The 144,179-nt window shown below is 37.8% G+C and overlaps 3 protein-coding genes and 1 long non-coding RNA gene across 7 annotated transcripts in view; 2 read left to right on the top strand and 2 right to left on the bottom strand.

Annotated features, from left to right (window-relative positions):
* Positions 1-27,571, bottom strand: part of ROCK1 (Rho associated coiled-coil containing protein kinase 1) — a 174,574-nt gene extending 147,003 nt beyond the window's left edge. For 3 of the 4 annotated variants that reach the window (XM_049619647.1, XM_049619649.1, XM_049619650.1), the window contains exon 1: positions 26,679-27,570. In XM_049619647.1, coding sequence (XP_049475604.1) covers positions 26,679-26,771 — 93 coding nt within the window. In that variant the 5' untranslated portion in view covers positions 26,772-27,570. Of the gene's footprint in view, positions 1-26,678 lie in introns of all 4 variants that reach the window. The other variant, XM_049619648.1, reaches the window with a different exon arrangement.
* Positions 27,572-76,760: 49,189 nt separating this feature from the next.
* LOC125914424 (uncharacterized) lies at positions 76,761-120,636 on the top strand. The gene is made up of 3 exons (XR_007455297.1): positions 76,761-76,973; positions 91,520-91,728; positions 120,322-120,636. It is a non-coding gene; the product is annotated as an uncharacterized LOC125914424 (long non-coding RNA).
* Positions 79,526-80,066, bottom strand: LOC125914416 (60S ribosomal protein L21-like). The gene has a single exon (XM_049619676.1). The coding sequence runs from the start codon at positions 80,038-80,040 to the stop codon at positions 79,558-79,560; it is 483 nt and encodes a 160-aa protein (XP_049475633.1). The 5' UTR covers positions 80,041-80,066; the 3' UTR covers positions 79,526-79,557.
* A 13,589-nt stretch (positions 120,637-134,225) lies between the features above and the next one.
* GREB1L (GREB1 like retinoic acid receptor coactivator) overlaps positions 134,226-144,179 on the top strand; it is a 280,287-nt gene continuing 270,333 nt past the window's right edge. The window contains exon 1 of the mRNA XM_049619644.1: positions 134,226-134,425. The gene's annotated coding sequence lies outside the window, so the exon portion shown is untranslated. The remainder of the gene's footprint in view (positions 134,426-144,179) is intronic.

The following is a 144,179-nucleotide window of genomic DNA, read 5'->3' as shown; positions in this document are numbered from 1 at the left end:
CTACATTTGGCAAAACATATAAACTTGGGGCGCCTGGGTGGCTCAGTCGGTTAAGTGGCCGACTTCAGCTCAGGTCATGATCTCGCGGTCCGTGAGGGCTGTGAGTTCGAGCCCCGCATCGGGCTCTGTGCTGACAGCTCAGAGCCTGGAGCCTGTTTCAGATTCTGTGTCTCCCTCTCTCTGACCCTCCCCTGTTCATGCTCTGTCTCTCTGTGTCTCAAAAATAAATAAATATTAAAAAAAAATTAAAAAAAAAAATAAACCTAATATAATTGAAGAAGCTAACAAGATATACCCAAAGAAATACAAACCAACAAAAAACCATCAGACTAGAATTCTATAGCTGGCAAAAAGAAAAAAGAAGAAGGGAAGGAGATACCGGTTTCCAGTTATGGAATGAATAAGTCATGGGGATAAAATGTACAGCATAGGAAATATAGTCAAATAGAATGTAATAATAGCATTGTATGGTGACAGATGGTAACTACATTTACGGTAAGCATAACATAGAGTTGGGTCAAATCACTTATGTTGTACACCTGAAACTAACGTAACACTGTGTGTCAACTATAATTCAATTAACAAAACGTATTTTTAAAAAAAGATATTGTGAGATAACAGAAAACTAAGCAATTTGTTATGAGCAGACCTAAAATAACAGTTAAAATAAATTCTCTAAATAAAAAGAAAATGATAAAGGAAAGAATCTCGGGCTATCAGGAAGGAAGAACAAATGAAAAGAGTAAAAATATGGGAAAATACAATACGCTTTCATTTTCTTAAAAGTTGAAGCAACGATTATAATGTTACCTAGTTTCTGAATGTATATAAGGTGATATTAAAGATTATAAACAGGGAAAATAAGGGAACATAAAGTGGGTAAGATTTCTACCCTTCACTCAAAATAGTAAAATGTCAACACCAATCAAATGTGACATGGTGTATGTCTAATTTAATACCTGGAATAACCAATTAAAAAGCTATACAAAGAAACACACACAAAAGCGCTATAGGTAAATCAAAATAAAATAGTAAATGTTCTAGTCCACAGGAAGGCAAAAAAGGGAAACAGAAAAACAAAAAAAGGGGAGATTAAACAGAAAACAAAAAATAAAACAGCACATTCAAGCTCTAAAGTAACAATTATATTGAATATAAATGGTCTGAAGCAACAATTCAAGTTAAAAGACAGATTGTCAGAACTGATAAACGAAACATGACCAATCCCAGACATGAAATTCACTTCAAATGTAACAGTATAGGTAGGTTAAAAATAAAAAGATAAGAAAAAAAATACCATGCAAACAGTAATCAAAAGAAAGCTGAGATGGATATGTTATTGTGAAATAAATTAGATTTCAGAGCAAAGAGAATTACTAAGAACAGAACAGAAAAGTACATGATGATGAGAGACAATCCATCAAGAAGGCATAGCAATCTTAAATGAGTATGTTCTAAACAAGACAGCTACAAAATATGTGAAGCAAAAGTGGATAAAAATGAAAAGATATAAAAATTCATAAATTTAGTTGAACACTTCTATATGCCTCCCTCAGCAATTGTTAGAACTATTGAGAAAATCAGCAAGAACTCAACACCACCAATGAACCAACAGGATCTAACTAACATTTTTAGAACATTCCACCCAACAGCAGCAAAATACACATTCCTTGTAAGTGCTCATAGAAAACTTACCAAGATAGACCAAATCCTGTGCCATACCTCAATCCTCAACAAATATATAAGAATTAAAATCATACTGGGGCGCCTGGGTGGCTCAGTTGGTTGGGCGACCGACTTCGGCTCAGTTGTGAGTTCGAGCCCCGCATTGGGCTCTGTGCTGACAGCTCAGAGCCTGGAGCCTGTTTCAGATTCTGTGTCTCCCTCTCTCTCTGACCCTCCCCCGTTCATGCTCTGTCTCTCTCTGTCTCAAAAATAAATAAATGTAAAAAGAAAAAAAAATTAAAAAAAAATTAAAATCATACAGTGTGTGTTCTCTGACTAAAATGTAATCAAATTAAAGCAAATAATAGAAAGATAGTAGGTAAATCTCAAAACACTTACAAACTAAATAAAATATTTCTAAATAATCCATGGTCAAAGAGAAAGCTTCAAGGGAAATAAAAATACACACTGAACTGAATGAAAATAAAAATACAATCTATCAAAATTTGTGGAACATGCTAAAGCAATGCTGGAAGAGAAATGTATAGCACTAAATACTCAGATTAGAAAGGAAAAATGATTTTGAAAAACCTACATTCCTTTCTCAAAAAACTAGAACACAAAAAACCTAAAGCAAACCATAAGAAAGGAAGCAATAAAGGCAACAAAAAATCAACAAAATTGAACACAGAAAGAAAAAAGCAAAAATTCAATAAAACAAAGACAGTTCTTTGACAAGATCAAATTGACAACCCTCTACCAAGACTGACAAAAGAAGACACAAATTACTAATATCAAAAGTGAAATAGGTAATATCATAAAGATCCTGCAGCTATACAAATGGTAATAAGGAAATACTATGAACAACTCTACATCCAAATTTGACTTCAATAAAATGGACGATTCCTTAAAAAGCACAAACTACCACAACTAACCCAATATCAATAAGATAATTTGAATACTACTATTAATTTTAATAATGTAACACTCACCAAAAAGGAAATTTCCAAGATGGTTTCACTGAAGTAGTCTATCAAAAAAAATTTTTTTAATGTTCATTTATTTTGAGAGAGAGAGAGAGCAAGAGGAAATGGGGGTGGGGCAGAGATAAAGGGAGAGAGAGAATCCCAAGCAGGCTCTGCACTGTCAGCACAGAGCCCAACGTGGGGCTTGAATCCATGGACCATGAGATTATGACCCGAACATAGATCAAGAGTTAGATGCTTGGGGTGCCTGGGTGGCTCAGTCTGTTAAGGGTGTGATTCTTGGTTTCAGCTCAGGTCATGATCTCACAGCTTCATGGGTTCAAGCCCTGCACTGGGCTCTGTGCTGGCAGTGCGGAGCCTGCTTGGGATTCTCTCTCTCTCCCTCTCTCTGCCCCTCCCCCTTTGTGCTGTTTCTGTCTCTCTCAAAATAAACATTAAAAAAAAAAAAAAAAAAAGTCAGACACTTAACAGACTAAGCTACCCAGTACCCCTACGAAATGTTTAAAGAAGAAGTAACACCAATTCTATGCAATCTCCTCCAGAAAACAGAAAAGGAGGGAACACTTTCAAACTCATTTACACGGCTAATAATACCCTGGTAGCAGATCAGACAAAGTCAGTATGAAAGAAAAAAACTACAGACCAGTATCTTTTTTGAATAGATACAAAAGTTCTTAACAAAATATTAGCAAATAAAATTCAACAATATATAAAACGAATTATACACCAGAACCAACAAAGGTTTATTCCAAAGATACAAGAGCTATTCAATATTAAAAAATCAACCAGCATTATTTACAATAGCCAAGACATGGAAGCAACTTAAGTGTCCATCAATGAATGAGTGGATAAAGAAAATGTGATAAGTCTCTTTGTGTACACACACACACACACACACACACACACTGGAATATTATTCTACCATAAAAAAGAATGGAATCTTGCCATTTGCGACAACATGGATGGACCTTGAAGGTATTATGCTAAGTCAAATAAGTCAGACAGCGAAAGATAAATATCATATTATCTGACATATATGTGGAATCTAAAAAACAAAACCCCATAGATACAGAGAACAGATTAGTGGTTGCCAGAGATAAGAGATGGTGGTGGACAAAATGGGTGAAGGTGGCAAAAAAAAAATACCAATTCCAGTTATGTAAGTCATGGAGATGTAATATACAGCATAGTGACCACAGTTAATAGTACTGTATTGTATGTTTGAAAGTTGCTCAGAGACTGGGGCGCCTGGGTGGCCCAATTGGTTAAGCATCCGACTTCGGCTCAGATCATGATCTCAGTTCGTGAATTCAAGCCCAACATCAGACTCTGCACTGACATCTCAGAGCCTGGAGCCTGCTTCACATTCTGTGTCTCCTTCTCTCTCTGCCCCTCCCCTGGTATCTCTCTCTCTCTCTCTCTCTCTCAAAAATAATAAACATTAAAAAAAATTCAAAGTTGCTCAGAGAGTGTATCTTAAATGTTTTCTAATCATAAAAAAAATTCTATGTGTGGTGATGGATGTTAACTAGACTTAATGTGATCATTTCACAATACAGTATATAAAAACACCTGAACTGGGGCGCCTGGGTGGCTCAGTCGGTTAAGCGTCCAACTTTAGCTCAGGTCATGATCTCACAGTCCGTGAGTTCAAGCCCCGCGTCGGGCTCTGTGCTGACAGCTCGGAGCCTGGAGCCTGCTTCGGATTCTGTGTCTCCCTCTCTCTCTGACCCTCCCCCGTTCATGCTCTGTCTCAAAAATAAATAAACATTAAAAAAATAATTTAAAAAATTAAAAAATAAAAATAAAAACACCTGAACTATTATGTTATACACGTGAAACTAATGTTATATGTCAATTATACCTCAACTGTTAAAAAGTGAAAAGAAAATATAATTCACTACATGAACAGACTAAAGAAAAAAATCATGGTATCAACAGATACAGAAAAAATGAGAAAATCTAATACTTACTTAAGAGAAGAACTCTCAGAAAAATAGGACTAGAAGTAAATTCCTCAAGTTATGAAAAAAGTTTACAAAAAAAACCCTTAAAATTAATATCAGACTTAAAAGTGAAAGATTATGTTTTCTCTCAAAAATTAAGAACAGGGCAAGGATGTCCTACCTCACCACTCTTATTAAACACAGCTCCGGAACTCATAGCCAGTTCAATAATGCAAATACGGGAAATAAAAGGCATACAGATCAGAATGGAAAAAATAAAATTGTCCATATTTACAGATGACATGATTACTTATGCAGAAAGTCCCAAAGATGCTACAAAACAAAAACATACAAACAAAAAACACCTAGAACTAATTAATAAATTCTACAAGGTCATAAGACAAGATCAACATGCAAAAATCAATTGTATTTCTATACATTAACAATGAACATGAAGAAAACAAAATTAAAAATACAATTTCATTTAACTTAAATTTAAAAAAGGGAATATTTAAGTACAAATCTAACTAACAAAACATATAGGACTTATGCTGAAAACCACAAAACACTGATGAAAGAAATCAAAAAAGATCTAAATAAATGGAGAGACATGGTGTTCATGGATTGGCAGACTCAATATTGTAAGGTATATTGTCCCCAAAATGACACAGAGGTTTAACATAATTCCTATCAAACCCCAGGTTTGTGTAGATACAGGCAAGTTTTTCTAAAATTTTATTAGAAAAGCTGAAACAATTTTTAGAAAGAATAATGTGATGAGGCACCTGGGTGGCTCATTGGGTTGAGTGTCAACTTGAGTTCAGCTCAGGTCATGATCCCAGGGTCGTGGGATTGAGCTCTGTATCAGGCTCTGCGCTGAGCATTGAGCCTGCTTAAGATTCTCTTTCTCCCATCCTCTGCCCCCTGATCCAATCGTGCTCTCTCTAAAAATAAAAAAATAAAAATAAAAGAATAACATGGAAGAAAAACTACATCCAAGTTTCAAGACTTATACAGCTCTAATAAAAAACAATGTGTGGGGCGCCTGGGTGGCTCAGTCAGTTGAGTGTCCAACTTCGGCTCAGGTCATGATCTCGTGGTCCGTGGGTTCAAGCCCCGCATCGGACTCTGTGCTGAAGGCTGGGAGCCTGGAGCCTGCTTCACATTCTGCGTTTCCCTCTCTCTGCCCCTCCCCCACTCATGTTCTGTCTCTCTCTCTCTCTCTCTCTCTCTCTCTCTCTCTTTCTCTCTCTGTCAAAAATAAATAAACAGTAAGAAAAATTAAAAAAACAAAACAAAACAATGTGCTATTCATGGAAGGATAGACATATAGATCAATGGAACAGAATAGAAAGCTCAGAAATAGACCCACACCAAGTATAGCCAAATGATTTTTGATAAGGTACAAAAGCAATTCAATGGAGGAAGGTAGCCTCTTCAACAAATGTTGCTGAATAATTGAATATCCATAAAAATAAACCTCAACCTAAACTTCATAACTCCTACAAAACCTTAACTAAATTGGACCACAGATTTTAACATTAAACATTAAGTGTTTTTGTTTTCCATTTTATTTTAATTCCAGTAGAGTTAACAAACAGTGTTAGTTTCCAGTGTACAATACAGTGCAACAATTCTATATATTATGCAGTGCTTATCATGGTTAAATGTACTCTTAATCCCCTTCACCTATTTCACTCACCCCCCCACCGACCTCCCCTCTGGGAATGGTGAGTTTGTTCTCTATAGTTAAGCATCTGTTTTTTGGTTTGTCTCTTGTCTTTGTTGTTGTTGGTTTGTTCTGTTTCTTAAATTCCACACATGAGTGAAATCATATGGTATTTGTCTTTCTCTGACTGACTTATTTCACTTAACATTATGCCCTCTAGAACCATCCATGTTGTTGCAAATAGCAAGATTTCATTTTTTTATGTCTGAGTCACATTCCAGTGTGTGTGTGTGTGTGTGTGTGTGTGTGTGTGTGTACACACATCTTTATCTATTCATCTATCAATGGACACTTGGGTTGCTTGAATATCGTGGCTACTGCAAATGTTTCAATACACAGAGGGGTGCACATATCTTCTTGAGTTAAACAGTAGGTTTTTAGGGGAAAAAACCAAAACAGGGTAAAATATCTGATACCCACAATTTACTGAAGACTTCTGAGACAGGACCAAAAAAGAATGATCCATAAAAGAAAAAAATTTTTTGATAAAATGACTATCAAATTTAACAACTTTTGCTTTGTTGCAAAGATCCAAGTAAGAGGATGAAAGGACAAGCAAATACTGTGAAAAAATACTTGTAAACCAAACATACCAGAGTACTTAAAGAACTCCCAAAGCTCAACAATAAAACACTATCTGATCAGAAATGGGCAAAAGTTATGAACAGACATTTCACAAAGAGGATATACTGATGGCAAATAAACACATGAAAAGATACCTCATTAGTCATTAAATACATGTAAATTAAAATCATTATGAGATATCATTACACATCCATTGGTACAACTAATATGAAAACACAGTTACAATTCCAGTGCTGATGAGGATATAGATGAACTCTCATACACTGCAGGTGGATATATAAAATGGTAGGGCCACTCTGAAAAACAGCAAATATTATATGGCCTACCATTTGTACCCATGGGTATTTATCCTAAAGAAATGAAAACCCTGTCCATGGAAAATCCTGCACATGACTGCTCATAACAGCTTTATTTCTAATAGCCAAAGAAGACAAACAACTAAAATATTTTCAATAGGTGAAAAACTAAACAAACCATAATCTATCCATACCATGGAATAATACTGTCATAAAAAATAACGAACTACTGAAAGATACGACTTGAATGTATGTTAGGTGATGAGTGAAAAATCACCTAACTCATTATGATGAGTGAAAAAACCAATCTCCAAAGGTCACATACTGTATGATTTCATTCTAATAACATTTGTCAAATGATAAAATAGAGATCTCCATCTCTATACTAACAGATTACTGGTTGCCAGGGTTGGGGGGGGCGGTGGGGGAGGGATGGGTAATAACTATGCAGAGGTAACAAAAGGGAGATCTCTGCAGTAATGGAATAGTTCTATGTCTTCTAATGGTTATAGAAATCTACACATGTGAAAAAAATGGCTCAGAACTATAAACACACATTGAATCAATTGCAATTTTCTGGTTGTGGTACTGTACTACAGTTATGTAAAATGTAACCACTGGGGGAAAGGTGAAGGTTGTGCTGGACCTCTCTGCAACTTCCTATGAATCTGTAATTTTTTCAAAACAAAAAGTTAAAAAGAAAAACACAGATAACAATGCCAAAATAACACAGAGGGTAAAATGATCTCACAAAGATTTTTAAAACAGTTATTATTAAAATGCTCCAAAAAATAAGGCCAAACACTCTTGGAATTAATGAAAAGATAGACAGTGTAGTCAATAAAGAAAGAACTAAATGGAAATTTTATACCTTACTTTTTTTTTTTTAACGTTTATTTATTTTTGAGACAGAGAGAGACAGAGCATGAATGGGAGAGGGGCAGAGAGAGAGGGAGACACAGAATCCGAAGCAGGCTCCAGGCTCTGAGCCATCAGCCGGGAGCCTGACGCGGGGCTCGAACTCATGGACCGTGAGATGGTGACCTGAGCTGAAGTCGGACGCTTAACCGACTGAGCCACCCAGGCGCCCCCTAAATGGAAATTTTAAAATGGGAAAACACAATAACCATAATAAAAAACACACTTGATAAGCTTGACAGCAGCATGGAGATGACTCTGTATACTTGAAGATAATTATGCAATCTTAACAACAGTGAGAAAAAAAAGTTTTAAATGAACAAAGCCTTAAGACCCTGTGGAATGACACCAAAAGGGGGAATATTTGTGTCATCACAGTCCCAAAAGAACAGAAGAAACAGTATGGTGCAGGAAAAATATTTGAAGAAACAAAGGTTGAAAACTTATCATATTTGCAGAAAGACACAAACCTACTGATTCAGGAAACTTAACAGCACCACAACAGAATAAACCCAAATGAATCCACTTGTAGACACATGCTGAAAACTAAAGACAAAAAAAAAAATACTTTGAGAACTACCAGAGAAAAATGGCACCTTACTTACAGCGGAAGACTGAACTGGGTAACTCTACATTTCCCACTTGAAACTATGTGAAAACTGAAACGAAGTGGAACACCATTTTTAAAGTGCTAAAAGAACTGTCAATTCTACAGCCATTGAAAACAACCTGTAAGAATGAAAATGAAGTAATATTCTAACAGGAAGAAAAATATGAGAACTCACAGCCAGCTGACCTGACTGCTGTAAAAGAGCTACACTTGGAGGGAAAACAAACAAACAAACTCCTAAAGGAAGTTCTTTAGACAGAGGGGAAATGATAGAAGGAAACTTGGAACATAAGGCAAGAAAGAAGAGTAAGAGAAATGAAAGACATCTGTTCTTCTCCTATTTAGCTCTTTAAAAGGTTTAACAGCTGAAAGCAAAAATCATAACATTTTCCGTTGGGGTTTTCAACGTCTATAGCTGCAATAACGTAAGACACTACAACAAAGAGGAGGATAAATGGGCCCAACTGGTGGTAAGGTTTTTACTTTACATATGAAGTGGCAGCATACTGACTCCAAGCAGATTGAAAAGTTAAGTACGAATATTGAAATCCCTAGAACAGTAGCCACTAAAAAAACTACACAAAAGATATAATAAAAAACACAAAAGGTAAAATTGAATCCTAAAAAAACATATAAATAACCCAAAAGAAAGCAAGAAGGAAAAAAACAGGAACACAGAACAGGAAAAGAAGCACAAAACAATAAAATGAAAGACTTAAAACCCTAACATATTAATAATTACATTAAATGTGAATAGTCTTAGCACACTTAACATACATTAAAAGATCATCAGAATGGATTTCTTAAATCCATTACATGTTAATAAAAATAACTTTTTTATTAAAACTTGAAGATTTTTTTAAAGTTTATTTATATTTATTTTTGAGATTGGGGGGGGGGGGGCTACAGGCAGAGAGAGAGGGAGACAGAATCCCAAGCAGGCTCTGCACTGTTAGCACAGAGCCCAATGTGGGGCTCGAAATCGTGGAACTGTGAGATCACTGACCTGAGCCAAAATCAAGAGTCGGACGCTTAACTGACTGAGCCACCCAGACACCCCATGAAAACTTTTTTAATTGATAAGAAGAAATTCATTGCTTTACATTTTTACAAATTTATTTTGGCTAACTACAAGACAGCTCTCAACTAATTCTGCATTTAATCTGTTGGAATACACTGTCTTGGTAGAAGTATGAAAATCTGACTTCACATAGCTATGAGTTAAAGAAGTAAGGAGTATTTTTTAAAAGATTTTATTTTTAAGTAATCTCTACACCAAATGTGGGGCTCAGACTCACAACGCTGAGAACAAAAGTCATGCTCTACTGACTGAGCCAGCCAGGCGCCCCAAGAGTATTTTTACAGCATTTTCAGATAATTATGGAAATTCTTTGCTACAAAACCAAATTTGACAAGTGGTATTTCCTAAAGGTCAGTTGCAATTTGGAATCTTTTATGTTTATTTTGCAACATTAAAATGTATTGGTCTATCTTGCACTTTGAGCAGATCTTTTTAACTCATAAATGATTTTATAACATCATGCATTGGTCATTTAGAAAATATTGGCTCACTGCATTATGAGTTTTTCCAAATGTTGACACATTTCATCATATAATATTGAAAAATCACATTTATCAATGTCATCACCAACCTCACAAGAAAAGTCTTTAGGCCCTGGGAAGTTGTCAAGGTCAGGGTGGCAGATACAACTTTCCAAAATTCTTTTAGCTTTCACCTAAAAGCTCTAATTTTATCATTGGTCACAAATATTATCAGTTGTTTTCCAACCTTTATACTTCAAAGTCCAGTTAGCACAGGTCCTTCCCCAGTGACACACACATACACACAGGTAAAGCCAAACATAGACACACATCCTTCATATTTTAAAGGCCATATATTACCGAATATAGCAAGTAAATGGCAGTTCTGTCATGGGTTAATACGTTCACCAAGTTAAGTTTTTTTTCCCCTTTCTTAAAAGTCAGTTTTATTGAAGTATAATTCATGTAAAGTAAAATTCATCCTTTTCAGGTTTATAGTTCTATGAATCTTGGCAAACACAGTGTGTAAACACCACCACTGTCATCACAATCAAGATATAGAACACTTCCATCACCCTAAATGTTCTCTTGCACCTCCCTTATCCCATCCTCAGCCCCTGAAAAATGTTCAGTTCCATTATAAGACGGTAATCCAAACACAGGGATATCAATTTTTTTGAACATTTTCTCAAAGTCATCCCATATATTATTTCACATCAATTAAGGAAAACATTACTACTGTCTACTGTTAAATCATGTACACAATAGTGTTATCAATCAACACCACTGTAAGTACGCACTTTATTCTACTTCAGATCAACATGTTTCACAGCTTAGACTGCCTACCAACACTCATTTTTCAGGCATGTCAAATCCAACAAAGATATATTTTAGCAGGTAGCTATTTGAATCTTGTAATACAGTGCAGGTTTAGTCAAAGAACTGGCTCCCATCCCTCATCCAGTCAAGTTACAGATCACTGCTTCTAAGATAAAATTTACAGGACTTATTTTCCCCTCCAAACCAGTCAGTAAATACTTATTAAGATCTTTTCCCTACTATTTCATATCTCATCTTTCCCACTTCATTATTTACCAATTCCCATACATTTCAATTTAAATATTTTTCATTTAGTGTATTCTACCTATATATATATATATATATATATATATATATATATATATATCCATATCCTCCTAAGTGCTATGGAAACACTTCTCTTTGTGGCATTGGTGTCTACAACTCTGGTGTTTCCACTATACTACAGGGAGTTTGCCATTTACTGGCTATGTGCTGTTAAGCAAATGCATTTACCTCTTCTAAGGTTTAATTTCATTTACAAAGTGGGAATAATTTTTGTTTTTAATGTTTATTTGAGAGACAGAGAGAGAGGCACAGAGAGAGGGAGAGAGAATCCTAAGCAGGCTCTGTGCTGTGAGTGCAGAGCCCAACGTGGGGCTCAAACCCACAAACCACAAGGTCATGACCTGAGTCAAAATCAAGAGTCGGACGCCCAACCGACTGAGCCATCCAGGTGCCTCTGAATGTGCAAAGTCTTATAAAAATGATTATTACTGGCTTTTGGTCCCTCATCCAAAATTCATGTGTCAGGGGGGAAAAAGAACCCACCTATATCTTTATCCAAGCCACTATGTTACCCCCTAGAATAGATACAGCTTAAAAACACAGCACAGGACCCAACAAAGGGGCTTGAAATCACAAACGGTGAGATGATGGCCTGAGTCAAAATCAGGAGTCGGTCACTTAACTGACTGAGCCACTGAGGCACCCCCCACAAAATCTGTTTTTTAAGTATAGTAAACTATTCTTTTACAGCCTATTCACAACTAACAATTTCTTCGTAAGTTCCTAAGAAAATGCAGGTCCTTTCCTTCTGGCAAAGGGACAAGGTACTAGGGAGTTACCATGATGATTGAGGGTAACACTTCATTTGGATTCGTTATCGAATTTCATTCTCTTCCCCCCCCTCCCAAAACAGATCAAACAAAACCAACTTTTTCAGAAAATGCTCATTCTCCTTCATATAACCTGTTTTTTCTTAAACCTTATTTTAAAAAAGAGAAAATAATTTCTTAAATGGGAGGCAACTGTTTCTATCTAATCCTACTTTGGTTTATTTTTGTTTTCCTCACAGTAGATACCCAAATGAGATATATGCAGGAGACATAATGTCTGGCTACTTGGCAACTATTCAGTTCTTCCCAAATCTGGCTATGCAATCACCTAGGCCCTGTCAAGAACACAAATTTCAGCATACTTATATCTCCCAACTCCAATTCTCATATGGCAGGGCTGTGGTGAAGCCTGCAAGAATCTGTATTTGGTTTTGATGTGGCTGATCCATGAACAGGAATTTGGAAAATTTTCAGTATGTCACCCAAAGATTTAACATTAGGGGTGCCTGGGTGGCTCAGTCGGTTAAGCTTCTGACTTTGGCTCAGGTCATGATCTCACAACTCGTGGGTCCGAGTCCCGCATCAGGCTCTGTGTTTTGGATTCTGTACCTCCCTCTCTCTCTGCCCCTGCCACGCTCATGCTCTATCTCTTTCTCCTTCAAAAATAAATAAACATTAAAAAAAGATTTAACATTAAAGGCAAAGCACCTTACAGGCATCCTTCCATCAAAGGATCAGATGTTATCCCAGTTGTAGTCTTAGGCTGTCAGTCTTTGGCAACTAGTTGGCAATACTTATTTTAAGTCTAGTGTCAGATAACTTAACAATTCAGTAAAAAATTCATTTCCAAAAAATCTAAAGAATAAACTATCATTACTTGGGATTCTTCTGATGAGGAATCTCTACCTAATGTAGTAGAGACTATTTGGGACTGCCCAGCATGTCATTGCCCTTTCTCATGATAACTGACCTCCAATTTCTACCCCTCCCTCGTGCAACTCTAATATATCTTGATATAAGGTGTCTTACCCCCCAAACTGAGACTGGAGTACATGATGAAAGCCTAAGCTTATGATGATACTATTCTTCTGACTATTGTGATTGGTTCATATATGGGCACATAATCTGAGTTGGCTAAATCAGTTAGAAACTCTATTTGAAGGGCAGAAGAAAAGATTTTTGCTTCCCACTGCATCTGAACAAATAGAGATGGAAGCTACTGGCAATCATCCTACAATCAAAATAAATTATCTACCTCAGGAGAAAAACCATACTAAAGAAGCAGATCTGAAAAACCAGCACCCAATCACATCATTTGAGTCCTGAAAAAGAGACATTCCTGAAGTTAGAATCTACCTATGAAGTATTCAGAGGCAATAAATGTCCTTCATTGCTTAACCTAATTTGACTTGAATCAAAAGATTCCTGGTTAATACAGAAAAAAAGGAGTAGAAATCTCTATAGGCCCTTTACCTTCAATTCACAAAATCCAGTAGTACTCTGAAACAATTATAAGAAGAAAGAAAGGGGCAGGGGCTGAATTTCAATGCTACCATTACAAAATAAGCCCACTGCTTTTATTTAGATTATAATTATAATTCATTTAGTTATAATAAATAACTTACTCTAAAACTATCCAAGAAAACCTATCTGACACTAATAACTTCTTCCTTCGACTCAGAAAGATGGTAGAAACTACGGGCACAGAGTTGACTAGGGTAATGCCAAAAAGCCAGTTAACAACCTGGAGTGGCAAGACAAGCTCCTACAGGCAAAAAACTTTGGGCCAGATAAGCACAGGGAATGAAGGTAAAAGGGACCAAGGGGCAGTCATTTATCATCAGCTTACAGTATTGTTTTCATGAGATTTCAAACTCTATAGATCATCACATTTAATACCCACCACTACCTTATGAAGTAAATTATTTTTTAATATTTATTTTTGAGAGACAGAGAATGAGCAGGGGAGGGGCAGAGAGAGAAGGAGACACAGAATCCGAAGAAGGCTCAGGGTCTGAGTGTCAGCGCAGAGCCTGATGCAGGGCTCAAATCCCCAAACTGTGAGATCATGACCTGAGCCAAAGTCAGACGCTTAACTGACTGAGCCACACAGGAGCCCCTGAAGTAAATTATTATTAACTCCATTAACTCCATTGTATAGTTTGAAGAAATGGCTGTTGTAAAGAGTTTAAGTGACTGATCCAAGGTCACAGAAAAGAAGAAAGGGAGAAGGGATGGTATAATAGATATCTCTTATTGTTTACCCTGTCCCACTGCCCTCATTTTTCTGGAAACTACTTCCCCATTCTCATAGTTCTCAAGTGATCCTACCCTCTTTATCACAAATAGTTAGTCTAGGGATAGGCCCTGACCCCAACCAAACTAATGAATCTCTTGCTTCAGAGCTGTCTGGATTTGAGATTTAAAGATCTGAAGTCAGTGGTTAAAGCTGAAGCTGTTAGATATAAAGCTCCAGTGCTCTGGGCAGCCATATTTTCCACAAGTGACTAACACAATCAGAGAGAATGACAACACAAAGAAAGAATAAGAAAGTAAAGGGAGAGAGCCATGATTGCATTTGAGGCCCAAGTTCTAGTTCTTACTTCATGAAGCTCAACTGAATCTTTTGAGATCAGGTTTCCCTGAATCTATAAATTCTTCTTGCCTAGGAAAATTCAAGTTGAGTTCTATCGTGTATAACTGTCAGAGCCCTAACTAATTCAGAGGGAAAGAACAGGAATACAGGGATGAGGGGATAATCATTCACAAAAATCAACAAGTATTAATTAAATAATAATGCCCAGAATTATACCGAGCCCTGATTAGCCCTGAAATTCTGATTAGAGAGGTAAGAACAACACTCAAGGCAGACTCATATAAGATAGCTGTGATCAACTACAAGACAGGGGTGCCTGGGTGGCTCAGCTGATTAAGTATCCAACTCTTGATTATAGCTCAGGTCATGATCTCACAGTTGTAGAGATTGAGCCCCACCTGCTTAAGATTCTCTCTCCCTTAGTCCCTCGGCCCCACTCATGCTCTCTCTAAAATGAAAAATAAATAAACTACATGAGACAGTTACAAATACTGTAAGAGTTCAAAAAAGAAAACTACATTATAACATAGTTATGACTTATGTTAGGCAATAAAGATGAGAAAGGAAATTGGTGAAGAGAATATAGAGGAAAGATATGGCCTGGAACTGTGAGAACAAACGTTGGGAAAAGCAGTAGAAAGTAGAAAGTGAAAAAATCCGGGGGCGCCTGGGTGGCTTGGTCGGTTAAGCGTCCGACTTCGGCTCAGGTCATGATCTCACGGTCCGTGAGTTCAAGCCCCGCGTCGGGCTCTGTGCTGACAGCTCAGAGCCTGGAGCCTGTTTCAGATTCTGTGTCTCCCTCTCTCTCTGCCCCTCCCCTGTTCATGCTCTGTCTCTCTCTGTCTCAAAAATAAATAAACGTTAAAAAAAAAAAAATTAAAAAAAAAAATCCACCTGGACCAGACTATTTTGGAGAATAACAGGAAGTAAGGTAAGCTAAATAGGTAAGCTAAGACCACATGACAAAAAGCACTAAAGTTAAGAAAATGAAAGATATAGTATGGACTATATAGGCAAACTGCTAGGATGTCCCACTAATACAAGAATGTTGGGTTAAAAGTCTGGACTTGGGTAGGGCAGCAATAACAGAAAGCAAAGACTCAAAAAATATCTCAAATGAAGAACCCCATTCTACTGTTCTCCCAAGTTTATAAGCAGTATTTCTAACTACAGTGGAAACGTCATCAAATCTATAATATAAAGGTAAAGAAAAAAGTAACTATTAACACCTGGATATAAATTATTTCATTTAATCCTCATAAGTAAAACCTATGAAGTAAATATTATCATGATTTTCATTTTGCAGATTTAATATAAGAAAGTTAGATACTTGTCCAAGATCACAAAACTAAATAAAAAGCTGGCCTGTGGTATAGGGAGGTGGATAATAATACACTTGGTCAGCACAAAAGTCTTCTTTCCCAGGACAAATTATAAAGATTTACAATGATGACAATGATGATGATGATAATGATAGCTAACATCTACTAAATGCTGGGAACTATGCAAAGCATGTTACATGCATTATCAGATTTAATACTCTTAACAGCCCTGTAAGAATTTATGATTAATCTTATTTGAGGATGATGTGTTTGAGGTTTAAAAAAGTCAAGAACTTTACCCAACAATCACTAAGTTGTACACTTGAAACTAATATAAAATTGTGTGTCTACTATGCTCAAATTAAAAAAAAAAAAAAAAAAAAAAAAAAATATAAAAAAAACAAACAAACAAACTTTACCGCAAGTCACGAGGCTAATAAATGGCTGACCTGAGTAGGATTCAAAATCAGACAGTCTGACTCCAGAGCATGCTCTTAACCATTAGGCTATACTGCCTCTATGATTACAGATTACTAGAAATAAGCAGAGGAAATGCAATTAGGTTGAGATAAGTAAACACTTTCAGAGTGGATGATAAAAATTAGAGAAACATTTTCTTTGTCCCACTGCTAAAGGAACAGTGAAATTTAAGCAATTAATGAAAGAAGAAATAGAAATGTGTATCTAAAACAGAATTTCTTAATAACATTGGAAATTTAAATAAACTTGTATCTAAAGACAAATTAATCTGGACAGGGTTTCAATTAGTAAATTTTGTATTATACTCCTAAAGAAAACTAAAGTTCAGGGACTGGGTATTATCTGTCCGAGGCCAGTACAACTTTTCAATATATAATGTACAGAGTCAATTAGATGAATACAACTTAAGGCATCAGTTCCCCCAACCCCACCGCATTCAGCTCAGTTTTTCTTTCACTATATCATACCCACATTCTTAGAAATCAAACAAATGTGTAATTCTGTTAGTATTGTTAGATTTTTCATGTAAAAGAAATACAAACTCAAAGTGATGATAAACTGAGATTGGAATTATCAGTATAAAGAATGTTTTCTTCTTTTCAAAAATAATATTTCATAGTTCTATTCATTAAACAAGAACAAGAAGCAATTTCAACCCAGTAGCAGTGAATACTCCTATAATCCAGATTGTGGTCTCAAAGTATCATTCCCCACTAAAAGGAAAAGTAATGGCTGACTTCCAAGTCTGGGGTAAGAAATGTACAATATGAGCCTGGGCATCTTATTATACAAAAAACAAGGAAGCTCTACCAAAGAGTACTAGAGTCATATACAAATCAGATGGGAACCAATGTAGAGACTCCCATTAGTCAAAGGACAAACTGAGCATCAAATAAGGATGACAAAAATCGACTGAAACACACTAAATTTTTTTAATGTCTTCCATAATGATCCTAAAAATAAAAAACAAAACAGAGGGAGGAATGGATGGATGGATGTATGGAGGGAGGGATGCTGACTGGGTAATATCTTGTTTACTGACCCTTAGAGACTGGTTCAATGAGTTCTTTTGCATACTAGCTTTTCAGGCAATGGGAGACCACAGTAGGAGACTATAAGGTAGGAGGTCGATAAAGGCAGGGGATGTATTCTCCTGGTTCTCTCACTGCCAGATCAACATGCTTCTCTCTATTTGAAATCACAGCCCCTGTCAGATATTTCATGGTATGCAAATAGCCCGATAGATGATGAGTGAAAGTTCTTAAATTCATAAGTTCTCTTAACAGGAACAAACAGAGGGTTACTGGAGAGGTTATGAGAAGGGGGATGGGCTAAATGGGTAAGGGGGATTAAGGAATCTACTCCTGAAATCATTGTTGCACTATATGCTAACTAATTTGGATGTAAATTATAAAATTAAAAAAAGAAAGAAATACATAAGTTCTCTTAACAGAAGAATTATAGCTAATAAATGTAAAAGAAATGATAGAATTAGAAAGTCATTATTTTGCTATCTTTAGTGAAATAATTGACTCAATGAAGACCACAAATGGATGGAACCATTAGGTAAAAGGATAATAAAGGATTTTACAAAGGAAATTATTATAGGCTATTACCACCTGAACACATTAATCAACCTTAGCATCACTAAGGGTGGGTCAACCAGGTATTATATGCCTCTTGATGTGAAGCAAAAGAAAACACAATCTATGGGGCGCCTGGGTGGTTCAGTCAGTTAAGGGTCCGACTTTGGCTCTGGTCATGATCTCACGGTGAGTTCGAGCCCCACATCAGGCTCTGCACTGACAGCGTGGAGCCCGCTTGGGATTCTCTCTCTCCCTCTCTCTCTACCTCTGTCCCATACTCGCTCTCTCAAAATAAACTTTAAAAATAAAAAAGAAAACATAATTTATGAAATACTCTTGACTAAAAATTTGTAATAATTAAAATCAAGCCTTTAGATCTAACTACCAATTTACAGGAAATATGGAAGATGCAGGAGCAAATTAAATCACATTACAAGAAAACAACAGAAATCCAGAATGTTAAACACTGTACGGTACCAATGACCCAGTTTTTTTCAGCAAGACAATGTGGGGGTGAGGGGTAGACAAGACAGAGGGGGAAAAGACTGAACCACACAATAAAGAGACTTGAAAGACCTAACCAACAAAAGCAACATGTGGGCTTTGGATCCAGATTCTAATAAAGCGACTGCAAAAAGCACATTGTTTTATATGACCAGATAAATATGAATAAAACTGGGAATCAATGGTACCAAGAAGCTTTTAATTTTGTTAGACATGATAATGGCCATGGTGGCAATGAAGAAAACATTCTTTGTTTTTTTAGAGATACTTACTAAAGTATGTAGGGGTGAATGAAATGATTAGTATCTAGAATCTGGAATTTAAAATATTTTGGCAAGAAAAAAAATATTTTGGCAAGTAAAAGGGTGATTGTTGAAGCAAGTGTGATAAAATTTTGAAAACTGAGAATCTGGGTAATGGGAGTTCACTATACTATTTTCCCTACTTCTGTGTATGTTAAAATTTTTCATTTACAAAATTACCAAATAAAACAAAAATAAATGTTCTTTCCACCATAACGATAGTTTCCAAACTTGAATATGTCTAAGAATCCACAACCCATGCAGGATCCTAGGACTCATCCCAAAAAATTCTGATTTTGTTTGTCTGGGCATGGGCCCAGATTCCATTTTTAACAAGTTCTCAAGCGAATCTGATACAGACAATCTACAGACACATATCTGAGAATTATACATGTAGACTACTTTACCACAAGTCTTTAAATATATCCCAAGCCTTAAAGGAAAGGTGTGATCATACCTCTTACCTCCCCTTTAAGCCTTACCCCACTCCTATCTGCTCAAAATTTACCCTTTTCCTGAGACTACCAGTTCTATGAAAGCAGGATCCCTGTTTGAACTCACCATGGTGTCCCCATCTGAGTGCCTAGTACACAGTACACCATATAAACATTTGCTGAATGAATGAATAACAGCAGAGAAAAGGGAAGACTTAAAACTCAGGAGCACTATTTCAAAATGAATTCCTCTGAGATAAAATGTCAATTTCTTTCCAAAAGTCGATATAGGAGCATGGAGTAAAGACTATAAAGTATGAGAATAACAGTAAAATAAAAATAAAATAAACATAAATAGGGGCGCCCGGGTGGCTTAGTCGGTGGACTGACTCTTGATTTTGGCTCAGGTCATGATCCCAGGGTCATGGGATCAAGACCTGCGCTGGGCTCTACACTTTACATGGAGCCTGCTTAAGATTCTCTCTTTCTCTCCCTCTCTCTCTCTCTCCCCTTCTTTCTCTCTCTCTCTCCCTCCCTCCCTCCCTGCCACTCTCCCTCACTCGTCCTCTCAATAAATAAACAAAATTTAAAAATAAACAAACATAGTAATAAAGGGACACAGGTTAGCAAACCTTCTAAGACACAAATTTAAAAAAGTATAAGACAACTTCTCACTTCTCTGAGACATCAATTTTGAACATTAATTTGAACATCTAACACCCCACTAACTCTTTAGAAACTACAGTGAAAATGTACTTCTGTATTTCACAATCCCAAACAGGGAGGGCCGGTATATTAGAGAAATAAACTACATGTATACAATTTAATGCATATGCAAATAAGTAACTCAATTACTACCTTCTTTGTTCAAAAAGTACAAACCTCTATAAAGTTATGAACACAAGTCACAAATGCAAAAATAAAAAAGTGCCAAATATAACAATTAACACTTTAGGATGATCTTCTATGGCTATATAAAACTTGTTGCAAAAATAGCACTTACCAAAGATAATTACTATTCTTATATTTCTACCCTAACACCATTTAACTTTTAAATTCTATCTCTTAAATAATGAATCAATGACACAACTTTTTAAGGTTTTTATAGAAGTATAATAAACAAAGACTCATAGAAGTTTTAGAGACACAGTGGGTATCAGCAACTATATGGCCCAACTCTTCATTCTACAAATGGGGAAACTGAAACCTAGATAAGAAAAAAGATTTACTTGGTCACACAGAGAATTAAGAGCAAAACAAGTTTATGACAATGCTCTGAATTTTCAGTCCAGAGGGTTTTTTTCAATATAAAACATTTTCCATTGTGAAATGCAACACTATCTGTTCATCTTCTTGTACATACACGAGTGTGGTATCCATCAGCTATGCTCTATAGTTAAACTAAATGGATGTACCTCTTTTTCAGTGAGGATGGGAATGGGGAAGTAGAGCTACTTGACTATCTTCAGCGACAGAACTCCATGTGTATATTTCCTGACGTGGGGTTTTCTGTCATACGTGAAAACAATCTCTATAGTTTTTACCATATACACACAGTAACAAAACTTACAATTATGAACTAAAACTAAACTGAAAAGTTATGCAAAAACTAAAACTGAGAATTTACTCTTTGTTCATTACAAAAATTTTTTATGTGGTTCCTTCTTCTGGATTAAAAACATTTCTGACTCAAGAGATTAATGAATGGTCCAATTCATGTCTCAGCTGTTACTCTGAGCCACCTCTCTATACACCCACAGGGTTACTTGTAGTGCAAGAGGGCCTATTTACAGAGCACATACTGAAAGTATAACAGACACAGAAAGAGGACAAGATAAGAACTCAATCTCCATAAACTAGCTCCAAACTGCCTTTCTTATAAATATAAACCCTTGGCACAAAGTAGGTATGTTATAAGTCATGACTAAATGAATAAACAGTCTCCAAAGTCCCTCCCCATTCTACAGAATCCCATTTAAATATCTCCATTTTCAGTTACAACTGGTTTAGACACTTCAGTAAAGTACAGCTGGATTATGAATTTATGGGTATGGCTTGAGGTGCCAGCATTACTCTGTACTTACAGAAGACAATAAATATCAACTTCTAGCCTAAGCGCCGTAACATATAACAGGAATACCATAAATATGATGAAGTAGTTACCAATTCACAAATGCTTACTAAATGCCATATGCTCTGATAATTGTTTAGTCTGTATTATTTAACCCTTACAACAATCTAGTAGTATTATCCCCCTACTTTCCTAAAGATAAAATAAACTCTGGAGGTAAAAATAATTCACCTAAAATCATCTAGCAAGTACATGGCAGAGCCTACATTTGAATCCAAGTTTAAGAGCCTACCCAAAGATTCGCTCAATGGTGTAATTTGTTTTTGTTATTTTTTTTTAATTCTTGCGACATATTAACATCAAAACAGTCTGGTCAAGGGGCACCTACATGGCTCAGTTGGTTAAGGGCCCAACTCGATCTTGGCTCAAATCATGATCTCACAGTTTGTGATGTGAGCCCCATGTCAGGCTCTGCACTGAAAATGCAGATCCTATTTGGGATTCTCTCTCCCCCCCTCTCTCTGCGCCCCTCCTCTTGAAATAAATAAATGAACTTTAAAAACAGTCTCGTCCAAACCAAGCAGATATGCAATTGACACTGATAACACCCATTAACTCATAAATTATGAACAGTGACATAGTGTTTTAGGCTCAAGGATTTAATGACCTCAGGTCTTTTTATTTCACTAATATAACCCCAAATGTGATCAATTCAACTGGTAGGATGCACAGAGAGATTAGAGAGCAATAATCTAGACTGTGGAACGCTAGCCAAAATCTGTTGAAATAATCCAACATGTGGCATAGGATTGTTTAAATTCAAAACAAAAATTCCAGGTGAGTGACAAAGACAGTAGTGATGTCAATGACCAATAAGTGTATGGAAGAAATTTTATTTTAGAATATAAGGAATTTTCATGACATCCAAGTATAGGTACGTAGTGGACAGTCAGACACTGAGGATTTAAAACCAGAAAAAAAAAGACTGAAAAATAAAGACTTGGATCTCATGGGCATAGAGATGACAGTGGCTGAAGCTGTAAGAATGGATGAAATTCCAAGACAGTGAAGAAAATGATAAGCATTACAAGACCAAAGATTAAGACAGAAAAAGAAGTCAGCAATGAAAAGACAGGAAAGTAGTACTAGGTTAGGAAGCCAAAGAAAAGACAATTTAAAGAAAAACTCAAAAACGAACACCTGAAACTTTGTTTGCGTCTGCCTCCCACATTCTGAAAAACTGACTAATGAAAAATGGTGGTAACAAGTATGTAGGAAGGGAACAGCAGTGTTAGAACTCAGTATGCACTGTTCAACTAATATTGGTTCCCTTCCCTCCATTCTACCCACTACTGCTGTACCTCCACCAGCAAACAAAAACTAGAAAAAATGGTTATGCTCTTAATTGCATCCGGAAGCAGTAAGCTAAACATGCTAAAGGCAAGATAGCTGTATTTTCAAGAAATGCATGTCACACTTCAAGACAAATATATACCTAACGCTCCCACCCAACTACCTTTGTTTTTCTTTTTTAATTTACAAACCATATCCATTTTCCCCCTTTGGAAATTTAGACTTAATAGAGGTACTCAAAAACATTAAGAAATTGTTAATAAGCCCTGGATAAAATAATTGTAAACTTAAAGAAAAAGCAGGAAAAAGGAAAACAGCTCGTGATAATCATTATAAACTCTAACATGGACAGTAAGAGAACCATTAAGATACTGGAAAGAATGTGACTTAGAGAAAACCAAGGTTGAGTGATTTGGATGCTCTAGAAAATAAGTGAATAGTTACCATAATATTATCTTAGGATCTGCAGACTATTTAAGCATTCATATTTGCAGTATGAAAAACAGACTTATCTAGTTCTTAAATTATATGTGTTCAAGAAAAGGTTGGATAGCCACTTAACAGGGCATTTTCCAGCTACATTATTTTATAACTACTAATATTCATCATTAAGACCTCAACAAAAAAAGCTGTTTTGTAAGATGGTTTAAAAGAGATCTGCCAGCAAACTCTTTTGAAACCAAAAGTTTTGGGAACTTTGTGAAGAATGGACCTATTCAAGTAAGTGCAGAACAAACATAATTCAGTAACTTTATTTTTTGATATTACAAAAAAAAAAAAAAAAACCCTAGAACATGAGTGCCGCAAATGGCACACAATACATACTCAATAAATACCACTTAAATAAATCAACAAAGGCCAAAATAATAGAGAAAAGCAATTAGTTTAAAAGGGCTTTCCTCCCTACAATACAAGAGACATCCAAAGTCCAGACAGGGAAGAAGAGTTAAGAACAGACTCACTGAAAAAAGGTGAAGTTACCTGAGAAGTCATTCTGAATGGTAGAATGAATGAATGCTTAATGATAAACATAAAATACCATGCCAAAAAAAAAAAAAAAAAAAAAAAATCAGGCTAGATACTACAAAACTGGAAAAAGGACCTGTCTCCAAAGAAAAATTCAATCTTTACCGACTTCAGATTAATACGGTAATAAAATTTCAGTAACTATCGATGAACAATTATGAAACCAAATAGAAAAAAGGGCCAAGATTGTAAGACTACAGGAGGGGAAAAAAATCTGTCCATTGACTATTTTCTTTTTCAAAATGTTATTTTACAAGTCTTGGGCTCCAAGATACCAGGCTGTCCTAAGTCTGAAAAGGCCTTGATTGCCTACTTTCTTGACTCTTCCTCTTTTTTCAACTTTCATCTTTTACCCTTAATCATTATATCAATTTCAACTTGCATCTCTGCACAAATGATTTCCAAATTGTTATCTTTAATTATGAGCTCAGTTTCCTATCTCCAATAGTCTTCAGATCATTTCTTTGTGGTTAGCCCACTATACTCTAAAACACAAGTCTGAAATTGAACTTATCTACTGCCTATTCTTCCCAAGAGATATCCAAACCCAACTTTGTTTTCACCAGTCTCCCTATAACCTACCTTCAAAATTTTTAGAATCCTCTACCTTCTCTAGCTCTGGTTCCCTCTTCTCTCCAACCCTGCTAATCAATCAAGTTCCATTAATTCTTCCTTTCCCATTTTAATTCCTCAATTTGGGGCTTCAATAATTTCTGTACTATTAATTTAAGAAGCCCCCCAATCTCAACCCATCTCCAGTCTTTTTTCACACACTGCATCCTGCATATAACTAACAGATTCATCTTCATTCATCCTGGAACAGTCTCATTTACAAATATTTTAATAGCCACAACATACTGAAGAAAATCTAAACTCTTGTAGCCTAGCAATAAAATCCTCCACACTCTAACCCCAATCTGTTATTTCCAACTTTATCTTCGGTTCCCCTAAACATCTCATAGCCAATTCATCCCCACCCTCTATTCATGTTATCCTCTTCTCCCTCTCTGAATGCCCTCCACCTAAATCCTATCCACTCATCATAAAGCATACTCTGGCCCTCTCAACACACAGTGATTTCTTCCTTTCAATAACCAAGAGCTTGTATTACCTGTACCAATTATTTGAAATCCATCACACATTTTTTTTCAAATTTTAAAGCGTTCTGTTTTGTTTCTGTATATGTATGTGAGTTTAGGTCTTGGTTTTCCTAAATAGATTGAATTTTCAAGTAAAGAATCCATGACCTCTACTTCTTTGTATCTTCCCACATTTCAATAAATCTGTGAGGTTCCCCTAAATGAAACTGAGGCAAGAGGCTATAAGACAACTTAACAACAACAAAAAAAGCTACTAAGCCCTCCCTATACTACTGTTTCATGGAATGAGACCAAAAAGCAAAATAGAATCAAAGATACATGGAAATTGGGTAAAATATTAAAAGAAAATTTGGACTTCTTAAAAGAGACAGATACTCCTAGTAGAAAGATGTGTTGTTCTAATTTCTTCCACTTCTCTCATTCAATAAGATGTTTTAAACTGTATTAAGTATCCACCATCCTGTTTCTCAATATGAAGAGCATCCATAACGTAGGTGAGACATTTCAAAAACATAAACCACAAGACTTTCATTTCACAGTCAAGGATGCTTAGAGTAATTCTGAAAACTTTGGGGAGAAACTTTCTTGTAAAACAGGACACGTTTAAAAATCTGCACAGGTATTTAGGGTAACTAAAATGCATGTTAATATTAAATGATCTACATAATTTTCCTGATTCATGAGATTTTTAAATATGATTTCTCTGAATGGCATTATTTTGTTCAGCTAATCTTAATCCCAAATATTGTACATATCTAACATTAATTCTCTGAGGAGGCTGTAAATAACTATCCATATAGATATACTCCCTGAAACTTTAGAGATTATGTGTTTTTGTTTGGACTAAAATAGAATCATAAATAACTTTTAGTTGTTCAGCAAAGTAAAAGAAGAAATTCGCTTGCAGAGTTTGCAACTATTAGTATCAGGGAAAATAGACAAAACTTAAAAACTCTACCTACAGATAACTATGTTATCAACTACTGAGAAATCTTTAAAATTTTGCCTTTTATTTCATAAAAACTTATTTAGAATGTTTTAAAAGTGACAGTGGTTAAGCACACCACCATCAAAAAAGGCAGTTATAATATCTGTGCGATACTTTTGTAATAAACAATACTGTAAAAGAGTTAATATTGTGATGACCTATCATCAGTTACCTTAGGTTTTTAGACTTAATAGTCCATCAAAAAGTTCCTCCAGATTCAAGTCACCTATGACATTTTGGCTCAAAAATCACTTCCTCAATATCGATTCTCCATTGTCACTTTCAAGTCTAAAAACTAAACCCTTAAGGAGCTAAATCGCTCTAAGTGGAAAGTAGTCTTTCCAGCATTACTGTCAAACCGATCAAAAAGATTAATACTACTAAGATCATCATTCAACAAACTATATACGCAATAACTGACGTGGTAACTTTTTATGTGATGCCTGAAATAGAGGTTTATAAGTATCTTTTGGATAATGATGAACTGAGTCAGACCTAAGAGTTCAGGGAGTAGTTAGCACAGAGCCAGTCCGATGATAAATAAGGACACGGGAGGAGATTTTAGTAGTGCTCCAAAGGCTCTTCAGGAAAAACGGCAGATTTTGATGTTTTCCAAGATTATGCACACCTGAAACTTTCTTTTGCAAATAACTAGACTGAATGCAAGAGGAAGGCAAATATATACAGAACCCCAGACAAGCAAAAGACAACAGTGCTACTCACCAGCAAACAATCCGAATTCACTTCCGATTTGGGATCCCGCAGCAGGTTGTCGATTTTTTCAAACCGAGTCTCAAAACTGTCCCCAGTCGACATGTTGCTGCTACTGTGACAATACCTTCGTACCAGCAGCACCAGCAGCGGAAAGCAATTTCAACCAACTTCCTCCAGCGGTGGGTTCGCAGCCGCGGGGCGGAGGAGCCGGAACCTCAGGGTCACCAGGTGCGCCCGGTTCCCTCTCCTTCCCCTCACTGAGGGGATCTCCGCTGTCCAGACCCCGGGCCGGGGGCAACGGCGACCCACAGCCGCTCCGACGCCCAAAGTCGCATCCCACCCGGCAGCCCCTCACGACAGCCGACAGCGCCGTCGCCACCAGCCTTGTCGCTCCGGCGAGGTGCTTCAGCTTAGCGGGCCCCAGCCGCCTTCGCCATGGAGGGTTCCCCGTCCCGAGATGGGTCGGAGGGGAGAGAGAAAGAGAAGCAGGGTGGAGACTCCTTTGGGCAGCAGGGGAGGGAGAAGAGGAAAGGCGAAAACGAAGGGCGGGTGCGGAGCTGTGCCAGCTGCCGCCGCCGCTTGGGCCACGGGCCCGGCCCGCTCCACTCTGAAGTGCTGTAGGCGGTCTAGCCCCGCATCCCCAGCTTTACTTGGCGCGGCCCCGACGCACCGTACCGACTCAGCCAAGAGGTGGTCCCCACGGGAGAGCCTCACTCTCCCATTTTGTCCGTCGCTGCTGGGGCTGCTACCGCGGTGTCCGGCGGGGCAGGGCGAGGTCGGTGCCCGATGGAGACTTAGGAGAGGAAGGCTAGAGAGCTCGCGGTGAGGAAGACGAGAGTCGGGTCCCGGCGCTGCTTGATGGGGGAGATTCTGGGAGGGGCTGCGTCCCCTGCTCCGGAGAGGGCGAGTCGCGGTGGCGAATGCCTGGGGGGGGGTGGGGCGAGGGGGGCCGTGAGGGACTAATATGTCCGCCTTCCTGTTCAAACAAACGGAGACCGCCGGCGCGGAGTGCGCATGCGGGGCGCGGACGCTCGGAAGGAGAATCGGCTCGGCGCCGCGCGCGCGCGCGCGCACGCCGGCGTCTCCGCCGGGCCGGGCAGGGCCGGGCGGGGCGGAAGGAGGGGCGCGCCCGAGGCCTCTCAGGCGGGCTGGGAGGAGCGGACTGGGTGCGGCAGCCGGCCCCGCCTTCGACCCGGCAGGCTCTGAGGAGCCCAGCAAAGCTTTGGACCGGTAGAGGAGGTCGGAGCCGGAGGAGGGTGAGCCGGCGGGGTTGCAGCGGAGCTCTTGCTGCCTTTGGTCGCGTCCTGGCAGCTGCCTCACTTCTGCTTCCTGTGGGCTGCAACAGCGGTCCGGGGCTTTCTGACAAGAAAGAAAGTGTGCTTGTTATTGTCATTTTGCAGATAGGTTCTTTTTTAAGGCAAGATGCCTTTTTGCCACCAGGCAGCAGCATTTTGGCACCAGCGGAGTAGTGTTGCCCGTATCGTCCCCGCCCTTCGTGAACACCATAAGGTTTAAACCGTGTGCGATTCCATGGGAAAATTACGAAGCAGTCCCATAAGCCGACTGTGTGTGTCAGGGGAGCACCAAAATATTAACTCTGGATGATATAGTTCAGAGAAGCCAAGTTCACTTTATTTTTTAAAAAATCTCATAGAAAAAAAATCAATGTTTTTAAGTTATTCATACTAACTTAAATTAGTATTTAATTTAATTAATTTATTTAATTAGTTAAATTAGTATAACTTAACTATTCATACTAGTTCTCCCACACCATTATCATTCCCATTGTATTTCTCTTTTGATGTGTGATCCTGCCTTTCAATTTCAAAGCGTTCAGTGAAATTTAAAATTGTGATTTTACCAGAACCCTTGTAGAATATGAAAATTATGGGCATTTCCTCTTAAATCAATTGCTTCATTGACTGTGGTGTGAGAGGGTACTTGTTACTCAATCTGCAAAGTAATGTTCTGCACTGCTGTCAGTGGGAAATGTACTTTAATTTATTTCTTATCTTTAGTTTTGCCCATAGGTCAAATTAAAGATTGCTAGAAATAGAAAATGTGGGTATTTTACCACACGCTGGTAAATACTACAGATGAACCTATTGTCTTTCTATATAAAAAAAACATTGTACAGCATCGGATCGGCCCACCAACTTTCTGCAGTGAGTCAGAGGTTAGGAAAATGTTACATTGTTTGAAAAATGTCTATTTTCACTTTATTACATACAAGAAATATTTAGATATAAAGCCATTGTACAAATCAAGATAGGAAGTAAGTCTTCACAAAAATCATAACAAAGGACAACTAAACAAAATTCAGGTATTTTATTAAATGCTTTTGCAGTGACTTCTTGGCTTCATCCAGTATTTTAAGCTGGTCATGTGAATTAAATTTATTTTTAAGCAGAGGGCTTAAAATAAATCTGGCAGTTGCCCTAAAATAAATTTCCTAAACTCTGCTTGTCCTTTTTTATTACCATTTTTAGGTATTCTTTGGAATTTTGTTGTTTCTCGGAGAACTGTGAGTATTATATTGCTTTCCATTGGACACATGAAAAAGTACGAGTAGCTAAGACAATACATAAGTGGCACTGATAAATATAAGTGGAATTTAAAACCAATCTGGCAAAGCTACTAGAAATATATGTGGGGCCTATATATTTTACTTCCCTATACGGTTAATCTGATTGTAACCCCTGACTAGCTGTCTTTTACCAGAAGATAGATGGATTCTATATGTTTTTTTTTTAAATATAAAAGTCCTCACCTATAACAGGGTGAAATCATATGACATTAAAGTTCCTTTCCAACTTTAAAATTCTATTGTGTAGGAGCGCCTGGGTGGCTCAGTCAGTTAAGCCTCTGACTCTTGATCTCAGCTCAGGTCATGAGATCGAGCCTTGAGTCAGACTCTGTGCTGAGTGTGGAGGCTGCTTGGGATTCTCTCTCTCTCTCTCTCTCTCTCTCTCTCTCTCTGCCCCTCCCCAACCTCAGAATAAATAAATAAATATTTAAGTGAAATAAAACAAAATTCTATTGTGTAATTGTGGCTAATATGTTCAACAGCGTTGTGGATTTTTTTTTTTTTTAACGTTTATTTATTTTTGAGAGAGAGAGACTGAGCATGAGCAGGGGAGGGGCAGAGAGAGAGGGAGACACAGAATCTGAAGCAGCTCCAGGCTCTGAGCTGTCAGTGCAGAGCCCGAAGCAGGGCTCAAACCCACAAGCTGTCAGATCATGACCTGAGCCAAAGTTGGACACTTAACTGACTGAGCCACCCAAGTACCCTGCATTGTGGATATTTGAGGTGATCCTTAAAGTATATATTAAGAGGGGCACCTGGGTGGCTCAGTCAGTTGAGCGTCCGACTTCGACTCAGGTCATGATCTCACAGTCCGTGAGTTCGAGCCCCACATCGGGCTCTGTGCTGATAGCTCAGAGCCTGGAGCCTGCTTCAGATTCTGTGTCTCCCTCTCTCTCTGACCCTCCCCCGTTCATGCTCTGTCTCTCTCTGTCTCAAAAATAAATAAACATTAAAAAAAAATTTTTTTTTAAAAGGTATATATTAAGATCCTAAGTGCAAATGCAAAATACTGATTTGTATATATAAGAATATAATATTATACATACTGAGCATTTCCATGTGCTAGGAGTTACTCTATGCATTTTTACATAGAATCTAATTAAAACTTCAAAAGAATTCTGCTATGATTATACCTACATCATAGATGGGGAAACTGAGGTGTAGAAAGATCTGTTACTTGCTCAAGATCATGACAGATCCAGATTGGAACAGACGCAGTCAAATTCCAGAGTCCCCATTCTTAACAGCTGAGTATGCTAACACTATCCAATCCTAGTATAATAATAAGTATTTCACAACTGTATTATTTACATTAGCACAGATTTAAATGATTCTATGTAAATAAAATTTGCAGTATGATCATAGTTCCTAGGCAAAAATGTGAAATGATTTCAGCAAGGTTCAGAATAAAAAGGACCTTGACAATGTTCAATAACAGTGGCTTAACTATAGGTTTCTAAACACTGGGTCCAAGAACCAGTGGTACTTCCTGGTGGAGTTTTCCTGACCTGCATGCAACAAAATGAGAATAAAAACATATTATTATAATATGTTTTACAAAGTAAGCAGTTCTAATTTAAGACTGTCATTCAGTCTGAAATTCTTTACTATTTTTTTTTTTAATTAAATCTCCTTTCCTTTAAGAAGCAAGAGTAATAGTAAATGGCACAGTTTTTAGTATTCTTACTTGGAAATTTAAACTTACAGAGTTAGCATCTCTATGGAAACACAAAAAGCTAGTTATATCTTAATTTTTCTGTTTTGGGAATTCAAACATCTGGAAACATTTAATTTAGACGAGACTCATGCTAGGACCCAATGAAGAGACTGTAGTGCTGAAACAATTTGTGGCATATTTGGGAGAAATCATGGAAAAATCAGAAAGGTTTGAGTGTAGACTTGTGAATAGTGAAAGGCAGTTAAGTTCAGCATTCTTTTGCTTTTGGTTATTTTGTAGGAAAGAGACTCAGTTTTATGTTTATGGAATTTCTTTCATAAGCATTGATGTGGTAGCTAGCTTCCAAAGATGGTCCCCAGTGAACCATGTCTCCCAGGATGCATGGCCTCCTGGAGTTACCTCCTACACTGAATCTGGGCTGGGGCCTTGTGAGCTGTTCTAACCAACAGAATGCAGCAAAAATGGCATTGTGCCAGGATCAGGCCCAACTTTGAGAGTCTGCCTGGCAACCAACAGTTTAGTGCTCTGGGATATCCAACTAAACTGAGCTCATCTTGGTGTGAGGAAACCCACGCTAACTAACCACATGAAGAAATCACATGGAGGGCAACAGGAATCCAGCAGACCCTGAAAACAGACTCCAGACTTATGACCCAAGTCAAGCCATTCCATCAGCCCCTAGCCATCTGAAAGGCCCAGATGACACCACATGTAACAGAAACAAGCTAATCCCTCCAACCACTGCCCACACAGTAGAATCATGAAGAAATAATAAAATGATTGCTAATTTCAGCCGTTAAGTTTTGGGGCTGTTTGTCAGCAATAAATAACCCAAACAGTTGGGTTTCAGGCAAAGAATCATTCATAGATATGTATATAGATATGTATTTGGAGTACCTTTCATACTTTTTGTATTTCCCACGATACAAGGAAGCTGTCCACAATGAAGTATTGTAAAAGAATGACAATTAACGCATGTTTACTGTTTTCAACAAAACCTTTATTCAAAAGAAATGTAGGGGCACCTGGGTGGCTCAGTTGGTTATGTCCAACTTTGGCTCAGGTCATGATCTTGCAGTTCGTGAGTCCAAGCCCCACATCAGGCTGTCTGCTGTCAGCGCAGAGCCCATTTGGATCCACTCTCTCCCTCTCTCTCTGCCTCTCCCCCGCCTCTCAAAAATAACTAAACGTTAAAAAAAAAAAAAAAAAAAAAAGAAATATAAAGGCTTTTTAAACAAATTAATGAATGCTTCTGGATTTTAAAAAGTATTATGAAGTTATATTCCCATATAAATACATTTTTACATGTATTTTTATATTTTCTCAATTTAGTGCGCAATGTCTTATGCTGTCTAAAAAATGTACTAATAATCAGGTACGTAGTGTAAATTGCATATCAATTATAATTCAGTACCGTAAATTGCAAGTAATTTCAAAAATGCATACCACAAATGTGTTAAGAATGTGATGTGGCTAAGTTCCTATAGAAACTTTAGCTAAAATTTCCAAACAAGTTTGATACTTACTATATTTAATACAACTTTCCAAAATAGCATTAAAATTTTCTTTAATGTAAAACGATTTCACTTGATTCTGAACTACTTTAATAAACAGAAAGTTGTAAAAATTTAGGTTCAGTTTTAAGAACTTGGTTTTATATGCTTAATATTTACCCCAAAGTAGTTTATATGTCCATATTTCTCTACATCTGAGAAGTGAATCAGGAAGAATATGTTCCTTTGCCTAAGGGTACTCTTTATGAGATCAGTCAAACTATTCTTTTCTTTCCACAGGACATTCAGGCTTGGGAGTCAGTGTAGTTTGACATTTTTAAATCCACTACAGCCTTGGTGCAGCCTAGGCAGAGTTGGGAATTCCAGTGTCTATCGAGATAAAAGCAAGGAAAAGTGTAGGGCCAGCCGTGAGCACAGAGTGCCTTAAGGTCTTCTCCTGACTCACTCTGAATGCCTTCCTCCAACATCTGTTTTTTATTTCCTAGAAGCTCTGTTCCATTCAACTGCAAATATACTTGCATTGACCCTAGAAACAGAATGCAGAAATAGAAAGAAACAGATTTCTGTAAAACAATTACTTTCCTGCTCTGCGTCATTGCCATCTTGGGGACCCTACTGATACCATACTCACAAGCTCAAGCATGCAAATAACTGATAGTACAATTTTTTCCAAGGACGGGGACTGTTACGTTTGTGGAACCCCTGAGATGTGGGTGCATGACCACAGTAAGAGAGGGAAGCTTAGATCAAGGAGATAATAACGGATACATACAGATGGTCACATACTCTTTCTCATTTTTTGCAACAGCCTCCCATCCAAATTTCACCCTCCTACCCAGCACCACTCCACTGAGTCCTTAGACTTAAGTGTGCTTTCTGACCCACTGCCTTTTAGGTTCTTATATCTCCCTCTTTGGTGCCCTTAAATTGGAGAATTGCCTTTTTTGGCATCAATAGGCTCATCATCCCATATTTACTTCCCTTTTTTATTTGTCACAATTTTTATCACTCCTCTTCAGTCTCAACTTTGACTTCCATACCAAACACCTAGAAAGAGAAAAATGTCTTTCTGACATTTCACTATTTTTATCTCTCTTCCATCATTTCAAGCCCTCCTGAAATATAACATTTTCCCTAAAATCTCTGTAACTGGAATAGAGGCATTGATTCCTCATACCCACCCATCAACATATAAATATTACCCATATATACTCTATATATGCCCTTTACCCCCCACCCCTTCTTTTACAGACAGTATAAATATTCTGCTAGTTGAATTTATACATTTGTTTTGGTTTATGTGCTCTTGTCATTGCTGCTTTATTCATTCCCTAGGGCATAGGCTAGGACTTTAAAAGCAACAATCATACTTTTCATTATAAAAATAGTACATACTTATTTTTAAAATTTTGGAAAATATGAAAATATAAAATAGAACAAAAGAATTGAGAAACTCTGAGGAACCAATGATGCTCTCTAGTCTTTCCAAGCCAAAATGGTTCTCATCTCTGCTTCTTGTCGGTCTATTTTATTCTTTTTCCTCTGTCCATGAACTGATTTTTTCTACTTCTCCCGGTACCTAAGCCAAATAGAGCAACTTCAGCATCATACACATACAGTGAATTTAAGTACTTACAGGGGTCAAGAAGGAGTTCTTATTCCAATCCATATTCTGTAAATTTTACATAATTATTTTTTGGATAGTTAATACTTGCATATGACATATAAATCCAAAAGATACAACATGGTACATAATGAAAAGTAATTCTTCCTCCCACCTCTGTCCAGAAGCCACTAGTTCCTTAACACAAAAGGGAACTTGGGGCGCCTGGGTGGCGCAGTCGGTTAAGCGTCCGACTTCAGCCAGGTCACGATCTCGCGGTCCGTGAGTTCGAGCCCCGCGTCAGGCTCTGGGCTGATGGCTCGGAGCCTGGAGCCTGTTTCCGATTCTGTGTCTCCCTCTCTCTCTGCCCCTCCCCCATTCATGCTCTGTCTCTCTCTGTCCCAAAAATAAATAAAAAACAAAACAAAACAAAAAAAAAGGGAACAGCTGTGCAGTTTCTTGTATTCTTTCCATAGGTGCACAATCATATTTGTTATATAGACTTTTCTCTGTCTCGCTTCCCACCCGTCCCCCCCACTGCCGCCCCATCTTGACAATGTGCCTTAGATTTTGTTCTGTATCAGTAAATATAAAACTCATTCTTTTTAACTGCTGTAGAGTACTTCACATGTTACATGCACAACAATTTATTTAACTAGTACCTTACTAATAGACATTTAAGTTGGTACCAGTCTTTTGCTATTACAAACAATGCTGCAATTAATACTTTCATGCACGAGTCCCTCCTATTTATTTTGATTCTTCTTTCAGTTATATGGTCTCTACAATATTTTTTAAAAAGAAAGTCTCATAGGTACCATGGCTTTCATTCATTTTTTCTTTTTTAAATTTCCTACTTAGTCATGGTCTTTGCTTCCTATATTTTTCTATATAATCTTGAACTTATTTTTCCTTTTGCTTCTGCAGTGATTTGGATTTTGGAATAAAGATTTCTTATTTTTAGTCTACTAATAGTTATCTTTAAACATAATGCTGAGTATGCATTTTTATGATTACAAATTTTAAGAATAAAACTAACTTTTGAGAACTTCCTATTTGCACAGGAAACTTGGCACATTTTCTGCCCAACTTTATCTTTCCGCCTTCTTTTCTGAAAATACTACAATCCTTTTTTTCAAGTTTGACAATATTATCTTCAGGTTTGTAACTACATTATAACAATTTGATTTATTTCTGTATGTTTGACTTCTATATTTGTTTCCAGTCCTTGTAGAGAATCTGTTTTCTTGCATTTTAATTTTTACTCATTTTTGAGTGGTCTAAAGTAAAACCTTAAATAATTTTAAAATGAAGAATACTTAGGTGAGATCTAGCATATCTCTAACAATGTCTGTTGTTCCTCACACATCAGTGAAAACATGGATAGGCAGTTTTTTGGGTCCACAAATTTTTGCTTTAAAAATTAATTAGATTTACTCTTTTAGACTTTTTTAGACTTAGTGCTACTGAGGAAATTAGAAGACCAACCTGTCTCTTGCTGCTCTACTGGCAGCATTTTCTTACTTAGCTCTTGTAGGATTCCTGAAATTCAAAACCTTCACTGGGATAATTCTAGAGGTGGATCTCTTGTCATAATTTTATTTTTCCCGAAAACGAGAACACCTTAAAAGACTCAGGTCTTTCTTTACCTGAGTAAAGTAAAATCTTTGTCTAAGTTTACTGCACATGCTCCGTTTCTTATTTTCTTCTTTTGGAAAAACTCTTGGTAATTAGGATCTCATCTTTGTCCTCACCTCTATTTCTTTGGTCTTCTACATTCTGGGAAAGCTTCTCGAGTTTTTATTCTGAAACACTGATTTGATTTTCTGCACCAAGAAGTCGGCTATATACTGATTCCAGAATGGATTCTATTTGAGTTACTGCATTTCTAAATTTTGGGTTCCTTGAAGCCTTTTCTAGTTTGTTTTCTTCTCACCCTAATCTGTTTTTATTTCAATTTGGCCTGCTCTATTTTTTAATAGCCTGTATTTCATAGACACAGATTTTTTTAAGACATAACTTATATCTAGTATAATGGACAAACATTGTGTGTACAACTCAATAGAGTTTACATAAAATGCACTCATGTGAACAATACTCAAATCAACTATAGAATACTTTCAACACTCCCAACTGTTTCCTCATTCGCCCTATCCATAAATCCCTCACCAAGGTTAATTAATATTCTGATTTCGATCACCATAGACTAATTCTATTACCATTAGGTTAGGTTATGTGTTGGGGCACCTGGGTGGCTCGATCAGTTAAGCAACTGACTTAATTTCAGCTCAGGTCGTGATCTCATGATTTGTGGGATTGAGCCCCACATCAGGCTCTGCACTGAAAGCATGGAGCCTACTTGGGATTCTCTCTCTCTCTCTCTCTCTCTCTCTCTCTTTTCCTGTCCCTCCCCCACTCATGCTCTCTCTCAAAATAAATAGATAAAACTTATAAAAAAAGGATTAGGTTACATGTTTTAGAATTTCACAGGAATGGAATCATATAGTACATACTTTTTTGTGACTGACTTCTTTAGTTTTATACATTTTGTGACATTTTTTATTGTAGTAAAATATATATAACATAAAATTTCACATTTTAATCTTAAAATTTTTTTTAAATGTTTGTTTATTTTAAGAGAGAGAGAGCAGGGGAGGGGCAGACAGAGAGGAGAAGAGAGAAAATCCCAAGCCCAGATGTGAGGCTCAATCCCACAAACTGAGAGATCATGACCTGAGCCAAAATTAAGAGTTGGACGCTTAACTGACTGAGCCACCCAGGCACCCCCCATTTTAACCATTTTTAGGTGTACAGTAAAATGATATTAAGTATACTCACATTGTTGTGCAACCATCCATCCATCTCCAGAACTTTCCATCTTTTCAAATTGAAATTCTATATCCATTAAACAACCACTTCCCATTCCCTCATCCTCTGAGCCCCTGGAAACCATTATTCTATATTTTGTCTCTGTGAATTTAACTATTCTAGGTACCTCATACAAGTGGAATCATGTAACATCAGTTCTTTTGTGTCTGACTTATTTCACTTCACATAATGTCTTCATCTATATTGTACCGTATGTAAGAATGTCATTCCTTTTTAAGGCTAAATAATATTTCATTATACATATATACTCATATACATATATATTCATTTTGTTTATCTATTCATTCTCAATGGACATGTTTTTTTTTAAAGCTTTCTAATATTTTTTCTTGTTCCTGTAGTAAATCAGTAGTAGATGAAGATGAAAACTTTTTAAAAACTCTTAGATTATTTCTCTTGTCTTGTACGCAAAAATGTATTCCATTGGGGGGGTGCTAGGGTGGCTCAGTTGGTTAAGCGTCCGACTTCGGCTCAGGTCATGATCTCGCAGTCCATGAGTTCGAGCCCTGTGTCAGGCTCTGTGCTGACAGCTCAGAGCCTGGAGCCTGTTTCAGATTCTGTATCTCACTCTTTCTCTCTCCTTCCCCGCTCATGCTCTGTCTCTCTCTTCTCAAAAATAAATAAACGTTAAAAAAAATTTTTTTTTAATGTATTCCATAGGTCCCACTCCTTTCACAATTTTCTCAACTTGGAGGTGGGAAAAAAATATCTAGGCCCAGAGTTTGAAAAAAGATAAGGTGAGGAGTTTTGCTGTTTACTTCCCTCATCTAACTTAGGTACTGATTGACTCTCCTTCTCTAATAGTCTGTGATTCGATATGCACAGGCCCATTCCAGTTTTTATTGCTTAACAGGCATTTATCTTGTGTGTTTCCTCTGAAATGAGATAGAATCACTTCCTGATTCTCTATTAGAAAGAGGATGTTTAACATAGAGAATTTAACTGTATTGACTCCTCTTTAATGACATTGAGTGGTGCATGACAACTTTACCCCTCCCTGAGTTTTCACTACTTTTAGTGTTCCTCTACCTGACCTGAAATTCTTTACTTTTGAGAGTATTAAATATACCAAGATATCCATTCTCTTTATCCTAGCTTTACTATGTGCTAGGGATTATAGAAACTGAATTAATTAAGAGAGACACTTATGAAAGGAAGGGACTCTGTTCAGAAGTCTGTTTCCACACAGTGAAGGCCATGGCTGCCTATCTTTCTCATTAGTGAAGCTCTGTGTTCCCAAACTATGGGCAGTAGTGAGGGAAATCATGGGGAAGTATGACACAGAATTCTTTCTACCTATTTTCTGGCTGTGCTTTCCTTCAAAAGATGCTGTGTGCCTGAGATACCAATTCTGTTTCTTAATTTGGCACTATTGAAAATTTAATAATAGGAATATTTCCAGAAATGTCTTTTATGATTGACTTTTAGTCTTTGGGAGTTTGTTGTGCATTTTCATCTTTCTACTTAGTGAATATTTAATAGAAAGTTGGGAGAAGAACTATTAAATGCTATTATTACTCAGCCATTTTTCTAACCCTGAGGTGTGGGTCCATGATTGTTTGACTTACTTTATATAACCTGGGTATTATAAGACACCCAAGGAAGAGTATCTTCCCCTACTGGCCTGATACCTTAAATGCAAGTATTAAAACAATTTGTGTTAAGTATTTGCCATTCTCAAGATTCTCATGAAACACAAATATTCTCCAAAGGGATAAAATAGGTCAGTATCATCTTGGTTTGATAACTTTAAGTTGTCAACCAAAGCTAGTTTGCTATGGCAGTGTGGGAGAAAAGCACAAAAGCTAATGACAACTAAAGTATTTTCTAGGATTCAGACCACAACTTTAAATTAGGGAAGCAGAAACACTTTACCATGGAGCCCTCCCTAGTGCCCCAGGCAATCCCTGACAAGTCCTCAGTACTTCCTATCTAGAGGAGCATCAGAGAAGAGTTGGAAAGCACCATTACCTATGGCCAACTGCTAATCAGTCCCAGGATCTTTACCACAAACTGGTGGCTTTCTATGATTCTTTTTTTTGCTTTTTACCAATGTAAATCTTAGTTGTTATGACATGTTATGACACAGTCTAATATGAAAAACAGATAAAAGTGTACTGCTTTAATTGAAGCAGGGAGTGGTTTCAGAGAGTATACCCTCTCCCTACTACTTTGGCCTTGAACAGGCTCTATGGAATGCCTAAAGCTCTGAATAGCACAATTTCTAAATCACTATCCTAGACATCACTAAAGGATGTTTGTGCAAACTACCCACTGAAGAAGAGTATGAGAAAGGGCATCAAGATGTCTCAGCATAACTAGAATGCTTGAATTCTGATTTGGTCAGTTATTTTAAGAATATACTTGATTGGTGTTGTCTATACTTAGCACCCTTACCCTCTTCCTACCCCAGGCAACTAGTGAGGGAGTTCCATTGGGCTGTGTGATCTCCAAGACCTTACTCTTCCATTATGGAACATCCTAAAGAAATGTATTTCTTACATCTACTCTCAAAATATGGCTTCCAATTCTGACCAAATGAGACTGCACCCACTGTGGCCTATCTCTCTGATTACAACTAAAAAGCTCTGGACAAAATACACAAAAACAATGACCTGAGGACTCTTTTAAAACAAAATTTTTTTTTTAATGTTTATTATATTTTTGAAGGAGAGACAGACAGAGTGTGAGTGGGGGAGGGGCACAGAGAGAGGGAGACACAGAATCGGAAGCAGGCTCCAGGCTCTGAGCTGTCAGCACAGAGCCCGACGCGGGGCTCAAACCCACGAACTATGAGATCATGATCTGAGCCGAAGTCGGACGTTCAACCAACTGAGCCACCCAGGTGCCCCATGAGGACTCTTAAACATAAATGGAAATCAGGCAGATTGTGAAGTGGAGTCAAAACTTGAGAAGCAACACATTTGAAAATGAGTTTTCTGTTCCCTCCCCACCTTTTGTTTCTTTTGTCTTTTCAAAAATTTTTTTACTATTAATTTATTTTTGAGAGAGAGAAAGACAGAGAGCAGGGGAGGGGCAGAGAGTGGGACACAGAATCTGAAGCAGGCTCCAGGATCTGAGCTGTCAGCACAGAGCCCAATGTGGGGCTCAAACTCATAGACCTCGAGATCATGACCTGAGCCAAAGTCGAAGGCTTAACCAACTGAGCCACCCATGTGCCCCTTCCCCCCACCCTTTTTCCAGTGGCTTTGTCCCAAGGGTGGGCCCCATGTGCAGAAATGCTCAGCAGCCGTGATATAAGCAGTTAAACCTCTAAAAAGAAATCTCTCCTTTCTGCACAAAAGAACTGGGAAAAGGGGTCTCTGTGGGGGCAGAAAGCATAGGAGGAAACCTGGAAAGAGGTGAAGAGGATGCCTTAATACTGTGTAAAAAACTATACTGGATTCTAGTTTATTCTTGAGCTGCATATGCATAGGACAGACCCAAAGCTGCATAGCAAAAGCTTTGAGAATTGAACTAAGAATTAAACCACCAACCAGAGATCAAAGAGAAATAAAGGGAGTCCACCAACACTGAACATCTGCACAGTCATTTCGGGCTGCTGTATGTCTTTATTACCGCAAGGGCACGTAGGGATGAGGCCCAGTGACCCTGCAATGATTTATAGACCGATCTCCTCTCTCGACAAGGACAACAATGGAGGTGATCAGGTAGAGGATGGCTGCAATGAGGGCTCGGGAGAAATTAGTCCAAGGCCAGTGAATGAACTGTATCTTGGTGTGTAGATCACATATGTAAATGACAAAGAATATCTCAGCACAGACCATCTCAACCACCAACAGAGAAGAGTATCCTGGCGTTGAGATGCTGAACCAGATTAGAATCACCTGGCACAATATAATCTCAGCAAACAGTAGAATTCCCTTTCTAGTGCACAAGAAGTTGGTGCAGGCAGCCCAGCAGCCATGGGCTGAGAGACGCTCAGACTCCAGCATGGGGAAGTCTGGAGTTCCTGGGGGCATGAAGGATCTGCATTCTTGATGGAGATTTCTGAGCAAGACGTTGCACACCCAGTCGTTTTGCCTGCTGTCTAGAAAGTGATTTTAAAAACTTATAGTCTGAAGCTAACTGGATTGACCACTTGCTAAAACATTGATGATTATGATGATGATGATGATGATGATGATGATATCCCTTAGAGTATTTTAACAGTATTCATATCTACACAATTTAATATTTAAAAAGTTCAGAATACATTCCAAAATTACCTGATAAGCAAAGAACTAAGAAATGTGACCAATTCTTCAGGGAAAGACAATGAACAGGTGCAAACCCTAAGATGACACAGATGCTGAAATTATAACACAAAGACTTTAAAACAAGAGATACTAAAATAAGCTCCGTGAAGTAAAGGTAAACACACATTAAATAAAATTTTTGAAAGGTAAAGTTCTCAGCAAAAAAAATTAAATTACAAAAAAAGAACAAAACAGTTTTAAAACATACAATCTTTGAAATTTAAATTTTACTGGTTGAGCTCAAAAGCAGAAGGAAGATGACAGAGAAAAGAGTGGACTTAAAGATAGTTCTGAAGAACAAAGAGAAAAAGTGGAATTGAATTTCAGGGAGTCATGGGACTATATCAAAAGTCTCACATTTGTATCTGTCTCTGTATGACTTATTTCACTTAGCATAACGCTCTCCCATTCCATCCACTTTGCTACAAAAGGCCATATTTCATTCTTTCTCATTGCCAAGTAGTATTCTATTGTGTATATAACCCACAATTTCTTTATCCATTCATCAGTTGATGGACATGTAGGCTCTTTCCATAATTTGGCTATTGTTGAAAGTGCTGCTAGAAACATGGGGGTATAAGTGCCCTTATGCATCAGCACTCCTGTATCCCTTGGGTAAATTCCTAGCAGTGTTATTGCTGGGTCATAGGGTAGATCTATTTTTAATTTTTTGAGGAACCTCCACGCTGTTTTCCTGAGTGGCTGCACCAGTTTGTATTCCCACCAACAGTACAAGAGGGAACCTATTTTTCCACATCCTCTCCAGCATCTATAGTCTCCTGATTTGTTCATTTTAGCCACTCTGACTGGTGTGAGGTGATATCTCAGTGTGGTTTTGATTTGTATTTCCCTGATGAGGAGTGACATTGAGCATCTTTTCATGTGCCTGTTGGCCATCTCAGAAGACCATGGGGGAGGGGAAGGGGAAAAAAAAAAGTTAGAGAGGGAGACAGCCAAACCATAAGAGACTCTTAAAAACTGAGAATAAACTGAGGGTTGATGGGGGGTGGGAGGTAGAGGGGGTGGGAGGGAGGGGGGGTGGGTGATGGGCATTGAGGAGGGCACCTGTTAGGATGAGCACAGGGTGTTGTATGGAAACCAATTTGACAATAAATTTCATATTTTAAAAAAAGTCTCACATTTGTAACAATGGAGTCCTATAAAGAAATTGGTGCAGAAAAAAAAAGTGAGGAACCAATGGCTGAAAAGTTCCTAAATTTGGTGAGAGACATTAACTTACATATTCAAGAAGTTTAGTTAACAAAAACAGAATAAACTCAAAGAAAACCAGAACCAGACATATTATAATCAAACTTCTGAAAGCTAAATATATACAGAAAGAATCTTAAAAGCAGCTAAGGAAAAATGACATATCACATATAGGAGAACAATGATGTTAACAATGACGGTAGACTTCTCATCAGAAACCATGGAGGCCAAAAGACAATAGAATGACATTTTTAAAATGATAGGAAAAAATCGTTAACCCAGCATTCTACATTCAGCAAAATATCCTTCAGGAATGAAGGAGACATAATGATATTCTCAGAAGAAGATAAACTAAGTTAGAGAACACATGACCAACTAAAAGAAATGTTAAAGGAAGTTCTTCAGACTGAAGGAAAATAATACCAGGTGAAACCTGGAACTTTAGGAATGAAAGAAGAATAAAAACAGTAATATCTGGGTAAACATAGAAGACCATTTTTTAAAAAGTTCCTTAAAATATGTGTAATTATTGAAAGAAAAGTTTTCATGTCTGATGGGGTTCTAAATGCATGTTAATTTAGAACAGTGACAACTATGCAATAAAGGGTAGAGATTAAGGGATTTATGGGGTTGTAAATTTCTCATATTACTTAAAATTAAAACATTACTTAAGAAGACTCTGAAATGTTAAGTATTTCTACTCTGCTATCGAGAGCAGTGGTTCTCAACTTGCAATAGTTTTGCCCATCAGCGGACAATTGGCAGTTTGGAGACAGCCATCAGTGGGGGAAATGTGTAACTGGCATCTGGTGGGTAGAGGCCAGAAATGTTGCTAAACGTCCTACAGTGCACAGAACAGCTGTACAGAACAAAGAATTATCTGGTCCAAAATATCAATAGTATTATTGTTGAGAAACTCTTCCCTAGAAAAAAACAGAAAAAGAGAGAGATAGAAATGGAGACAGAGAGAATAACAAAATATAATACATAAAATAGAGTGTAATACTCAAACTAAACTATCCAAAAGAAAGCAGAAAAGAGGGAAAAGGGGAACAAAATATACATAGCAAAATAGTAAACCTAAAATCAACCACACCAATAATTATATTGAATGTAAATAGTAAACACACCAATTAAAAGATCAAAGTAGTCCTAGTGGATTAAAAAAAAACAACTACAGGGGCGCCTGGGTGGCTTGGTCGGTTAAGCGTCCCACTTCAGCTCAGGTCATGATCTCACCGTCCGTGAGTTCGAGCCCCGCGTCGGGCTCTGTGCTGACAGCTCAGAGCCTGGAGCCTGTTTCAGATTCTGTGTCTCCCTCTCTCTCTGCCCCTCCCCTGTTCATGCTCTGTCTCTCTCTGTCTCAAAAATAAATAAACGTTAAAAAAAAAATTAAAAAAAAAACAACAAAAAAACAACTACATGTTCATCTCAAGAAACCCGGTTTAAATATAAAAACTTAGATAGGTCTGGGGTGCCTTGGTGGCTCAGTCAGTTGGGTGGCTGACAACAGCTCAGGTCATGATCTTGCAGTCTGTGGGTTTGAGCCCCACGTCGGGCTCTGTGCTGACAGCTCAGAGCCTGGAGCCTGTTTCTGATTCTGTGTCTCCCTCTCTCTCCCCTTCCCTGCTTGCTCTCTCTCTGTCTCTCTCTCTCTCTCTCAAAAATAATAAACGTTAAAAAAAAACTTAGATGGGTTAAAAGTAAAAGGATAGAAAAAGATGTATTATGCAAACAATAAGCAAAAGGAAGCCAGAGTGACTATTTTAATATCAGACAATGTAAGCTTCAAAACAAGGAATATTATTAGGATAAAAAAGGCCATTAGAGATTAAGAAGATGGTCACTTACCAAGAAGACATAACAATCCTAAGCAGGTACGGTACACACCTAATAAGGAGACTTTACATAAAATACATGAAGCAAAAACTAATCGTGACAAATTTAAATAAAATAATACAAAGTATGTTAATTAACCATAATAAAATTGTATTATAAATCAACAACAGAAAGATAATTTTCTTTTAGTTTTGCATGTGGGTGTCAAATTGTTTGATCACCAGTTGCTGAAAAAGTATTCACCACTGAATTCTTTGGCAACCTTGTCAAAAATCAATTGACCAATTTGTATGAAACTAAACTCTCTGTTTTGTTCAATGGATCTATATGTTTTTCCTTTACTAGTATTACACTGTTTAGACAACCGTAGGTTTATAGTAAGTTTGAATCAAATAGTGTGTTTTCCCATTTCAAAATTGTTTCAGCTATTGTAGGTCTTTTGTTTCTGAAGTTTTAGAATCAACTTGCTAATCTCTGCAAAATACTCTGCTGAGATTTTGATAGAGATTACATTAAAACTATAGATTAATTTGAGGAGAATTGATATTCTAAAAAGCCTTCCAATCCATGAATACAGTGTACTCTCTATTTATTTGGGTCCCCTTTTACTTCTTACATCAATAATTTATAATTTTTAGCATATATGTTGTTAGATTATACCTAAATATTTCATATTTTTATACTATCATATAGTTTTCAAATTTCAATTTCTAATAGGTTTTGCTACTTTACAGAAGTAGAATTAATGTTTGCATATTATATGTAAAGTATAATCTTATGACTTTCCTAAATTCACTCATTAGATCCAATAGCTGTTTTATACATTCTTTGGCATTCTCTATTTGCTGTCGGTCAATAGAGAGAGATTTCTTTCTTACCTTTCAATATGTATTTATATTATTTCTTTTTCTTGTCTTATTGCACTGGGTTGGCCCTCTGGTACGATGTTAGATAAAGGCAATGAGGGTGGACATCCTTCCCTTGTACCTTATCATAAAGAAAAGAATTCAGTTTTTCATCATTTTGTGAGTTACAGGTATCCTCTGCTAAGATGGGAAGTTTTTGTTTTTTTTTTTTTGATTTGATAAGCTTTCTAAAAATTCAATAATAGATGTTTTTTCTGCATCTCTTGAGATGATTGCATAGTTTTTCTTTTGTATTGTATTTATATGGGTAAATTACACAGAATGTAAAATATTAAACCAACTTTCCATTCCTTGGGTAAATCCCAAACTTATCATGAAGTATTATCCTTTCTACATATTGCTGGAGTCAATTTACAAATATTTTAAAGGTTTTTTTGTGTGTGTGTCTATGTTTATATTATGTTTATTTCCTTTTCTCTTTTGTTTATATTTTTTGCTTATTATCATGGTAATGCTAGATTCATACAATAAGTTGGGAAGGGTTCCTTTCTCTACCATTTTCTGGTAGAGTTTGTGTGGAATTGATATATCTTTGAGGATTTAAAAGAATTTTTTAATGTTTATTATTTATTTTTAAGAGAGAGAGTGAGATAAAGTCTACGTGGAGTTCCACTCTGAGCATGGTGTCTGCTTGGGATTTTCTCTCTCTCTCTCTCTCTCTCTCTCTCTCTCTTTCTCTTTCTCTCTCCCTCTGCCTCTCTCTCTCTCAAAATAAATAAACATTTTTCAAAAAAAATAATAAATATTTATTTTTGAGAGAGAGAGAGAAAACAAGCACTAGCTTGGGAGGGGCAGAGAGAGAGGAAGAGAGAGAAAATCCCAAGCAAGCTCCATACTGTCAGTGCAGAGCCTGATGTGGGGCTCCAACTCACAAACTGTGAGATCATGACCTGAGCCAAGATCAAGAGCCAGATGCTTAACTGACTGAGCCACTCAGGCACCCTGGTACTCGGTTTATTTTAGAAATGTGTTGTTTAACTTCCAAATATTTGAGGATTTTACTCATATCTTTCTATTGTTTTCTTGCTTAATTTTGTTCTGGTCAGCTAACATACTGTGTATGTGAATTTTTCTCCAACTGATTTTATCTACTGTGGTAAAAGATACATAAAAATTTTACCATTTTAATAATTTTTAAGTGTACAATTCAATGACTTTACACACATTTGCAATGCTATGTAACTATCACCACTGTCTATTTCTAGAATTTTAAAAATTATTTCAAATAGAAACTCTTAACCTATTAAACAAAAACTTCCTTCCCCCCAGTCTCTTGCAACTCTAGCCTACTTTCTGTCTCTATGAATTTGCGTATTCTTGTATGGTTTGAATTCTTTAAATTTGTTAAGATTTGCTTTATGGTCCAGACTATGGTCTATTTTGGTAAATGTTCCATATACATTTGAAAAAATTATTATGCTGATGGTAGAATATTCTATAAATGTAAATAGGATCAAGTTGATTGATGGTATTGTTCTTTTATATTCTATTGGTTTTTTATTAAATTGTTCTATTGATTTCTAAGAAAGAAGTATTGATACCTCCTTATATAAATGTGGAATTTTCCGTTTAGTTCTATTAGTTTTTGCTTCATATATTTTGATGCCCTCTTGTTAGGTGCATACACATTTAGGATTGGTACATCTTTTTGATGAGTTACCTATTTCTTTTTTTTTTAATGTTTATTTATTTACTTTGAGAGAGAAAGAGAGAGCATGAGCAGGGGAGGGGCAGAGACAGAAGGAGAGAAAGAATCCCAAGTAGGCTATGTGCTGTCAGCACAGAGCCCAATGGGGCTCTCAATCCCATGAACCAATCCCAAGAACATGACCTGAGCTGAAATCAAGTTTCGGATGCTCAACCGACTAAGCCACCCAGGTGCCCAGAGTAATCCATTTCTGATTATGTAATGTCTCTCTTTATCCTTGCTAATACTTATCTTTCCAAATCTTCATTATAAGCTCTCCAGATTCATAAACTGGAATTACTCCATCTCATAGTCTCAAGTCACATATCTTCCCTGCTCCACCCAGTGATATATCTTAATGTGATTTTGTTAGATAACTACAGTAGTTTACATGTTTCTAAAAGCAGAACTATTTGGCTTGCAGAACAAATTGAGAGTTGTGTGGCGACTGAAACATATGCCCTCCAAATACAAGGTAATCTCACATTAGCAAAAGAAAAATTTTAGAAAGCATTCTATGGTGGTGGTTTGAAATAGTAGATTGAATGAATTGAAATCCTATTTAGGACACCTTATTGTGTTTTATCTTACATTTTGGGACCTCTGGCCTGTTTCCTTGTCCTGTATTCCCTCCTAACTAATGTTCTAGTAAACATCAGAGGGACTGAGCATCAGAGTGACCCCTAATGCCAGAGTACACACATTCCCACTCCCTAAATGCCAAGCTAAATTCCTGAGGGAGCCAGGATCGACTTAATATCTATTTCCAGATTATAGAATAGTGGAGAGTTTTGTAAGGTTGGTTTTAGTCCTAACAAGGCAGCATTGGCCATCATAGTTTGCTGTGTCAATGTGTAGGAAATAGTATCTCCTTGCCACCTATACATGACCATTATTTCCCCAGCATGGGACTTTAAAAAAAATCACTAACCCAGAAAACAACTCTTAACTGCCTAGAGAAAGGGAAAATTATCTTTCTTGTGATTCATCAGAAAAGTTAAATGATGAAAATGGGGAGTATGCTTTCTGAGTCTCAAATTTTTCATCTGGAATATGGGAATTATGATAATGCCTGCCTCAGATATTGCTGTGAGAAACAAATAAGATAATTGATAAGAAATAATTTAATAAACTATAAAACTCTAATATTGGTTATTAATATTGCTTTTTATAGTACCAATAAGATTTATTACCTTAATAACCTAGTTTTAACTGGGAAAGATGATGTCTTCCTTTAGCTTATATTTCTTTCAAATTCCTTTTTCACTTTATGAAAAGAAGCAGTTGGCATTTCAGCAAATTTTTTCTTTCAGTTTTGTTGAAATATGATTGGTATATAGTATTGTATAAGTTTGAGCATATAGCAAAATGATTTGACTTACACATATTGCAAGCAAATTATTACTATTATTTTTTAAATTTATCTATTTATTTTGTGAGATAAAGAGAGAGAGCGAGGGGCAGAGAGAAAGGGAGAGAGAGAATCCCAAGCAGGCTCTGTGCTGTCAGCATGTGGCCAGACACAGGGCTCCATCTCTCAAGCCAAGGCAAGGAAGGCTCAGTCCCAGGAACCATGAGATCATGACTTGAGCTGAAATCAAGAGTTGGACTTTTAACTGACTAGGCCACCCAGGCACCCCATAAGCAAATTATTTTTAAAACTCCTTTATCCTTTATATTAATCCCTCTGCTTTCTATTTTCAACAAAATGATTCAATCTGTCCATATCATTTTCGATGAATCCATGTCCACCTAAAGGTATTTTAAGAAGACAAAATATTTCCATGAGCATACATGGTACATCTTATCTTTTAAAGACTAAATTTGAAAAGCTAAATATCTTTCCTTAGCCATTTCTAAAATATGTCACCCCTATATACCAGTCTTCAACTTCTCAGAATTCATATTCAATCATCACTATAGCTCAAAAAAAAAAAACATATATATACATATATATGTATATATATATACATATATATGTATATGTATATATATACACATATACATATACATATATACATATATATACACGTATACATATATATATACACATGCATATATGTGTATAAAACTTCTGTTTCAGATAAGGCCAGCTAGAATACAGTCTTACTGTATAATACAGCTTTTTAGTCTATGCAAAGCATAGTATTTTTCCTAAAGTGGGCCTAATGCAGGGCTTGAACTCATGACCCTGAGATTAAGACCTGAGCTGAGATCAAGAGTCAGACATTCAACTGACTGAGCCATGCAGGCACCACCCATAGTACTTTTTTTTCTATTGTGGCATAATTGACATATAATATCCCATTAATTTCAGGTGTACAACATAGTGATTCAGTATTTTTTACACATTACAAAATGATCCCCATGATAAATCTAGTTACTATCTGTTACCATACAAAGTTATTGAAATATTATTGACTATATTCCCTATCCTATATATTACATCCCCATGACTTCCTTATTTTATTACTAGAAGCTTGTACCTCTTAGTCCTCTTCACCTATTTTACCCTGGAAAGCATAGTTTAAAGTCTCTGCACATACAGTGTATGTGTTTTTTTGAAATATGAGTTTGACAAAAAAAAATAATGAATTCCTTACATTATTCAGAATAACTTAAAGATTTTAGTGGGTTCAACATCATATTTTTGAACACCATGTACTGACATGAACACCTGTTTATAGAATCTGTAAGAAACACTGTTGAAAGCATAATCTAAAAAAAATTTTTTTTTTATTTTAAAGTTCTCAAAATCAGCTTGCCTATTTGGAATTAATTTTGATTGGGATTTTCTTTGCAAATATGAAGAGTAAAATGTTTTCGATTATTTGATTATCTCAACTACTTGCACTCTAAATAAATGAGTTTTATGCATTTTCACTGAATAGGCAATTAGGAGAGGGAGAATGCATTCATAATGACAAAGAATTGGCATTTGTGAAAAATAAAAACACAATTATTTATAAGTGAATTGTTCATTTTGCTATTGAGTTTCTCACTATTAAAATGAATTATCTGATTTCTAAATAGAAGCATTCCAAAAGATTAAAAATTTTAATTATAAGTACTTTTTAACTTTTTTCGTAAAGAGACAAATACAAGTTTTTCACTAAGATATATTATTTATTTTAAACTTCATAAATTACATGGAATAAAATGTCAGAAAGGTGTTGGATAAATGTAATAACAGTTAATATTTGTAATTGTAATGAATATTTATTATGTTTATCAATGTTTAGTAAGCCCTTATTATGTACCTTGTATATTTCTAGAATTTTATCTGATTATCTCATTTTAATTATCATAACCCTCTGACAGATCTCCATTTGAAGATAAAGACACATTGAGCCTCAGAATATTATTTAACTTATACATGTCAAGAAGCTAGTATATGACAGAAGCATAATTTGAACAAGGTCTCTGACTTCATAGTCTGTGAATTTGCTTGTGTTTAAGTGTATTTGTGTATGTGTCTCTATCTTAATATACAAGTAAAGACTCTGTACTATTTTCAGTTGTATTAAAAGAGGAAGCTAAAAAAATTTTCCTTCCTCTAGTATCTAGTATGAAGGACCAAATATTTATATAATTTTTAGGGTTTTTCAAAAATATACGGTGTGTATAGTTATACTGCATATCTCATGAGTATATGTATGTTTTTATAGTTCTTATGCCTTGAAGGAATATTCTTATCTGATATTTTAATAGAAGTATGGTATCCTCTAACATTATAAAGGTATGAAAAATTTGAAGAACTAAACCATTTCAGTGGCTAAGAAATCACATACAGACATGCTGTAAAACGTACTAAATAACTCACAATAGCAGTTTTAAATATCTTCATTTTTGAAAAAAGTTTGATAGATTTCAGTTTTTAGAACAGTTTTAGATTCACAGAAAAAATGAGTGGAAAGTACAGTAAGTTCCTATAGTTATATCCCTGCCTCTGAAATACAGATGTTCCTCCACTTAACACCTCTACCCCTAGTAGTACATTTGTTACAATTGATGAACCAACAGTGACACATCATTATCGCCCAAAGTCCATAGTTAACATTAGGGTTCTGTCTTGATATTTTACATTGTATGGGTTTGGACAAATGTATAATGACATGTATTCACTATTATAGTATCATACAGAGTAGTTTCACTGCCGTCAAAATTCTGTGTTATGCCTATTCAAGCCTCTCTCCCTCATAACCACTGACATCACTGACACTTTTACTGTCCCCCTCCATATTTTTGCCTTTTCCAGAATGCCATATGGTTGGAATCACATAGTATGTAGCCTTTTTGGATTGGCTTCTTTCACTTAGTACTATGCATTTAATTCACCTCCATATCTTTTCATGGGTTAATAGCTCTTTGTTTTTAGTGCTGAATAATATTCCGTTGCCTGGATGTACTACTGTTTATCTATTCATCTACTAAAAGACATTGGTTGCTTCCAAGTTTTGACAGTCATGAATAAAACTACTATAAGCATCTGTGTGTAGGTTTTTGTGTGGATATAAATTTTCAACTCCTTTGGGTAAATACCAAGGAATGTGATTACTGGATTATATTTGAGTATGTTTAATTTTATAAGATGCTGTCAAACTGTCTTCCAAAGTGGCTGTACTATTTGCATTCCACCAGCAGTGAGTGAGAGCCGTTGTTGATCTATATTCACGTCAGCGTTTGATGTCATCAGCATTCCACATTTTGGCCATTTTAACAGGTGTGTGGTGGTATCTCATCATTTCTTCAATTTTCAATTGCCTACTGACATACACTGTTGGGCATCTTTTCATTTACTTATTTACCATCTGTGTGTCTTCTTTGGTGAGATGTCTGTTTAGGTCTTTTGCTCACTTTCTAATTGGATTGTTCACTTTCTTACTGTTGAGTTTTAAGGATTCTTTGTATATTTTGGATAAGAGTCCTTTAGCAGATATTTTACAAATATTTTCTTCCATTTTGTGACATGTCTGTTCATTCTGTTGTCATTGTCTTTCTCAGAGTAGACGTTTTTAATTTCACTGGAGTCCAGCTTGTCAATTATTCATTTCATGGATCATGCCTTTGGTGTCTTATCTAAAAAGTCATTACCATACCAAGATCATTGATTTTCTCCTTTGTTCCCTTCTAGGAATTTTATAGTTATTTTACATTTTATATTTACATGAGATCCTTTTTTTTTTTAAAGTTTATTTATTTATTTTGAGAGAGAAAGAGAGCACACATAGGGGAGGAGCAAAGAGAGGGGGGTGAGAGAGAATCCCAAGCAGATTCTGCACCACCAGCACAGAGCCTGATGTGGGGCTTGAATTCACGAATGATGAGATCATGCCTTGAGCCAAGGTCAAGAGCCAGGCATTTAACTGACTGAGCCACTCAGACGCCCCTACACGAGAGCCTTTTTGCATTAATTTTTATGAAAGGTGTAAAGTCTGTGTCCAGATTCATTTTTGTGTGTGTGGATTTCCAGTTGTTCAAGGGCTATTTGTTGACAAGACTATCATCGCTCCTATTTTACTGCCTTTGCTCCCTTGTCAAAGATCAGTTGACTATGTTTTTGGGCTTTCTATTCTGTTCCATTGATCCATTTGTCTATTTTTCTACCAATACCAAATTATCTTGAATATTTTAGCTCTATAGTTGGTGTTTTATTGTTTTTTAGAGAGAGCAAGAACAGGAGTGAGAGGCAGAGGAGCAAAGGGAGAGAGAGAGAGAGAGAGAGAGAGAAGAAGAGAGAGAGAAAGTGGATCTTAAGCAGGCTGTACACCCAGTACAGAGCCTGACTGGTTCTCGATCCCACAACCATGGGATTGTGACCTGAGCTGAAATCAAGAGTCAGATGCTTAACAGACTGAGCCATCCAGGCATCCTTGACTTGTGCTTTAGATCATTTACATTCAATGTGATTATTGTTATTTTAGGAGTTAAATGTGCCATTTCATTTTTTGTTTTGTGTTTATTGTCTTTTTGTTTTGCTTCTCTGAGTTCTTTTTTTCTGCTTTCTAATGGGTTACTTGAACAATTTTTATAATTCCATTTTTATGTATGTGTGGTATTTTTTTGCATATATCTCTTTGTATAGGCTTTTTTAGTGATTATTCTAGGTATTACATTTTATATGTGTACAACTTTTCACAGTTTACTGGTGTTGACAATTTACCAGTTCAAAAAAAGTACAGAAACCATGCTTATTTTTATATCCTTTTACCCTCCCAGTTTTAATGCAATTGTCTTAAATATTTCCTTTACATACATTTTTAAAAAATTTTTTAATGTTTACTTATTTTTGAGAGAGAGAGAGAGAGAGAGAGAGAGAGAGCGAGCACAAGCAGGGAAGGGCAGAGAGACAGGAAGACAGAGTCCAAAGCAGGATCCAGGCTATGAGCTGTTAGCACAGAGCTCGACATGGGGCTCAAACCCATGAACCATGAGATCATGACCCAAGCTGAAGTCGGACACAACCAGCTGACCTACCCAGGCGCCCCTCCTCTACGTACATTTAGAACTAAACCAGGCATTGAGATATCATCCAGGGTAGGCCTGACCAAATCAGAAGAGACTTTAAAAGAAGATACAGATGATAAACATTAGAGACAACATTCCCACTGGTCTGTTACCTATGAGGGCCCTTGGGGAACTTAAAGTGGTCCCACACCAACACCTAGGAAGAAAACAGTGATCTCTGTCTTACAACTACATGAAAGTGAATTCTGCCAACAGCTTGAATGATCTTGGAAGACGACTCCAAGCCTCAAGTGAGAACCATAGCCACAGCCAACACCCTCACCTCATTTCTGCCCAGTGAGGTCCTGAGCAGAACCAGCTAACCTATACCAGGACTCCTAATCCATCAGAACTGTGAGATAAATTTGGTTTTGCTTTAAACTGCTAAATGTGTGGCAGTTTGTTACACAGCAATAGAAAACTGGTACACAGATCTTGCTTTTGAGCTTTGGTAGGTCCAACTAGAGCGGCTTTGAATCCATGGCTAATTTTGTCCCACTACTGAGGCAAAACCTTTCTGGCCAATATTCTGTTAGTTATGAGGATTTCTACTCTGGAATCAGGACAAGGAAGTATTTCCATCAATGGATTAACTCCAGGGATTATTCCCTTTAAACCTTTTGGTTGTTCTTTCCCCAGCCTCAGATAGTGTCTTCACATGTAAATGTTAATCAGTACTCAGCTGAAGACTCCAGGGGAAAATCTTTTCAGTCTCTGGAGTTCTTTCTCTTTGTAGCTCCAGTATATTTTGTTGTAAACAATAGACACCTGGTCTCCTGAGACTCCTGGCTCCCCTCAACCCAGGGAAACAAGCAGGCCCTGCCTAAGTTTCCTTCTCCTTGAACCATGGCCTGGAAACTCTCTCTAGGTAAGTTGAGCCAATCATGAGGCTCATGTTACTTGTTTTCCACTTTGCATCTGTCATTATCCTTTGTTACCTGTGTATAATATCTTGAAACCATCATTTCATATATTTTATGAAATATGAAATTTCCAGTTGCTTCAGGTGAGAGGATAAATCTGGTTCCTGTTATTCCATCTTAGCTGGAAGCAGAATTACAGTGCTGCACTGTGTACTTTTAAATTTTGATGTCTTTGCTCACAGTGTTCTGTCTTCTACCTTATCCACTTGGTGAGCTCCTCATTATCCCAAGGACAGGTCAAATGTTACCTTCTCTATAGAATCTAATCCTGATATTCAGGAAGAAATAACTATGCTCTCCTTTGTGCTCCCAAGGGCCTTACTGTGTCATGTTTCTACTCTGAGATGCATCAGATTATATCCCAACTTCTTGAGTAGATATCTCACTTTTCCTTTTGGGATATGAAAGGAAATGGCTTCCATTGAATTGACATTGCCTGAATCCCAACAAATCAGACCCATGCTAGGGTTGAGGCTACAATGATGAAAAGATATGTTCCATTAAAGAATTCATAGCCTAAAGAAAGGGTATTCTCTTAAGCCAATAAGCAATCCCAGTGCCAGAAGAGAACAGTATATACAAGATGCTGTGTGCTATGTGTAGGAAGAAACATCACGAAACAGAGGAGTCCACCTAAGCATCACAGGAGCATTATTCCCCCATCTGAAACGTGAGGGCTAAGTAGGAATCTATAGGTAAAAAGCTAATTAAAAGAAATTCTACACTGGGTTATCAATGGGTCAAAATCCAGAGAGATGTGGAGAACCTGGTATGCTTGGGTAAGTGCAAATAGTTTTGGCATTTGTAAATGTTTAGAAAAAGTAAACTAAAGCCACTTTATTCCTCAATATTTATTGAGTGCCTATTCTGTGCCATGCTCTGCTAGATTCTTGGGCTGTACTGATGAGCAAAAAGAGGTACAATCCCAGGTACCTGGTACCTGGATGTAGCTAATGGCCAACATCAATTGCTGTATTATCTAATATGGAATGTATATGTAGAAAAAAATAGCATCTAATTATCTTATCAAGGCAAACCAAGTAGTTCCTATGATGCAAACACATGAGGTAGAAATTGCAGGTTGAATTTTTCTTCAGCACACTATTAGCCTACTTCTCATCACCAGTGGCCTAGGCATCTGCCCTGTGCTTAAGGAATACAAACTAATGCTAATATAAGTTTCATCAGCACATAGAAATGAAGGGCAGAAGGAAGGAAGGAAAGAGGAAGGAAAGCAAGTCTGTTGCCCCCAGAGACAATTAAAAACATTTTTTTTCTATCTCCTGTTTTCTTATGTATTATCCATGCTACTCTTTTTATTAGTCCATTATATTTAGTTCAGTTAAGTACTGGCCTAGGATGATATTAAACAGACTATGTTTCACATTGCTGACATTCTCTTCTACCTACAGAGACCCGAATTCATAGACAGTGGGTTTCTCATGGGAAGTTAATTGCAATTTTGATAAGCAACATGGCTTAGTGAATTTAGAACAAACAAATCTAGAAGAATAAGGGGCTGGGGGTGGGGGTATCTAGGAATAGGGGAATCTGTTAGACCCTGTTACTGATGGATTACTATTTTCTGAGCATTGCACATGTGTTTCAAATAGATCTCAAGAGGCATTTGTATATCATTTTTAAAAGGGGGAAAGGGAGAAGAGTTTGATACTTTCTGCTCTGATCTCGTTGAGATGCTTTTTTTTTTTTTTTTTTTTTTTTTTGTCTAATGTATTCTTCCTCAAAAGGGCAGAATTCAGGCCTGATGCAGTGTGAGAGAAGGGGTTAGTCTGTTCTATAAACTGTTAGAGAGATTTAAAAAATAGGCAATCTAATTGACTCATACATGGCTCACAGCCATATTAATGCTTGCAAAATTGCTTCTTGCGCAGCAGTAGTGACCACAGAGAAGCAGAAGTAAAATGGAAGTAAGTGAGATGAGAACTCTTAGGAAATCCTTAACAGGACTTTAAAACTTTTGTTAAACCTGTGTTTAACTTTGTGAGGAACTATCCTTCAGAAAACCAAATACATTTCAATGAGCATACTGCAAGTCAAAATTCACACACTTGCCTACAAAATAATACATCTCAGTGTAAAAGTTTGTTTCTACCAAATACATTGCCTTTCAGGACCAACTGCTGCTGAGAAACAATTTTTTTTCAAGAAGAACTGTGACTACATGGTTACTAGGAGATTTGTAATCTGCTTTAAACATGTTACTAAAATAGAAATTGACATAATGACTGAATTTGCTGTTTACATTTAATTAAAGGCATTGCTTAAAATAAAATATATCTGGGCACTTATCTAAGCTGTCAGCAATGTACACATATATAACATTCTCTATGTTCACTTTTTTAAAATTGAAGCATAGTTTACATACAATATATGTTAGTTTCAGGTGTATAACATACCTGTATTCACTTTTAACAAAAATGTTCTTGTCTTCTTCAAGACTCTACCTTTATATTGGTTGGCTTTATCTGTGATTATTTCCTCCTTTCTCTCTGTATGCTTTGCTGAAAGTTCCCTCATACCATCACTCAGTATCATTTGTTTTTTCCTTGTCAATCATACTCCAGAAAAGGTCTTTCATCTGTTTGTGTTTTACTTTTACTAATTAATTAAATGTAATCTGCTGAAATACAATATAAGTCATTTGTAGCTTTAATATCTAGATTGGTCACCAACTTGGAAGCAGGAAATCATTTCCTTCTGTCTAAGACTTCATTCTAAAAGCCTGTTGTCATAATGATAACAATATAGTTACTCAACATGTTCTTTGTTATGAACAATTATCTCCACAGTTACCAAAGACATTTTTCAGGCATCCACTTGAATTTTTAAACTAATTTTATGATTTGTGTCATTACTCTCCTATGTTAGTTTTTACCGATTCCTGGAACCTAATATCATCATATTAAGTCTAAATGAAAACTGATTTTTTTTTAGAAACTAAACTAAGAGCTGAGATTCATTATTAAAGTGGGATTTCTTTCTTTTTTTTTTAGCTTCTGGTGATTTAGTTATGCAAAGCTGAAAAACACTTTGTGTGTGTGTGTGTGTGTGTGTGTGTGTGTGTGTGTGTATGTGTGTGTGTGACTTACTAGGCTATACCAACCAATAAAAGGGTCAAGGTCAAGGCATTCAAAAGGGATAGATGTTTTATTTAAGTATTTTATTTCTTGCTATGCAATAATAAAATTATATACATACACACACACACACAAACAAATCAGGAGAAAAAAATACTGTTTCTCAATATACTTTATTCCAAATTTTGAAGGTAGATGTTCTTTTAGGAGAGATCTCTTTGAGGTTCAATTTTACTGAGAATGTATTGAAAAGTAATAGGTTCTCAACTGGCAACACCGAAATTTCCAATTCATCTAGCTCTCTAAAAACATGTTTGATCTAATATTGAACATACCACTCCTGAATTGAAATTCATCACTTGCTTGTATGGTACCTACTATTTTTGTACATCTCTAGAGTTGTAGAGAAGGCAATGATGATTCACTATGATTAGAATAATTTCTGGCTCAATTAAATAAATGTGGAAAGGTGAAAAAATGGAAAAAGACAAAGTGGAAGGGATCTTTTAAAAGAGGGTAAGGGATGGGATGCCTGGGTGGCTCAGACAGTTGTTCATCAGACTCTTGATTTGGGCTCAGGTCATGATCTCGTGGTGGTGGGATCAAGCCCCACATTGGGCTCCATGCTGAGTGTGGAGCTTGCTTGGGATTCTTCCTGCCCCTCTCCTCCTTGTGCTTGCTCTCTCTCACTCAAGAAGAAAGAAAGAATAAAAGAGTGTAAGGGGCCAAATACAAATCTTATCAAGTTTTTGCCCTGGCCTCAGAAAATTTGCCCTATATGCTATACTATAGCTAGTTCCAATCATTGAGATTTCCTATGGGTCTCATGAGATATTTTGAACATTTTCCAAATCAAAAATCTCAAGTATTCTCATAGAATTTAAGGATTATAATTAAAATATGTGGAAAAATGGAAGCTTCAACTTAATCACCACCAGGATAGGTCCTGTCCTTTTTCGCCTACTCATGGAGGCAGAGGTCGAATGAAGTTTTGGGAAAATACTGCACTTTTTAACCCAAAGAAGGCAGGGAGAACAGAGTCATAAGTCATAGTCTTAGCCACTGCCACCAAAGTTTTGATTCTTCCTTTAGGAGAGCCAACAATTAAAGAAAGAAACTTACTTCCAGCCCCCTCTAGATGAAAAGTAAATCTGAATAAATTTAACCCCTATATTGCTATCCTTTTACCTTCCAAGCCAGTGGTTGCTTAGCAGAATAATCTGGTTTCTCCTTCATTTCCAGGTTTACATATATGGGCCTCACTTTACTCTGAAACAGAAAGGCTGTCGCTTAAGTGCTGTAGGTAAGCCCTTTACCTATGTTGACAGAACTCTACAGGGCAGTCCAAGCAAACAAACGTGCTTGTTGCTAGGACACCAGGCTGTTTCCAGGGCAGCCATCCACTGCTGTTTGCTATTCTCTTGACTAACTAGCACTACACCTGTTCCTTAAGAAATAGCTTATTTTTCCTTCATTATAAAACAAACACTGAGTGGGAAATAACGTAACTGTGTGGCTGCAACTTCTCTGTAGCTTTCCAGGAGGAATGTAATATACCAAATTCAATTTGATTTGTGGAAGGGGGATTCACATACCCATACAATATCTAAGTCTTCATATGTGATAAAATGTTTATGTGATTGTTTGAATCATTTAAAAAAAATTTTAATGTTTATTTTCCAGAGAGAGAGAGACAGACAGACAGACAGAGCACAAGCAAGGGAGAGGTAGAGAGAGAGGGAGACACAGAATCTGAAGCAGCTCCAGGCTCTGAGCAGTCAGTGCAGAGCTTGACATGGGGCTAGATCTTATGGACTGTGAGATCATGACCTGAGCCAAAGTTGGACACTTAACTGAGACACCCAGGTTCCCCTGAATCATTTTTATATTTATAGCTCATCATGTGCCACAGAGGATGTGAGGCAATAATACACATTCTTTCAAAGTCACCCCAAGATTCATTCTACAAGTGCTCGTTGGGTGACTGTCTTTCTATGAGTTTTTCAAAGACTACACGTGATGGCTTCCAATGGAACTCCCCATTTTCCCCCTGCTATTTGCATCTAGTTGTCACCAAAATTGCTGTCTATGCTTGCTAACCAGGGCTGGAACTAAGGCACCTATGCACAAAAATTAAGGAAGCCCCTGTTTTCAGGGGCATGCAAGTGCTATGCTGCCAACATCTACCCGGAGGTAGTAAATACCTGATTCAAGTGTGCTAAGATCTTTGTCAAGAGCAATTATCCTTCTAATGATGAAATCACTAATTCCAAGGGTTCTTAATCTCTCAGTTCAGTTTTGATGCCAACCTTTATTGTGTCCCACTACCTTAAGACTGAAGTAGAAGTCTGTGGGAACTGGGCTGGAGAACAATTTAATTAATAGGCAGTGCTTTATTCAGAACCATCCCTCTCTTCTAACACTGACTATCCAAGCAGGATCCTTTGTCATTCTATGTAAATAGACTTCCACAGCCCTAACACTGTTCCTTAAAGCATGTGCACATATTCGCTTGGATTCTAGGTGAATAAGGTTCAGGTTCAAGATAAATCTTCAACAGCACATAATTTCTACTCTTTAGAATGCATCTTCACTTGATACAGTATCTCTGTAACATGGCATTAAAACTTATTATTAGTATATCTACTGGAAAACTGAGAGTTTGACCCAGTTGACAAGATTATATAACTGACACCATGGATTGCAAAGATATGATGACTCACTGTAGCTACAAAACCACTTCATGGAGAAATGATTATTCTCCTGATTTCAAAGGGTCTCTGCAGTGCCTGAAAATAGAGTTCAAAGTGCTTCCCTTCTTCTTGCCCAGTAAGTTCGTCTTTCAAATGTTTTATTCTGGAGGTTCTCTTAGCTTTTTTTTTACTCTGCTTCAATCAGGGGCAAGACTTGCCTAAAGAGATCTGGACTCTTTTCCCAGTACAAATAAGAGGTCCCACACATGTCAAGGTATAGAAAAGGAAGTGAACCTCTCCTTAGGATAAGGGTTTATCCATCTAAGTGGTTAATGCTGCTTATCTGACTTTGACTTGACCCAAGATTCTTTCTTGCTCTACTTTAGTTGCTTTCCTGAGCATGACCACTCAAAACCATGACATTATATATAAGTTATATTCTCGTTATCTCTTGCCTATACTACACTGCCTTTAGTTTGTCTCATCTAATGCAACCAACATTATGATCAGATTGTCTCCCTGTCTCAAAAACATGGAATGATTCCCTAATGCTGAGGTCAACAAACTACAGCCTGTGAATCCAATACAGCTGCCTGTTTTTGTACAGCTTGTGAACTAAGAATAGTTTTTACATGTGAACATTTGTAATGCATTTGTTGTAGGGTACACTAACTTTGAACCCTAAGTAAGCAAAATGTGATCCCCAAAAGAATTTCATACTGTAGGCCTGTATTCAAAAAAGTGCTCTATTATTATTATTATTATATTTGAATTTCATTGTGAAAATTTGTTTTCTCTCTTGTCATGTAAGTACTTACATAATACCCTTGATTTTGCCTCTTACTCTGCAAAGCCCAAAGTATTTGCTATCTGGATCTTAATAGAAAAAGTTTGTTGACTTACGCCTTAGCACATTTAGAATAAATCTGAATCCTATAGCCTGAGGCTCAAAAACCTTTTTACAATCTCATCCCCAACCCTAACCTATACTTTCACTGACCTATTCATTGTTCTACATTTTCCTGCCTGTTTTCTTTATTCTATTCTTTCCCTGGAATGTCCTTTCCATCTCTTGATACTAAAGTCATCCCCTTTCTATGAAGGTTTTTTTTTTTTTTTTTTTTTTTTAAGATTTCCACTGTCTGATTATATATTCTCCTCATCTCTTCTTGTATGGTGCAATATCCCCCAGGTATAATCAGTCCTCAGTTAATTAGGATAATAAAACCACACATGTATTGGAGGCAAGAGTGGAGGAGATCATATGAGCTGTCACAGTCAGAATATGTTTTGAAGTGGGTTTAAGGTAAACTTATCTGCTTGCAGTTATACTGGTGTACAGTAAGCACTGTTTCAAAAGTCCTTTGAAACAGATAGAATTAGTTCTGCCACAAAAACAAACAAATCTTGTCCTAAAGTAGTGAACAGATGGTCACATATGCTAGCTAACACTGTCTAAAATTTGTACAGAATACCAGTCACCTATCTTGATATCATAGTCATGATACCTTTGACAGTCGTATTTTTTTTAACTTAGAATAACTTCTGATATGCCACTGTCTCTCTTCTCCCCTATACCCTTCCTCGCATCTAAGGATAAACAAATTCACCTTATTAAAGGGATTATCAGAACTTTAGAAATGATGTTACCTAATAAAGCTAGAGAGAATTGAAAGGAAGCTTGATGAAAGAAATTTGGAAGATCCATTTCATGGAAACTGACCCCAAAGCATTATGACTTAGCAGTGTACTTATTGGACCCACATGTGTCAGAAATCATACTCCCAACACCTCTGTGCTAGTGTCCTCAGTTTTCAGGCTTATCCAGTTCATATTTATTACCATTGTTTACCATCTAACAGGATAAGCATGGCTGGCATCAAACTGCTTTGTCTTATTCTGTCCTAGGCATTTCTAGTCTTAGACTTATACTTTAAAAAAAATACTTTTTTTACTTTTATTGTTTTTAGAGAGAGAGAGTGCATGAGGGAGGAGAGGGGAAGAGGGAAAGAGAGAGAAAATCTTAAGCAAGCTCCATGCTCAGTGAGGAGTCCGACAAGGGGTTTGATCCCACGACTCTGGGAGCATGATCTGAACCGAAATCAAGAGTCAAACACTCAACTGACTGAGCCACCCAGGCACCCCTCTCCTTTACATTTTTAAAGGGGGAGATCCATGATAAAGTTGCTAAAGTTTTGGCAGGATCCAGATTGAAATTCAGGAAAAAATAGGATAATGGGCTATTCTAGCCTATTTCAATAACGTTATTTTGAATTGTATTTTCCTTATTTTACTTATTAGGACTTAATCAATTTTTCCATTTATTTACAAGGGCTTAATTATGCTATGCACTTACTTAAAATAATGAGATATGGAATATGCTATAATTCATTCTTTTTTATGCTATAATTCATTCTTGTATCAGTTCGCCTTTATTCCATCTTTTTATTTCTCTCTTTCCATATAATTATTAAGCAGATAAGTTTTACTATAAATTTTGCATAATATACATATCAAAACTGAAAAAAAAAGCTAAAGGCTAACAGTTTTTGTTTTTGGTTTTGTTTTTGTTTTTTAAACTAAAACCCAGGGTGCCTGGGTGGCTCACTCGGTCAGGCATCTGACTTTGGCTCAGGGCATGATCTTGCAGTCTGTGAGTTCAAGCCTACATCAGACTCTGTGCTGACAGCTCAGAGCCTGGAGCCTGCTTCGGATTCTGTGTCTCCTTCTCTTTCTGCCCCTTACCACACTCTGTCTCACTCTCTCTCTCAAAAATAAGTTAAAAACATTTTTAAAAATTTAAAAAACTAGAACCCAGGTAAAATAAAAACGATTTTAATGTTACTCTATTGATTCCAGTGTATGTAGCAACCTTGCCTCTTTGCTGAAATATATATTTTGATGTCTCATGTCACCTGTCCAATAAACTACAATCACAGAATTCTTTAACACATCCATATTCACACTATCCACATCAGACCATACAGGTAGGAATGATCTTATATACAGATGGGTGACTCCCTTCATGAAGTGTTTGAAGGGTTGCATAAGTTATATATGTTATATAACTTAACCTAGAAATTTTGGAAGGCAGAGAGATGATTTATTCCCAATTTACAGACAAAGGAAGTCAAGCTCAGTGACATTAAATAACTTGCTTACTCAACCTACTAGGGACAAAACTGGGATTTCAACAGGTCTGGGGCTCTCCAAAGCTCTTTCCACTGGTCCATATAAGCTTTCAGTTGTCAGCATGTCTTCCTGTCATCCAAAGATACAAACAAACAGGTAGCCCACAGATGAATGCAGCTTGCAGGTATGTTAAGTTTAGTGCTTAAACACTCTGATACTTTGGGAGAGTTCTCACAAAAGCCTGAGTTGTGAAATAAATGCCAGAAGATCTGGGAATACTGAAGCCAACAAACCCACTTGGCAACAGTCTACAAGAGCTAGACACCTTCTCTGAGAGAGGCCAAGCCTCTCCTTTGGCTCTATCTCCATCATTTACCTGCATTTCCCTGGCAATTCCTGAAATGCAACATGTTTTGCTCATTGACATCACCTGTCCAGTTCCTGTGATGTGTGATATGATTATCATTAGTTTAGGTTTAGGCTTTGATCCCTGTAGATACCTCTGGGAAGGAACATAGGAAGTCATGTTAGCCATTTGTATTTTGGGGGGAATATATCTGACATATTCCGGAGAACAGAAGGGAAGAGATGGTTGGAATTAACCAAACTAAAAGGGGGTGGGGGATGAAGACTAAGGGAAAGGGGGATTCTTGATGTCAAATATAAATTATCCCCTTCACAAATTTGTCTGGAGCTGTTTTGGGAAGGAACAGTTTTTCTTCTGCTGAGTAGAAGTAAAAACACTTGTCTGTGAATGCCCACGCATGGAGCTCTTGCCTAGACTGCCCCCTCCACATCCTGAATAAGATTTAGCTAGATTATTTTGGTCTTATGAGAATTCTGTGAGTTTTACAGACTGCTTAAAAATTTTTAGGTCTGTTTATATTTTTAAAAGCTTGTTTATCTTTCCCAGTAAGATGTTTAGATGCATTCAAATGGGAAAGAGGAAAATATGTTGGCAAAAAAGTGTATTATGCCACAGTGCATCTGAATGCAAGCCACAAGAAAGCAGTTTAACTTCCCTCTGGGTCTTGTATGGGAGGGCAAGTCAATAAAATTTGCTCTTTGAGGCTTTGATTCCATTCCACGTGACAGCCTCATCCACACACTAGAAAAATGATCTGAGTTATGTTATCACTGAGAAGAGGGGACTCTAGCACTAGTAATGGAAGAATGAAGGCATGTTTTAGAAGGAAAGAAAACACATTTCTCACAGAACATTAGGTGCATAGAGTATGTAGTAAAACCATTAAAATAACGCTGGACTATATTATCAGGAATCCAAATGTAATTTCTTCAGTTTGGGGTTTTACAAGTTAGGAGGAATAGGGAGAAACTTGAAAGTATGGAGAAACAAGTAAAGACTAAACAAATAAAATTTAGAAAGGGGATGAGGAGATGGGAGGTCAGAGAAGATCTAAAGGCAATTGAGGTAAATTCAAAATAAAAAAAGAGCCACTATGATCAAAAGATTCTTGACTGAGATATTTAGGCTATGAAGTTTGTGACTACAAAAGGGACTGGTTACTTCACATTAAAATAATATTTATATTATTTATTGTTGTTTTAGACATTCTTCAGCTAAGTCATAGTCACTGATCAAACTTAGGATCTATAATTTAGGGGCTGCAAGCCGCTTCTCAGCTTTTAAAGAAACTATTTCACTTCTTATGCTTGACTCCTGATGAAAAACTGCCACTAATTTAACTAAAAAGGTCTGTCTTTAAAATCTGAAATAAGAAGCATGTGGTACCTTGAAACTTCATTTCATAGAAGATGTAGAGTCCTCCATTTCAGCACACTGGGCTTAAAACAGCTTCTACTTTTATATTTCATCAAGGTGAGCTGTGCTCCGTATATGGCGTCGCAGTCATCACCATCTTATGTTTTCTTTCCATGGTCTTTCTTGACTTAACTGCATCCTCAGGCATATCATCACATTGGTAGTAAAAACAGTATTTGAGTGTCTGTTAGGACATTTTGAAATACCTATTGCATTGAGGGCCTATTTCTTTAACAGGTATGCATGTGAAGCTGTGGCTTGTCCCTGACACAGAAGTCACAACCTTATTAGGACAGGCACTGTTTAAAGCCAGGGTAGTTGGTATTGAAGGGCCAGATCTGCTTTTGTAACACCAAACTTAAGTATAGAATAGTTTGCTTTTCTCTTTTTTATTATTTTTTATTTTCTTTTTTTCAGAGAGGAAGAAAACATGAGCATGGAAGAGGGGCAAAAGGACAGAGAGAGAAAGAGAGAGAATCTTAGACTCCACGCTCAGTGCAGAGCCAACATGGGACTCGATCCCACAACCCTGATATCAATCATGACCTGAGCAGAAACCAAGAGTCGGATGCTCAACCAACTGAGCCACCCAGGTGCCCCTGTAATAATTTTCTTGAAGAATTAGATCCCATTCTAAATAGGGACTTAAGTCTGTAGTTTGGAAATGTAAAGTAGTATCAATTGACATGACTTTATCAATGATAAAGTTTGTTGTTGTTATTTTAACTTTGCGAAATCTGTTTAAAAAAAAACAAACCGGGGCGCCTGGGTGGCTCAGTTGGTTGAGCGGCCGACTTCGGCTCAGGTCATGATCTCGCGGTCCATGAGTTCGAGCCCCGCGTTGGGCTCTGTGCTGACACCTCAGAGCCTGGAGCCTGTTTCGGATTCTGTGTCTCCCTCTCTCTGACCCTCCCCCGTTCATGCTCTGTATCTCTCTGTCTCAAAAATAAATAAACGTTAAAAAAAAAAATTAAAAAAAAAAACAAAAACCAAAAACAACTCATACGAGAAGAAAAGTAAAGTTTGGTCAGCCCAACATTAGATTAGTAGTATCACATTACCACTAACAATGATGGATTATTATCATGGCTGGAATAAAATTTTGCATCATCAAGAATTTTATTTTACATATAGGAAAGAAAATTCCAATTTTTAATATATAATTTATTGTCAAATTGGTTTCCATACAACACCCAGTGCTCATCCCAACAGGTGCCCTCCTCAATGCCCATCACCCACTTTCCTCTCTCCCCCACCTCCCCCATCAACCCTCAGTTTGTTCTCAGTATTCAAGAGTCTCTTATGGTTTGCCTCCTTCCCTCTCTGTAACTTTTTCTACCCTTCCCCTCCCCCCTGGTCTTCTGTTAAGTTTCTCAGGATCCACATATGAGTGAAAACATATGGCATCTGTCTTTCTCTGCCTGACTTATTTCACTTAGCATAATACTCTCCAGTTCCATTCACATTGCTACAAATGGCCAGATCTCATTCTTTCTCACTGCCAAGTAATATTCCATTGTATATATAAACCACATCTTCTTTATCCATTCATCAGTTGATGGACATGTAGGCTCTTTCCATAATTTGGCTATTGTTGAAAGTGCTGCTATAAACATGGGGGTATAAGTGCCCTTATGCATCAGCACTCCTGTATCCCTTGGGTAAATTCCTAGCAGTGCTATTGCTGGGTCATAGCGTAGGTCTATTTTTAATTTTTTGAGGAACCTCCACACTGTTTTCCAGAGTGGGTGCACTAGTTTGCATTTCCACCAATAGTGTAACAAGGTTCCCGTTTCTCCACATCCTTGCCAGCATCTATAGTCTCCTGATTTGTTCATTTTAGCCACTCTGACCAGTGTGAGGTGGTATCTCAGTGTGGTTTTGATTTGTATTTCCATGATGAGGAGTGACATTGAGCATCTTTTCATGTGCCTGTTGGCCATCTGGATGTCTTCTTTAGAGAAGTGTCTATTCATGTCTTCTGATCCATTTCTTCACGGGATTATTTGTTTCTCAGGTGTGGAGTTTGGTGAGTTCTTTGTAGATTTTGGATACTAGCCCTTTATCCAATATGTCATTTGCAAATATCTTTTCCCATTCCGTCGGTTGCCTTTTAGTTTTGTTGGTTGTTTCCTTTGCAGTGCAGAAGCTTTTTATCTTGATGAGATCCCAGTAGTTCATTTTTGCTTTTAATTCCCTTGCCTTTGGAGATGTGTCAAGTAAGAAATTGCTGCTGCTGAGGTCAGAGAGGTTTTTCCTGCTTTCTCCTCTAGGGTTTTGATGGTTTCCTGTCTTACATTCAGGTCCTTCATCCATTTTGAGTTTGTTTTTGTGAATGGTATAAGAAAGTGGTCTAGTTTCATTCTTCTGCATGTTGCTGTCCAGTTCTCCCAGCACCGTTTGTTAAAGAGACTGTCTTTTTTCCATTGGATATTCTTTCCTGCTTTGTCAAAGATCAGTTGGTCATACTTTTGTGGGTCCAATTCTGGATCCTCTATTCTATTCCATTGGTCTATGTGTCTGTTTTGTGCCAATACCATACTGTCTTGATGATTACAGCTTTGTAGTAGAGGCTAAAGTCTGAGATTGTGATGCCTCCCGCTTTGGTTTTCTTCTTCAATATTACTTTGGCTATTCGGGGTCTTTTGTGGTTCCATAGAAATTTTAGGATTGCTTATTCTAGCTTCGAGAAGAATGCTGGTGCAATTTTGATTGGGATTGCATTGAATGTGTAGATAGCTTTGGGCAGTATTGACATTTTGATGATATTTATTCTTCCAATCCATGATCATGGAATGTTTTTCCATTTCTTTGTATCTTCTCCAATTTCCTTCATAAGCTTTCTATAGTTTTCAGCATACAGTTCTTTTACATCTTTGGTTAGGTTTATTCCTAGGTATTTTATGATTCTTGGTGCAATTGTGAATGGGATCAGTTTCTTTACTTGTCTTTCTGTTGCTTCATTATTGGTGTATAAAAGTGCGACTGATTTCTGTACATTAATTTTGTATCCTGCGACTTTGCTGAATTCATGTATCAGTTCTAGCAGACTTTTGATGGAGTCTATCAGATTTTCAATGTATAGTATCATGTCATCTGCAAAAAGTGACTTCATCTTTGCCAATTTTGATGCCTTTGATTTCATTTTGTTGCCTGATTGCTGATGCTAGAACTTCCAACATTATATTAAACGATAGCGGTGAGTGGACATCCTTGTTGTGTTCCTGATCACAGGGGGAAAGCTCTCAGTTTTTCCCCTTTGGGGATAATATTAGCTGTGGGCTTTTCATAAATGGCTTTTATGATGTTTAAGTATGTTCCTTCTATCCTGACTTTCTCGAGGGTCTTTATTAAGAAAGGATGTTATATTTTGTCAAATGCTTTTTCTGCATCGATTAACAGGATCATATGGTTCTTATCTTTTCTTTTATTGATGTGATGTATCACATTGATTTGCGAATATTGAACCAGCCCTGTAGCCCAGGAATGAATCTCACTTGATCATGGTGAATAATTCTTTTTATATGCTGTTGAATTCGATTTGCTAGTATCTTATTGAGAAATTTTGCATCCATATTCATCAGGTATATTGGTCTGTAGTTCTCTTTTTTTGCTGGGTCTCTGTCTGGTTTGGGAATCAAAGTAATGCTGGCTTCAAAGAATGAGTCTGGAAGTTTTCCTTCCATTTATGTTTTTTGGAACAGCTTGAGAAGGATAGGTATTATCTTTGCTTTAAATGTCTGGTAGAATTTCCCAGTGAGGCTATCTGGTCCTGGACTCTTATTTGTTGGGAGATTTTTGATTACTGATTCAATTTCTTCACTAGTTATGGTTCTGTTCAAAATTTCTATTTCTTCTTGTTTGAGTTTTAGAAGAGTGTGGGTGTTTAGGAATTTGTCCATTTCTTTCAGGTTGTCCAGTTTGTTGGCATATAATGTTTCATAGTATTCCCTGAAAATTGCTTGTATTTCTGAGGGATTGGTTGCAATAATTCCATTTTCATTTGTGATTTTATCTCTTTGGGTCATCTCCCTTTTCTTTTGAGAAGCCTGGCTAGAGGTTTATCAATTTTGTTTATTTTTTCAAAAAACCAACTCTTGGCTGCATTGATCTGCTCTACTGTTTTTTTAGATTCTACATTGTTTATCTCTCTTCTTCTGCTGGACTTGGGGTGTCTTTGCTATTCTGCTTCTAGTTCCTTTAGGTGTGCTGTTAGATTGCATTTGGGATTTTTCTTGTTTCTTGAGATAGGCCTGGATTACAATGTATTTTCCTCTCAGGACTGCCTTTGCTGCACCCCAAAGCATTTAGATTGTTGCATTTTCACTTTCATTTGTTTCCATATATTTTTTAATTTCTTCTCTAATTGCCTGGTTGACCCATTCATTCTTTAGTAGGATGTTCTATAACCTCCATGCTTTTGGAGGTTTTCCAGACTTTTTCCTGTGGTTGATTTCAAGTTTCATAGCATTGTGACCTGAAAGTGTACATGGTGTGATCTTAATTCTTTTATACTTATGAAGGGCTGTTTTGTGACCCCGTATGTGGTCTATCCTGGAGAATGTTCCATGTGCACTCGAGAAGAAAGTATATTCCGTTGCTTTGGGATGCAGAGTTCTAAATATATCTGTCAAGTCCATCTGATCCAATGTATCATTCAGGGCCCTTGTTTCTTTATTGATTCTGTGTCTAGATGATCTACCCATTGTTGTAAGTGGAGTATTAAAGTGCCTGCAATTACCACATTCTCATCAATAAGATTGCTTATGTTTGTGATTAATTGTTTTATATATTTGGGTGTTCCGAATTCGGTGCATAGACATTTATAATTGTTAGCTCTTCCTGATGGATAGATACTGTAATTATTATATAATGCCCTTCTTCGTCTCTTGTTACAGCCTTTAATTTAAAGTCTAGTTTGTCTGATATGAGTATGGCTACTCCAGCTTTCTTTTGACTTCCAGTAGCATGATGGATAGTTCTCTATCCCCTCACTTTCAATCTGAAGGTGTCCTCAGGTCTAAAATGAGTCTCTTGTAGAGATGGGTAGAGTCCACTTACATTCAGTGTTATTATTAAAATATACGGGTTTACAGTCATTGTGATATCTGTAGGTTTCATGCTTGTAGTGGTGTCTCTGGTACTTTGTGGTCCTTGCAACATTTCACTCACAGAGTCCCCCTTAGGATCTCTTGTATGGATGGTTTAGTGGTGATGAATTCCTTCAGTTTTTGTTTGGGAAAACCTTTATCTCTCCTTCTATTCTGAATAACAGATTTGCTGGGTAAAGGATTCTTGGCTGCATATTTTTTTCTGTTCATTACATTGAAGATTTCCTGCCATTCCTTTCTGGCCTGCCAAGTTTCAGTAGATAGGTCTGCTACTACTCTTATGTATCTACCTATGCAAGTTAGGGCCTATTTATCCCTAGCTGCTTTCAGAATTCTCTCTTTATCCTTATATTTTACAAGTTTCACTATGATATGTCATGCAGAAGATTGATTCAAGTTATGTCTGAAGGGAGTTCTCTGTGCCTCTTGGATTTTAATGCCTGTTTCCTTCCCCAAATTGGGGAAGCTCTCAGCTATAATTTGTTCAAGTACACCTTCAGCCCCTTTCTCTCTTCTTCTTCTTCTTCTTCTTCTTCTTCTTCTTCTTCTCCTGGAATTCCTATGATATGGATATTTTTCTGTTTGATTGCATCACTTAGTTCTCTAATTCTCCCCTTGTATTCCTGGATTTTTCTATCTCTCTTTTTCTCAGCTTCCTCTTTTTCCATAATTTTATCTTCTAATTCAGCTATTCTCCCCTCTGCCTCTTCAATCCATGCTGTGGCTGTCTCCATTTTATTTTGCATTTCATTTATAGCATTTTTTAATTCATCATGACTATTTTTTAGTCCCTTGATCTTTGTAGCAATAGATTCTCTGCTGTCCTCTATGCTTTTTTCAAGCCCAGCAATTAATTTTTATGACTACTATTCTAAATTCTTTTTCAGTTCTATTGCTTAAATAGGTTTTGTTCAATTCATTAGCTGTCGCTACTTCCTGGAATTTCTTTTGAGGAGAACCCTTCCATTTTGTCATTTTTGGCTAGTTTTCTGTCCCTTATGCATTTTAAAAGCTTGTTGTGTGCTCTGCACCTGTGAGTACTGCTACATTAAAGGATGGTCATACACTGTCCAGTGCCTGGCCCTTCAGGAGGTGTTTTTTTGGAGATTGTTACTTGCTCTCTGTTGTTGTGACTTTGGTTATTTTATTACCCTACTCATAGTGATATTTTTGACCTACCACCAGGTGTGCTTTGATTTGTTCCTTGGAGTAGCCTTGTAAAGGAAAACAGATAGACAAACAGGAGACAAAAACATGCAAACACACAAACAAATAACACAAACAAACAAATAAACAAAAACAAAGACATAAAGACTAAAACCAAAAACCCAAAAACACTGACTACAAGTAAAGAAGAGGGTGGAGGCGGTGCTGAATGAACAGCAGATACAAAGAGAGAAATTACAGGAGAGGGAGCGGGGGGTGGGGGTGGGGTGGGGGGTGGGGGAGAAGAAAAAATAAACATTGACTAGGCAGAGAGACTAAAAGGCTTAATCCAGAGAGAGAGAAAGGAAAATAAAAAAGGAGGGAGGGACAATGAAATGAAGATAAAGTTACCCAGACAGAGAAACTACATGACTTGATTATTCCAGAGAGAGAGAAAGGAGTGTAAAGGAGGAAGTGTACAACATGTATCAGGATAATGGATTAAATATGTACGTTTAGATAGACCAATAACCAGAGTAACCAGCCTAGGGTAGGGAAGAGATAAGGAAGAGAAATGATGAGGGGGAGGAGAATATATCTATATATCCAGAATTGACGTAGAGTTAATCCAGAATTGACCTAGAGTTAATCCAGGCAATGCTGCATCGCTTGTCAGGAGGAGCTTTCCACAGGGTCTGTGCCGCTCAGGTGGATACGAAGTTACCCAGTGTGAAGGGGCATGGTTTGGTGTAGTCTGGACCCACCTCCACTATGGGCCCTGGGAGTGATCCCTGAGGCCCAGCCTTGGTGATGGTGTGGGGAGGGGTCAGGGAATGGTGATCCCCTAGTCTCTTCTCCACAGAGCTGGACCTGGTGGACTCTGTTTGAGTCGTCCTCACCATGCCACGGGCTTAGACGGGGCTGTTCTTCTCATTCTGCCAATCCCCTGACCCTGTGTTTAGGATTCAAAGTCCCACTCTGTGTGCTCTGGCACTGGGGAAGTGCCTCTCAGTGCAGCCAATATGTGGTCCTGGCTGGCTTTGTTTGTGCTGCCACACTTCAGGGAGGACCGCCTTCTCCTATGCAGACTGAGAGCCGCTGCCCTCTCTGCGAGCCCCCTAGGGTGGCGGAAGCAGGCAGACTTTGTACTATCACGTAGCCCTCCAGGGAGGGAACCACTTTCTCCAACTGCGGACTGAGCCCCTGACCTACCACTGCACCCAAGCCCCTGGCTCCCCTCCTCCCCACGTGCACGAACAGGGAGCTGGCTCCAGTCCGAAGAAAGCCCTGCAATTAGAGATTGGATCCCTCTCAGTCTTAGTCCAAGGTCTTTCTCCTGTCCAGATTTGGTCCTACACTTCCCTAGCCGCTCTTTCTCTTCTCTTTGTCTCTCTGCAGAAGGGGTCCCTCCCCTCCATGCCCATGCGGCCTTTTTTTTTTTTTTTTTTTTTTAATCTCTCCCAGTTCACAGTTACCCACCTATCTTTTTTCCAGCTTTCCCATTTTCTTCCTAGCAGATTCAGTCTCTTTTCCTCCCAGGCTCTAGTGTTCAAAGTCCTTTGGCTTCTGCACTTCTTTGTTTGAGAAACACAGGAAGTAAGGACCCCCTACTTCTCCGCCATGTTGGCCCCTCCCCTCTTTTATATTTATTTTTGAAAGAGAGAGAGAGAGAGAGAGATAGAGTGTGAGCCAGGGAAAGGCAGAGAGAGGGAGACACAGAATTGGAAGCAGGCTCCAGGCTCTAAGCTGTCAGCACAGAGCCCAACACAGGGCTTGAACCCATGAACTGTGAAATCATGACCTGAACCGAAGTTGGAGGCTTAACCGACTGAGCCACCCAGGCACCCCTTATGTTATTTTAAAGCAGAGGGAACCACTATCTTGCTAGTTATTCCCAGGTAACTCATTCTTCCAAATCCAACTCAAAGAAAAGATGTATGTACCAGAATGTTCCTTATAGTATTATCTACCATAATAGAAAGTTGGAAATCAACCTAAATATCCTACAGTAAAGGACTAATTAAATAACAGATAGTAATTTCTTATTATAGAATACTATGTAGCCATTTTGTTATTTTTGATGGCTAATGACATGGGGAAATGCTTATGATACAATGTTGATTGAAAAGAACGAACAACAAAACTATGCATACAATATGAACTCAATTCATACACATACACACAAAGAAAGTACTGCAGAATGTTAACAGTAGTTTTCATTGGTGGTGGGATAGTAAGGGATTTAAATTTTTTAAAAAAATTTTTAAATGTTTATTTTTGAGGGAGAGAGACAGTGTGAGTGGGGGAGGAGCAGAGAGAGAGGAGACACAGAATTCAAAGCAGGCTCCAGGCTCCGAGCTGTCAGCACAGAGCCCATTGTGAGGCTTGAACTCACAAACTGTGAGATCATGACCTGAGCCAAAGTTGGCCGCTCAACTGACTGAGCCACCCATGTACCCTCACCGATTTTAAACTTTTTTAGAGACTTTTCTACACTGAAAAAAAAATCTCTACAATGAATTTGTTACCTTCATAATTAAAAGAAAGCCAATAAATGATAATATAACTTTACAAGATCCACCTCAAATGTTTCCTCTCTGAGGCCTTCACCAACAAGTGTTCCTTGTTCCTCCTTCATATTCACATAACACTCAGTATATATCACCCCTAACCATTCTCTACTCTGAACTAGAATGATCTTCCTAAAAAGTAAATATTACAACCCTGCAGTTCTACTTTTAGGTATTTACCTAAGAGAAATGAAAACATATATCCATTCAAAACCTTATACAGAAGTGTTCATAGCAGCATTATTCATAATAGCCCCAAAGTGGACACAACCCAAATATCCATCAAATGATGAACAGATAAATAAACTATGTACTTGTTATAGGTGGTAGGCAAACCACTGTATATCTACATCTAAAACCCCAGAATCTGTGAATATGTTATATTACAAGGCAAAGGAGAATTAAAGTAGCAGGTAAAGTTCTCTAATCAGCTGACCTTAAAATAGGGAGGTTGTTCTGGATTATTCATGGGGCCCCAATGTAATCACAAGTGTTCCTAATGGTGGAAGAGGAAGGCAGAACATTGGAGTTATGTAACGTGAGAGGACTTAGCCTGTTGTTGTTGGTTTTGAAGATGGAGGAAGGGGACCATCAGGCAAGAAATGTGGGCAACCACTAGAGGTTGAAAAAGGTACAGAAATAGATTCTCCACTAGAGCTTCCAGAAAAGAGTGCTTCCCTGACAACACCTTGATTTTAGCCCAGCAGCACTAATACTAGACTTCTGACCTATAGAACTGTAAGATAATAAATTTGCATTATTTTAAGTCACTAAGTTTGCATTAAATTGTTATAGCGATAGAAAACTAAAACAAATGGAATGTTACTCACAATAAAAAGGAACGAATACTCATACATGCTATAATATGGATAAACTTTGACAACATTAAACTAAATGAATGAATACAGTCACAGATGCCTACATCTTGCGTGATTCCATTTATATGAAACGTCCAGAATAGGCAAATCTATAGGCACGGAATGACTGGTGGTTGCCTACAACTGAGTACAGTTTCTTTTTGAAGTGGTGAAATCTCCTAAAACTGATTATTATGGTGGGAGCACAACTCAGTGAATATACTAAAAATCATATGATATGTGAATTATATCTCAATAAAACATATATACACATATATGTGTATGAATACGTGTGTGTGTGTGTAGGCATGTGCGTGTGTGTGCGTGCACACATACATATTCTCTGCAGGAACACCTTCGATGGTTTTGCTGCCCTAAAAACTAAAATCTATTAAAAACAATTTTTTTTTTTTTTTTAATTGAAAGCAGCCTCAGGAACCTGTGGGACAACAAAAGATCTAAAGTTCCTGTTAGAGCCTCTGAAGAGGAGGAGAAAGGGTGGAGCTGAAAAAGTACTCAAAGAAGTTATGGCTGAAAACTTCTCAAACTGGATAAGATATAAACCTACAGATTCAAGAAGCTGAGTAAAATCCATATGAGATAAACCCAAAGAAATCTACACCAAGATATATCATAGTCAAATATCTGAAGACTATAGACAAAGAAAGAAAAAAAAAAAACACAAGCAGAAAGAGAAACAACACTTTATCAATAAAGAAATAACAGTTCAAAAGACAATAAAAATCTCATCAAGATACCCAAGAGGCCAACAAAAAGTGGGACAACAACAGCCACAAAAAATGGTTTGGATAGCACAGCATACACAGTCCCTCGTTACCTGGCCCCTATTCACCCGGCCTGCATCTCTTCCCACTTTCTAATATGTATCCCAGGATCCAGACATACTAAATGATTTGCAGTTTTCCTCATCTTTGTACCTTTGCAAAAGTTGCTTTTCTGACCACAATGTACTTAGCCCTCTTCTTCCTCTTACCTCCTATTAGTTTTTCTGTACTCTGTTTAAATTTTACCTATGAGAAGATTTTCCTACATTATTCCACAAGGTCAGGTTAGGTACTCTTTCATAATTTCTTCTGTATTTGTGGGTCTCCTCTATCACACTATAAGCTCTCATAGTCTTAACTCTTAATATTTTTAAAAAACGTTTACTGGGGCGCCTGGGTGGCGCAGTCGGTTGGGCGTCCGACTTCAGCCAGGTCACGATCTCGCGGTCCGTGAGTTCGAGCCCCGCGTCAGGCTCTGGGCTGATGGCTCAGAGCCCGGAGCCTGTTTCCGATTCTGTGTCTCCCTCTCTCTCTGCCCCTCCCCCGTTCATGCTCTGTCTCTCTCTGTCCCAAAAATAAATAAAAAACGTTGAAAAAAAAAAAAACCGTTTACTTATTTTGAGAGAGAAAGAGAGAGTGTGTGCATGGGTGCACACATGTGCATGTGAGTGGGGGAAGAGGCAGAGATAGAGGGAGAGAAAGAGAATTCCAAGTAGGCTCCATGCTCTCAGCACAGAGCCCAATGCAGGGCTTGATCTCATGACAACGAGATCCTGAACTGAGCTGAAATCAAGAGTTGGACACTTAACCCACGGAGCCACTCAGGTGACCCTTGTACTTAACAGCTAGTTTAGGGTCTGGCACATGCTGACACTAAATTTATTAAAAAGTGTTTACTGATGAATTAATATCTCAATTACAGTACCCCTTGTATTGTATTATAACTCATTTGTGTCTTTTTTTCAATAGATGAAAAAAGAAGAGAAAAGATGACCTTCTCACTCATTCATCTTTGCATAGCTCAGGCAACACGATCCAAGTATATAATAGATAGTCTATAATAGAAAAGATGGATGGATGTTACACATAGTAGATTTATGTCCCTTAACAAATTTAGTGGAAAACACTTAAGCCTTGGTTGTTGTACTTTTTTGCTTTTTTAGGATAGTGACATTTTAATGGCTTTCTGAAAGTCCCAAAATGTGTTTTTTAAAAATGACAATATATGCTGCAAGTGTGATTTAAATATATAGAACTATATTAATAGTTTATCTAATTCATAAAGATTTCATTCTACAGAGAAATACAATTTGTAAAGTAGTAATATACTCCAGGTGATTAAAACTCACACATAGCTAAAGTAATTTAACAATTGAACATCTTTTCCCAGCAGACACTAATTCAAAACAATCTATCTTTGTTTGTAGGATATGACTGAATCCTCAGCAGCAGATAGAATTAACTGGTCCATTATATGAACACAAAGGCTGTTAGAATGTGCATGCCTGGTGAGTATTAAGCACTGACATTCAGGAGTCAGGTGGAACAGTGTTTTATAAACTCAATCAGTCTTTATTTCCAAGCAGTAACAAATCCTTTCACAGAAATAATCTTCATGCTCGTCATATCATGGAGTTCATATAATCCAAATCTGAATGGCCACATTTGAATGATCAAATATATTTTTATATAATAACAAAATGTTAATTTTGAAATCATTACAAGTGACAGTTGATTTAGGAAGATTTATGGGGCATAATCACATTATATACCCATTTACAGATGAATAAACCAGGATACAGAAATGCTAAGTGACTTGTTCAAGATCACATCAGTACAAAGTGGTAAATCCAACCTTACCAAAGTATTCTGGCTTTAAATCTAGGATTCTTCCCATTGTACTATGCTGTCTGCATCTTTTTAAGATATGCATTGGAGGTCCAATGTAATATGAATTGAAGAAATTACAGAAGAGATGCAGACTCCCCACTCCCACTTCATGTCTGTTGATTTCAAGTCCAGTGACCAACTAACTTAATGATGTTAGGTGGCAGAGTCAATGGGTAGTCCCTGAATTTGGGTTTCACAGACATTTCCTCCTGACCTCATGGACTCCTTTCCTCGTTGGTTGGCAATGACACTACTCCCAGATACTTGGAAGTGAGTGATAAGGTGTTAAAGGAAGCGAACTGTTCTTGAAAAAAATTGTTCTTCTTGACTTTTTAGACTGGCTAAATTATAGCCATCTTTCCTATGACATACACTAATTTACTTGTACTTACTGTGCCCAATCAGTGCACTAATGTTTTACACACTTTATCTCATTTTACTTTATCTCCATAAAAATTTGGTGAAACATATACCATTCCTACCATCTTATTTTACAGACAAGGAAACTACAATTTAAGAGAGGTTAAGTAATTTGCTTGAGATAGGGAGGTAGCAAAAGTTAAATGAAGAATTTAACCAACAGACTAAGATTCCAGATCTCAGGCTATTAGTCTCTTGCCTTTGAACACGAAAATTGTTGAGGCTGTTCTGTGATGACTTCCCATCCCCATGCCTCCATCCAGCGGTTAAGATATCCACAAAGGTTTTACATGGGTTCAGACTAACGTTGCAAAACAAATAGCAGAAGTAAAATGTGCATTTTAGGCTAAAAAAAGATGTCTCTAAGATTTAATGTGATAATAGAATATCATTCAGCGATAAAAAGAATCAACTACTTATACATGCAAAAACACACATGAATCTCTTCATTTTCTTTCCAAGTTTTTATTTAAATTCTAGCTAACATACATGGTAAAATTGGTTTCAGGTATAGAATTTAGTGATTCATCACCTACATATAATACTCAGTGCTCATCCCAACAAGTGCCCCCCTTAATACCCATTACTCATTTAGTCCATCCCTCACACACTTCCCTCCACCAACCCTCAGTTTGTTCTCCATAGTTAAGAGTCTCTTTGGTTTGCTTCCCTCTCCCTTTTCCCCCATTCCATATGTTCATCTGTTTTGTTTTTTAAATTCCACATATGAGTGAAATCATATGGTATTTGTTTTTCTCTGACTGATTTTGCTTAGCATAATACCTTCTAGCTCCATTCATATCATTGCAAATGGCAAGATTTCATTCTCTTTGATGGCTGAGTAATATTCCATTGTATATATATACCACATCTTCTTTATCCATTTATCAGCTGATGGACATCTGGGCTCTTTCCATAGTTTGGCTATTGTTGATAATGCTGCTATAAACATCAGGGTGATGTACCCCTTCAAATCTGTATTTTTGTATCCTTTGAGTAAATACAAATGAATCTAAAGAGCATTGTGCTGAGTGAAAAAAAAATTCAGGAGACCTTATAGTATATGATTTTACTTATATGACATTCTGGAGAAGATAAAAATACAAGGACAAAAAAATACATTGGTGGTTACTAGGGCCTAGGGATGGAGAGAGGGGTTAACTACAAAAAAGAACAAGGGAGGGGCGCCTGGGTGGCTCAGTCGGTTGAGCGGCCGACTTCGGCTCAGGTCATGATCTCACGGTTCGTGAGTTCAAGCCCCGCGTCGGGCTCTGTGCTGACAGCTCGGAGCCTGGAGCCTGTTTCGGATTCTGTGTTTCCCTCTCTCTGACCCTGCCCCGTTCATGCTCTCTCTCTGTCTCAAAAATAAATAAACGTTAAAAAAAAATTAAAAAAAAAAAAAAGAACAAGGGAACTTTTGGAGGTGATTAAAATATTCTATATATAATTTTCAAAATTCTTATGTGCACCTAAAAGGGTAAGTTTACTGTGAATCTGCTTTCTAAAAAGTAAAAATGAATAAATATGGTCTCTAAGACACTGTTTTCCAAATCTCCATTAGTGAGATACAACCCATCAGTGAGTTATGAACTCAATTTAACAGGTTGTGATTGGCATTTTAAAAGGTGCAATAGAACAAAATAGGAATATCAGAGTCTGTAAACAGTAAAAGGAATATTGTTAATGAAGCATTTGCTTCTGTTCCCCATATATGTATGTGATATAATTATTATTATTTATTTTATTTTTACAGTCTTGACGTCTTTTATTTTTTTACACTTATCATGCCATGAATTCATAGGGAATGGGTTCCAACAGCTCAGGCTCCTTTCCATTGGTTCTCACAAAGTATGCTTCTCTGGGTGGGGCAGGCTGGCGCTTCAGTTGAACCCAAGTACCTTTCTCCTTGGCTTCCTTCTTTTTCTGATCATTTTCCTTCACACGCTTCAGGAAGCTGTCTCGGCTCTTTGAATGCTTAATGTGCTCAATACGTACATTAATTCTCTTAGCAAGAATCTTGCCCTTAACTTGTTTGTTTACAACAATGCCAACAGCATGTTGGGTAACATTGTAGACTCTTCCAGTTTTGCCATGGTAACATTTGTGGGGCATTCCTTTTTGAACAGTGCCCATTCCCTTGATGTCCACAATATCACCTTTCTTGTAGATTTGCATGTATGTTGCCAAAGGAACAACTCCATGTTTTCTAAAAGGCCTAGAGAACATATAGCGAGTAGCTCTCCTCTTTCCCTTTGTGTTGGTCATTTTGGCGAATTACTGGAAGGTGGCGGTTCCCCTGTATGTGATATAATTAAATATCAGGAAAAAGATATCATGGTCAGAGTGTTCTCTTTTTAAGTTTATTTATTTTGAGAAAGAGAGGATGGCAGCAGCAGAGAAAGAGGGAGAAAGAAAGAATCCCAAAAAGGCTCCACACTGTCAAGCTCAGAGCCCTAGTGGGGCTTGAACTCATGAAACACGAGATCATGACCTGAGCCAAAATTAAGAGTTAGACGTGGACGCTTAACCCACTGAGCCACCCAGGTACCCCCATGGTCAGAGTATTTTTAACAGAGGGAATTTAACACAGGAAACTTGTTTCACAAATGATGAATAGGTAGAGAAGCCAAATAAGGGAAGATAAGACAACCCAGAGATTAGCAATGGCAGAAACCACATACCTTTCGACTGGAGGGATAAAGGGAAGTAGCAGTGTTGCTGGGTCCCAGAGTTGGGGTCATCCTGGAGAAGCTTAAATCGCAGGGGGACATTTTTGGCTGGAGCTGGAGCCACAGAGAAGAGCTAGTCACTGTCAAAGATGCACTGCGGGCAGAGAAAGATGAGGAGAATCATCCTGGCTTTCCCATTCCTCCCACCCTCCAGTGTCAGGGCAGGACTGCACACGAGTGGCACCCACCCAGAAATCAGTTAACGTAACTTGGGAGCCGTGGAAATACAGCCTCTTGGGATCAGCATCCTTAAAACTTGGCAGAGGAAGAGCAAGGAATGGATTTGAGAGCAAACAGTCCCAGGGTTGGCATAGCTGTGAAGTAAAACGCATTTCTGATCGAAGGTCAAATTCCAAAAGGTTTAAAAGTCATTACTTTAGGGTACAAAGCTATTCTCTATGTTATTCTCTCTATATACAGGAAGAATAAAGTTACACTTTTGACCATTAGAGGATGCCAAATTTTGCCCTTTAGGATGTGTTTGAAAAGGCAGTTTGAATTAAAGAAGTTGGATTGTAAGACTAACCCACTTGTCTCCTTACTATCGGAGGAGTCATACCAAGATCTCTTAGCAAAGGTAAAACTCTTAGCAAATGTAGATGAAATTTAGGCTAGGAACAATAGAGCAGGAAGAAAGTACACAAGAGGCAAATGTGTAAGCAAAGTAATAGTGTGGAAGGAAAATAATAGTTAAAAATCAATATGCTGAGTATCAAATGGCCTCTGTCAGCAGCTGTTTGTGTGACAGCTCTATAAAACTTCCTGGATCCACAAGGAGTAGCAGCCATAATTCATCAACACAACCTTATTCCTGACTCTGATGACTATTTAGTTATTCCCGTTCCAAAGTTTTGACCTTGAATTATTTGGGATTTCTGATCTCAAGAAATGACTCCTGAGGCTCCCTCATTGAGTCAAAACTAATGCTTGATTCCTTTGTGTTTAAAAACACTCAGAGCCACTCTCCCCTCCAGCCATCCAAAATGTCGAATGGAAAGAAGGCTAAGGGGAAGTGGGTGGCCCCAGTCCCTGCTGTCATGAAGAAGCAGGAGGCTGAGAAGGTAATCCGTTGTTGGCGAAAAGAGCCAAGAATTTTGGCATCAGATAGGACATTGAGCCCAAAAGGGATCTCACCTGCTTTGTCAAATGCCGTCACCTGCTTTGTCAAATGCCGCCCCCCCCCCCCCCACCCACCTACATCCTGCTGCAGCAGCAAAGGGCTGTTCTCTATCAACGTCTGAAAGTTCCTCCTGCAATTAAGCAGGTCACCCAGCTTTGCACTGCCAAACAATTATTCAGCTGCTTATACTGGCCCACAAATACAGACCTCTGGTCAAAGCAAGAGGAGTAGAGACTGTTGGCTCAGGCTGAGAAGAAAGCTGCTGGCAAATGGGGTGTCCCCACTAAGAGGTCTCCTGTCCTTCGAGCTGGGGTTTATATGTCACCACCTTGGTAGAAAACAAGAAGGCTCACCTGATAGTGATTGCACATGATGTGGAGCGTATTGAGCTGGTTGTCTTCCTGCATGCCCTGTGTTGTTAGATGGTGGTTACCTACTGAATTATCAGGCGGAAGGCCAGCCTGGAGTGTGTGGTCCACAGGAAGACCAGGAAGACCTGCACTACTGTCACCTTCACACACATTAACTCAGAAGACAAAGGAACTCTGGCTAAGCTGGTGGAAGCTATCAGGACCAATTACAATGACAGATATGATGACATACGCCATCACTGGGGAGGCAACATCCTGGGTCCAAAGTGGGTTGCTGGCATTACCAAGCTGGAAAAGCAAAGGCTAAAGAACTGGCCACCAAACTGGGCTAAGTGTACACTGTTGAATTTTCTGTACATAAAAGAAAATTGTTTTCACAAAACAAAAAACAAAAAACATGCAGTGCCTACTTTTGGACTTTGCCATCTATATCAACCGTGCAGGAACAATGTACTTCAATCTGTTTCTTTTCTGTCTAGTCTCCTTCAGTTATTTTATTTTTAAAATTGTTTTAATGTTTATTTATTTTTGAGAGAGAGAGAGGCAGAGTATGAGTAGGGGAGGGGCAGAGAGAGAGAGGGAGAGAGAGAATCCCAAGCAGGTTTCACACTGTCAGCGCAGAGCCGGACACAGGGCTCAATCTTTCGAACCATGAGATTACAACCTGAGCTGAAATCAAGAGTCGGAGGCTTAATCTACTGAGCCACCCAGGAGCTCTGTCTCCTTAAGTTATTTTAAAATATGGTTCTGGGAATATTGTTTTAAATTCAACTTCATCATTATTAAGAGTTCTTTTTCAAAGCATTTAATATTTGTTGAATGGAAGTATGGATGGATGTGCAGATGGATGAATGTAGGCAATGTGAGTGAGTCTCAATTCTAAGTTTCAGTCAGGCTTATGGGGAGTCCTCAAGCCAGTTTCCTGGTTCTGATTTGACTAGTAGTTTTGATTTAAATTACATTAAATTAAATTAAATTAAATTTAATTTAATTTAATTTAATTTTTTAATTTTTTATTTTTTTAGAGAGAGTGCAAGCACGGGAGGGGGCAGAGAGAGAGAGAGAAAGAGTATTTTAAACAGGCTCCACGCTCAGGTGGAGCCCCATGAGGAGGTCAATGCGTCCACCCTGGGATCATTACCTGAGCCAAAACCCAGAGCGACGCTCAACAGACAGCAACCCCGGCACCCCATTGACTTGTAATATAAAGACCACCAGAACACCACTGTGCTGCCATCTAGTGGTAGCATAACCTATACGTAAGAAAGGTAATTGCAGAAAAACAAGCTTGTATGCAAAACGAAGTATCACAATTCTTTTCCTGGTTCCAGCTGCTTATGACTCCTGATTTGGCTATCTTTGATAGTCATAGCACTTCACCTTGATGGTTAACACATGTACAAGGAACGCTCTGAGGATTATATAAATCGATGTCATCAGCTCAGGCACCATATGGTAGAGTAAGTCCTTGATACAATAAATGCCAAAGGTCTCTATGTATTTTGACAGTCAACAGGCTCATGGTTTTAAAAAATATGATAACAGCTGTTTTTAAGAGAAAGCATGATAATAATTTTATTGCTTCCATACTTCAATTTCAATTTGATGACCCTCTTTTTTTTTTTTTTTTAATTTTTTTTTTAACGTTTATTTATTTTTGGGACAGAGAGAGACAGAGCATGAATGGGGGAGGGGCAGAGAGAGGGAGACACAGAATCGGAAACAGGATCCAGGCTCTGAGCCATCAGCCCAGAGCCTGACGCGGGGCTCGAACTCACGGACCGTGAGATCGTGACCTGGCTAAAGTCGGGCGCTTAACCGACTGCGCCACCCAGGCGCCCCTGATGACCCTCTTTAAAAGATATACTTTTTTTTTCTATACAAACACTGATATCTTAATTGGAAAAAAAACAAACAAACCACATTTATCCCAGAATATAACTACATAAGAATAAAATAAAATAGTTGCAAAGTTTAGGACATCATGAGTGTAAAATAAGGACTCCATTCTTGGGCATCCTGCAGCCTAGCCAAGTTGACACATAAAATCAACCATCACATGTGCCTTGGTGTGGACCTATTTTTATCCATTGTACTGTGCTCTCAATGGACTCTTTTAATCTGTAGACTCATGTGCTCCAGTTCTGAGAAATTTTATTGATTTTTTATTTTGAACATACATTTTCTTCTATTTCTGGATTCCTATTATTAGGATTTCACAATTTCTAGCTGGTCTCCCAATGTTTCTGTCTACTTTTACCATTTTTCATCTGCCTTTATCTTGCTTACTGGAAACTTTTCTTAATTTTTTCATTCAACCATTTAAAAAAATTTTTTTAATGTTTATTTTTTGGAAGAGAGACAGGGGTGAGTGGGGGAAGGACTGAGCGAGAGGGAGACACAGAATCCAGGCTCTGAGTCAGCACAGAGCCCGACATGGGCTTGGGCTCATGAACCTAAAGATCATGACCTGAGCCAAAGTCTGGCGCTTAACCAACTGAGCCACCCAGGTGCCAATTTTTTCAGCCCCTTTATGGAGTTTTTATTTTTGCCATCATGTTTTTAGTTTCAAGAGATTTTCTTTTTCTTTTGAGGGACCTCTGCATCCTTTCAAAATAGTATCCTATTCTTGATTAATTGGCAATACCTTTTCTTATCTCTCTCAAAATATTAATGGCAGCATTTCTTTTAAAAAGTGTTCTTTTCTCTCATGTGGTTTGTTTCCTCCAGGTTGCTTTTTTTCTGTTTATTTCTTTGTTTTCTGTCTTTCATACTGGAAACTTCCTTCGGATGTCTGGTTGTTTTCATTTCCTCAAGAGTAGGGAACTAAAAAAAGCTGCTTATAGGCTCCAAGAGGGGAGGGGAAAGGGGACATTCACAAAGGGGTAGTTGGGGACCACTACTGTCAGTATATTTAGATATGGTTTATTGGGCTGGCCAAATTCCTTAAAGGAAACTTTTCTGATCTCCTTTCATAAAAACAAGGCTGCCAGTTGCTGATTGGGAGAAGAGGCCAAGGTGTCTCGGGATTTGTGTTCAGTACTATATGCCCCACTTGCAATTATGCCTGATGTCAACTGTGCTAATCTCTCCCGAGAATAAACCCTTATGGTCTCACAAGGTCACCCTGATGGCCCAGCTTCAGAGTAGGCAGAAGACCTGGGGTCCAATTTCTTTTTTCTTTTTTTTTTTTTTTTTATTTTATAAAAAAATTTTTTTTTAATGTTTATTTATTTTTGAGACAGAGAGAGACAGAGCATGAATAGGGGAGGGTCAGAGAAAGAGGGAGACACAGAATCTGAAACAGGCTCCGGGCTCTGAGCTGTCAGCACAGAGCCGGACGCGGGGCTCGAACTCACGGACCGCGAGATCATGACCTGGGCTGAAGTCAGACGCTCAACTGACTGAGCCACCCAGGCGCCCCAGTGGGGTCCAATTTCTTAGTAGACTCTCAACCAACTGTCCTTTTTCTAGCTCTTCTTATTCCACTTCCCTACCTCCAGAGGTGCCAGAGGCTGCCACTACCTGAACCCATGGAGATCCTGCAGTGTAAATTGAGATGAATGTCAGCTTTCCTGACTTACGATTCTATTTTGCAGGGTTTGCTAAGCCATCTGTTTTGTAGCTTCAAAATCTTGCTTCTGTTGCCTCCTTTCTCTTTCCTCTTCATTTGGGGGGGGGGGGGCAAGCCTTTATGCAAATCCCTTCACTGTTGTTTTAGTAGGGTTGTGAGAGGAGTAAGAAAAGGTAGATGCCTGTCTTTACCTGGAAGGCCTTTGGTGGGATCTTTGAAAATAATTTCTGTTTATGAAGCTTCTATTCATTTAAACATTCTTTAAATGTTTTTAAAGTAGAAAAGTTAAGATTTTTTTTGTGGTCAAACATAATTAATTTGTGTATATTATTTCTTCCCTTGTTTCCAAACTTAAGAACTCTTTGTCCTATGTTAAGATTAGGTATTTACTTGGATCTGTCCTAAGTAAAATTGTCAAGTAACCATGGGTTTTTTTGCACCAGTTTCTAATCTTCTATTGGTGATGATGCCCTATCCCTCCTTCTGGAGTGTCCCTGATGCCTCTGAGAATCCCTATCATGCCCTCTGTTCACTAACATTCTCAGCCAAGACCCTTTCTTTTCTTCCATGGTGACTCCCTATGCTTAAGGCCTTCTCCAGTCCCATCCACCGCATTAAAATATAACCTGTCCAGGGTCTTATTTCATTATGCTCTGTTCTTTCTTAGCTAACTAAAGGTACAAGAACCGATTTAGAATTTTGCCTTCATTATTGATTTAATCCTTACAACAACCTAGTGTGGTAGATATTACGAGTCCCATTTCATAGATTAATAAATTGAGGCCTAGAGAGGTTAAACCTCTCTTATCCAGGGTCATTAGGCTGGTAAGTCAGAGAAGGTCTATAGTACAACAGCTTGTAACCACTGTATACATTCTCCCTATACTAGAAAATATTTACTGTGTTAACTCACATAATAAGACATTTAACAAATTTTAATGGCTATTTTTTAAGGCAGTACTTTACCCTAAATAGTGAGTCTGATAGGGAAAATTTCGAATACAACTGAAGTTTTAGGCAGCAGGGCCTTTTATTACCATTTAGGGTTACCTTTCCTCCCATCCATTCCCACAGAATGCAGTGTTGATTTGGCATTTTTAACAGTGCAGCTAACGATCATAAAAATAAAGCCATTTAGGACCATGAAAAGCTCTGCAGGAGTTACGTTATAAACTATAGCACTCAGTTGAGAAAGACTAGCTTTTAAGCAGTGTATTTAGATATTTTGGCATGTTATTAGACACATACTTGAGCCCATTCTCCATTTCACCTCTGTATTTTCAATTCAAAGAAGGATTTTTATTCTTTGTGGAAACAAATGATATCAAAATCACAAGGCATCTTCTCTGATTATTTCCATCTAAGGTTATTTAAACACCGTATTTATGATTTCATACACATTTTTTATCCTTACTGGGCTATGTTGGTTTCTAAGAACAAATAACAGAGTATTCTAGATCTTTTCCGGGGATTCAGTATTAGCCTTCCTGTAACCCAGAACACTCAGCTCTCCACCTGACATCAAGTTGATCAAATCCCCCAGTTTCATACAAAAACACACACATTAAAGGACTACTGTTTGCATTGTATCTGACATCAGAATAATAAGACAATGACTCTTCAGAGAACTCATGGTCTAGAGAAGAGAGACATATAATATGCCATAAAAATGTAAGAAAAAATATTTTAATTTTTTTAAATGTTTATTTTTTGAGAGAGAGAAAGACAGAGAGAGAGAGGGAAGAGTGGGAGGGGCAAAGAGAGAGGGGGACAGAGGATCCCAACCAGGCTCTGTGCTGACAGCACAGAGCCGGATGTGGGGCTGAAACTCATGAACCTGTGAGAACAGAAGTCTGACCCTTAACCAACTGAGCCACCCAGGTCCCCCCACTTAAAAAAAAAATTTTTTTTTGAGAGAGAGAGAGAGAGAGAGAGAGAATGAGTGGGGGTGGAATTTTATTATTTATTTATTTATTTATTTATTTATTTATTTATAAGTAGGCTCCATGCCCAACATGGGGCTTGAACCTACAGCCCTCAGATGAAGAGTTGCATGCAACACTATTGAGCCAGCCAGGATCCCCAAGGAAAAAAAAAAATTTTTTAATCCATTCCTGGGGTGCCTGGGTGGCTCAGTTGGTTAAGCATCCAACTTTGGCTCAGGTCATGATCTCACAGCTTGTAGGTTTGAGCCCTGTGTGGGGCTCTGTGCTGACAGTTCAGAGCCTGGATCCTGCTTGGGATTCTGTGTCTCCTCTCTCTGCCCCTCCCCCACTAGCACTCTGTCTCTGTCTCTCTCTCAAAACTAAACATTAAAAAAAAATTTAAAAATCAATTTCTGAATTTTATCTTTTACACTTCTAGACAAAGAAAGGAGGCTTCAGACTCTTTGCTTCCTTACCTCCCACCCCCATCAAAAAACCCCTGAATCTTCTCATACTCTCTCTTCTCTCAGTAAATGGCATCCAGGCAGATTTTCGGGCCTCAAACTTCTATTACTCTTAATGTCCACGTCTATACTCTTCTTGCTGCTCTAAATCCAACCTATCAGTAGGTACCGCCAGCTCTAACTCTGACATGCACTGAGCAGCTGACTGGTGTCCGTTCTGATGGCTGCTGCACTAATTTAAGCACTGCCGTTTCTCACTTGGACTCCTACAAATACTTCCCAAATGGACTCTGCTTTCCTTTCTTCCATTTTTGCTCCATGACAATTTATCTTCACAGAGCAGACAGAAGCTCTTTTAAAAGTGACATCAGGGGCACCTGGGTGGCTCAGTTGGTTAAGTGTCAGACTCTTGATCTCAGTGCAGCTCTGGATCTCACAGTGGTGAGTTCAAGCTCCAGCACTAGGCTTGAAGACTGCTAAAAAAAAAAAAAAAAAAAAAAAAAAAAAAGCACATCAGCTTCTGTTTCAGTCATGGTGGAAACAGGGCCTGGATTCACCTTCTCCCATAACAAGAAACTGGACAAAATGTATTTAATACTTGCTTTCAAGCATTAGACAACTAGCAGCCCAGTCCTGTCAGCTCTGAGAGAGAGGAAACAATCAGGTGAACGCTGTGATTGTCCCAGGTTACCTGTAGTAGTTTCTAGGCTTCGTGCAGACAAATCCCAGAGGTCTTACTGAACTGAACAGACAGAGATGGCGGTTTGGGGAAGCCAAAGCAGTGAGAACTTGTGCAGCACCAGTTCTTGAAAAGACTTTACTTTCCATATCAAATGACCTTCCTCGCTATGTTGTCAGTCAGCTTTCAGTTTCAGTTCCCTTTATTTATCAATCATTACATCATTACCAAAGCATCTTAATTACTCCAGCTTCAAACAGTCCTACGATGAGGGAGCTTATGGCTTCCAGTTTTGTTCTTTCTTCAAGACAGTTACTCTAGGTCTTTTCTACTTCCAGAAAATGTTTAGAATCAGCTTGTCTATTTCTAGAAAAAAAAAAGTCTGTTAGGATTTTTATTGGAATTGTGTTGAACTTAAAGATCACTTTGGGGGGTGCCTGGGTGGCTTAGTCAGTTGAGTGTCTGACTTTGGCTCAGGTCATGAGTTCGGTTCATGGGTTCAATCAAGCCCCACCATGGGCTTTGCACTGACAGCAGGAGCCTGCTTCAGATTCTGTGTCTCCTTCGCTCTCTGCCCTCTCCCACTTGTGCACGTGCAAGCTCTCTCTCTCAAAAATAAGCATTAAAAAAAAATAAAGATCATTTTGGAAAGACTATTAATCTAATTATACTGTATCTTCTAATCCATGATCATGATATAACTTTCCATTTATTTAGATTTTCTTTAATATTTCTTATCAATATTTTGTATTTGTCACTGTAGAAGTCTTACACAATTTTTGTAAATTTAATTTTAAGTATTTTATTTTTTTTAATGTTTATTTATTTTTGAGAGAGAGAGAGAGAGCACAAGCAGGGGAGGGTCAGAGAGAGAAGGAGACACAGAACTTGAAGCAGGCTCCAGGCTCTGAGCTATCAGCACAGAGCCTGATGCAGGGCTCAAACTCACTAACTGTGAGTTCATGACCTGAGCCAAAGTCAGACATTCAACCAACTAAGACACCCAGGTGCCCCAGTAGTTTTTTTTTTTTTTTTAATGTTTATTTTTGAGAGAAAGTATGTGCACATGGGGAAGAGAGCAGGGGGAGGGGCAGAGAGAGAGGGAAACAGAGGATCCAAAGTAGGCTCTGCACTGACAGCAGAGAGCCCCATGTGGGGTTTGAACTCACAAACCTAGAGATCAGGACCTGCGCTGAAGTTGAACCCTCAATCGACTGAGCCACCCAGGCGCCCCTTTAGCAGTTTATTTTTGATGCTATTGTAAATGGTGTTTTAAAATTTCATCTTCTGATTATTTGCCGGTAAACAGAACTATGATTGATTTTTGTATATATTTTAAAAAATTTTTTTATGTTTATTCATTTTTGAGAGACAGAGAGAGAGAAACAGAGCGTGAGTAGGGGAGGGGTAGAGAGAGAGGGAGACACAGAATCTGAAGCAGGCTCCAGGCTCTGAGCTGTCAGCACAGAGCCCGACATGGGGCTCGAACTCACAAACTGTGAAATCATGACCTGAGCCGAAGCCAGACATTTAACTGACTGAACCATCCAGGCACCCCGATTTTTGTATATTAAACTTCTATTTTATGACCTTTAAAATTCACATATTAAACCTACTAGTTCTTTGTACATTCATTTTGATGTTTCTGTATAAACCATCATATCATTTGTAAATAAACACAGTTTTATGTTTTCCTTTCTATTCTAATTCCATTGTGGCCAGGGAACATACTCTGTAAAATTTCAATATTTTTGAAATTTCATGAGACTTGTTTTATGGTTTATCATTTGGCCATATCCAAGAATTTTCCAGATGTACTTTAAAAATGTTTTTCCATTGTCTTCTGGAATCTATTGTTTCTCATGAAATATCATTTCCATGATGAAATACCATCATATATCATTGCTCCTCTGTACGAAATGTTTTTCTCTGGATACTTCCAATATCTCTTTATTTTAGTTTTTGGTTGTTGGACTGCGATATACTTAGTTGTACTTTTCTTGTATCTATTTTGCCTGGAATGTGTTGAGCTTCTTTGGTAGGTAAATAAATTATTTCCACAAATTTGTGGAAATTTCAACTATTTTTTTCTCTCGCTCTTTTTTTGGTTCCATTCTCTTTCTCTTCTCATTCTGAGACTCAATTTGCACATCTGTTAGATCACTTAAAATGTCCCATTATTTGTTCATTATTTTTAATGTTCATTTGTTGTGTTCATTATTTATAATCTTATAACCCTTCCATTTTCAGAATGTATAATTTCTTTTTTTATTTTTAAAAATTCATTTTATTTATTTTGAGAGAGAGAGAGAGAGAGAGTGTGTGTGTGTGTGTGTGCGCGTGCACAAGCTGGGGAGGAGCAGAGAGAAGGAGAGAGAGAATCCAAGAAGGCTCTGAGCTATTAGTGGTCTCTTGAACTATGAGATCATGACCTGAGCTGAGATCAAGAGTCAGACGCTCAACTGACTAAGCCACCCAGGTATGCTCACAATATATGATTCCTAATAGTCTTTCTTCATGTTTGCTGACTATACTGATATTGAGAATTGCCTTCCAGGCCACCAGCTACCAGAAACATAATTGAGTGAGGGCCCAAGTTGTTATATTGTGAAATCCATGACTGTGTGTGCTTAGGCCACAAGTTCTCATGGTCCTGGTCAAACACTAAGGAACCCTCTGATGGCTCATGTTGGCCTGAGGACTCCTTGTTGACATTCCTGAACTTTCCTTAGACTACATGACACCTAATGTTCCTTCCTCCTCTCCTTCACTCCAGGTCAGACTTGAACTGTGGTATGATGGCTATCACAGCCTCCCCCAGTCCCTTTTCCATTTTCTGTAAGAAGCATTTCCCTGAATGCATTCTTAATGTCTGCTTTTAGGGAGTACCTGGAATAACACAGGTAAAATCAGGAGTGTTCTGAGAAAGCAGGATGGAAAGATGAGGATTTGAGACTGTCTTGCCTACTACCTGGCAGGCCAACAGGATGGAACGAGGAAAGTCTCTGGCAGAAGGCTGCAGCTCAACTGCTGAAGGTTTTACTGGTGGTGAACTAGGAAAGTATATCTGTGGAAAGCAATGTTGTTAAAGGTAAGATAATACAGACATACATCCAGACTGTGTTCTGAAAACTATTGATGCGTTTGCATCAAGGGTATACTTGCCATAAATGAGTGTGGCAGGGAACAAAGGCAAACTTGTCCAGGGAAACACAGACTCTTCTGGTGGCAGACTTGGCTCAAGGATTCTCCATTGCCCTCTCCAAACCTTCCATAGACTGCACAGACAGTCCATCCAGCAAACCTTCCTTTCCTCTCTCCTTCACTTGGAATCAGACTTACATCCCAGTCTGATGGCTCTCTGGCTTTTTCCAGCAACCTCCCTATATTCTCTCCCAAGTGCTTCCTGTAACACAACACTTGCATGTTTAATCCCTTCTTGGTGTCTACTTCTGAAAAGGGCCAGGTTAACACATTGGCCCTTTCTTCTGCTATCTCCAATAACTGTTAAGCCCAACCAATGAGTGTTTTCATTTCATAAATTATACTTTCCAGTTATTGAACATATGTTTGGCTCTTTTTCATAGTTTCCATTTGTCTGTTGACATTCCCCATCTATTAGTCGTTATTCCAGTACTTTTCATCAATTTCCTAACAGATGAAAAAAGACCAATTTCTTATCTAGACAAACTTAAAAAAATTTTTTTTAATGAAGTTGAATGTTTTATTATTAAACTATTTATCTTCCTGCAAGGCTGTTGCTTCACCATATAAAAATAGCACCAGCAAGCACAATATATTACAAAATTAAGATAGTATTGTTCTTGATCTGACCTGAGACATCAGGCTACATAGTAATGAAGTCTTTCATTCATGCCAGTTTAGGTAAAGTTCCTATTTCTTGCTGAAGGAACCCTGATTCATATAGTTAATAAATATAACATGTATTCATTTGTTACTACAATAGTATTTGTATAGCTAGGCCACAAAAGGCCTAGAATATTGATCCTTTCAGTGAATTACATTTTGATCTTGAAGAAATTGTATCTCTTCTTTCTAATATATTTTAGACAAATCCAACTCCAAATTACTTTTTTCCACTAAGCGTTAATGGTGCCTTTTCTTTTCTTTTTTTTTTTTAATTTTTTAACGTTTATTTATTTTTGAGACAGAGAGAGACAGAGCATGAACGGGGGGGGGGCAGAGAGAGAGGGAGACACAGAATTGGAAGCAGGCTCCAGGCTCTGAGCCATCAGCCCAGGGCCCGACGCGGGGCTCGAACTCACAGACCGTGAGATTGTGACCTGAGCTGAAGTCCGACACGTAACCGACTGAACCACTCAGGTGCCCCCAATGGTGCCTTTTCTATTCATGCTCCTGTTTTATGTTATATACCCTTCCTGAGTAATCTTTTTCACTGCCATTATTTCAGCAACTCCCTCTATGCTGATAAAACTAATTTCACATGTCTTGCTTAGTCCTTACCTTAGAACATTAAGAACCAGATACTCAATTGCTGTTTGGCATGAACATATCATTATTTCCCATGTACCTCAGTGTTAACTTGTCAAAATGAACTTAATCACCTTTCTCACTAACCATGCTTTCTTATAACTTAACAATATTAACTAATGAACATAGAATCTACATGATCGCTAAAAGGTGATATCCTTGACTTTTGCCCTTTACCTTTACGTAAAACCAAGCCATCAAGTCCAGTTATTGATTTAGTCTCCAAATTGTTTATTAAATCTATCTTCTCTTTACTACTACCATCATCTACTTTAGTAACATCCAATTTTAGTCTCAACCTCTCCCCCAAGACACTCCCCACTTATGCCACAGCTCTATTCGAATTGCAAGGCTATCTCTAAGGTGACTTCCTATTACATAGAAATTACAAACTCTTCTTTTTTTAAAGTTTTTTTTTAAATATGAAATTTATTGTCAAATTGGTTTTCATACAACACCCAGTGCTCATCCCAACAGGTGACCTCCTCAATGCCCATCTTCCACCCTCCTCTCCCTCCCAACCTCCATCAGCCTTCAGTTTATTCTCAGTTTTTAAGAGTCTCTTATGGTTTGGCTGTCTCCCACTCTAACTTTTTTTTTTTCCCTTCCCCTTCCCTATGGTTTTCTGTTAAGTTTCTCAGGATCCACGTAAGAGTGAAAACATATGGTATCTGTCTTTCTCTGTAGGGCTTATTTCACTTAGCATAACACTCTCCAGTTCCATCCACGTTGCTACAAATGGCCACATTCCATTCTTTCTCATTGCCAAGTAGTATTCCATTGTGTATATAAACCACATCTTCTTTATCCATTTGTCAGTTGATGGACATTTAGGCTCTTTCCATAGTTTGGCTATTGTTGAAAGTGCTACTATAAACCAAGTGCCCCTATGCATCAGTACTCCTGTATCCCTTGGGTAAATTCCTAGCAGTGCTATTGCTGGGTCACAGGGTAGATCTATTTTTAATTTTTTTGAGGAAACTCCACACTGTTTTCCAGAGTGGCTGCACCAGTTTGCATTCCCACCAACAGTGCAAGAGGGTTCCCGTTTCTCCACATCCTCTCCAGCATCTGTAGTCTCCTGATTTGTTCATTTTATCCACCCTGACCAGTGTGAGGACAAACTCTTCTTGATCTCAGCTTTGCCTCCCTCTCCTATTTCCCTTCCAGATACTTAGTGTCCCCTGATTTACACTGGAGCCATTGAACTTGTTCCACAATATTATTCTGTAACTTGATTTTCTACCTTGACTCATGCTGCTGTCTCTTTTGAACTCTTCCCATGCTTGTCACCTGTAACTTTTCCCCTTTCCTTACATATTAGTTCAGGCAAGAACTACTTCAGGATACTACTCCTGAATTTCTGAAACCACATTAGAGACTCTAGACTCTCATAAATGATGCACCTATTTTTGATTATTATTATAATTATCACAGTGATCCTTTCATTTGTCTCCCTCTCATTCATTTTTATGCTGCATTCACTATCTTGTAGGCAGGGTAAAATGATGAAAGTATAGGTATACCTTAGAGATATTGCTGGTTTGGTTCTAGACTACCACAATAAAGCAAAAAAAAAAATATCACAGTACAGTGATTCATATGAATTTTTTGGTTTCCCAATACATATAAAAGTTATATTTAGCTTATACTACAGTCTATTAAGTGTGCAATAGCATCATGTCTAAAAAATGTATATAGCTGAATCAAACAATACTCTGTTGTTAAAAAGTGCTAGCCATTATCTGAGCTTTCAGGGAGCCATAATCTTTCTGCTGTGGAGGGTTTTGCCTCCATGTTGATGGCTACTGTGATTAGCATCTGTTGAAGTCTGGAGTGGCTGTGGCAAAATCCTAACACAACAATGAAGTTTGCCATATTGGGTGATTCTTCATAACTGATTTCTCTGTAGCATGCAATGCTGTTTGATAGCATATTGCTCACAGTAGAACTTCTTTAAAAATTGTAGTCAATCTTCTCAGACCCTTTCACTGCTTTATTAACTATGTTTATGGAATATTCTAAACGCTTTGTTGTCATTTCAACAATCTTCATAGCATCTTCACCAGGAGTAGATTCCTTCCCCAAAAACAATTTCTTTGCTCATCCATAAGAAGCAACTTCTCATCCACTGAAATTTTATCATGAAACTGCAGCAATTCAGTCACATTTTCAGGCTCCACTTCTAATTCTAGTTACCTTGCTATTTCCACCACATCTGCAGTGACTTCCTCCATTGAAGTCTTGAACCCCTCTAACTCACCCATGAAGGTTGGAATCAACTTCTTCCAAACTCCTAATAATGTTGATATTTTGGCCTTTTCCCATGAATCATGAATGTTCTTAATGGAATCTAGAATGGTGAATCCATTCCAGAAGGTTTTCCACTAACTTTGCCCATATTCATCAGAGGAATCACTGTCTATGGCAGCTATGGTCTTCTGAAATGTGTTTTTGTAAATAATAAGACTTGAAAGTCAAAATTAATGCTTGATCCCCAGGCTACAGAATGGATGTTGTGTTAGCAGGCCTGAAAACCACATTCATCTCATTGTACATCTCCATAAAAGCTCTTGGGTGACCAGGTGCATTGTCAGTGAGCGGCAATATTTTGAAAGGAATCTTTTCTTCTCAGCGACTGTCTCAACAGTGGCCTTAAAATATCCAGTAAACCATGTTGTAAACAGACATGCTGTCATCCAGGCTTTATTGTTCCATTTATAGAACACAGGCAGAATAGATTTTGCATAATTCTTAAGGGCCCTGGATTTTCAGAAGGGCAAAGGAGCATTGGCTTTAACTTAAAGTCACCAGCTAGAGTAGCCCCTAACAGGAGAGTCAGCTTGTCCTCTGAAACTTTGAAGTCAGGTATTACTTCTCCTCTCTAGCTGTGAAAGCCCTAGTCAGCATCTTCCAATAGAAGGCCATTTTTCTACATTGAAAACCTGTTGTTTAGTGTAATCACCTTCAGTAAGGATCTAGCTAGCTTTCTGCAGCTTCTACGTCAGCACCTGCTGCTTCCCCTTGCACTTGGGTGTTATGGAGGTGGCTTCTTTCCTTAAACCTCAGGAACCAACCTCTGCTAGCTTCACACTTTTCTTCTGCAGTCTCCTCACCTCTCTCAGCCTTCCCAGAATTGAAGAGAGTTAGGGCCTTGCTCTGGATTAGTCTTTGGCTTAAGGGAATGTTGCAGCTGGTTTGATCTTCTATCCAGACCACTCAAACTTTCTCCATATCAGCAATAAAAGTGTTTCACTTTCTTATCACTGGTGTGTTCACTGGATTAGTGCTTTCAATTTCCTTCAAGAACTTTTCCTTTCCATTGATAACATGGCTTACTGTTTGGTGAAAGAGCCCTCGCTTTTGGTCTATCTTTGCTTTCAACATGCCTTCCTCACTAAGCTTAATCATTTCTAGCTCTTGATTTAAAGTATGAGACATGTGGCTCTTCATTTCTCTTGAACATTTAGAGACCATTGTAGATTATTAGTTGGCTCTTGTGTCTCAGGGAATATTGTTGTGTCTTAGGGAATAGGAAGTCCTGAGGAGAGGGATAGACATGGGAAATTACAGGTAGGTTAAGCACTCAGAGCATACACAATGTTTGTCAATTAAGTTCTATGTCTTATATGGGTGTGGTTCGTGATGCCCTAAAAACAATTACAATGGTAACATCAAAGATAATTGATCACAGATCACCATAATAAATATAATAATAATGAAAAAGTTTGAAATATTATGAGAATTATCAAAATGTGACACAGAGACAGAGTGAGCAGCTACTGTTAGAAAAATGGCGCTGATAGATTTGTGCGAGTGTGCCTATATAGTCAGTTGCAGATACTTCCATTGAACACTAGATGTCACTCTGATTTTTCATTTGAAAAAATAATACCATGCTGTTTCTACCTCTAAGATGAAATTTTTTAAAAAAGGTTGTGTTTTTTTTTTTTGTTTTTTGTTTTTTGTTTTTTTTTTTTTATTTCGAGACAGAGAGCAAGCAGGGTAGGGACAGAGAGAGAGGGGAAAGTGGGAATCTCAAGCAAGCTCTGCACTGTCAATGCAGAGCCCTATGAGGGGCTCAAACTCACAAACTGTAAGATCATGACCTGAGCCAAAATTAAGAGTTGGACACTTAACTGAGTCACCCAGGTACCCCTAAAGTCAATTTTTAAAAATTATCTTTTGCCTGGTTAAATCTTCAGGTTAAAAAATGCTGTCAACCTGAAATTTTCTTTTAACCAAATTTTTAGACTTATGCAGATTCAAAATGTTAAAGGGTCAAAACAAAAGCTAATTAATTTTTACAAAATCTGCTGAACAATTTCTTATGAGTTAGCTTAGCATGGCCTGCCCAGCTAGTATTTGCTGACTATCAAAAAAAATGTATAATTTTGAAAAGCATGTAATTAATTTTATCTTTGAAAGCATGGAACCTGGAAAAGGGTTGAAAAAATGTTTAAGGCTTTTTTTTCTAAACTTCACAAAAGGTAAACTCTCACCTTTTACAATAAGAATAGTAAATATTTTATGATTTATTGTGATTATCTGCAGAAACTTCAAATATTCAATAATTTAAAAGAGGTCTGAAATATACCAAAATGATACTGTCTCAGGGAAAACATTTAGAACATGCTTTGAAAAGCAAAGTGTTAATAGTGGCTCAATTTTCTAAAAAGTCTTTAAAAATATTTCTTATACAGAGGAAGACTCACGTTATATTAACTTCTATTTTCTTACCAGCTTTGTAAATGACTCTAGTCCCATCTAATTATGCTAACCTAAAATTTGGTGGTCATTCTTGATTTTTTTTCCCTTTTCTCCCATCTTCTATATGCAAATCTTTGACGAAGTCTTTTGATTCTGACTCCAAAATGTATCTCTAATCTATTACTACTCTGTCTCCTCTGCCACCACCCTGGTTTCACGCCACTGGCTGTCACCAATAGGCAGCTTTTTTTCTTCTCTCTGCCCAAGCTGCTAAGCCACTAGGAGCCCTCAACTCTGTAGGGGAAAAAGACCAACTCCATTTTATTGATTTTTAAAAAATGTTTTATTAATTTTTTGAGAGAGCGAGCACGTGGGCAGGCGCAAGTGGGGGAGGAGCAGAAAGAGATGGGGGGGGGGCAGGGGATCCTGAAGCGGGCCCTACACTGATAGCAGTAAGACCAATGCAGGGCTCACTCACCAACTGTGAGATCACGACCTGAGGACCTGAGCGGAAGTCCAAAGCTCAACTGACTGAGACGCCCCAGGCGCCCCCGCAACTCCATTTTAAATGTATTCTACATAGAGCCCTTAAGGAGCAACCTCAGGTAGAACATCCTGCAAAGTTGAACTGATCTAAAGAAGTTCACATATGGGGTGGCTGGGTGGCTCAGTGGGTTAAGCATCTGGCTCTTGATTCTGGCTGCAGTCATGATGTCACAATTGTGAGATCGAGTCCCACGTTGGGCTCCACACTGGGCGTGGAGCCTGCTTAAGGTTCTGTCTCTCCCTCTCCTTCTGCCTCTCTCCCTCAAGCACGCACGCACACACACTTCCTCAAAAACAAAAAACAAACAAAAAAAAAATGTTTACATACCAAAAAGAACTATGACACACTGTGATCTCAGGAACATCACATAGCCATCCAAATCAGTGCTTCAAGGAAAGAGAATTCAACATTGCTATCTCTCTGTTATAACAGATGTTACTGACAATGTTCTTCTCTTTGTTGGTTTCTAAATGATCAGAACTGCCAAAATGGGGTTATTTGTATTAGTGAAAGAACAGTGAGTCTTGAAAGTATTTCTCTTGTGGCAATAATCCTTTTTGTTATACTGTGAATGTAGCTTCTGCAAATAATTGAAACTTTTGTCTTATTTTAATGAAACAGTTTAGTCTCTTTGTAATTCATTTTGTTGGAGAACATCTAACAAGCCTCTCCTTTAGTGATTGACATAGAAACAGCAACATTTTATTCCTTTCCTTAAAGAGGGGTAATATCTCGCATAAATTTTACTGAGTACATTATAGGGTAGACCACTCTATTAAATTTTCCTGGAAATTTATTTTTAGCTTGATTTATCAGATCAACCTTCAGCCTGCAGCTAAATAACATTTGTATTTCACTGCCTGATCCAGCAGATAGACTGAGAATCATATTTTAAGGGACTGGAATGAAGTGTTCCTATCATCTTCAATTTTCCTTTATCTCTCAGAGTCTTCTGATTCTAGTTATTTCTCACTATGTTCTTTGATTTAACATCTTCCTTCATTCTTTGTTTAGCACAGAGGAGGAACATTAAACACATATACTATCTGAAAGTAATATTTAAGCATCATGGTTAATGTGTAAGGGCTTTATTTCCAAATTTAAATTAATTTGTTTTCTAATATTTGTGTAAAACTATAAAGGAACCAAAAAGCTTTTATTCTTACTCCAATTTTTTTTGCCCAATGGATAGAGGAGAGACGGGACAACTGTCTGGACTATAGTAGCCTACATTATAAATAGGAATCTGCCTTAGATATTTCCTCCCTATCTTACTATGTTCTTCATTATATTGGTTACCATTTATTGAATATATTCTATTTGTCAGTTGCTGAATTGGGTAATTTCTGTGTTTTCTCATTAACTGATTTAGTCTTTGCATCAACGCTATGAGGTAGGTGTTACTATCCTGTTTCACAGTTGAGAGACTTGAGGTCAGTAATGTTAAGTAACTACCTAAAAGCGCAGAGCCAGTATGTCATTGTACAGGTACTAACCCAGTTTTTTTTCTGGACCCAAAGTATGTATGTATGTTTGTTTTTAATCTATTTTCTTTTATGCCTTTTCCCCCAAATATTAAAAAAAATTTTTTTAATGTTTATTTATTTTTGAGACAGAGAGAGACAGAGCATGAACGAGAGAGGGTCAGAGAGAGAGGGAGACACAGAATCTGAAGCAGGCTCCAGTCTCTGAGCTGTCAGCACAGAGCCCGAAGCGGGGCTCCAACTCACGGACTGTGAGATCATGACCTGAGCCGAAGTCGGCCACTTAACCGACTGAGACACCCAGGCGCCCCGCCTGCAAATATTTTCAAGTAGATACTCTCATGAAAAACTCACAAGCTTCAAGTGTTGGGAGAGTTCAAATCTTTGGCATTTTCTGTCCCTTTCAATAAGGTGAAAAAGAAACATGCAACAAAACATGGAGGACTTATGTGGACAATTTTAGAAAGCACTCACTAGATTGTTTCTAAAATACAAAAACAAGGGGCACCTGGGTGGCTCAGTCAGTTAAACAGCCAATTTTAGCTCAGGTCATGATCTCGTGATTTGTGGGTTTGAGCCCCATGTCAGGGTCTGTGCTGACAGCTCAGAGACTGGAGCCTGCTTCATATTCTGTGTCTCCCTCTCTCTCTGCCTCTCCCCTGCTTGCACTCTGTCTCTCTGTCTCTCAAAAATGCATAAACATTAAAAAAAATTATTTAAACAAAAGTAAGAAACGCATACAAAGCATCTCTCAAAATTAATCTGAGAAACTAAGTACCTTTTTTAGTAATAAAAAAAAATACCCACTATTTACATTCTGTGTCCACAGTAATTGATATAAGAGTTGCAATCTGGTAGAGAATTTGATTTTTATAGTGGGATATGGAAGAGTCCTGTAGATCTCTAAGAGCCTAACAAGACTCAAGTGCTGTTAATCCTCTACTCAGACTACCAGGGAAAACTATGAAAGTAAGCTTTGGGAGTAGCAACTCAGGATCCCAACATGACTAAATGCCAAAGGACAGATGACGACATGTGAGGTAAATGGACCATATGTTAGGCCCAAAGAGGTACTACGCTGATGGGTGATCAGGTCAGTTTATGACTTTGGCTATTATCATATATATATTTATATTTATATTTAATCTCATATATATGTAATTAGCAATAGTTAATTCATTATTATACTTGCAGGGCTTTCCTCTTACATTCTGTTATTTTCCAGGAGGTTTGCTTTATTTATTTAAGAAACGTTGGTTATTAAAGTTTCACTGAAGACTGAAATATTGTCCATTTAACTTGTGGCCAGAATTATCACTATGCATAACTTCATTTTTTATAAACTTAGCTTTGATCATAAAATATATCTTTTCTTCCTCACTGTATTAGCTGTGATATTTAGTCCCAACCAAAACAAAACAAAACAAAACAAAACAAAACATACTTGGAAACTAGGTACCATACAAATTAAAGGGAAATTAATTTTGTCCTGATTATAAGACAACTTAAATTTAAATTTCACAGACAAGATGTGAAGAACTTCTAATAATAGCAAAGAAAAAGGAAAAAAACATATAAAACTATAGGCCTTTAAGAAAGGCCTGCTTAGATGATTAGATGATTTTAGAGGAAAAAAATGTATAGGCTTAAAAATAATAGTTGGAACATTATTAAAGCTATTGAGTGAGGATTTAGGTTTCCCTTCCTTCTCCCACCAAGCACAGCAGTGCTATTAAGGGAAGTAACACCTATTTAAAGGATGTTAAGAAAGTAAAATTTTGTTTTGTTTCACACCACTAGTCTAACATTGTAGCTTGAGGTCGGTCAGATGACACCTTTTGTAATTATGGTGGCAGATGCTGGTCTGTATAGAGTCCCAAGAGAATTCCAGGCTCTGAGCTTGAAGTATTGGTTTCTCTTTGATATGGAAGGCTGGAGAACCCTCCCCCTTTCCTGAAACCTTTATTTTACCATTCCCCTTCCAAAACTCAGGTTCTGCAAAAACCCATTAAACTTTTTGTTTATTCTCTTTTAAAATCCATCTTCTTTCTGCTAATTTCCTGAGGCGAGAGTGCGGACAGGGATTCTGGCAACATCTGAAGAGAATAGAAATAAAATAGTGTTTGGTTCTATAATGGTGAGTAAACATTAGAGCTAAATTATTGACAGTTTTTATAACTAGGTCATTATGACTTATCACTAAATTTGTTGTCTATTTCAAATTCTCCATCATATGAATGTCTGTATTCTTGAAGTTCATCAGCATCTCACACAGAGCCCAGGAAACAAGAACAAAATGCCCATTGAATTCAGATGCTTTATAGTGCATTAACAGTCCCTTTCAAATCTGCCTAATCAAAGATTGAAGAGGATTCATTTGGTGATATAACTTTATTGCAAGTTATGCTTGCCTTGATTTCCAATGTTTACATAAGGAGGATGAAAAGATGATTCTCCACTCTTCTGGATACCACATTTTGCCCATCCACATCTTTACCATGGTATGTCAAAAATAAAATACAATTTAGCAGCTCAAGAAATTTTATCTTATTTGAGTATTTGAAAGAGATTTTTATAATGTTCTAAATGACATGGGAGATGGGATGTGTATGGCAGACACTGGCTATTTTTACCTGCCCAGAATCATTTCCTCTTCTTCAAGTAATGATGTCTACATTCTTCTTTGGGAAAAGTATCCCAGTGCCATTCTTAGTGGGCATGGTCTGTGCCCACAGGAGACCATCTCTCCAGTTCAAAGCTTGATCATGTGACCCAGACCTATAATAAAAGTTGCTGTGATTGATTCCATGGTGAGTATGTGACCCTCTTCAATGAGAGTCAGGCTTGGGTCTTTTTCTAGAACAATGGAGAATAATATGCATTCTTTCTACTGAGTTTACCAAGCTTTTCAGATGTAAGTTCCAAGTTTCTACTGGCCATCTTTGCTAATACTTGGGAAGATATGCCTAAACTAATTCTCTCAGAGGAAAGCAGGGTCAAGAGATGGTGAAAGACCAATTTGTGATGATGTTGTTTAAATGGCCATGTTCAAATGTGCTTCTAAATCCTATTCTACCCATAGATTCTTTATTTACATTAGGTAAAATAATCCCTTTTTTGTTTAAGCTAATTTGAATTGGGTTTCTGTCATTTGTAACCAAAATAATCATAACTAATTAGAGAGTAAATGTAGAGAGAATCAGGAAACGTACATGATGGACTTAACCTGTTCTCCAGGAAATGATAGTCTGCTTGGAAAGGAGTCATAGCCAGCACACACAAAGATAAAGCAGATAATCAAAAGCCAAATTATATGGTGCAAACTCCAAATGCTATATAACTTTAGCAAATGCAGAAATCAACTTTTTCTGACATACCTGAGACAGAAGATAATGGGAAAGGTAGAATCTTAGTCAGTTTTAAAGAACAGGAAGGAAATTAAATTAGGGAAAAGGTCAAGGGAGGGAATTACAGCCAGGAAAAGCTGAAAAGCAAAACTTTGAGATGCAAACATGTATGTTGAGAGCAGGGTATAATAAAGAGATCAGTTAGATTCGAGTGGAGTGGAGTGCTAGAAAGTAGTCATTGAAAGTAAACCTGCAGAAATGAATGAGACCAGGTCCTGAGACTTGAATGTCATGCAGACAATTTATAGTTTTTTTAGGTCAGGCATTAGAGAACCGCCACATAAATTTGAAATGGTGATTAAATATTAAGCAGAAACATTTATCTGACGGTATTGGGAATGCTGGGTAGATCAGGAATATGGGAGAGACTGAGGTCAGTGTTACTAATGATGCAGCCACAATAAACAAGAGATTTGCTAACTTATTTTATAAGGAGGTATTTCACCTCCTTGGTTAAGTGTATTCCTAGGTATTTTATTCTTTTATAAATGAGACTATTTTCTTAATTGCTTTTCTGATAGTTCATCATTGATGTATAAAAACGCAACAGACCTTTGTGCATTGAGTTTGTATCCTGCAACTTTACTGAATTTGTTTATTAGTTCTAACAGTATTTTAATGAGGTCTTTCTTCTATATAGAGTATCATGTCCTCTGCAAATAGTGACAGTTTTGCTTCTTCCTTTCCAATTTGGATGCCTTTTATTTCTTTTCTTGCCTAATTGCTCTGGCTAGCACTTCCAATAATATGTTGAATAAAAGTGGCAAGAGTGGGCATCCTTGTCTTATTCCTTTTTTTTTTTTTGTCTTATTTCTGATCTTAGAGGAAGAGTTTTAGCTTTTTATTTTTTTTATTTTTAATTTTTTTTTTTCAACGTTTATTTTATTTTTGGGACAGAGAGAGACAGAGCATGAACGGGGGAGGGACAGAGAGAGAGGGAGACACAGAATCGGAAACAGGCTCCAGGCTCTGAGCCATCAGCCCAGAGCCTGACGCGGGGCTCGAACTCACGGACCATGAGATCGTGACCTGGCTGAAGTCGGACGCTTAACCGACTGCGCCACCCAGGCGCCCCGAGTTTTAGCTTTTTAATACCGACTCTGATACTAGCTGTGAGCTTGTGTCTTATTTATGTTAAAATAACATCGGTTCACAAGAATGATGAGATGATGAAAAGTAAAACACAATTTCAGTTCTTTTTGAAGTCCATAGTCAATGGTATATAGTAACTATGCATTTGAAAGACCCAATTGAAATGAAATATAATGTTAGAAAGCATGAGCACATCAGGCATTTGTACCAAGATCAAAATGTTCTAAGTCTTATTAACTAGTTGGCTTTTAAAATATATATAAGCTACAAATCAACATGATTTACTTGGCTTCCAGTCTCCCTATATCAGCCAGTTAAAGCCACAGTGCCTATGAAGAATTTCCAACAGAAGAAAAGCAAGAGCAAATTAATAATTTTTTAAAAGCAGGTTTAACTGTTGTCTCTGAACTATCTCCTATCCATTCCTGCCTTTCAATTTTCACCAATTCTGTTGAAGTTCAGATCCTCATACCTCTGCCCTGAGCTGTTGAATTGGGTTCCTTCTCATTTCCTTGTCTTCTTTTTTTCTCTTTTCAATCTAACTCATGTACTGCTGCCAGATAATCTTCCTAAATTACAGCTTAGATCATATCAATTCCCTGCTCCAAAAACTTAACAATTTCCCATAGCCTTCCAAAAGCTTTAATGGAAAATTCAAGGTCATCCAAAGGTCTGTCCTCAATTTCCCTCCCCAGCTTGATTTGTCAGCACATCTTTCTTGCACTGCACACTCTGTCAAATCAGCCCATGTCTTCCTACCTGAACAAAAGAACAGCTTTTCTTCTTGTCTACTTTTACTAACACAATCCCTTTACTTGATACCTGCCACACTAATCTCTACCTGCTAAAATTCCCCCATATTTCAGACCTAACATAAAATCTTCATGAAAAATTGTTTATCTCTAAGGTCTGTACCTTTGCACTCCTCAGGGTTCCCATAGCATTTTGTTTTAACCTCTTAGGGAAAACTTCACACTCTCATACATGATAGCTGAGTATCTCTCTTCCTGCAGCTTGACAATAAGCAATTTGAGGGTCCAAATCTTATTCATTTTTTATCCTCCATAGCAGCAGAATAAACTTTACTTTTACTTTTGTCAATATTATATATGCATATAGTTGAAGGAGCCAAAAAATAGTTTCATAAGGCTCATTAGGAAAAATAATTAACTCCATTACTTCCCCTCTTATCTAACAATTTTGCTATTTACCCTCTATCTATATAAATAATACACCTACACTACTTTTTTTTTTTTATGATTTTTCAGGTTGAGTCATTATGAATGGAACTCCATTATGGAAGACAAAGATTTAGTTCTATTTCACGCCGCCCCCAGGAAACTATTACTTTTTCTTTTCGTATGACTCCTTAGTTTCTTTAGGATTAATTGTTGTATAGCTTCTTTTGTTTGTTTTGTTTCCTATATATTTTCACTGATTCAATGCCAAGGTCACCACTAATTATCTAAATCTGTTAAACACATTCACATGCACCAAATATTCAATCAATTTAATCGTTAAATTTTTTTAATGTTTATTCATTTTTGAGAGAGAGAGAGAGAGTAGGGGAGAGGAAGAGAGAGAGGGAGACATAGGATCTGAAGCAGGCTCCAGGCTCTGAGCATTCAGCACAGAGCCTGACACAGGGCTCAAACCCACAAACTGCGAGATCATGACCTGAGCCTAAGTCGGATGTTTAACCAACTGAGCCACCCAGGTACCCCTCAGTTTAATGTTAAGAAGCCTTCCTGAAAGAAAAAAAAAAAGCCTTTCTTGAGCTTTCTGGCTTGTTCTAAATTGGACCAATTTCTATCTATGCTTGGTAGATAAGCATTACCTTGGGATACTCATGTAAATCTTTGAGACTTTACATGAGTGACAATATCTTTACTTGATTTTCCCATTTGATAGTTTAGCTGGATCTAGAATTATCACTTGGAAATAATTTTCCTTCAAAAATGTGAAGGCATTTCTCCATTGTCTTCTAGATTTCAGTATTGCTATTGAGAAGTTTAAATCTATTCTGGTTCTTGATCCTTTGCATAAACTTGTTTCTTTTTCTCTCCAATAGCTTTTAGAATCCTCTCTTTATGCTTAATTTTCAATGATATGCTTTGGGCTGAGAGAATATTTATTCACAGTGTTGGGCCTTTTCAATTAAAAAAAATGCATGTCCTTCATTTCTAGAAAATTTTCTTGAATTATTTCTTTGATGATTTCCTTCCTATTTTCTTTCTTCTCTTTCTGGAACTCCTATTAGATGTTTGTTGGATTTCTACTTTTTTTAACTTTTATTTTGCACTTTTCATCTCTGTCTTTTTGTTCTACTTTCTGGAAGAGTTTCTAAACTTTATTTTCCAGTTTTTCTATTTAGATTTTACTTATACCATCACATTTTCAGTTTCTAAGAGCTCTCTTTACATCATCCCCATCTTTTCTATATTCAGTATCTTCTCTTAAGAGAATATTTTTATTTTATTTTATTTATTTATTTATATATTTTTCAATATATGAAGTTTATTGTCAAATTGGTTTCCATACAACACCCAGTGCTCATCCCAAAAGGTGCCCTCCTCAATACCCATCATCCACCCTCCCCTCCCTCCCACCCCCATCAACCCTCAGTTTGTTCTCAGTTTTTAAGAGTCTCTTATGCTTTGGCTCTCTCCCACTCTAACCTCTTTTTTTTTTTTCCTTCCCCTCCCCCATGGGTTTCTGTTAAGTTTCTCAGGATCCACATAGGAGTGAAACCATATGGTATCTGTCTTTCTCTGTATGGCTTATTTCACTTAGCATAACACTCTCCAGTTCCATCCACGTTGCTACAAAGGACCATATTTTATTCTTTCTCATTACCACGTAGTACTCCATTGTGTATATAAACCACAATTTCTTTATCCATTCATCAGTTGATGGACATTTAGGCTCTTTCCATAATTTGACTATTGTTGAGAGTGCTGCTATAAACATTAGGGTACAAGTGCCCCTATGCATCAGCACTTCTGTATCCCTTGGGTAAATTCCTAGCAGTGCTACTGCTAGGTCATAAGGTAGGTCTATTTTTAATTTTTTGAGGAAACTCCACACTGTTTTCCAGAGTAGCTGCACCAATTTGCATTCCCACCAACAGTGCAAGAGGGTTCCCCGTTTCTCCACATCCTCTCCAGCATCTATAGTCTCCTGATTTGTTCATTTTGGCCACTCTGACTGGCGTGAGGTGATATCTGAGTGTGGTTTTGATTTGTATTTCCTTGATGAGGAGCGACGTTGAACATCTTTTCATGTGCCTGTTGGCCATCCGGATGTCTTCTTTAGAGAAGCGTCTATTCATGTTTTCTGCCCATTTCTTCACTGGGTTATTTGTTTTTCGAGTGTGGAGTTTGGTGAGCTCTTTATAGATTTTGGATACTAGCCCTATGTCTGATATGTCATTTGCAAATATCTTTTCCCATTCCGTTGGTTGCCTTTTAGTTTTGTTGGTTGTTTCCTTTGCTGTGCAGAAGTTTTTTATCTTCATAAGGTTCCAGTAGTTCATTTTTGCTTTTAATTCCCTTGCCTTTGGGGATATGTCAAGTAAAAATTGCTGTGACTGAGGTCAGAGAGGTCTTTTCCTGCTTTCTCCTCTAGGGTTTTGATGGTTTCCTGTCTCACATTCAGGTCCTTTATCCTTTTTGAGTTTATTTTTGTGAATGGTGTGAGAAAGTGGTCTAGTTTCAATCTTCTGCATGTTGCTGTCCAGTTCTCCCAGCACTATTTGTTAAAGAGACTGTCTTTTTTCCATTGGATGTTCTTTCCTGCTTTGTCAAAGATGAGTTGGCCATACGTTTGTGGGTCTAGTTCTGGGGTTTCTATTCTATTCCATTGGTCTATGTGTCTGTTTTTGTGCCAATACCATGCTGTCTTCATGATTACAGCTTTGTAGTAGAGGCTAAAGTCTGGGATTGTGATGCCTCCTGCTTTGGTCTTCTTCTTCAAAATTACTTTGGCTATTTGGGGCCTCTTGTGGTTCCATATGAATTTTAGGATTGCTTGTTCTAGCTTCGAGAAGAATGCTGGTGCAATTTTGATTGGGATTGCATTGAATGTGTAGATAGCTTTGGGTAGTATTGACATTTTGACAATATTTATTCTTCCAATCCATGAGCACGGAATGTTTTTCCATTTCTTTATATCTTCTTCAATTTCCTTCATAAGCTTTCTATAGTTTTCAGCATACAGACCTTTTACATCTTTGGTTAGATTTATCCCTAGGTATTTTATGATTCTTGGTGCAATTGTGAATGGGATCAGTTTCTTTATTTAAGAGAATATCTTTAGAGATATTAATTCTTTGACATTTTCATCTCCATGCATAGCTTTGTTTTCTCCAAGTTTCTTTTTTAGTTCATTTGTTTTGTTTTTATATTTCATGTCAGTGACTTTTCTCCAATATCTGCTGGTCCTTAGTTATGAGTTCAAATTTAAGAGAAGAGTGGGGCGCCTGGGTAGCTCAGTCGGTTAAGCGTCCGACTTTGGCTCAGGTCATGATCTCGCGGTCCGTGAGTTCGAGCCCTGCATCGGGCGCTGTGCTGACCGCTCAGAGCCTGGAGCCTGTTTCAGATTCTGTGTCTCCCTCTCTCTCTGACCCTCCCCCGTTCATGCTCTGTCTCTGTCTGTCTCAAAAATAAATAAACGTTAAAAAAAAATTTAAGAAGGGCACGGGCACTAAGAAGTCAACAGGAGTCCATGAGCACACAGGTATGGTTGCAATATAGGATGATCTAGCTAGGTCAATTATTTGAGGAACTTCTCCATCAATACTTTTAGATACTTCCCCTTGGAATGGTTAGCTTTCCTTAGAGAAGCTCTCCCAGTCACCTCCCTAATGTCTGGATGCTACTGTTCTGTGACTTCAATGGGAAAAGACGGCGTATAGGATTCAGCATACAATTTACAAGTGTTCACTTAATGCCTTTGTCTTCAAAATAATACCCCCACCTACAGTTATGCCTGGTGTATCCAAGGCCTGGAACTCTCTATTCACCCTCTTCAAAGAATATACCTCCTTTATTTTGCCTTGTGGGGGAAGACAATCATCCTACTATAAGGAATCGAGGAGATCTAGGAATTCAACTGCTTCACAGATTTTCAACTTAGCTTCCTATTTTGAGTCCCAATTTCCAACATTACTTGATGCCACAAATTCCCAAGTCTTGGAAATTTCTTCTAAGTTGAGTTGCCTTCCCCACTGCCAGCTTAGGAATTAGTTTTCTTAGATCTTCTAGAGAAGTTGCTATATAGCCATCTCTTCCCAGCTTCCAAAGTTTTGTTCCTATTGTCTCCTTTCTGTTCCTATGGATTTCTATCTTTATTTTTTATTGTTATTATTTATTTATTTTAATTTAATTTTTATTTTTTTAGAGAGAGATTGAGAGAGAGAGAGAGAGGGAAAATCTTAAGCAGACTCCATGAGGAGCTTGACCCAGGGCTTGATGCCATGTCCATGGGATAATGATGTGCGCTGAAATCAAAGAGTGGGATGCTCAACCTACTGAGCCACCTAGGTGCCCTTGGATCTGTCTAAAAAAAAAAATCCCTTTAGTGTTCTCTTAATAGGGTTTCAATAGGATGCAAAATAAATAAATGAATTGAACATGTCATTTTTGTCTATAAATTTACTTTATTTGAAATATTATATTCTCTCTAAAACTATATTATTTTGTTTTGTTTTTTTGTACAAAACTAAATGTTGAATTTGGGATTATTTGCCACCAGTGACTATACTTTATATTATAGTATTAACAATTTATCTAACTATGCTTTTTAGTTTGGATTTAGTAAGAAATTTGGGGAGCAAACTGCAACATAGAGGGGGGACACATATCTGGCCCCGGTCCTAACCATATCTTTCTAGACTTCCTTAACCTCCAAATTCTAGGATGCTTCTGAGGAAAAAGTGGTCTGTTCAGGTGTGGCTCTAGCTGTTGCAAATAAGAAGTTAGTTGTCTGGACTTCATTGCTCTAGTTAAAATCTCATGGATCACTGGTTATAGCTGTAGAGTGGGATTAGGGAATGAGAAGATATTTACCTAGCATTTCCCATCCTTATGTGCTTTTGAGGGAAAGTGGGGTTTATGAGTCTATATTGCATTTATAAGAAGAAATTACACTTCTCCAGATCATTTATTCATTTACAAATTTTTTTCAGAGCCATCTACATGCCAGGAACTGGGGAACAAAAGAGATGAAATCTCTATTACTGTATGTTTAATTGTCTGAAGAACCGCCAGACTGTTTTTTCAAAGTGGCTGCACCATTTTACATTCCCAGCAGTATGTAAGGGTTTTAAGTTATCCACATTCTCACCAACATTTATTATTTGTCTTTTTTACTACATCCATGTTAGTGGATGTGAAGTAGTATCTTATTTGATTTGCATTTTACTGATGGCTAATGATGTTGAACATCTTTTCATGTGCTTTATTGGCTATTTGTATATCTTCTTTGGAGAAATTCTTATTCATATCATTTGCTCATTTTTCAGTGGGGTACTTATCTTTTTATTATTGAGTTTTAAGAATTCTTTATATATTCTAGATACAAGTCCCTTATCAGATATATGATTAATACATACTTTCTCCCATTCTGTGAATTGTCTTTTCACTTCCTCAATTTTGTCTTTTGAAGCATGAAAGGTTTTAAATTTGATGAATTCCAATGTATTTATTTTTTCTTTTGTTGCTTGTGCTTTAGTGTAATCCACATCCATTTTAAAGGCAGGAAAACTGAGGTTCAATTTGCCTAATGTCATAAAATGAGTAAGTAGAAGAGCTGGGATTCAAACCCAAAAAGGCTGGTTCCAAAATTCCATGCACCTGACTGCTTCACTATGTTGCCTCCTGGAGATCTGTTTTTTTCTCAATCTGTTTTGTAATTTTAGAGGTAATCATTTTAACTGTAATTCCAAAATTCCATTTGTATCTTGTAGATACCTACTGGATGGAAGGCAACATGGATGAAATAACAAGGCATTCTTGCTTTATGTTTATCTTTTCAAATTGTTTTTACCATAAGAGCAACTTAACTCTCATAGTTTGTGATAAAAGAGTAAAATTAAATGCCACCACTGCAAAATATTTCAGCTTGCTATAATTTATAAATTGTTTATCAAATAGATAAACATGATCCAGCTCTACTTATTTGTCCAGCCTTATCTCTCTCTACTCTCTAACCACATTAATTGCCTTCTCTATTCCTAGAATATCCTGTTCCTATCATCTTACTTCTAACTCCTATCTACTTCAATTTTTTTTAATGTTTATTCATTTTTGAGAGAGAGAGAGAGAGAGAGAGACAAAGTGCAGGGGGGGGGGTTGGAACAGAGAGGGACACAGAATCCAAAGCAGGGTCCAGTCTCCAAGCTGTCAGCACAGAGCCTGATGCAGGGCTCAAACACACAAACCATGAGATCATGACCTGAGCCAAAGTTGAATGCTTAACCGACTGAGCCACCTAGGTGCCCCTAACTCCTACCTACTTCGGAGCTCAGCCTAAATTATCAATTTCTTAAGAAATTTGCTTCACTGCTTCTCCAATTTGATTAGACTTCCCTGATACATGCTTTCATAGCTCTCTATATTTTTCTTTGATGACACATACTATAATTATAATCAAGTTTTTTTCTTTCTTAATTTTTTAAAATTTTTTAAAATGTTTAAAAAACAGGTGCCTCCAGGCACCCTGTAATCATGTCTTTCTTTTCACATCTGTCTCCACCAACACATTTAAACTTGACAGGCACTTTAATGACTTACGCACCATTTTAACCCCAGCACCCAACAAAGGGCCTACCACATAGTGGTCACTTTGTTTTATTTTTTAATAAACTATTTGCATATAAAACTGATAACTTTAGAGCTAATAAGTTAAATTATTGGCCTGACTCTGCCAACTGGGAAATGGAAAATTGAGCAAATTTATTTATAGACCACTAAAATAATAGTATATTATTGAGTTTTAATTTTTTAAAAGGGTAATTTTTAGAAAAGGTAATAGTTCAGTGATTGAAAGTGTGCTTGTTTATATATATTCTGCCTTATGGTAATCAAGAATTGGGACATCTCAAAGAATTAACAAAATGATGTTGTCTAAAACTAGAATGGACAGCCTACCTTCTTTGCCTCCAGTCCTGTCCCTCCTATAGTGTTCACCTCCATCCCATTGTCTTCCTGAAGTCTTCTTTTTTGTCTGAAACTCCCAGTAACACTTCCCCTTTCACCGAATTTCTGCTGCAGTTAAAGTCCAAGGCCTCCAGGTCAACACTAGATCATATATATCGCCTTGTATTGTTCACAGTTATTTTCTTTCTTTTTTTTTTGTTCAGTTATTTTCAATGTTAGTCTTATCTCACCTTATTAGGTTATAAATCCCTCAAGGGGAGGAACCATATCTTTACGCTTCTATAACCCCACAGTGCCTACAGCAGTGCTGAGAACATGATACCTATACAATCAACACACATTGATTGGTTTGTGGGCAAAAGAATGAGTTAATCTGACAATATTGGTCCATATCAATCAAAGGCATATATATATATATACATATATATATGTATATATATACACATATATATGTATATGCTATATATATACTTTTGAATATATATACATACATATATATGTGTGTGTGTGTGTGTATATACATATATATATATATATATATATATATATATATATATATATAGTAATTCCTAGGAACAATGGAAGATCCCACTTTATGGGTACTGGGTTTGTTTAAACCTTTTCAGTACAGGCCTGTTCTCTAAAGTCAGCCTGGATCATCAATGACAGGGAAGGATAGAAGTTTCCTTTCTTCTTTTCAACATTTCTCAGGTCTTGCCATAAAACAGGCTAAGACATAATTAGAACTATCCACACTCTGGAATCAGCTTTTCTTTTTCTTTTTTTCCTAATGTTTATTTATTTATTTTGAGAGAGAGGGAGAGGGAGAGGGAGACAGAGAATCTCAAGCAGGCTGTGCACTGTCAGCCCTGAGCCCAATGCGGGGCTCAAACTCATGAACACTGAGATCACGACATGAACCAAAAGCAAGAGTCAGATACTTAACCAACTGAGCCACCCAGGCACCCCAGGAGTCAGCTTTTCTTTGAGAAAGATCATTTAACTTGAGTGTTAGAAAGCAGCTGCTTTGTATTTGGGGTCATGTACCTAATTAATCTGAGTCCAAACTAGTAGAATAAAACCAGGCTTCCATTTTATTATTGAGTAAACCAGTCTGATCTCCAAACAGATTCGGAGCATGACAGGTACTTGTTCTGCTGATTTGATGAGCTTCTCACTGATCCACTGGAATGCTGACAGGTTCAAGCAGAGTCCTTTGAGCAAGGGCAGCCTAGCTTACTGTGGACTCCTGGACAAGACTGCCATGTGCTAGCCATGAAAGCTGAGAGAGGGAAAATTCTGCACTGAAGGTAGAAAGAAGATGGAAAGTGGAGCTGCTCCTTTCCTAATCTTTTAGGCTGACCATTTCCCTCTGGTCATTCAACTGGTCACTTGTGAGGCATTCAAAAGTATTTCTTGAGAATCTGTGATGTGTCTAAAGTGACTGGAAAGACAAGTAAGAATTAGTTTTAGCAATCTGGGAGCTTGCAATCTGTTTAGGGAGATAAGATATACACAAGGGACAGGTAAGTAACGATAGAAGACAGAATTTGATTACATATTGATTGGGAAGGGCAAAATCACTGTGAATGGGAGCTGTCAGGGAAGACTTTGTAGGGTAGTGGAGACACTAAGGAACCTTGAAAGATCTATTTACAGTGATATTTTCATAGCCAGGTGATTACCAGGTAACTTACCCTCCCAAATCATTTAATTTACATCAGATGCCTAGTTACTTGATTTACATAAACCAATTTAAGAGTCAGGGAAGACTGAAGTGTGTAGTATTTTTCACTAAGAATCTAGCTGCAGAAACCAAGGCAAGGCTAGGTTGTTTTGGTCTATGATCACTGATATTTCAAAATAAAGTCTCAATAGGAAGAAATCATTGAAGCTATTTCGAAAATAAAAATACCATGTAGTTTATCTACCTCTCTAAATAAATAAAGGACTATTTCTGTAAGCAAATCACTTTATCTCTGGGCTCTCACTTTCTATAAAAATGAGGACATTAGTCTAGAGCAAGTTTCCCCAAAGAGATTCTGCAAAATGTTAATAAACATTATGCAAACAAACAAACAAACAAGTCTCTCTGATCATGTAAGTTTCGGAAACATTGGATTAAACAAAGTTATACTGGCTTCTTATAGAATTTCTTGCAGCTTTTAATATGATTATTGAATTATGAGTTTTCAAGATGAGGATAGAGCATAAATCATTTCCCAAACTTATCTGACTATTGAATAACTTTTTCATAAAACATCATGTAAGACTATGTTCTGAAAACTACATTCAGGAAATAAGAATGCTTTTTCTGGATTAAAAAATGCTATCATTCCATATTTGTAAATTGAATGTATATTTGTAGATCTATATAAAACCTAATTATTTTGCTAGTGTAATTTCACTTTGAATTGTTAAGAACCATATGATTTTTATGCATTGCAAACTTAAGGAACATGTTCATTTTTTTCCTCAAGTAACCCAAGCTAAAATGCAGTTATGGGTAAATCAATATTACACTAAAACACCAAAATGGTGCCACGTACATGACTGAAGATCAATAACTGTTTTGGGTATTAATTATATAGCCTCTTGATTCTCTAGTGTTCTCTCTAAGGATACTGCCTTAGAGACTAGTTTTTGTGCTTAAATTTTTCCATTAAATGGGCTCTGTTTGATACATGGTGGAAAATTACCTGATTAAAACAATAGTTACGTCTAAGAAAAGTTACCTTTTTATTAAATAAGACCTAGAGCTTTATTTATGATTTTGCCATCTGATAACTGCTGGGAAGTTGTTTTTTTTTTAAGAGATTGGGGGGAAAATGTTGCCAAGTTACCCTTGTTTGTTTCAAGAATCTGCAAACACTCACTTTTACATTAGAAAAAACTTACCCTGCATTGAGATGTCATAGGCTCTGAGGTTTTGTAAAACTCCTGCTGATTGACCCTACCCTTGACCTTAGCTCTAAAGCCTAGCTCCCTTCTGACATGCTGGTGTAGAGAATTTATTTATTTTAACAGTAGGGATCCAGAATTCCAGAAATATTCTTACAAAAAGCCCCAAGATGTATTTACCAAATCTTCAGCTCCACAAGACTGAGAGGCCTCCACTAACACAAAGTGACTAATAGTGGATGGTTGCTATCATGGGATCCATGAATATGAGTCAGCTTTAAGAAGTAGGACCTAGAAGGGTGTGAAAGAGCTCCACTAGAAATGGCCTTTTTGATCATTAAGGAAAAATGAAAATAGACATACTTTAATAGCAGAGGCCTTTTGGTAAAAGGAGTCAGTGCTGCAGTTCCATAAGTAATTTAGGTAATAGTTAACAAGGCAGGAGGGGGGTGGGAAGTTGCACGGCCAAGTCTCTATTTGATCTGCCTGCCTCTATCACATTCTCTCCCATAAATCCTGCTAATTTTACTATAGAATCATAAAGTGCAGCTTACTACGCATTTTGACTTTTCAAAAAAAACTTTTTTTTCATTTGATTGGATAACATGCTCATTAAACATTTGTAAGATGTTAAGAAGTACAAAAAGGAAAAGGGGAAAATTACCCAGATGATACTATTCAAACACAGCTGCTATTAATAATTTAGTAAATTTCTCTTAGCTTTTTTTAGGGGGGGGCAGTCTCTTTTTTATGATTTTGTAATGATTTTCATAAATAATTTCCTAAGTTTTAAAATACATTGTTATAAAGATTTTCCCTAGTATTCAATAAATTATCCTCAGATTGTATTATAAAAGTTTTAAAGCATGGGAAGAGTTGAAAACATTTTACTGTGAACACCATATTCTCATAGCTTAGATGCTGTTTATCTCTCTCCATTTATCAGTCCATCTTAGTCTTTATGCATTTCAAAGTAACCTTATAGATATTAATTTCATGGGTAGTCCTTGGAGTGAAATATAATTTAAAAATTATTTTCCTATTATTGACTGATGGCTTACTTTTCATTTTCCACTATTTTACACAAGGCTTCATAAGAAGAATATACTTCTAAGATTTAATAATAGTTTCTGCCATAATGAGAGGCAATGCCAAAAAAAGTAGATAGAGACCATACTGTCTCTATCTGGCTTTGAATCCTGGGGAAATAATACCAAAATGTAGTGTGAGCAGCCACATTCTTAGAATCAGGTAGATCAGATAATTTGCAGGTAATGGACCCCGGGAAAAGTACTGAACTTTTCTGAGGTTCTGTTTCCTCACCTGTCAAGTGAAGAGAGTATTACTATCTTATAGGGTAATTGTGAGGATTAAGTAACATATATGCAATCTATCTGTATTTTGTAAATAAAAGATTTCCCAAAAGTTTCATGAAAAATTCAGGGTGAGTTCACAGTAGGGGAGACACATGATCTTCCCTGGACTTTAGGTGGCTTAATCTTGCAGAATTATGTGTGATGGATAATAGTGGGGAGGAAAAGTTATAAAGAGGTAGGTTTAACTCAATTTAACAAACATTTAGTGAGTAGGTATGAAATGCAAAGCTAGATGCTAGATGCTTTGGGAGTTTAGAGCAGAGTGAGATCTTGACAGTTACCACAAAGACTTGTCACTGGTAAAACAATGATGTAAAGTAGTTATGCAACAGAGCAGAATCCATCTGTCCATCATCCACCCAGTGAATATTAACTTTCCTCCTGCCCTATGCCAGTCATGGTTCTAGGTGCTGAAGATAAAGCATGGGGGAAAAAAACAGACAAAAATCCTTACCCTCATGTAGCACCCTTTCTAGGGGATAAGATAGATAATATACAAATAAATGAAAAATAAAATATAGTAATTAAGTACCTTGAAAAAAATGTCAAGGAATAAAGCAGTGTAAAGCAGTAACAAGAATGCTATTTTATATAGCCTTTCAGAGACAGTGTTGTTTAAGCAGAGAAATGAAAAAATATTAAGAGGTGAACAGATTTCAGGGTAGGATTAACTGAACTGGCCAAGACCCTGAGGCAGGAGTGGGCTTAAAGGAACCTTAGGGAGGGTGATGAATGTGCTTGGAGCTGAGGGAGGACATGGAAGGAAATCAGGTTGGAGAGATAGCAGGGCTCTGGTGGGACTATTTAGGCTTTGGTAAGGAGATTGGCTTTAATTCTAAGTAACACAGGGAACCAATTGGGGGTTTTGATAGGTGAGTAATATGATCCATCTCAAATTTTAAGAGGTGATCCCTTTGACTGCTTTTTTGGAGGACTGGCATACCTCATTTTATTGCACTTCACTTTATTGAGATTTGCAGATACTGCATTCTTAACAGATTGAAGGTTTGTGGCAACCTTGCATGGAGTAAGTCTATCAGCACAATTTTTCCAACAGCATTTGCTTACTTTGTGCCTCTGTGTCACATTTTGATAATTCTCATAATATTTCAAACTTTTTCATTATTATATTTGTTATGGTGATCTGTGATCAGTGATCTGTGATGTTACTATGGTAATTGTTTTGCAGTGTCACAAAACACCCATAGAAGACAGGGATCTTAATTGATAAATGTTTGTGCTCTGACTCTTCCACCCACTGGCCATTCCCCCATCTCTCTCCCTCTCCTTGGGCCTCCCTATTCCCTGAGATACAACAATATTGAAAGTAGACCAATTAATAACTATCCTACAATGGCTTCTAAGTGTTCAGGTGAAATGAAAAGCTACACGTCTCTTACCTTAAATCAAGAGCTAGAAATGATTAAGCTTAGTGAGGAAGGCATGTTGGCAAGAGGCTAGGTCTCTTATGCCAAATAGTAAGCCATGTTATGAATGCAAAGAAAGGTTCTTGAAGGACATTAAAAGTGCTAACCCAGTGAATGCATCAATGATAAGAAAGTGAAACAGCGTTATTGCTGATATGGAGAAAGTTTGAGTGGTCTGGATAGAAGACCAAACCAGCCATAACATTCCCTTAAGCCACAGCCCAATCCAGAGCAAGATGGATAACTCTCATCAATTCTGAGAAGGCTGAGAGAGGTGAGGAAGCCCCAGAAGAAAAGTTGGAAGAGAGCAGGGTTGGATATACGGTTTAAGGAAACAAGCCATTTCCATAACATCAAGGTGCAAGGTGAAGCAACAAATTCTGATGTAGAAACCATAGCAAGTTATCTGGAAGATCTAACTAAGATCATTACTGAAGGTGGCTACACTAAACAACAGGTTTTCAGTGCAGATGAAATAGCCTTCTATCAGAAGAAAATGCCATCTTGGCCTTTCACAGTTAGTGAGAAGTCAATGCCTGGCTTCAAAGCTTCAAAGGACAAATTGACTCTCTTGTTAGGGGCTACTGTAGTTGGTGACTTTAAGTTGAAGCCAACGCCCTTCTGAAAGTCCCAAGTCCCTTAAGAATTATGTGAAATCTACTCTTCCCGTGTTCTATAAATGGAACAACAAAGCCTGGATGATAGCATGTCTGTTTATAACATGGTTTACTGGATATCTTAAGCCCACTGATGAGACCTGCTGTTGAGAAGAAAAGATTCCTTTCAAAATATTACTGCTCATTGACAATGTACCTAGTCACCCAAGAGCTCTTATGGAAATGTACAATAAGATGAATGTGGTTTTCATGCCTGCCAACACAGCATCCATTCTGTAGCCTGGGGATCAAGCAGTAATTTTGACTTTCAAGTCTTATTATTTACGAAAATACATTTTGTAAGGCCATAGCTGCCATAGACAGTGATATCTTTGATGGATCTGGGAAAATTCAATGGAAAACCTTCTGGGAAGGGTTTACTGTTCTAGATGCCATTAAGAACATTCATGATTCATAGGAAGACATCAAAATATCAAAATTACCAGGAGTTTGTAAGAAGTTGATTCCAACCTTCATAGATAACTTTAGGTGTGCAAGACTTCAGTGGAGTAAGACACTGCAGACGTGGTGCAAATAGGAGGAGAATGAGAGTTAGAAGTGGAGCCTGAAGATATGACCAAATTGCTGAATCTTATGATAAAACTTTCACAGATGATGAGTTGCTTCTTTTTTTTAATTTTTATTTATTTTATTGTTATTATTTTTTATTTTAGAGAGAGAAAGTGCAAGTGGGGGAGAGGAGCAGAGAGAGAGAGAGAGAGAGAGAGAGAATCAGCATGGAGCCTGATGTGGGGCTCGATCCCATGACAGTAGGATCATGATCTGAGTTGAAATCAAGAGTCAGATGCTCAACCAACTGAGCCACCCAGGCACCCCAGGAGTTGCTTCTAATGGATGAGCAAAGAGAGTTGTTTCTTGAGATAGAAACTACTCCTGGTTAAGATGTCATGAAGATTATTGAAATGACAACAAAGGATTTTAAATATTCCAGAGTAAACATTAAAAAAACAAAACAAAAACCCAAAAAAACAAAAAAGGGGCACCTAGATGGCTCAGTCGGTTGAGCATCCGACTTTGGCTCAGGTCATGATCTCGCAGTCCATGAATTTGAGCCCCACATCAGGCTCAGTGCTAACAGCTTGGATCTGGAACCTGCTACAGATTCTGTGTTTCCCTCTCTCTCTCTCTCTCTCTCTCTCTCTGTGTGTCCCTCCCCCTCTCACACTCTGTCTCCATCTCTCTCCCAAGAATGAATAAACATTAAAAATATTAAAAACTAAATATTCCAAAAACAGTTGTGAAGGCAGTGGCAGGGTTTGCGATGATTGACTCCAATTTTGAAAGACGTTCTACTGTGGGCAGAATGCTATCAAACAGCATCACAGGCTACAGAGAAATTGGTCATGAAAAAAAGAGTCACTCAATCCAGTAAACTTCTCGTCTTATTTTAAGAAATTGCCACAGCCACCTTCACCTTCAACAACCACTGCCCTGATGAGTCAGCAGTCATCAACATGGAGGTGAGAGCTTCAACCAGGAAAAAGATTGACTCACTGAAAGCTCCAATGATGGTTCACATTTTTTAGCAATAAAACATTTTTAAATTAAGGTATGTACATTGTTTTTTTTTTTAGACATAATACTGTTGCACACTTAATAGACTATAATATAGTGTAAAGATAACTTTTGTACATACTGGGAAATGAAAAAAATTATTTGACTCACTTTATTGCAGTATTTGCTTTATTGCTGTGGTCTGGAACAAAACCTGCAATATCTCTAAGGTATGCCTGTACAGACTGGGCAGGGGGCTTGGGTAGGGCAAGTGAGTGGAAACTAGGAGGCCATTGCAAATGTCCAGCAGTTTCAACACAAAGTGGTAAAAGTATAGGGAGTGAGAAGTGGTCATATTGGGGATATTATTAAGGCAGAGTCAAAAAGATTTCTTGATGGATTGAATGTGGGTATGAATGAATGTAAGGATCAGGGACGCCTGGGTGGCTCAGTTGGTTAAGCGTCTGCCTTCAACTGAGGTCATGATCTCTCAGTTCATGAGTTCAAGCCCTGCATTGGGCTCCATGCTGTCAGCTCAGAGCCTGGAGCCTGCTTTGGATTCTGTGTCTCTCTCTCTCTCTGTCCATACCAGGCTCTCTCTCTCTCTCTCTCTGTCCCTCTCTCTCTCTCTGTCTCAGAAATAAACATTAGAAAATATTGAATAAATGCAAGGATCAAGGATGACTCTGGATTTTTACATGGAATGATATGAGTGCTTTAAGTTCATAGAAAAATAAGCAAAGTGTTATGGCAGCACATAGAACAAGCAATTACTTTTGACTGGGATTATCAAGGGAGTGTAGATGAGCATTGAAGGGTAAATATCCTTGGATTCAACAGGCATGTAGGGTGCAAAATTTAGAGAGGCCCTCACTCTCAGGGCAGTGGAGATGCAGGGCTGGCACCTGAGTGAGTGTTTCCTTATCTTTTGCACCCTCAGGGCCTTGTTAGCCTCACCCTAGTCCCAGCTCTGGTACTCAAAGAAGAGGTAAGTGAACATTCAGGCTAGAGAAATGTCAGGAACAAAGAGAGGAGATAGAAGAAGCCTGCAAAGAGATTGCTGCAATTTTCTGGACGAGAAGTTAAGTGTTGGGATTCCAGAGAAGTTTCTAGGCTCTCTATCCTCTCTCACTCCCTCTCTCTTTTTTTGGCAGGCCCCAAGGGCAGCCTTCTTGTCTTTCCGTTTTTTATGTTGCCATTGCCTCCACATCCTTTTGTAATTTTCTTTCACAAGACTAGCTGTAGAGATAAGTCTGCTTTCCATAAATTCCTTCTTCCTCAGATGTCCAAAGGCAAAAACCTGGTCCTTGTTGTTTTTGGGGTTTTGTTTTTTTGTTTTTTTTGAGTTTATCATTAATCACTAAAGAATTGAATACACATAGAGATGTTACAAAGTGAAGAAATTCTTAATATCCCAAAATATAAAGTGTTCATTCAACTTAATAGCAAAAACACCCGCAATCTGATTAAAAAATGAGCAGAGAATCTGAATAGACATTTTCCCAAAGAAGACATACAGATGGCCAGTAGGTACATGAAAAAGTGGTCAACATCACTAATCATCAGGGAAATGCAAATCACAACCACAATGAGATACCACCTCACACATGTCAGAATTGCTGTTATCAGAAAAAAGCACTAACAAATGCTGGCATAGATGTAGAGAAAAGGGAGCCCTCACACACTATCAGTGTAAGGGATTGTAAATTGGTGCAGCCACTATGGAGAATAGTATGCAGGTTCCTCAAAAAATTAAAAATAGAACTACCGTATTACCCAGCGATTCCACTTTTGGGTATTTATTTTAAAAAATGAAAACACCAACTCAAAAAGATATATACACCTCCATGTTCTTTGCAGCATTATTTACAATAGCCAAGGTATGGAAATATTTCAAGTGTCCATTGACAGATGAATAAAGAAAATGTGGTATATATAAACCATGGGATATTATTCAGCCATAAAAAGAATGAAATCTTGCCATCTGTGACAACATGAATGGATCTTGAAAACATCATGCTAAGTGAAGTAAGTCAGACATAGAAAGAGAAATACTATATGTCCTCACTTACATGTGGAATCTAATCCCTCCTCCCCCCCCCCAAAAAAAAAAAAAAAAAACAAGCTCAAGATACAGAGAACAAATTGGTGGTTGCCAGAGGTGGGATGGGGGTAAGGGCAAAATAGGTAAAGGGAATCAAAAGATACACATTTCCAGCTATAAAATAAGTCACAAGGATGTAATATACAGCATGACAACTATAGTAAATAATAATGTATTGCATATTTGAAGGTTGCTAAGAGAGTAGATCTTAAAGGTTCTCATCATAAGAAAAAATAATCTGTAATGATATGTGGTGACAGATATGAACTAAATTTATGTGGTGATCATTTTGCAATATATACAAATGATGAATCATTCTGTTGTACATCTGAAACAAATTTAAGGTATATCAATTATGCTTCAATTTAAAAAATTGTATTGGCAAAAAAAGAGAATATTCTTAAAGTTTTTAACAATTTTAGATATGACTCTGTACCTTAGATGGTCATAGACATGAAGCAGGGAGAAATCCCTGTATTAGCTTTCTCAGGCTGCCACAGATTGGGTAACCACAGGTCGGGTAACATAAACAACAGAAATTTATTGTCTCACAGTTCTGCTGGAAATCCAACATCAAAGTGTCAGCAAGTTTGGTTCCTTCTAAAAGTTGTTAGGGAAAACCTGTTCCATGCCTCTCTGCTAGCTTCTGGTGGTTTGCTGGCAATTTTTGATGTTTTTTGATTTGTAGATGTATTACCCAATCATATATCTTCATATGGTGTTCTCCCTGTGTGCATGTCTGTGTCCATATTTTTCTTTTTTATAAGGAATTCAGTCATATTGAATTAGAACTCTACCCTACTCCAGTCTGAACTCATCCTAACTTAACTAATTGCATCTACAACAATCCTATTTCAAAATAAGGTCACATTCTAAGGTATTGGGGGTTAGGACTTCAACATATGAATTTTGGGAGGACATAATTGAACCCATAAGAATCTCCCTCTGCAATTTTTTTATCCCTGAAGATAGTTCACCAGATGGCCTCTCCTTTAACATATAAGACCTAAGATCCTGTAAGGCTAATTTTGCACTCTTTCTTAAAGACAAAGAGAAGCCCCTGAAATGTTCTTGGAGGCAGAGTAGACTCTGGAGATAGACTGTCCCAGTTCACATATCTCAGCTACACCACATATTAACAGTAGCACCAGGAAAAAAAATCATTTAACTTGTGTCTTAGTTTCCTTTTGTGTAAAATGAGGATAAAAATAGTAGTTACCACACAAGATTATAAGAATGAAATTAGTTAAGGGGCACGAGTGTGGCTCAGTTGGTTAAGTCTCCTACTCTTGATTTCAACTGAGGTCATGATCTCACAGTTTGTGAGTTCAAGCCCTGCCTCAGGCTCTGCGCTGATAGTGTGGAGCCTGCTTGGGATTCTCGCACTCTCCCTCTCTCCTAATGAAAAAATAAGTTGATTTGTTAAAAAAAAAAAGTATGAAATTAGGTAAAACATAAAAAGAGCTTAAAAGAGTGCCTGACATGAGACTATATAAAAATTGCCATACATATATTTTAAACAGGGTAGGAATGTGATCAGATTTTTATTTTTTTATTTAAAAAATGTTTATTTATTTTGAGAGAGAGAAAGAGCACACATGCACACAAATGGGGGATGGGCAGAGAGAGAGAGTGGGAGAGAGAATCCCACGCAGGCTCTGCACTGTCAGCACAGAGCCTGATGTGGGGCTTGAATTCATGAACCATGAGATCATGACCTGAGCCAAAATCAAGAGTCCGATGCTTAACTGACTGAGCCACTCAGCCACCCCAAATTTATTTTTATTTGGAAAGATTTTTAAATCATCAAGTAGATTCACTTTAGTTATCTTTTTATAATTAATTTATAGTTTTTCTATGTTAGGGTCAAAAACTATGGCTCAGCACTAAGATTTCCATTCTTCAGCATTTGATAAGATTTTCTTTCTGGCTTAGAACATTTTCGTACTGTTAAGTATTTTTGGACTTTATAGAAAAGAATGCATACGCTATGGTTTTAGAGTTCAAAGTTATCTGTATATACCACATATGTGTTTCATTGTGTTATCCAAATCTTTTCCTATTTATTTTTGAGCTATGAGATATGTGAAATTTCTAGAGAAAGGGATTTAAATGTTTAAAATAAATTCTTTTATTCCCATCAGTTTTTTTAAAAAAAATATTTTGGTACTATGTATTTGCACTTTGGAATTCGTAGATCAGGGTTTGAGATCCATGACCATCTACACTGTATGATATTGAGGACATCTAATCTCTCTAAAGCCTTGTTCAGCATCTGCAAAGCTTAAGTGTTAATTACAGTCACTCCATAGCTTGTGAGGATTACTTGAGAAAATTCTCAGTTAAGTGGCTGGCATAGAGTGAGTGTTCAATAAATATTCACGGGGCGCCTTGGTGGCTCAGTCAGCTAAGCATCCGACTTTGGCTCAGGTCATGATCTCATGGTTTGTGATTTCAAGCCCCACATTGGACTCTGTGCTGACAGCTCAGAGCCTGGAGCCTGCTTTGGATTCTGTGACTCCCTCTCTCTCTGTCCTTCTCCCATTCATGCCTTATCTCTCTCAAAAATAAATAAACATTTTAAAATGTTTTTAATTTTTTTTTTCAACGTTTTTTATTTATTTTTGGGACAGAGAGAGACAGAGCATGAACGCGGGAGGGGCAGAGAGAGAGGGAGACACAGAATCGGAAACAGGCTCCAGGCTCCGAGCCATCAGCCCAGAGCCTGAAGCGGGGCTCGAACTCACGGACCGCGAGATCGTGACCTGGCTGAAGTCGGACGCTTAACCGACTGCGCCACCCAGGCGCCCCTAAAATGTTTTTAAATAAATAAAATTTCACTATTCTTATTGTACCTTTTATCAGAGTAAATTAGTTTTATTGTCCTACTTGATGCTTACTTTTTAATCATGAATTTTACTTTGGTTTTATTTCATTTCGATTTTATTTTTACTTGATTTTATTTTGCTACTTTATATCACTTCTTTTTGTCTGCATTTTCTTGTAACTTTATTTGCCACCCATTTATTTCCAATCTTTCTGTGTTGTTTTGTTTCAGGTATTGATCATAAGGAGAATAGAGTTAAATTTTCTTTTTTTTTTTCCACTCAGAGATTTTTGTCTTTCTATAGGAAAAATTAGCCTGCTTGATTTATTGTTATTAATGCTGAGAATGTATTCATACATCTTGTTTTCTTTCTATTATGCTTTATTGTTTTTCCTCTTTACCTGACTTGTGATTTTGGTTAAGTTTTCTTTGTATGTTTTTTCCTTCAAATTATTTGAATGTTTTACAACCAATTGTGGTCATTATCATTAAATTAAAAAAAATTGAACCAATATATACTGTATCTATTCCTTATGCCCCAATATTCTCCCCAGACATGTTGAGACTTTTAAGAGTTATAATTCTCCTTCCAGGGACCCATATATCCCATATTTGTTGAAATAAACTGGAATTTTAACATAGGAAACTATGTTATGAACCCTGTGTTAATATGTACATTAGATTTTATGGAAGCATTATCAATAATTATTTATATTTTACTGGGTTTTTATTCTCCAGTGTTTTTTATGTATTCTAATTTCCTTTTTATTGGGTCTTTTATTTAATTACAAGAAACATCAAATGCATCATAAAGAAACTTAATAATAAGTAGAATTTTGGCTCATTTAACAGAGTTCTGAGGCAACTTTAAAACACAGTTTGAGGGGCACCTGGGTGGCTCAGTCGGTTGAGCACCCAACATTTGTTTTCAGCCCAGGTCATGATCCCAGGGTCCTGAGATGGAGCCCTGTGTTGGTTTCTGAGCTGACGGCACAGAGGCTGCTTGGGATTGTCTCTCTCCCTCTCTCTCTCTGTCCCTTCCCTGCTCTTACCCTCTCTTTCAGGATAAATAAATAAATAAAACATTTAAAAAACAACACAGTTTGATGAGGGCTTTAACTATAGTTTTGATTTTCTCAAATCTGTCTTCTTCCTTGTGTTAGCTTCCTTCCTGGCATCAGAATGGTTGCAGCAATTTAGGCTTCACAAAAGCACATCACACAATGAGAAAGGGAGAATTGTTTTCCCCCAATCATTAAATAAAGAGTTGCCCTTCACTTTAATTGGAGTACATCAAAACGAACTTTGTGGCAAGAAAATGCCATGTGTACTCATTGGCTTAGACCTATATTATGGTCCATCCCTAATCCAATTACTAGAGCAAAGGGAAGGAAATTATATTGTTCACCAAACGATTACCGAATGTGTGAAGTGTTGCTTGGGAGGTAACTGTACTATAGCTGTGTTTGGAATTCAAACTGATGTGGTTTTCCTTCATAGTCCTTCCTTCATAGTCCTATAAATATGTATATTTTTTATTTGAAAGAGAGAGAGAGAGCAGGGGAGAGGGACAGAGAGAGAGGGAGAGCGAGAATGCCAAGCAGACTCTGCACTGTCAGCTCAGAGCCCAACGCGGGACTCAATCTCACTACCCTGGGATCGTGGCCTGGACTGAAATCAAGAGTTGGACACTCAACCGACTAAGCCACCCAGGCGCCCCATCTTATAAATATTTTTTCTTGTGTTGTTGCAGATGACATGTCAGATGACGATATAATTATTTTTAATGGGAGATCTGAAATACCAGAGAATTTTATTTTTTAACTCTAACGCAGAAATTTCATAAGGATATGTGTAAGTGTATCAAATAATCTTGCTCTTTCACACTGAATACACAAATTTATATTTATCTCTGGAAAATGTTCTATTATATAGCATATATATAGTATAAATACTGCCTCTCCATTTTAAAATTGAGATATAATTCACATACAATAAAATTCATCTTTTAAAAAAGTACAATCCAGTGGTTTTTAGTATTTCACAGGGTTGTGCAACCCTTACCACAATCAGCTTAAAAACATTTTCATTATCCCAAAAGAGAAACACATACCCATTAGCACTTAATTCTCTATTTCTCCCCAAATCTCCTAGCCTTAGGTAACCACTAATTTACTTCCTATCTCTGTGGATTTTCCTACTCTAGACACTTCATATAAATGGAATCATACAATATGTCTGGCCTTTTTCACTTAGCATAATCTTTTCAAGGTTCATCCATTTTGGAGCAGGTATCAGTACTTCCTTTTTTAAAAAAGAGAAAAAAGATTGAATAAAATTCCATTGTATAGCTATCCCATCTTGTTTGCCCACTTATGGGTTGATGCGCATTTGGGTTGTGTCCACTTTTTAACTGCTATGGATAATGCTGTTATGAACATTTATGTACAAGTTTTTGTGTGAATATATTAAATTCTTTTGTATGTATATCTAGGAGTGGAATTGCTGGGTCCTATTATAACTTTAATTTTTTGAGGAACTGCCGAACCATTTTCCACAGCAGTTATTCCATTTTACATTCCTACCAGCAGTGTATAAGGGTTCCAGTTTCTCCACATCTTTGCTAACATTTGTTATTATATGTTTAAAAAAAATTTTAGAGCTTCTTTATTATGGTGAATTATATGTAACATAAAACTTAACCAGTTTTAAGGATATAGTTTTGTATAGTTTTGTGGTATTAAGTACATTCACATTTTTGTGCATCTATCACCATCATCCATCTCCAGGACAATTTTTCATGTCTTACCCTAACCTTAACCCAAATTGTACCCATTACACAATAACTCCCCATCACCTCCCCAACCTTGGCCCCAGGCCAACCACCATTCTACTTTATGTCTCTATGAATTTGGCTACTCTGGGTACCTCATAAAACTCAAATTATATTCTATTTGTCCTTTGTGACTGGTTTATTTAACCTAGCATGATGACTTCAAGGTTCATCCATGCTGTTGTATGTGTCAGAATTTCCTTCCTTTTTAAAGATGGCTCGCATTCCATTGTTTGTATTCTGTTATTTTTGTTTTGTTTTGTTTTTCTAATGGCCTTTTAATGGGTATAAAGTAATGTCTTATTGTGGTTTTGATTTATATTTCCCTAGTGGCTAATTATGTTGAGCACCTTTTTGTGTGCTTATTAGCCATTTGGCAATCTTTGGAGAAACGTCTGTTCAAATCTTTTGTCCATCTTCCCTTTGATTTAGTTTTTTTTTTTTTTTTTTTTTTTATTGTTGAGTTGTAAGAGTTCTTTACATATTCTGCAGAGTAGATTTTTTATTTATCAGATCTATGATTTACAAATATTTTTTCTCACACTCTGAGTTGTCTTTTCACTTTCTTAATACTGGCCTTTGATGCACAAAAGCTTTTAATTTTATGAATAAACTTATTTAGTTTTCCCTTGTTGCTCGTGCTTTTGGTATCTTGTTAGGAAGCCATTTCCTAATCTGGGGGCACCTGGCTGGCTCAGTCAGTAGAGCATGCAACTCTTGATCTCAGGATTGTGAGTTTGAGCCCCACATTGGCTATAGAGATCACTTAAAAATTAAAAAGAAGAATCCCCCCCCCCAAAAGGATTCATTGCCTAATCCAATATCAAAGAACTCTATAAACAGAGTTTTATAGTTTTGGTTTTTATAGCATATCTAAGATCCATTTTAAGGAATTTTTATATCTGTTGGAAGGCAGATTATTTTGACACCCTTGTTGAAAATCAATTAACCATAGATATATGGGTTCATTTCTCGACTCTCAATTTTTTGGGGGGTAGGGAAAGAGAGAGCATATGATCAGGGGAGGGGGCTGAGGGTGAGAGAGAGAATCTCAAGCAGGCTCCATGCCCCAACCCGGGGCTCTATCCCACAACCCTGAGATCACGACCATGGCGAAAATCAAGTCATATGCTCAACTGACTGAGCCAACCAGGCATACTCCTAGACTCTTAATTCTCTTCCATTGGTTTATATTTCTGTGTTTATGCCAGTTTCACTCTGTCTTCATTACTGTAGCTTTATAATGAGATTTGAAATTGGGAAGTGCAGTCTTCAGAACTTAATTAAAAAAAAAATTGTTTTGACAATCCGTGTCCCTTGCATTTCAATACAAATTGTAGGGTCAGCCTGTCAATTTCTGTAAAAACAAAACAAGACAAAACAAAACCAGCTGGAATTTTGATAGGGATTGTATTGAATCTGTAGATCAGTTTGGAGTGTATTGCCACCTTAAGAATATTAAGTCTTCAACTCCAACAACACACGATGTGTTTCCATTTATTTAGGTCTTGTTTAGTTTCTTTTAAAGATGTTTTGTAGGGGCGCCTGGGTGGCTCAGTCGGTTAAGTGGCTGACTTCAGCTCAGGTCATGATCTCACGGTCTGTGAGTTCGAGCCCTGCCTGCGCTTGGCTCTGTGCTGACAGCTCAGAGCCTGGAGCCTGCTTCAGATTCTGTGTCTCCCTCTCTCTGACCCTCCCCTGTTCATACTCTGTCTCTTGCTGTCTCAAAAATAAATAAAACATTAAAAAAAATTTAAAAATAAAGATGTTTTGTAGTATACTACAAAATAGGGATGCCTGCGGGGCGCCTGGGTGGCGCAGTCGGTTAAGCGTCCGACTTCAGCCAGGTCACGATCTCGCGGTCCGTGAGTTCGAGCCCCGCGTCAGGCTCTGGGCTGATGGCTCGGAGCCTGGAGCCTGTTTCCGATTCTGTGTCTCCCTCTCTCTCTGCCCCTCCCCCGTTCATGCTCTGTCTCTCTCTGTCCCAAAAATAAAAAAAAAAAAAAAAAAAAAAAAACGTTTAAAAAAAAAAAATTTAAAAAAAAATAGGGATGCCTGGGTGGCTCAATCAGTTAAGCATCTGACATTGTATATTACAATTATATTACTATATATAATAAATAATATAATAAAATATAATTAATATTATAATATAATAAATATTTTATAATAATATGATGAAATAATACTCCATTTTGCTTCTAAAAATCCCAACATATAAATATTGGATGTCCTGGATATATTGTAAAATATTTTTTATCTTTTCTTTCATAATTTCTACTTACTTACTTTATTTATTTATTTAATTTATTTATTTTTGCTCTGCATTCTGGAAGGGTTCTTTGAGATGGTATTATAGTTCATTAATTAAGCTTTTAGCAGTATCTTTTCTTCTATTAACTGCTTCTATAGTCTTTTCAACTAAAATATCCATGTACTTTTTTTTATTTATCAGGACATTCTGGTTCTCAGATGGCTCTATTTTCATGACAACTTGCCCTTATCACTTTTTAAATTTCACTAAGAACATAAATAAGATTCTTCAAAAAAATGTTTTCTCCTACTTCCTGCATTAACTCCATTTTAGTGAGTGATATCTGGTTTAATTTGGCCCTCTTCTTTCAAGTGGTAAATTTTCTCTTTATGATTAGTGATATTTTTTATCTGCTCATATTAATATGTGGAGATCTGGATCATTCAGCATTGGTAAGTGGCACCCAATCTGAAATTAGAGAGACCACTGTCCAATACCTCACAATGAGTCTTAACCTCTGCAGATGGTGGTGCTAGGTTGGAAGTTGGTTTCCTGTCAATCAATTGGCCCTGAGTGGGAAAGTAGTGCTTTCCCTTTCCTCCTAGGAGATAATGGTTGATGGTGCACAGGATGCTGAGCCACCAAGCCTCAAACCTTAAGTTGAGAGAAAAAGGTAGAGGGTGAGGATGGAAGAAAACAAAATATTTAAAACTATGCCCAGGAAAGAACTTTGGGTGTGACTATTGGCACGTGGAACTCAATGGAAGCAAATAAATATGAAGTCTACTAAGTGTCTGAGAGAACCATATGATCAGATAAGCTATAAGCCTGGCCTTAAAAACCTTTAATTGTAAAAAAAAAAAACCTCTCAGGACCCCAAACTTGTACTAGCAGGAAATGGGCTATGAAAGTCATGAAGTCTCCAAGGAGGGCATACTTCCCAGTGCCCACTTAAGATATGACCATGAACGATATTGAACAGGGAAGAGTCTTCCAGAGTGTGGAACAGAGGCTACAGAAATTAAGGCAAAGGGGTGTTCATCCTTAAGAGCAGAGCCAAGACATAATCATAGCCTCCCATTGCTGAGGCACAGGATCTTCACAATAAGCACTTTGGAAGGATTCTATTATTTATAAGGCCCCTGACTGCTGTGAATCTCATATTTTTCACTGAATTTGAATTCTGATGCAGAATATTTCTGGAGGAGCATTTGGGAATCGTTGTTATGGGGAAAAGTGGAGGGATTCGCAGCAGTTAACATTTTATAGTTTGCCAGGCACTGTGCATTGTCTCAGTCCACTTAGCTACTCTCTGAGGTATGTACTATTGTGATGTTATTTTACAGACGGGGACACTAAGGTGGAGTCAAGAACTTGGTCAGTGTTACATAATGGGTAAGTCTTAGAGCCAGGATTCAGAGTACTCACTCAAACTTATCACATTTTATAATCACAAAAGTCTATTGGGCATGATGAGGAATATATAAACCCAGGAGGGGCTTATATATAAACAAATAAATTCAAGGCAAAGGAATGTATTATCTAATAAAGGAGACATTAAAATGTTTTCAATCTACCAGAGATAGATTAGCGTCAGTAACTTTTAACCTTGTTAGGGACTTGTCTGGTTTATTGATGAATCATCAGTTCTACTACACAATCTGGCTCACACTAGGTGCTCAATAAATATTTGTTAAATGAATGAAGAATGAATACCAGAGTCCTATAATATAAATCTAAGGTCCTTGAGCAATTGTCCTTTGCAATTTGTCCTTGAGCAATTGTAAAGGCAAATTTGCTTTTACATCTCCAGAGTCTAGCATGGTTGGCACTAAACAATGGTCCTTGAACTAAATTGAGAGAAAATTGCACTGTGGTTTTACTTTAAGGCTGCTCATTGTTCCCAGTTTCCTTATCTTTAAAGAGGATGGCATCCCCCTCCCAACTCTACAGACCTTGTGAGGGATTGAGTTTTTCAAAAGATTCTCTGTCACCTGCTTTAACCTTTTGTGAGCTTAGTTTGTATTCACAAGGTCAACTTGAAGTCTCAGGTTTCTACTGTCATTTCCACATGTATGTCTAGTTCTCATGGTGAGTTTGGATTCCTTTTCCATATGTTGAGCTATATTGTTAATCACCTGCATCTTTCTAGGTTGTAGTTATTTAAAAGTCATGCTGACTTCATTTACTAAGCCTATATTGTATGTAAGATCCAGAACTGTGGGTATACAGCAGCGATTGAGAAAGCCATGTCTCCTGCCTTCCTGGCACATGAAAGTGTTTCTATGTGATTTTAAAGGCCGGTCAATAGGGATTCAATTGTAAAACAAAACAAAAAGCCATTTCTCCTTCTTATCACCACCAGGAATGCAATGATTTTAAAGGAAATGGCAGTTGAGTGTGTCTTTCCAGTGCAGGAGGGAGAGAAGACAAATCAAACCACAAACAAATCGCTTGCTTTTGCTAGTCATAACTGAACTATGTCTTGAGTTATTTTCTGGTAATTCCAGACTTCTAGTCAATTCCCTCTGGATCGACCAAAAGAGAAAGGGGGTAAACTGCACTTGGGTTCTTAAAAAAAAAAAAAGGAAAAAAAAAAAAAAAGACAAGCAAACAAAACGTAGACTTAGAGATCTTTTGAGATCTACTTTAATTGAAGCTGTCTTTAAACTATAATTGACAATGGTATAGCAACAATAGACTGATAAACAACCTGCCCCAAGACTAAGCGCTGCTGTAGCTTCCCTATTTCCACCAACATGCTGAGCTACCCAGGGCTATACTTGTCCCCAAGACACTGAAAAGAGATCAACTTTTTTTACCTAGACTTTTCCACCACTTCCAGGATGGAGCTGTTTCTTCCAGAGTGTGGGCAATTCAGTAAAGGCGTTTAGTAGCCTATCTCTGGCAACGACAGTTTTTTAAATGGAGCTACATCTCTAGTAACAGGAACCACCAGCTGTGAAAAGTGGAGCTAAATCTGTCACTATCAGCCGAGCATCTCTTGAGAACGTTTGCTCCTGCAGCACGCTTCATGCTCCAGGACCCATTGGATGTGGCTGCGGGTGGGGCGGACTATCCCTCTTGGTCCCCGAGGAGGCTCAGGACTAGCCCCGGCGAGCAGGCAGCCTCCCCCCTGCGCTCGCAGGGTCCGCGGGCCGGAGGCGGGCTCATTCGGGAGGTGCAAAAGTCGGCTCTGGCCGGGAGCTCCCGGGTTTGTTTGGTTTTGTCCGCGTCCTGCCCCCCCCCCCCGCCCTACCCCCCTTCGTGCAAAAGGCCAAGGGTTTTTGACCCACCATTGCCCAGGCCGAGTTCACACTTAGGGCCCTTTAGCCGCCGTCCTGGGACAGAGAAAGCAATCGCGTAATGAAGCAAGAGCACTCTGTGAATGAACGCGGACTCGGCGAGAAAATAATTTTTCTTCCTGGCTGAGTGCGTCAGCTGCACTTTAGGGGGCGATCCTCTTTCCCAGAAGACCCCCTTACGCCACCACCCTCCACGCCCCACAGTTGCCACATCATTTGTGCCGTGGAGTTTGGAAATGGAGGCGGGAGCACAGAGGACTGAGGAGGGGTGGGGGCGTCCTTGGAGGGGGCGGGGAGGGAAATGTGCTCCGCTACACTCAAGGAGGGCAAGAGAGCCCTAAAGGCCACTCGCGGGCGCGAGGGCTGCAGGAGGCCGAGAGGCGGGGCGGGGGGGGGGGGTCCCCGCCGCGGAGGTTCTGGGGAAGCGGGAGGGGCAGCACCTGAGGAATCCGCCTCCGGCCTCGGCGGCCGCCGCCTCGCTCCGCCCCGGGGAACTGAGCGCGCGGCGAGCGCGCCTGCCAGAGAGACGCCAGCCACCGGCGGCGCTAGCACCTCGGAGGAGGGCGGCCGGAGCGAGCGCAGCGCAGCGCTGGGACCGGGACTGGGGGTGGGGAGACCAGCCCCGGCCGAGGCGAGGGCCACCCCCTGGTCCTCTGCCCTAGCGCCCCGCCAGGGCCAGGTGAGCGGCTGCGGGGACTCCGGGGCGCGGGGGCGGGGGGGGGGGGAGGTGGCGAGAGGTCGCGAGGCGGGCGCGAGCGCACGCCTCTGCCGGGCAGGAGCTGCCCTTTGGCGGGCTGTGGACACCCTGCCTGCGCAGGGAAGCGCTGCCGCTGACTTTTTGTGGAGGACCGGGAAGGCGGAGCGGGGGGTGTGAGCGCCACTGTGTTTGTGTGGCGAGGGCAGGCGCCAGTGGCAGCCCGGGATCCGAACCCCTTCTCCCCGCCGCCTCGCGTCAGCCCGCTGAGGGGACCCAGCCCGTGCGGTCCGCGCTCGGAGGCCGGAGGCCTGTCACCGCGGGCTCTTCTCGCTCCCTTTGTGGCGGGAGCGAGGAAGCCCGAGAGTGGGATGAGAGAGGCTGAGGCGCCGCGGGGAGCGCTGAGGCGGAGGCGGCCGGGGGCGCGCCGCGAACCGGTCTCCCCGCGCCTAAGGGGCGTGTGAGGGGGTCGCCCGGAGGGTGGACTTCGGGCGGGGAGGCGTGGAGGGGACGGGGGGGGGGGCGGGGGGAGGCGGATGGGGAGAGCTCAGCTTGGGAAAGTTGAGAGCGTCCGGCGGTGGCTGGGCGGTTGCTCCGCGTCCACGGGTTTCTTTTCCTCACATCCAATGTCACTTCGTCACGAGCGCGCGCGCGGCTCCAGCCATCATTTCCATTTTTCTGTGAGTGCTGGAGGGCCACTCTTAACCGGAATGAGACACAAAGGGTTGTGTTGACAGCTGACCCGGACACGAGTAGACAGCGAGGTGAGGTGTGTGCCCTGGCCTGCGAGGGTGGTGATGAGGCGGCTTGTTAAAGTAAATCAAGTCCCTTAGTCCGTCTTCCGAGCTCCGTTAAAGTAAATTATCTGTACAGACGTCGTTCGTGGGGCTTCTGAGTTAAATCGAGCCCAAGTAAGGTCCAGAACGCGATTCATCGGTACGGGGACAGCTGCTGCCTCCAGCTGAGGTGACCGGGTCCTGCAGAAACTCATTCCATCCTGCTCCTTTCCTGTATGAATGCGACTGTCGCAAGGTCCTTATCCACCCTACCCTAATCCTCTGTCTCCTGTCCAAAAGATGGAAACCAAATTTTAATTTCTACCTTTCACACCTTTACAACCGCTCCCCTCCCCGAAATCTCACTTAAATCTCGTTTTAAAACCCAGCCATTTAAATATGGGGAAGAGCTTTTCTGCAAAAAGCTTTAAAATTAAATGTCCCCCCCCCCCCCTTAAGAAACCTCTCATCCCTCTGTACATTTTCTTATGCTTTGGATCCTGGAATTCCGTTTTGAGTTTTGTGACTGTGCTGGTTCTTTTTCTTTCTGAATATTTCTATGTGATGTTACAAGTTGCAATGCTGAAATGTTATGTAAAAGAGAAAAATAAAATAATTGTTTCGTTGAAAATAGTAATAGAATTACATGGATATAGGCAGGTGTTTAAAGGAAAATTTTAAATTGATATTGAAAAGTAATATGCAGTATGGAAACCAATTTGACAATAAACTTCATATATTGAAAACAAAAAGAAAAGTAATGTGCATAAGGTAAGAATTCCAAACAGTGTAAAGTAAGTCTTCTCTCGCCCACTCCATACTCCCAATGTCCTCCTTCCCAGAGGCAACCACTGTTGTCCAATTTTGTATATTCTTCCGTGAATCTTCTATTACAATGGAATTACATTATGGAAATAAAGGCTGAAAAGACATGGAGTACAAGAGACCAACCTCCGTATCAATGATGATGACTATGTGATTATCCACTCATGATGACTTTAGAACCGTTTATTTGGGCTAAGGCACTTGTAGTCGAAGGTCAGTTAGAGTGCTAAAAATCTTAAAACATGTACACTGTGGAAAGCAGGACTATTAAACCATTATCCCTGCCCCTACCCCCCACCCTCACTAATTTCTCTACACTGGTTTTTTATAACCTTTTTTGAATTTTTCCCTCCATTTTGGAACTCCTTATGAAGTAAAGGATAAGCACTGTAGCTAACTCTGTCCAGTGCAGTGTATTATTAGACATTGAAAAGACATAATTATACACTCCCATTGGCATAATATGAAAACTTAATGGTAAGGGAGAAATACAGAGGCCAAGTTTAAGACATTTGGTCACATCTAGTTCCAGGCTTGCATTTACCATAAACTAGCTAAATGAAATAACTTTCTTGGAAATGCTTTTTTTTTCCCCCTCCTCAGTTAAATAAATGAAGTGAACTACTTGGTTTCCAAGAGTCCTTCTAATCCAAAATTTTGTGATGAAAATAATAGTACTGCAGGTGTTCTAAGACTAGCTAAGGATAACCCAGTTGGACCTGTGTGTATTAGACAATAGAGTGACACACACACAAAAAATCCTGATTTGTAGATTCATAAAAAGGAAGTTAGAGGCGTTTAAACTACATTCCTGTTCTTATGAGATTGATATCATTGAGGAACAGCTACTTCACTTTCCCACAAAATGTCTGTTTATGTTACTGATAGAGGCCGAACTCTGCGCTGAATGGGCCTCTGTGTATCACCTTGTATGGCTAAGGAGACTGAAATTTTTCCCTAAAAATGGTGCCATTTTAAGGGAAATTACTCTTACTAAACTCTTAACTTTTCTTTTTGGTAAGTGGAAATGAAGTTCTTTTACCTACTTCAAAGAAAGCTGACATAATTTAATTAGTAATTCTCAAAAGCATTTAGAATGTGAATATTCTTATAACTCTTTTAGTTGCAAGTATTCACTTAGAGGTCATGTTCTTAACAGGAAAGTTTTCTAATCTCTAAAATACCTGCAAACTCTGGGCAAATAATCCCTGATGGGTGCAGGGAGCTGAAGAGGGATTGCAAGGTTATGAGAGTAAAAAAACTTAGTTGATTTTAGTCGCTATATATGATCTCAACTAAGGGGTTTCAAAAGTACACTGTAAATGGTGATTGCAAAAATCATAGATGTTAAGAAGGAGGTTTCATACTTTAAAGCTTCAGAGTCACCAATAAGGAGTATTATGTAATTATTTTGAATAAGTCTGTAATATGAATACATTATTAGTGAAGTTTTAGGAATGTTTGGGATGGTAAGAATATAAGTTAGAAGAATGAGTTTGTAAGGGTGCTTAGAGTAATCTTGATTGACAAGACTGACAAAAACAAAAGAAAATTAAGTACTAGCAGTGAAGTTCGTCCAAAATGGTAATAGTTTTTGTTTCTTCCAGCTCCCTTCTCAGTCTTGCCGTATGAAATATATATTTTTACAGATGTCGTATCATACTATAGTTACATTTCTACTCTGATTTTTTCCATAAACATTTTTTTACAATTTACTCCCTATTATTTATAGTAATTTCATAATAGTTTATCTAGTTAAGGTACCATAATTTACTTAGCCCTTCCTCTATTAGGGAATTTTCCAGTCATTAAAAAAATATGATGACCGTCCTTGTGAAGGTAACTTTCTTTTTCTTCCCCTTCCCCTCCTTCTTCTCCTTCTTCTTCTTATTTTAACTTCTTTAGGATTATTTTTTTAGAGAGGTAGTAATGGTATTGTAAATAAGTGGGCTCTAAAATTAAAGGTTCAGGATTCAAAAAATAGCCCCATCACTTATTGGCAAAATTGGGCAAGTAGCTTATTTTATTGAAACTTTAGCTTCCTAAGTTATGTAGCATTCTACAGAGTTAAGATAAAAAGCAATAGCATGATGAAAACACAAGTAAATGTTAGCACTTATTTTTAACAGGACATTTCCAGATTCCTGGTAATTTCCAAATTACTTTCCCAAAGGATTTTATAAATTTATACTGTCATTAACAATCTATGTGTGCGCTTATGTTGTAGTAAAACATATATGTTATTGCAACTAATTTGATCAATGTAAAATTGTATCCCTTTGTTTTGATTTGTATTTCTTTGGTCTTGTGCAAAGTTAGAGGTGGTTTTTTTTTTTCAGCAGTATTGCTACAGTTTTCTAAATGGAGTGGTAGACATTTTATGGCCTCAGTCATTTTGAACTAGACTATAAGACAGGCATATAGGACAGGTCAATTACAACACTAATCAAATCTCCCAGTAGGTTCTTTCAAATTAATAGTAGTGTTTTTTGTTTTTTGTTTTTTTGTATTTGCCGTCTATGTATCAGTCTAACTAATTGTTATTATTATTATTTTAAATCTTAGAAAAGTACCTGTTAAGGTTAGTAATATATCAATTCTACTTAAGTGAAAATGCAGTCCTTTTTTTCCCCATTGAAGGGCTGATTTATAATTAGTATTGTGATCACAATTTGGTGGATTTTTATTAGGAATCCTTCTCAAAACTTGGGGAAAAAATCAGAGAGAAAGTTTCACGAGCTCTAATCATGGTATCTTTTAGCTACAAATGGATAATGAAGTTATTCCCTCTGACTTGAGTTCTTATATAGTCAAGGTAATTTAGACTACACAAAAGCATGCCCTTGTAAATTCTGGAGTTCCAGCAGCCCTGATATTTCTGGCAAACACACACCCAATGTGGATAACAGCAGCTCTTTGTGCTGCTGAGCCCCAGGAGGGCTCCCTATTGTGTACTCTTCCTTCCCTCCCATTCTTGACTGACTGGTGATAGCAACTCCTCCAAGTCCAGATGTGAAGCTCCCACAGCAACTCCTCTCTTTTACCCAACTCTGTATTTACTCTTACTACCTACTCCTTCAGCATATTTGATTTTGTCCTATGATATAGAGAATTCAGTATCTTTTCAAGGTTGTGGTTTCAGATTTTATTTTTCAAATTTTCTGTGCTTTATGAATGTCTTCAACAGTCTTTTGAGTAGAGGCTATAGGCATGATTAACATAGATTAACACATAATCAACACTTGATAAATATTTGTTGTTGTGAACCATCCTTGTATGGTCTTTTCCCTTCCTGGACATGGTTCTATTTTTATGGTACCAATCTGGAGAAGCAAGTTCCAGTTGTGTCCTGGGTTGCTGTGTTTGCCTGTATTACCCAGGTTAGGAGGTGGGAAACATGTTTGTTCTAGCTCTTTTAATTTCTTATGTGTTTGGGTAAATTCTTAACCCTGTGCCTTACTTTTCTTATGTAAAATGGAACTAACAATGACTGCTCTAATTGTCAACTTTCTGCATAGGATTATTGTGAAGATAAAATGAAATAAGTGTGGACATGTTTTGGGAAAAAAGGATGTACAAACTCATTTTAAAAAGGTTGTTAAAATTACACGTAATCACTACACTTCTAGGAGTGTCCACAATTTTGAGAAAACCTCACCTCAATGTAGAGCTGCACTCACAGGTTGGAGTTAGATGAAAATTCTTGGCGCCCAACCCAACCTATTCAATCAGACACTCTGGGGGCAGGACCCACCAATCTGCACTTTAAGAACCTTTCTGGTGCTGAACCACTGCTCTAGGGAGTAAGAAATGTCAACAACCACTAGAAAAGTATTCTTCTGCTAATTAAATATTAGCTATAAAATGACCCAGAAATATCATAACATTGCTTTCTATGAAATAAACGTATGAAATGAAATTTAATTATTATGAGTTGCTGTTGCCTTTTAATCTCTCAAAACTTAACTCAGGGGAATTGTAAACTCAGGTGCCTGTAGGGGTCACGTAGGTAATCTGAGTGAGTGAAGCAGAACACCTGTAAAATAATATGGGCTGATTGGTTCTGGTGGACAAAGAAGTCTGAAGGTGGCAGAATTTCTAAGGCTTCACTGATTTTGGTCTGTGGGAGGATGTGTCACTGTTGCCAGATCATTTCATTTTTCAAGTGGAGCTGAGAATTCATATTTTGTTATGCATTTAAATGTGGGAAGAAATTTGTAAGAAAGCATATGGATCCAACAAAACAAATTTGGAAGCCAGATAATTTCCAACCTCTGAGTTAATTAACATGGGTGAAAATAATTTGCATTTGAATGAGTATGATGACAGAAGAAACAGCGCTGTTCAACATTATTAATAAAGAAATGCATATGAAATGCATATGAAACCACACATTTTTAAACTTTCAGATTATAAAGATTCAATAGATCATTAACATCTAGTGTTGGCAATGGGGTAAAGAAATGGTTATTATTATATACTAAGAGTGAAGCCAAATACTTACAACTTTTCTGAAAAGCAATTTGGCATCATGGATCAAGACTTTAAATGTCTATCCCTGTCCTGTCCAATATGGTACTTCCTTGTCACATGTGGCTATTTAAGTTTAAATTAATTAACATCATATAAAACTAAAGCTTTGGTTTCTCAGTTGTGCTAGTCATATTTCAAGTGCTTAATACCAGCATGTAGTTAGTGGCTACCATATTGGACTGTGAAGATAGAAGATTTCCATCATTGGTGAAAATTCTGGTGGACAGCTTTGGTTCAACTCTTTGACCCAGAAATTTCCCTTCTAGGAATTTGTTAGAAAGAAATAATTAGACACATGCACAAAGGAATATACCAAAAGCATCATTATTTATAAGAGTAAAAACTTAGAAACAAATGAAACATCATGTTTTTATTAAAAATTAGGTTGTAGGGGTTCCTGGGTGGCTCAATTCAGTGTCTGACTCTTGATTTTTGCTTGGGTTGTGATCCCAGGGTTGTGAGATTCAAGCCCTACATGGGGCTCTATGCTGGGCATGGAGCCTGCTTGAGATTGTCTCTTTCCCTCTGCTTCTCTCCCCCACTCATGCTTTCTCTCTCTCTAAAATTAAAAAAAAAAATATATATATATATATATATATGTCATAGTATATATTCATGATATGTTGTAAAGCAAAAAATATCCTTGTAGAATCATTTTATTTATTAGATACAGATATCTTGGATACATAGAGAGTAGGAGAACAATTTTTCCCTACTGACTGGCATATGTGTAGAATGAAGCTTTCTGTCTTTCAGCCTGCAGCTCTTCTCATACAGTAGAATGGGTTGCCTTTCACTAAAAAATGGGCACAGGCATTATCAGTATCACACAGGTTCCTGTTAGAAATTCAGAATCTCAGGCCCTACTCCAAGCCTACTGTATCATCAGAATCTCTGGTAGGGCCCAGGAATCTGTATTAACAAGCTGTCCACCTTCTGGTTATATTTGCCTCCTACTGCTGAAGGTCTCAAGCTTTATTTGTTTTATCTTAGCCAAGTGAAATCTCCTTGAACTCTAAGTACTATTCTAGGTGCTGTGGAAACCACAGAGAAGAAAACTAACGAATATTCCTGCTCTTTTGGCGATCAAACAATAAACAAGAGAATATGAGTAAACTCTGTTGTAGTTTAGATTGCAAGAAGTGCTAGAGAGGGAGATGAAGCAGCAAAGGGGAAGTAGAAAGTGAGATAGGCATTGTGATTCTCTACAAGGTGTCACTGAGAAGTGACACCTGAGTGAAGACCTGAAGTCTGTGTGAATCATTGGAAAGTTGAGAGGAAGAGTGTTCTCACCTATTGTGGGAGGGCTAGCTAGGAGGCCAATGCCACTGAAGGGGAGAGGCAAGTGAGGGAGTGAGTAGGGGATTAGGTTAGAGAGGTAATCTAGATTTTTTGACTTCAAAATTCTTTGTTCTCTCTAGTGTACCACACTTCTCAAATTCTTTGGTTAATCAGTTTGTAAAGAGATCAGGCGTCCCTAAATTCACTGTTTTTCAGGGCGATCTGTCAACACCTGCCTTATTCGCCTGGGGTGCTTGTTAAATGCGGATTATTGGTCTCTTGACCTAGTGAATAAGAGTTTCTCGGGTGGGACCCTGGAATGTGCATTTTAACAGTCTTCTCAGGTGGTTTTATGGACATAAAAATCTTAAAACCACTCCTCACATTTGTCATCCTGGACATTTAGTTTCTGTAGAACAAGTATGCCTAAAATTATCACTACTGTGACCTCTACTCTCTGTGGAGGTCACTATGTGAAAGAAGATGTAATTGGTATAATGTCTCATTTATTTCCTGCATTTTAAAACCAATTAAACCAACAGTACTTATACTTATGTCTACAGACATAGAGATTTATGTCTATATCTATATTGGAATATTCAAGGAGACTGTTACCATCATTCTTATCCATCACAGAGGGTGGGTGAACCTTTCTACTTGAAAGTCTGTCTCCCCCTCATCCAGTCTGTTCTGTTTTTTCGAAAGGGCAAATTTAAATTTATTTGATTTTTTTTTTTTTACCATGTCTTCATTTCTCTCTCCTTCTCTTTTAACCTCGTTTCTTCTTCCCTTCTTGAAATCTAACCTTCCTAAGTTAAATACCATTAACATTTTGGTGGCAATTCTTTTATGCATCCCAAAGCATATTTATATATATTCACCAACACGAATAATTTTACATCATGGGATAATATTCTGTTTTGCAAAAAACTGTGGTCATATCTTTAAAAAAATTTTTTTTAACATTTATTTATTTTTGAGAGATAGTGAGAGACAGAGCATAAGCTGGGGAGGGGCAGAGAGAGAGAAGGAGACACAGAATCTGAAGCAGGCTGCAGGCTCCGAGCAAGCTGTCAACACAGAGCCTGATGCGGGGCTTGAACCCACAAACTGTAAGATCATGACCTGAGCTCAAGTCGGATGCTCAACCGACTGAGCCACCCAGGCACCACTGTAGTCTCACACAGTTTTGACTATAGAGTCAGAAAAGCATTCATTTACTTCAGGTTCAACTGAAGAGGGTAGCTCCCTTTAGAGGAGGTACTGTGGCATTATATAGTCTGTGTTTTCCAAAATGTTTAATACAGTGTTGGATGCATGGTGAATACAAAGTATTCACTGATTAATTACACTCTACAGAACTGACAGTCTACATTTTATATTTAATTGGCAATTCTTTGAAAAATCATAACACTGTCTGAAATATTGGAGATGGAAGATATATGATGATAAGAATATTTCCACAATATTCTTCCTCAATTTCACTTGCTGAGAATACACCTGAAAACTCTACATAGATTTCTGACACATATTATGTGAAGATATTCCCTATAAGGTTTAGATTTGCAGCATTTTTTTTTAATGGCTGTTTTAAAAAGTGCTCTGATCCCTTGATTATCCAGTGGAACATAAGCTAATCAAACCTCTGGAGCCAAAGCTGATAGAGAAACTTGCTGTTGCAACTGAACTAAAGGTTTATCTCCTACTCAACTAGAGAATCCCAGGTAGTTGTTCACTCTGATGATTTAGTAATCACTTGAGAATTTTTGGAGCAGAGGTTAACATCTTGGCATATTAGAGAATGGCTAGACCTGTATCTTCACAAGTTGGGGCACCGTGAAAGATCAAAGTAGACTAGTAATATTACTACTAGTAATAGTAATAGAACAGCAGCATTTCACTTAGGACTAATATAGAAATGTTTTACATTCTCTCGTGCATAATTTCACAGGTTGTATTATTCCATGGGTGGATGTGAAAACAAACAACTGCACTTTCTGATAGGCTCATCATGTTATAATACAAAGTCAATCTAATTTCTTATTTAAGAAATAAAATCTCTATTGAACAAATAACTATTTTCCTCTGAACCTCTTGATATAGTTTTGACTCTGAGACAGATGATTCATAATTTGATTCCAAAACAGTCACATTTCCAAGATAATGGATCAACACACTAAGCACAATGCCTGGTACAAAATAGACCCTCAGGAAATGTTAGGTTTTTTTTTGTTGTTGTTGTTGTTTTGTTTTTCTCATCAGACTTGCTGAATTGCAGGCCCCTGACTTCATCAGAGAGTAGCAATTTATATTAACTGGTTTGC

This window comes from Panthera uncia (genome assembly GCF_023721935.1).
Source record: "Panthera uncia isolate 11264 chromosome D3 unlocalized genomic scaffold, Puncia_PCG_1.0 HiC_scaffold_8, whole genome shotgun sequence".
Classification (NCBI taxonomy): domain Eukaryota; kingdom Metazoa; phylum Chordata; class Mammalia; order Carnivora; family Felidae; genus Panthera; species Panthera uncia.
The sequence above is the reverse complement of the archived record's forward strand: the minus strand, read 5'-3'. Positions and strand labels throughout refer to the sequence as shown.

What these genes read in the sequence shown, in the direction of transcription:
- LOC125914416 (XM_049619676.1), bottom strand. Translation starts at nt 80,040, where the DNA reads ATGACCAACACAAAGGGAAAGAGGAGAGCTACTCGCTATATGTTCTCT.